At 43.3% G+C, this 144,179-nt stretch overlaps 3 protein-coding genes and 1 pseudogene across 3 annotated transcripts; 1 reads left to right on the top strand and 3 right to left on the bottom strand.

Annotated features, from left to right (window-relative positions):
• Positions 1 to 3,449: 3,449 nt before the first annotated feature.
• Positions 3,450 to 50,983, bottom strand: LOC132823091 (15-hydroxyprostaglandin dehydrogenase [NAD(+)]-like; annotated as a pseudogene).
• An 8,591-nt stretch (positions 50,984 to 59,574) lies between these two features.
• Positions 59,575 to 81,761, bottom strand: LOC132823267 (15-hydroxyprostaglandin dehydrogenase [NAD(+)]-like). The gene is made up of 7 exons (XM_060836917.1): positions 81,520 to 81,761; positions 74,971 to 75,094; positions 72,798 to 72,904; positions 69,155 to 69,251; positions 66,877 to 66,953; positions 60,722 to 60,870; positions 59,575 to 60,307 (listed from the first exon to the last, which is right to left on the bottom strand). Exons 1-7 carry the CDS (start codon positions 81,610 to 81,612, stop codon positions 60,166 to 60,168), a joined length of 789 nt encoding a protein of 262 aa, XP_060692900.1. The 5' UTR covers positions 81,613 to 81,761; the 3' UTR covers positions 59,575 to 60,165.
• Positions 81,762 to 100,365: 18,604 nt separating this feature from the next.
• Positions 100,366 to 130,125, bottom strand: LOC132823090 (15-hydroxyprostaglandin dehydrogenase [NAD(+)]-like). The gene is made up of 7 exons (XM_060836630.1): positions 130,033 to 130,125; positions 122,105 to 122,228; positions 120,559 to 120,665; positions 105,883 to 105,979; positions 103,532 to 103,608; positions 100,916 to 101,064; positions 100,366 to 100,507 (listed from the first exon to the last, which is right to left on the bottom strand). The coding sequence occupies exons 1-7, from the start codon at positions 130,123 to 130,125 to the stop codon at positions 100,366 to 100,368; spliced, it is 789 nt and encodes a 262-aa protein (XP_060692613.1).
• LOC132823471 (uncharacterized) lies at positions 108,361 to 118,763 on the top strand. Its single transcript, XM_060837374.1, has 3 exons — positions 108,361 to 108,832; positions 108,966 to 109,169; positions 112,957 to 118,763. The coding sequence occupies exon 3, from the start codon at positions 113,052 to 113,054 to the stop codon at positions 115,854 to 115,856; it is 2,805 nt and encodes a 934-aa protein (XP_060693357.1). The 5' UTR covers positions 108,361 to 108,832; positions 108,966 to 109,169; positions 112,957 to 113,051; the 3' UTR covers positions 115,857 to 118,763.
• Positions 130,126 to 144,179: the final 14,054 nt, after the last annotated feature.

Below are 144,179 nucleotides of genomic sequence, written 5' to 3'. Positions count from 1 at the left end.
AAAAAGTCCTTGAGGAGTCGGATAGGTGAGTAAACTATCTGTCTCAGGAGCAAAGAACGCAGTTGAAAGATTTGTTACAGTAGTATGAGGACATATGTAGAAATCAGATGTACATGAAGTAAATGTAGGGGATGCTGTTCTGATAAGACAACACCCTTATCGGCTTAATACTTTCAAAGCCAGACAAGTCCAGGAAGAATTGAAGACAATGCGCAATGTGGATATCATTGAACTCAGCCAGATTGAGTGGTGTTTGCCAAACTTGATGGGACTCAACGATTTTGTGTGGACTATTGGAAGGTCAACGCCATTACAAAATCAGTCTTATACAAAATCAGACATGCAGTCTTTAGCAAAAAGAATAAAGGAGAACCCTAAAGCTTTCTATAGGTATGTGAGGAATAAAAGGATGACTAGGGTAGGAATAGAGCCAGTCAAAGACAGAAGTGGGAAGTTGAGTGTGGAGATCAGAGAGATCGAACATTTCTCATTGGTTTTTACTCAGGAAAAGGAGAACATTGTAGAGGAGAATAATGAGATATGAGATATTAGACTAGTAAGGATCAAGGTTAGTTATGAAGAGGTGTTATCAGTTCCAGAAGGAGTGAGAGTAGACAGGTCCCCTGGGCTAGATGAGACTTATCCAAGGATTCTCTGGGAAGATAAGGAGGAGATAGCAAAGCATTTGGCTTTGTTATTTGAGTCATCATTGTCTACAGGATTTGTACCAGAGGACTGGAGGATTGCAAATGTTGCGCCCTTGTTCAAGAAGGGCAGTACAGATGATCCAGGTAATTATAGGCCAGTGAGCCTTACTACTGTTGTAGGAAAGGTTTTGGAAAGGATTATAAAGATAAGATTTATAATCTCTAGCAAGCAACGATTTGATTTCAGATAGTCAACATGGTTTCGTCAAAGGCAGATCGTGTCTCACAAACCTCATTGAGTTTTGTGAGAAGGTGACCAAGCACGTAGATGAGGCTAGGGCAGTTGATGTGGTATACAAGGGCTTCAGTAAAGCCTTTGATAATGTTCCACATTGTAGACTGTTGGAGAAAATGCAGAGGCATGGGATTGAGAGTGATTTAGCAGTTTGGATTAGAAACTGGCTTTCTGAAAGAAGGCAGTGAGTGGTGGTTGAAGGAAAATATTCAGCCAGGAGTTCAGTTACTGGTGGTGTGCCATAAGGATCTGTTTTGGGATCACTGCTTGTTTATCATTTATATAAATAACTTAGAGGCAGGCATAGGTGGATGGATTAGTAAATTTGCAGATGACACTAAAGTTGGTGGAGTAGTGTGCAGTTTGGAGGAATGTTACAGGTTGTAGGGGGACTTGGATAGAATTGGGCTGAGAGATAGCAAATGGAGTTCAATGCAGCTAAATGTGAGCTGATGCACTTTGGAAAGAATAACAGGGATGCAATGCACTGGGTCAATGGAAAGATTGTTGGTAGTGCGGATGTGCAAAGGGATCTTGAAGTCCATGTACGTAGATCCCTGAAAGTTGCTACCCAGGTTGATAGTGCTATTAAGAAGGCATACAATGTGTTAGGTTTCATTGGTAGAGGGATTGAGTTCCAGAGCCGCAATATCATGCCGCAACTATATGAAACACTAGTGCGGCTGCACTTGTGATATTGTGTACAGTTCTGGTCGCCATATTTTGGGAAGAATATGGAAGCATTGGAAAAGGTGCAGAGGAGATTTACCAGGATGCTGCCTAGTCTGGAGGGAAGGTCTTATGAGGAAAGGCTGAGAGACTTGGGTCTGTTCTCATTGGAAATAAGAAGACTAAGAGGGGATTTGATAGAGACATACAATATGATCAGAGGATATAATAAATTAGACAGTGAAAGTCTTTTTCCTAGGATGATGATGTCAGCTTGTACGAGGGGACATAATTGAGGGTTGATAGATTTAAGACAGATGTCAGAGGTAGGTTCTTTACTCAGAGAATGGTGAGGGTGTAGAATGCCCTGCCTGCCAATGTAGTTAACTCAGCCACATTAGGGAGATTTAAACAATTCTTGATAAGCACATGGATGATGATGGGATAGTATATGAGCTGACAATAGTTCACAGGTTGGTACAACATTGAGGGCCAAAGGGCCTGTTTTGCACTGTATTGTTCTATATCAAATTCCGAGATTGGAGGACTGCAAAAAAAGTCAGACAAGCCAGCTACATCACCTAGTTGAACTAACTGCGTGGTATCTTTATCAGAGACATCAAAAGAAATTCTACATTTGTAACCCCAAATGGACTATATCAATTCAAAGTGATGCCCCTTGCAATGAAGAACGCACCCTTCACATTCTAAAGACTTAAGAATAGAGTTGTGACTGGGTTGACAAAGTGTGCAGTCTATTTGGACAATGCAGTGATCTTTATTAAGTTCTGGAAAGATCACATAGTACAGTTGTAGGTTGCATAAACTTGCATAACATCGGTCATGCAAGTTTACTGCATGCAACGCAAAGACAGAAGCTATCGAGGAATTTCCATGGCCAACTTTGAACAAAGAGGTGCTTCAATATTTGGGACCAAATTGATTCTGTTGGAAGTTTGTTTCAAAGTGCAACAGTGTAGTGACAGCATTAACCGATTTGTTGAAGAAGAATACAAAGTTTTGGTGGACAGAACAATGCCAGGAGGCAATTGACCATTTAAAAGCAATATTAACCACCACACCAGTTTTAGCTACACCAAACTTTTTGAAACCCTTCAAAATTGCCATCGATGCTAGTGACATAGGAGTTGGATCTGTACTGCTACAGAAAGACGATGATGGGATTGCATTACCAGTTGGTTATTTTTTGCAGAAACTTAGCATCCACCAGAGGAAATACTCCATGATTGAAAAAGAACTATTGAGAGTGGTGTTGGCCTTGCAACATTTCAAGGTGTACATCACAAACTATGTGTCGGACATGGATCACAATCCTCTTTCATTCTTGGAATATTTTAAAGTCAAGAATATGAGACTATTCCATTGGTGTTTTAGGTTACAGACTTTTAATTTACAAATTGTACATTTTCAAGTGAACAGACTGTGACATTTGGAGGGCCACAATGACCAGTGTTGGGGTCTTGGCTATTTGCAATCTATGTTAATTAATTTGGCAAAGAGTCAGAGTAGAATATTTACATTTCCTACCCATTCAAAGCTGGACAAAAATGGCAGCTGTGAGGAGGTCGCAAAGCGGTTGTAATAATGCCGAAACCGATTAAATAATATTGAGTAACAAAGTGATGGTGAAATATCAATTTATAAGTATGCACTTGTTCACTTTATTCATTTTTGTAGACCAGAAGAATATTTTAAAAGGCATGAAATTTGTAAAGGTTAATGTTCAGAGAGATTGGTGTGTACTCATGAAAGGAAACCAATCTTATGCTTGCATGGCATTTGTTCATTATATATACAGAAAGCCTTTACTCTTTGCATTATAGTATAGCACTCACAGACAGTGACGCAGTGAATCCTACTACTCCATACTTTGAGGCTGCATAAACTGGTCCACGGAAGAAAGGAATCAAACCTGTTCACCACGAAACAGCAGAGAATTAGCATCAAAAACGCCATCAAACAGGAACATGTGGGTACATGGAAATGCATTGGCATGGAAACTGGTCATTCAGTCCATCTAATTCGTGTCAACATTTACCCCTTACATGAAGAAATAGTAGTGATTACATTTGCCTGCATTTACTAAATATAAAATGTAAAGGAAAGCTAAACAGGAAACTGTCAGTCAGTCATAGTGTCATAGAGATGTACAGCATGGAAACAAACCCTTCGGTCCAACCCGTCCATGCCGACCAGATAGCCCAACCTAATCTAGTCCCACGTGCCAGCACCCAGCCCATATCCCTCCAAACCCTTCCTATTCATATACCCATCCAAATGCCTCTTAAATGTTACAATTGTACCAGCCTCCGCTACAAAAGGACTGTTTGGATAAATGCTAGTAATGATACTGGAGATACCCCATGATCTTCTTTAAAACTGTAGCAGTGGCTATGTTTATGTCCTCTGAGGGTGCAGGCATTGTTTCATTTTAACAGCTCAGCAATTGATAGCAGAGCAACATTCCCTTATTACTAAGCTGAAATGTTGGGATGAGGAATTAGGCTTGACTCATATTTTTAGTAAAGAAAAGGCTGAGGAACATATGAATGGGCTAATATATTCAGGATTTGTCATGTACACAGATAATTTGAAATAAGGCATATACTTGGGACAGATCTCTGTATGAAGCAGTTGAGGAAATCCTTGATTTTCAGCAAGACTTGAAAGAATATCACTGCAAGAGTTACCCGAGGTCAGGAAGTGTAGTGAAGACATTGGGAGGACTTCCAACCCAGCCAGTGTGCGTGATTTGTTTAAGTCCTTAATAAATTATTTGCATTTTATAGAGCTCTAAGTGTCTCTGTTATATCTTTGTCTATGTCTATACTGTTGTCTCCCAGAGATGGGTGACAACTGCTGTGGGCCTGTGATGGGTTTTGTGCTGGAAAGTAAGGCTGGTGTAGATTCAGTACATTTTCGGCAGTACAGACCCAATGGGCCAACGAGCCTCTCCTATTCTGTGTGATCCTATGGACTATTAAACAGTGACCAACAAATCCAATGAGGAACAAAGGAAAAACCAGAAGTGATTCGAATGTAATCACCTTGTGACTGCGAGAGAATGGCTTGAGGTGAATGACACTTGAAGGTAAGTTACAGAAGTTGAACGATGTTGTGAGTTGAATTAGATGACCAACAGCTTGTGTGGAAGTTAAATATCATTATCTTTGCTGTAAAATGAGCTTCCCCTGAAACTGTAATTTGCCCACTTTGGATGTTTTCCAGAATCCTCGGGCAACACTTGGAATACTCATTGATAAACTATTGTTTCTTTGCTGACTTACCTGCTATGGAGGCGATATTAACAATCACTCCTCCTCCTTTCCCTCCAGTCTCTTACTCATGTGCTGTATTCCCAGATAGGTTCCTTTAATTACACCGACCTGCATTACAAAAACCACAGGAATCACCAGTGAGGAAGCCCATTCAGTTAATATAAAAATACAAACATGTACAGACAGTTGCAAAATGCAGAGAGATATATGTGGTTAGTAAGCTACATTGAAATTCACCCAACGAGAATACATTCAAGCATTAGTGGAACACAGAAAAATTCAGGTGCTGGTAGATTGATAAACAGTAAAACGCTGTGGAAAGATGCAGAATAGTTTGTGGAATGGGAAGTCTGACAAACAGGATGGACAAACCAAGGGTTTGACAACCTGGTTACTGGAATAAACCGATTGATCCATGAATGAAGAGGATATTCAGTGGAATGAGTAAACTGGTTACTGTGGTGTGAAGCTTGGTCAGTGGGTGGATCAGCAGGTTGGTAAAATGGAACAGATCAATCAGTCACTTGGTTAGTGGGATGGATTTAGGGTGTAGATTCACATCAATGTGGTGAGCTTTGAGCAAATCTGTTAATAAATAAATATAATGACTCGTAGTTTACTGGGTTTCCCAGCACCACACGTTTTGACTCTGATTTCCCGCATCTGCAGTCCTCACTTTCTCTGATGTGCAATATGTGACTGGTGATGGTGGTTTTGATCGACAGGTCTCAATATTCAACTTTTCATCGCACTTCGCAATGCGTTGGTTTTTTTTATTCATTCTGGGTGGAGTGGTCATCATCCAGGTCAGTTTTGATTGCCCATCCTTATTTCCTTTGAGAAAATGTTAGAAGTAAGATTTTCTTTAATATTCATTGTGGAACATTTGTGGAACATGGGCATCAATGGCTTAAGGTGATGTCAGAAGGACCTTCACCTTTCCTTCTTATTCATCATTCCTGTGGTATTTGTGTGCAGCTATATGCTGTGGTAGACCATTTTAGAGTCAACCACAATGCTGTGGGTGTAGAATCATACACAGGCAGACCGAGTAAGATCATCAGATTTCCCATCAGATTTCCTTCCCTGCAAGAGAAGTAGACAGGTTTTTATGACTGTCTGGTAGCTTCATGATCTCCATTCATTGAACTTGCATTTGCCCAGTTATCATGGTTGGATTTGAATGACTGGCATTAGGGTATTAAGCCTGGGCCATTAGATTACCAGAATCAAGAGTGTGGTGCTGGACAGGCACAGCAGGTCAGGCAGCAACCGAGGAGCAGGAGAATTGATGTTTTGGGCATATGCCCTTCATCAGGATTCCTGCAGATGCTTCATCTGTCTGGAGGGCAATTTAAAATGAGAAGAAAATCTTTTTGGAATAGAATTAAAAGCATTTCTTATTGCAAATATTAATTGAAATTTTATTCTTTCTCGAAGCAACTGTAGCTGATCAGGAAAAATAGGATCTTTAAAGAGAAAGATAATTTGTTGTTCGGTAATGTTGTCTGATGACAAGAAGCAAAAACATTTCAATGGAATAAATGTAGAGATTATCTATGATCTAACAGAGTAGTGCAACAGCTGCGACATGCTGACTTGTCTCTTTGCAAACACAGAAACATTCCATTTTTAATTTGTTTGTGGGATGTGGGCATCACTGAACAGGCCATTACTTATTGCCCATTCCTCACTGTCCTTCAGAAAGTGATCGTCAGATGTCTTTTTGACCCACTGTGGTATATGTGCTGTGGGTACACTACAAAGTAGTGAGATAGGGAGTTCCAGGATTTTGGCTAAGCCACAGTGAAAGAACGCTGACATTGTTCTGAGTCTGCATGGTGATTGTCTTGAAGGGAAACTTGTTGGTAATGGTGCTCCCATGCATCTGCTGTTCGTGTAGGAGAGTTCATGGGTTTGGAAGGTGTTTTCAAAGGAGCTTTTTAATATTCTGCAGTGTATCTTATAGATGGTACACACTGCTGCAACTTAACATTGATGTTGGAGGGAGTGAATATTTGTGGATGTGGTGCCAATTATGCTGGCCATTGAATCCTGGAGGGTATCATGCTTTGTGAGTGATGTTTGAGCTGCACTCATTCAGACAAGATGACAGTATTCCATACCACACTTGATGTGTGCTTTGGGGCTGGTTGTCACAATTTGGAGTATTAAGACGGAAGTGATCTGTGGCCAAATTCCCAGTGTTTGACTTAATCTTGAAGACAAAGGAGTCTCTTGTACTTCTCATTAATGCTACAACCCAGGCTACTGATTGCCATCACTGAATTCTGCACAATGCCATTACATGTGAAGAGGTGAGGGTAAGATTCTCTCAGGTTGAAGATGATCACTACCTTACACTTGCATGGCGTGAATGTTACTTGCTACTTATCAGCCAAAGTGTGAATATTATTCAAGCCTTGCTGTATATGGATATGTAATGTTCCTGTAAAAGAGACTGAAAGGGACTGAATTGTCTTCTAATGTTTCTTAGGTGTTGTTTTAATGTCCCAGCATGAACGAGATCTTTATTATGAAAAATAGATTTTTCAGGAAGGTGCCAGGAATTTGTAATGACTGAACCGTAACTGTCAGTTAACAGACCATCATCCTCTCCCAACTTCATGGGCATTTCCTGTTCTGTTGACACAACAGATGCCTTCACAGAACCTGAGCTTCCACTTCAATATTTGTTCATGTTGTGTGAAATGTTATAAGAACGTAAAAACATGAAGAAGACATATGTCATCAGCCTAACAAATACGTTCTGCAGTTTAATGAGAACAGTTAACATAGAAAATAGAAAAATACAGCACAGGCCCTTTGACCCATGATGGTGTGCCGAGGATTAATCCTAATGTAAAATAAAATAACCTAACGTACGCACGCCTCAATTCACTGCTGTCCATGTGCATGTCCAGCACTTGCTTAAATGTCCCTAATGACTCTGTTTCTACCACCAACGCTGGCAACGCATTCCATGCATTCATAACTCTCTGTATAAAGAACCTATCTCTGATGTCCCCTCTATTTCATTCTCCTAATATCTTAAAACTATGACTTCTTGTGCTAGTCAATCCTGCATTGGGGAAAAGTCTCTGGTTATTGACTCTATCCATGCCTCTCATTACCTCGTATACCTCGATCAGGTCACCTCTCTTCATCCTTCTCTCCAGAGAGAAAAGTCTGAGATTAGTCAACCTCCCTTCATAAGACAACCCCTCCAGTCCAGGCAGCAACCTGGTAAATCTTCTTTGCATCCTCTCCAAAGCCTCTGTATCTTTCCTTTAGTAGGACGACCAGAATTGGACACAATATTCCGTGTGCTCTCACCAGGGACTTGTAGAGATGTAGTAAAACCTTGCGGCTCTTAAACTCGATCCCCCTGTTAATGAAAGCCAAATCACCATATGCTTTCTTAACACCCCTATCCACTTGGGTGGCAACTTTGAGGGATCTATGTACTCAAACACCAAGATCGCTCTGTTACTCCACACTGCCAAGAAAAATGGCAGTGAAAATACCACTACCTGCAAATTCCACTTCAAGCCGCTCACTATCTTGACTTGGAAATATTTCACTGTTCCTTCAGTGCTGCTGGGTCCACATCCTTGAATTCCTGCTATAATGGCTTTTTGGGTGGACCTAATCAACATTGACTGCAGTAGTTTAGGAAGGAGCTCACCACCACCTTACCAAATGTCCCCAGGCAACTACACCCACATCCCTTAAGCAAGTTAAAAAAATTGTCACAGTGTGAGGTCAATAAAATCAAGGGAAATTATTGCTGGTCACCAGCTCCCATCCTTCTGTCTTACATATCTATCTCCTCCAATCCATTCTCCCAACAATCTCAGATCACAGCACATCCATGATAAGAATCACTTGATCTGAGGAAAAGAAAGCATCTGACCATTCTGCTGGGACTTCCATGTTCATCATTAGTTAGTGGTGCTTAGAAACATGGCCTTTGACAAGAGTGTCACCATCATCGGCAGAAGCCTGTGCAGTGCCACCATCGTTGTTTGAGCTGACCAGATTCCAAAGGACATAGATGCCAGATGGAGGTACCTCTGGTAGTGAGGGACCGAGGATATAACCTAATTATCTTCAGGTGGATTTTCAGGTGCCAGTGTCGGACTGGGTTGGACAAAGTTAAAAATCACATAACACCAGGTTATAGTCCAAAAGCATTTACTTGAAAGCTACTAATTGCAAATAAACTTGTTGGACAATGACCTGGTGTTGTGTGATTTTTAACTTTATCTTCAGCCTCAGCAACCTACCAGGGGAGTACATACTTTTGCAATCTATTGGGTCAAGGAGTTTATCACAACCGTTCTTTGCTGAGTCCTACATTGATTTACAGAATGAAACCTTAAAAACATTCATCTCCAAACTCAACCACATCTCAATTTCAGTAAGTATCAATTAGTGTGCTCACATAAAACCCAATTAAAATAAACAATATACAATTGACACATACCAGGTTTATACTGAGGCAGTTCTCCCAGTTTTCCTCATCAAAGATCCCTGCATTGTTACATACTATATCCAATCTCTGAAACTTTTCAAGAGTTTTGCTGAAAACATCTGGAAAAGACAATGAATAGAGTTAGTTATCAAAGTTTGCAATGTCTACAACCAAGCATGCCAACACTAAACACATTCCTCAGAATGACCAATTCAGTTACTGAGTCATAGAGGGATGCAGTAGAGAAACAGGCTCTCAGTCCATCATATCTATGCTGACCAACAAATACCAAACTATACTAATACCATTACTTTCACTTGGTCCATAACCTACTTTGCTCTGGCATGTTAAGTGCTCAATCAGATCCTTCTTAAATATTCCAAGAGCACCTGACTCCATCGCCCTGTCAGCCAGTGCATTCCATATTCCCACCACCCTCTGAATGGAAATTTTATTCCTCAGGTCTTCGAGAAAACACTTACTTTAAACTTTCATCCTTTGGTGTTAGATATATCTGCCACGTGGAAGAGGATTTCACAATCTGCCTGTCTTTGCTTCCATAGTTTTGTGTACCTGAATCAGATCACCCCTCATCCTTCTCTGCTGCAGGTAAAATAACCCCATTCTATCCAATCTCTCCTGAAAATGAGACTTACTGCCTGAGTTGTCAGATGTTTTATTATCGAGAATGATCTTGATATACAAACAATTGATTAATTTTCCTAATCTTTTTCCCAGGAAATGTGGTTGATCAAGGCCTAGACAGAACTTTTCACCAAATGCTCTTGATGTGCAACCAGTGCAACTTTTGGAGATTCTCAGAGAAGCCCTTCTCTTGGAGGTGTGTGAAATGTTTCCCACAATCAACACCAACCCAAGATCCTGAAAAAAAGATTTGCAAAAATCATTTCCCCGCCTCCATATATATATCTGGAAGATGGTAATGGTGTGCGACATCAAACCATTGAGGAACATCCCTGCTTCCCTGCAAGAAGCAACAGGCCTTATTCTTTTGGACAGAACTGAACAGACTCTGAAAGCCATTATCAGAAGAACTGAGATACTAAACTAGAATATGGTCTCACTCCTGGGGCATCAAAACTATGACCAAGAAGGGACCTTAAGGCCCGAAACAAGAGACACTTGGACTGAGATTCTCCACCAGGAACACTGAAACTCTGAAACCAAGGAACACGAAAAAGTTGAGCAGTATCATTTGGTGTCTGAGCACAGACTGAGCATTGAATTCTGGAATTTGTGCTCCCAATGAAGCATCACATTGCTGTACTGAGTATACTTAATCAACTTGCAGTGTATAAACTTATTACACTAATGCCAACAATGTAACTCCCATTCACACTCACCCCAGCTGATTGTTACTTCCACAAGTTGCAGCAAAGTGTCTGTTTAGAAACCAATTAGTCAGATTGGACAAGTCAGTGGCATGTCATTAAAATTAGTGTTTGAATTGGTACCTTTCAGCTGATTCTCAGATGTTACATCACATGGAAGGAACAAAATATTCTCAGCTCCATAGGTCTGTCCAAAGGCAGCTTTGGTAGCTTCCCCTGTGGGTATATTGATATCCAACAGACTCACCTAAAGGAGGTAAAACATGGTTCAGTCCCAAAGGATCCTAAAATAAATGTACAGGTTGGTCAATGTGTTTGAATGGAGCTTGGGTCAGTCAATGGCCCATTTCAAACCCTAATTCCAATTCTGACCAGACAAATGAAATTGACACCTAACTTCTTCTAATGGAGAATCCTTCAGCAATGATTTGTTGCAGCGTTCTTGGAGGACATTATGCAGAGATCCTCTTTCTCGGCATTAAAATGAGTAAAGAGTTCAGTTGACCCAAAGCTTTTTCCAAAAGCAACAGTGGATGAAGAAGGTGTATAGTTGTAACATCATTGTCTTATTAAATGAGGGGCACAGCTTAGTGTTTAGTAGAGGTGGGCTCAAATTGCATCAAGGTTGTTGTTGGTGATTTAAGATTGAGCGGTGATCTGTTGGAGGTATAAAAGATTTAGGCACATGTACCAGGTGGATATCAAGCAGCTATTCCCCCAAGGTAGAAGGGTCAATAATAAAGAGGAATACTTTTAAAGTGAATGGCAGAAGGTTTAGAGGGGATCCAGGCTGCACTGTCTGAGAAAGTAGTTGAGGTGAGAAACCTGAAAATGTATTGCTGGAAAAGCGCAGCAGGTCAGGCAGCATCCAAGGAACAGGAAATTCGATGTTTTGGGCATAAGCCTTTCATCAGGAGATGAAGAAACCTCACAACCTTTAACAAGTACTTGAATGAACTCTTGAAGTGATATAACATTGAATATTATGGGTCAAGTGCTGAAAAGTGTGATGACTGCAGATTCAGAGTAACTTTTATCAGGGGAGACCTGATGGGTCTAATGGCCTCTTCTGTACTGTGTGAATCTATGATTCTGTCATAGGAACAGCAAGTGGGTAATGTACAAGTGGTTGTGGGGAAGAATGGGTGAAATGTAGGTTAAGAGGTAGGATGTCAGCAAGGTAGATAGGCCAGGAGTTGTCAGGTGTGAGCATCAGAAGCCAAGTAAGGTGATAGTGCTGAATCAGGTTTGGGTGCGAGGTGGAGGAGTTGGGTCAGGAGTGAAGAATCTCAATGAGAGGGAATGAGTTGGGAAGTGGGATGGGAACAGGTCATTGCAACATGTTCGGTTAGGTAGAGGATTTGTCAATGTGCCAGAGGGTTAATTGACTATTGTGGGCCACTCAAGTCATGTTGGGAGTGGTGCTGCCATCCTAGTAGTTGGATGTAAAGGAGATGGTTGGTTGGGTGGTTAATGTGAATGATTGCAGTTCAGTTGTATTGTTCTCCTGGAGTTTTAAGACTTTGCTGTTTAATATTTCCTGGGTAACTATCCCAACATGTCATGTGACACAACTGAACTCTGCAGCATGAAATCAGAGCCTTTTGTGGAGATGTGGGTATTGCTAGCTGTGCCAGCAATTAATGCCTGGTCCTATTTGCCCTTGAGAAGGTGATGGAGAGCAGCTTTCTTGAACCGCTACTGTGCACCTTCTGTGGTTTAACCCACAATGCCGTTAAGGAGAGAATTGCAGGACTTTGATCCAAACATAGTGAAGAAAGGCCATATAACTTCCCAGTCAGCATGTGAGTGACTTGGAGGGCTTCTTTCAAGTGTGGTGCTGCTGTGTATCTGCTACCTTTATCCTTTGAGATGGAAGTGGTCACAGGTTTGGAAGGTGCTGTCCAAGGATCTTTGATGAACTTCTGCAGTGCATCCTATTTGTAGCACATGCAGCTGCTTTGGTGGTGGTAGGTGTCGATGCTTGGGGATGTGGTGCCAATCAAGTGGGCTGCTTTGTCCTAGATGGTGTCAAATTTCTTGTGTTGTTGGAGCTGCACCCATCCAGTCAAGGTGGAAGTAGCCCATCACACTCCTGATTTGTGCCTTGTGGACAGGCTTTGGGATTCAGGCGGTGAGTTACTCACCTCAGTATTGATAACTTCTGATCTGCTCTTGTTGGCATTGTGTTTACATAGCAGGTCCAGTTGACTTTCTGGTCAATTCAGTGATGGTGACACCACAGAAAGTCAAGGGACTGTAGTTAGATTGTTTCTTATCAGTGATGGGGGTCATAACAGCATTTGTGTGGCACATATGTTACTTGTCACTTGTCAATCCAAGCCTGGATATTATCCAGCTCTTATTGCGTTTACAGATGGACTGCTTTAGTATCTGAGGAGTCATGAATAGCACTGAACATTGTGCAATCATGAATGAATGGTTTTAATGTCACATGTATTTTCTGGTAAGAAAGACAGTACAATACAGTGAAAAGCTTTTCCACAATCACCATGATCCTGCATCATTTTATAAAGTTTTAGGAATAAGAAAAATAGAAAGCTGTATGTCAAGGAGAGTCCATCAGTCCTGAGCCAGCTTATCTTCAGAGAACATCCCCATTTCTGACCTCATGACAGAGGGAAGGACATTATGAAACAGCTGAAGGTGTTTGGTCTGGAACATCTCCACGTTCAATAAGGTTCTTCTTGTGGGGCACTGATTGTATTTCTCCTCCTGAACCGAGAAACCCGGGTTAAAGTCCCAGCTGCTGTAGAGGTGTGTCATGACGTGTGTGAACAGTTCAAATGGGAAAACTGTGTGCAAAATATTCGATCATGTATTCTGTATGATTGTTTGCTGATATTAAATCTACGATGTTTCGGGGCTGGTGTTGAATTGGTGTGGACAAAGTCAGTAGTCACATAAGACCAGGTTAGTTCACCTGATGAAGGAGCACTGCTCTGAAAGTTTGTGATACGAAATAAACCTTTTGGACTATAACCTGGTGTTGTGTGATGTCTGATTAAATGTATGAGCTGGTATTATTTCTTCTGCAGTTGCTTTTCATGCAGTTATTTATTCTTAATACAACAAAGTAATGTTATGTAGAGAGGAAGAAAACTATGCCGTTTGTGTGATGACGCTGAGCGACTGCAACTTGCAGCAAACCAACCAAGTTTTCAATAAAAAAGAACCGGGAAAAAACACACCTCTCGATGTGATCATATAATCACCAGCTTGGGACAAATTATCAAAGTTCCAGAATGTTATATCATAGTTGAATTATTAATTTTGTGAAAACTTATTTTAAATGTGTATATATTTACTGAATTGACAACATGTGCCTCTGCACAATTATCTGTTCGGGATTGGTTTTCTTTGGAAAATGGGAAATGCATCATCTCTTGCAGCAGATATGGAATCTTATGGAATGGCACAGTGGCTCAGTGGTTAGCCCTGCTGCCTCACCGTGCCAGGAACCCAGGTTTGATTTCAACCTTGGGTGACTCTCTGTGTGGAGTTTGCACATTCTTTGGGTGTTTGCATGGGTTACCGCTGAATGGTTTCCTTCCACAATCCAAAGATGTATTGGCTGTGCTAAATTTCCCTTGGTGCTCTGGGAGGTGTGGATTAGGTGCATGGGTTATTGTGGGTTACTCTTTGGAGGGTCAGTGTGGACTTGCTGCCTGAAGGGTCTGTTTCAGCATAGTCGGGATTCTATGATACTATTCTATATACCTTTAAAGGACATGCTCATGATGTCAGCGCTGTATATGAATGTGGCCTGTTGATATAAAGATCTCAGGGTCCATCTTGCAGAGCTCTGTCGTCTTACAGCATAACAAGCTGAGAGAAGCATGAGATCATAATACATCTGATGGACTTTGCTTAGGCCCAGTCATACAAGTCATTCACTGAAGTTTCCAACCTTTCTGGGATCCCAAACAGCTTCTGACCACTACAGCTAAAAATAGCGAGACAGCCTCATGTAAGAGAACTGGCCATTCCCATTCAAGCTGCTTCCATTGTTCTAACTTTACAAAAAAGAACGAAAAGGCCTCCTAAGTTGTTTACTTAAGCTCTCGACAGTAGCCAATTTTGCACTTCAGCCTTTACAACCTCTTTTCAAAACTTCGTAGGACAAAATAAGCTTCTTAAAGAGACAGCACCATCACCTGGGGTGGCACATTGCAGCTGCACAGGACATTGACTCGGCCACATTTGGAATTCTGTGTTCAATTCTGGTCTCTCTGCTCAAGGGAAGATGCTGTTAAACTTGAAAATATGCAGAAAAGATTTACAAGGAGGTTGCCAGGACTGGAAGGTTTGAGCTTGAGGGAGAGGCTGGGTAGGCTGGGGCTGTTTCTCCCTGCAGCATGGGAAGCTGAGGGTCGACCTAAAAAGGTTTATAAAATCATGGGGGATATGGATAGGGTGAATAGACAAGGTCTTTTTGCTAGGGTGCAGGAGTCCAAAACTAAAGGATAGGGCATGAAGTGATCGGGCCAAGATTTAAAAAGGACCTATGGGGCAACTTTTTTATACAGAGGGTGGGTGCATGTATGGGACGAGCTGCTGAAGGTGGTGATCGAAGCAAGTACAATTACATCATTTAAAAAACATTTGGACAGTTTATGCAAGTAGGAAAGGTTTAGAAGGATATGGGCTAAATACTGGCAAAAGGGACAAGGTCAACTCAGAGGTCTGGTTGACAAGGAGGGATTGGACTAAAGGGTCAGTTTCTGTGCTGTATAAGTCTATGACTTTGCAACGTTCATTTTTGCTGACAGAATGTAGGTATTCTGCAAAGTAGTTACCCAGTCTGCGCTTTGCTTTCCCAGTGTAGAGGAGACCACATTGTGAGCAGTGAATACAGTAGACTAGATGGAGTGAGGTGAGGTATTGAATAGCGAGTAGGCTAAAGAGACTGAATGGACCTCTCCTGGTCCTAGTTCTGTGAAGAGTCTTGCACGGTCTCGAGGGTGCGGAAATTTGCCTTAAGGATGAACTTCTTGCCACCTTTCAGCAGAATCTGATCCTGCTGGTGTGGATTAAGAACAATTTACCAGTGACAACTAATAAATATAATATGTTAAAATTTGGTCAACAGTTCTTTTTAAATCTGTCAAATAAATGTTTCAATACTTTAACAGTCATTTTCAGGAAAATAAACTTTATTAAACCGATTTTTTATAACTGTGGAGCCTTTCAGAGTCATCTTGACTTCAGCCACCAGAATCTGTTGCATTCTATAGTGATGTAGCCCAGGACAGTTGTGGTTGTCGTGGTTAACACATTTTGGTTTCATATTCCTGCGTTAATCTATATATAGACTGTCTGCTTTCTGACGTACAAAGTTAAAAATCACACAACACCAGGTTATTGTCCAACAGGTTTAATTGGAAGCACACTAGCTTTCCAAGCGATGCTCCTTCATCAGGTGATAGTGGAGGGCTCAATCCTAACACAGAATTTATAGCACACAGACACCCACACACACCCTTATAGACACATACACTCCCACACTCACACATGCACCCCCTCACAGACTTAAGACACTCTGCACTCACTACACACACACACACTTTCTCACACTCACAACTCCCAACCCAGACAGACACACACACACACAGACAAAGAACCACATGCACACATATATCTTGTGGGGTGAATTTGTACTTGCAGGGTTACATTGTACTTTGCTCAAAAATTGCATACATTCATGTAGAACTCTGAGCTCAAAAACTGTATGAATTTATGTAAAACTCCATTATCTCACTTTTTAGATTAGAATCAATCTAAACATCATGGCATAGACAGAGAACACAGGGGGCCAACACCTTCAGCATATTGTCTAGTTATCACCATTGTTAACAGCTAACCCGAGAATGCAGCTTTTTAAAAAAAGGTTTTGTGATTTACACATGAAAGAAGTGAAACTATCACAGTATTCTAACAGGTGAAAGGCTTAACAGACAATCAATTTTTCAATATATAATTTCAGTTACATCTCACTATAAATTTTTGCTATAAATTCTATGTTAGAATTGAGCCCTCCACTATCACCTGACGAAGGAGCGTCGCTCCGAAAGCTAGTATGCTTCCAATTAAACTTGTTGGACTATAATCTGGTGTTGTGTGATTTTAACTTTGTACACTCCAGTCCAACACCGGCATCTCCAAATCATGCTTTCTGACGTGGCTGTTTGATCGAGTTAATGTTGGTAATTTTATTAACATTTTCTTATCAAATGCCAGGATCTGAAAGCTATTGTGGTCTTGAGGCTCTGGCTGCTGTTTCCAGGCTAGTTTGACTCTTTAAAGCTTGATTGTAGATGGAGGCTGTTCAGCCCGTCAAGTCCATGATGGTAAATCAGGCAGCAAATGATGGCCACTTGAAACCCTTGCAGTCTCCTCATCTCAGGGGGTAAGGATTACTTCTGATTCCTCACCAATTGCATGAGTTGATGGTGCCTATAGGGTGGTAACACACCTCCAACCCAAGGACTGCACCAGTTCCAGTAGGCAGGCCAGTACCACCACCTGTAAGTTCCCCTCTAAGCCACTCACCATCATGTCCTTCATAAACAATTGTTTAAAATAAAGGTCAGGATGGTGAGTAGCTTGGAAGGGAACTTGCAGATGGTGGTATTCCTATGGATGTACTGCCTGTGTGCTTCTAGATGGTAGTGGTCATGGATTTGGAAGGTGCTGTATCCCTTGAGGTGGGAGTTCCAGGGTTTTGACCAGCGACACTGAGGGAAACTAGATACTGTGTACCAAAATGGCGCCGTAAGTAGCGACTTGCAAACTTTTTTACTGTACTTATTTGAATACGTGACTATAAATTAATTCAGTTGGTGTGACTTCAGGGGGTATATGAATCGGAAGGCTTTAGAGGGATATAGGCGACTGGCAAATGGAGCTGGATTGGGTTGGGATATCTTGTCAGCATGGACATGTTGGACCGAAGGGTCTGTTTCCATGCTGTACATCTCCTATGACTCTAAGCTTCCACGGGATGTGGGTGTCACTGGCTGGTCCAGCATTCCTTGCCCATCCCTAATCGCCCAGAGAGTGGTTGGGGGTCAACTGCATTGCTGTGGGTCTGGGAGTCACCTGTGGGCCACACTGGGTAAAGTTGGCAGCTTTCTTCCCTAAACGGTATCAGTGAGCCAGATGGGTTTTTTTTCTGATAATCGTCGATGGATTCATGGTTCATCATTGGACACTTAATTCCAGGTTTTTGTTGGATTCAAATTCCACCATCTGTCATGTCGGGATTCAGACCCGTGTGCCAGAAAGTTACTTAGGTCTCATGGTTTACAGTCTAGTGATAATACCATTAGGCCATCACCTCCCGTAGCTATAGGGTGCCCTGTGATGTTTTTGCACCCACCTGACAGGGTAGCAGGTTTAATATGCCGGCACCCTCAAACAAAAAGAAAAATGGAGCTGGGCGGTATGGTGGCTCAGTGGTTAGCACTGCTGCATCACAGCACCAGGGACCAGGGTTCAAATCCTGGCTCGGGCAACTGTCTGTGTGGAGTTTGCACATTCTCCCTGTGTCTGCGGGGGTTTCCTCCAGGTGCTGTGGTTTCCTCCCACAATCCAAAAATGTGCAGGTTAGGTGAATTGTTCATGCGGAATTGCCCGTAATGTTGGGTGCATGGGAACGGTTCAGGGTAGGCTGCTGTTCGGTGAGTCGGTGCGGACTTGTTGGGCTGTAGGTAATCAAAATGGGTGGCACGGTGGTTAGCACTGCTGCCTCACGGCGCCAGAGACCCGGGTTCAATTCCCACCTCAGGTGACTCTCTGTATGGAGTTTGCACATTGTCCCCGTGTCTGCGTGGGTTTCTTCCGGATGCTCCGGATTCCTCCCACAGTCCAAAAATGTGCAGGTTAAGTGAATTGGTCATGCTAAGTTGTCCGTAGTGTTAGGTGAAGGGGTAAGTATAGGGGAATGGGTCTGGGTGGGTTGCGCTTCAGTGGGTCAGTATGGACTTGTTGGGCCGAAGGGCCTGTTTCCACACTGTAACCTGAGCTAATCTAATCATTTCAGGTAAAGCACTGCTTCATCTGGAACTTATTTCTGAAATGTTAGATAGTGAGAAGAGGGGAGGTGGATGGGCAGGTGTTACACCTTCTGCATTGCATACTTACCGTAGGTAACTCCTGTAAATTGCTGGAATATAGTTTACCCTGCAGATCGGTTTCAATTTAAAACTCTTATTATTCAACCTTGCTTTTATGCACCACTTGCTCCAGATCAGTCATCAGGTTAACACAAACAGCTGTATTTCTGAACACATTGCCTGGGCAATGGTCACCTTTCTTTACACGGGGAAATTGACAGGAACTGATTCCAGCAGAATTGTTACCTTAGCGCTGTTTTTCAGGAGGATTTCGGCAATTGCTTTCCCAATGGTTGGGCAGTGCCTGTCACCAGCGCAACTTTCCCCTGGAGCTCCATCGTAGCACTGACGGCGGACTTTAGACTTTTGCCCCCAGATCTGATGAAGTGTTTGCTGCTATCTTGTCATGAGTAAATGTTTACATGAGCTGCTGGCATCCATATATAATCAGAGAGAGACAGGAAGATTGCCGCCCATCCTCTTAATGTGATCAGTTTCCTCCCCATTTCTTCTTGTTTTTGCACCAAACTGATATTTGTCACCCTCCCACTTCCCCCCACCCTCATATTTCTAATTCATGGCCAGTTTCCACACGATAGGTTGGAATAGTTCTTCACCATTTAAACCAAGGAGCGTTTGATTCGGTAAGGAGCCGTAATATCTGAGTTCACTCCGTCTGTACCCCTGCCCAGTACCCAAGCAGGGAACTGTCACAACAATATCCATCCCCTTCACTTTGAAAAAGTAAGGAAAATGGATTTGGGAGAAGGATTGTGGGGTTTTGGGAGGGCATGGTCCAGGTGAACATCTGTATCAAAGTTTGGGAGAAGATTTGTAGCTCGGGTACTCGTTGTTGTGGTTCTGTTCTCCTAGCTGGGAATTTGTGTTGCAGACGTTTCATCCCCTGTCTAGGTGACATCCTTAGTGCTTGGGAGCCTCCTGTGAAGCGCTTCTGTGATGTTTTCTCCGGCATTTATAGTGATTTGTATCTGCCGCTTCCAGTTGTCAGTTCCAGCTGTCCGCTGCAGTGGTTGGTATATTGGGTCCAGGTCGATGTGCTTATTGATTGAATCTGTAGATGAGTGCCATGCCTCGAGGAATTCCCTGGCTGTTCTCGGTTTGGCTTGTCCTACAACAGTAATGTTGTCCCAGTCGAACTCATGTTGCTTGTCATCTGAGTGTGTGGCTACTAAGGATAGCTGGTCATGTCATTTTGTAGCTGGTTAGTGTTCAAAATTGCTATTTCTACCTGTATTTCATTAGATCTAACCTTTCTAACCAGCCTCCCATGAGAAACCTTGTCAAGGTTTTGTTGAGGGGTGTTTTTTTGACAGAGGGCTGTGACAAAAGGTTTTCCACAAGGATTGGTGCTGGGACCTCTGATATGTGTAATTTATATCAGTGATTTGATTGAAAATGTGGATAGTGTGATTAGTACTTTTGCTGATGACAAGATTGTCAAATGACACAGCAGGATACAGATCAATTGGAAAGTTGGACAGAGAAATGGAAGATGGAACTTAATCTGGACAAGTGTGAGATGATGTATTATGGGAGGTCAGCACCCTGAAGGGGGCAACACCGATGGATAAGGTGGTAAAGCAGGCATACAGCATGCTTTCCTTCATTGATCGGGACTTCGTGTATAAAAATTGACAAGTCATGTTGCAGCTGTGTGAAACTTACTTTCGGCCATGTTTGAAGTATTGTGTGCAGTTCTGGTGGTCACATGATAGAAAAGATCTGGACTGTTTGGAGTGGATGCAATAGAAGCTGAACAGGATATTGCCTGGATTGTAGTTTATTAGTTCAAAGGAAGGGTTAGACAAACTTAGATTGTTCTTGCAAGAGGGTGGGAGGCTGAGGGTGACTTGATAGATGTATGTAAAATTTAGAGAGGCATGGATAGGATGGATAGTCAGCATTTCTTTATCAGGATGGAAATGTCAAATATGAGGGGGCACAGATTTAAGAGGAGAAGGGGACTTTTCAAAAGATGTACGTGAGGCAAATGTTTTGTGCTGTAGGTGAACAATGCCTGGAATGCGCTGCTAGGGAAAGTGGTAGAAAAAGACAACAACGGCTCAGAGTGATTTAAATAGACACCATGGACAGGTAGGGAATGGAGGGATATACTACATATGTTGGCAGATGGGATTAATTTAGAATGGTAACATGATGAGCACAGACATGGTGGCCCAATGGACCTGCTCCTGTTGTACTGTTCAATGTACTTTTTGATTGTGGACCAAGAAATTGTTTTAAAACCAAGAAATGCTGAAAGATTATTGCATGGTTTGAAATCAAGTAACCTGGCATTCATTGTCAGTTCCCTTTGCATAATTGCTAGTTCAGCTGAAGTGCAGTTTGCAGACGAGCTGCAGTTGTTGTGGCTGCAACTGGAGATTCAGCCTTTGTGACAATGCAATGGCTTGAAAAGGTGAATTCTGTCCTTTTTTAGGAACAGACATTGAAAGTGAGGCACCAAGCGACCTGCTCCAAGATATTTCCGTAAACAGCTTGTGATGCCTTGGGCTTTTTCAAAGTTGGACCAATAGAAGAAGCATGAACGGGTGGAGTCAGGCTCCCACAAAACCAGGGTTTTTGTTCAGCTTTCAGCAGTTGCTTGGGTTGTGAGGCTGTATGTGGAATCTGTTAGTCCTCTCCCTGTCACAGCTGAAAGCTGGAGTTCAGATTGCTGCCAGAACTGTGTATGAGATAATAAGTTATTCTGGTAAGTTTTCCAATAGAATTAAGTTATTCAATTTCTACTTCCTTATGTTTACATTGTAACTGCAGGGTAAGAATAAAGTGTATTTGGCTTAAAGCTGAGGAGTGCAACCAATTTAATTTTATCTGGAACAGAGCATCTTACACTTGCCCTTATGTAAGAGGGAATTTAGGGCCTAGGCTAGCTCCTTGTTAAATTTGAAGGGGATTTAGTATAGTCCATAATACCTGTCAGATGTAACTGATGGGTCTATGGACTAGTAACCATTTAATGATAACAAAAGTCTTCTGCTGCGAGCAATTGTGATTTGTTCTCAGCTAGATGAACAGCTTGTGGCTGTGAACAACACAGAGAGAAGCCATCAGACATTCACCAGATCAGGAGATCTCTCTGTCCTCTGCCGTAAAAGCCACCTGACACATGAATTAAATTGGTTTATCTTTCCTTCAGCAGTTGAAAGCTGTGACTATTCTGAAACCTATGTCCCTCCTGTAACATAAGAAACTGTGTATGGACATTGGTATTAAAGAATCCAATTGATATTTATGCAGCTAAGTATTGTGAATAATTGTTACTTTCCTCAACCACATAAGTGATTGCGGAAGGGTTAAGCAATCCATGCTTCAAGTGGTCTGAGGTAAGATGGAGTTTGATATCTTTATACACTCTGGTCACATGCTATGATGCAGCAATGGTATCATCAGCATGCTTCTTAGGAAAACATAACACAGCTTGATCAGTTCTGATTTATAACCAGCAATTTAATATGAAAACACCAAAAGCAGCACCACCAATTAAAATATTCATCCTTTTATATTTGACAATATTTAAACTTTCTGTTGTTCTGAGTGCCCTGTTGCTTGAATTCATTACGTCACTAAGTAGTGTTTAGATTTCCTGGAAGAATTGCAGGTTGGGCTTCAGACTCAAGTTTGCCGTTATCCAACACCTTCAGCGATGCTCCATTCCTGGTCAGATCCATGATGAGCTGTAACAATCCCTCTGCAATGTGTGAGGTTCTGTAAAGGTCAGATGGTAATCATGAGCTTTCATCCAGTTAGTTTAAACTATCCCACCATCAGAACTCAAATTCCCCCAGTGTCTTAAGGCTGCAACCACCGGGCCTTCTACCCAATCTGAAAGGATCTAACTAGCAGGGTCAACAAAGGAGAAACAGCCAAGATCATTGATTTCCAGTCGGCATTCCAGGGTAGTTTCCACATCTCCTCTCACATCATCCTGTAAACTCATCAAATCAAACATGTAAATTCTCAGTTAATGCCAAAGACTCAGAAATCAATCTGTGTCATTTTGTGGATACAACAGCAGTCATTTCTGTAAGACATTACTCTGCAAATATTCCAGGTAGGTATTTGAACATGTTTTCATCCTATCAATTTCCACCCCACTTCCTGATTATGTTCAAACTCACTTCAGAACTCCAAGGTTGGCTATCATCATCTCAAGCTTCTCCTTCTGGTCAGGAGCCTTCACTGATTTCAGATCTGTCGGAATCTTAGTGTCAGCAAAAACAGGACACAGCGCTTGTAATCGAACCCCATGCTTCTCAAGGCAGGTCAGCTGAAAGCAGAAACTTTGTAATGTCTCAAACTCTTTTATAGAACTTTACAACTTCCTGACAGGAAGCTCTCAGATGTTGGTTTATGTGGAGTTTTGTGATGAGGACTCATCCTGACTGCAGCAGACTGGGGGAATCAGGAATCCAGCCCAAGTTCCTGGAAAGTGTTTCCACTTTGTGTGAGGTTCACCAGAGAGGCAGCACAATTCAAACACATATAACTATTAGGGTCATCAACACATTCAATCTGATTAGACTTGTCTCTCAATCCCGATAACTTGGACTCATCTTTAGTTGGAGATGTTAAATGTTTGGAGCAAGCCACCCTCACATAGCCCAATAATGATTTAGCTATTGATCAGTTTGAGGTGTATTTCCTGCCCTATGTATGTTGATCTATGAGGGGTGGGGAGGTCATTCAGGAGCTCAGGGAGTTGGGCTGGAAACTAAAAGCTAGGACGGACAGAGTCATCATCTCTGGGTTGTTGCCAGTGCCACGTGACAGTGAGGCAAGGAATAGGTAGAGAGTGCAGTTGAACACGTGGCTGCAAGGATGTGTAGGAGGGAGGGCTTCAGGTATTTGGACAATTAGACTGTATTCTGGGGAAGGTGGGACCTGTACAAGCAGGACGGGTTGCACCTGAACCAGAAGGGCACCAATATCCTGGGAGGTATGTTTGCTAGCACTCTTCGGGGGGGTGGGGGGTGGGGTTTAAACTAATTTGGCAGGGGGATGGGATCTGGACTTGTAGTCCAACAAGTAGGTTAGCTGTTTTTCAGGATGTCCAAGAATGTCGGGAGGCTGTGGAAAATGTAGCACTGACAGGAAATACTTGCGGACACAAAGATGGGCTCAAGTGTGTGTACTTCAACACAAGGAGTATCAGAAATAAGGTGGGTGAACTGAAGGCGTGGATCGGTACTTGGGACTACGATGTTGTGGCCATCACGGAAATGTGGATAGAAGAGGGACAGGAATGCTTGTTGGAGGTTCCTGGTTACAGATGTTTCAGTAAGATTAGGAGAGGTGGTAAAAACGGAGGGGGAGGGGGTGGTGTTGCTAATTAGAAATGGTATAACGGCTGAAGAAAGGCAGTTCAAGGGTGATCTGCCTTTGGAGGTAGTATGGGCTGAAGTCAGAAATAGGAAAGGAGCAGTCACCTTGTTGGGTGTTTACTATAGGCCTCCCAATAGCAGATTAGATGTGGAGAAACAGATTGGGAAACAGATTTTGGAAAGGTGCAGAAGCCACAGGGTAGTACTCATGGGGATTTCAACCTTTCAAATATTGATCGGAAGCTTTTTAGACCAAGTAGATTGGACGGGGTGGTGTTTGTGCAGTGTGTCCAGGAAGCTTTTCTAACTCAGTATGTAGATTGTCCAACCAGAGGGGAGGTCATATTGGATTTGGTACTTGGTAACGAACTGGGACAAGTGATGGGCTTGCTAGTGGGTGAACATTTTGGTGATGGTGACCACAATTCTGTGACTTTCACCTTGGTTATGAAGAGGGATAGGTGCATGCAACAGGGCAGGTTTTACAATTGGGGGAAGGGTAAATACGATGCTGCAAGACAAGATCTGAGGAGCATAAATTGGGAGCACAGGCTGTCAGAGAAGGATGTTGTTGAAATGTGGAACTTTTTCAAGGAACAGATACGATGTGTCCTTGATATGTATGTACCTGTCAGGCAGGAAAGAGATGGTCGTGTGAGGGAACCTTGGTTGACGAGGGAGGTTGAATGTCTTGTAAGGAGGAAGAAGGTGGCTTACATAAGGTTGAGGAAACAAGATTCAGACAGAGCGTTGGAAGGATACAGGATAACCAGGAGGGAGCTGAAGAAAGGGATTAGGAGAGCTAAGAGAGGGCATGAAAAATCTTTGGCGGGTAGGATCAAGGATAACCCCAAGGCCTTCTATGCATATGTGAGAAACATGAGAATGACGAGAACAAGGGTAGGTCCGATCAAGGACAGTAGTGGGAGATTGTGTATCGAGTCGGAAGAGATAGGAGAGGTCTTGAATGAGTACTTTTCTTCAGCATTTACAAATGAGAGGGACTGTATTGTTGAAGAGGAGAATATGAAACGGACTGGTAAGCTAGAGGAGATACTTGTTAGGAAGGAAGATGTGTTGGGCATTTTGAAAAACTTGAGGATAGACAAGTCCCCTGGGCCTGACAGGATATATCCTAGCATTATGAGGGAAGCAAGAGAGGAAATTGCAGAACCGTTGGCAATGATCTTTTCGTCTTCACTGTCAATGGGGATGGTGCCTGGGGACTGGAGAGTGGCGAATGTTGTGCCCCTGTTCAAAAAAAAGGGAATAGGGATAACCCCGGGAATTACAGGCCAGTTAGTCTTACTTCAGTGATAGGCAAAGTAATGGAAAGGGTACTGAGGGATAGGATTTATGAGTATCTGGAAAGACACTGTTTGAGTAGGGACAGCCAGCACGGATTTGTGAGGGGTAGGTCTTGCCTTACAAGTCTTATTGAATTCTTTGAGGAGGTGACCAAGCATGTGGATGAGGGTAGAGCAGTGGATGTGGTGTACATGGATTTTAGTAAGGCATTTGATAAGGTTCCCCATGGGAGGCTTATGCGGAAAGTCAGGAGGCATGGGATATTGGGAAGTTTGGCCAGTTGGATAGAGAACTGGCTAACTGGTCAAAGTCAGAGAGTGGTGGTAGATGGTAAATATTCAGCCTGGAAGCCAGTTACAAGTGGAGTTCCGCAGGGATCAGTTCTGGGTCCTCTGCTGTTTGTAATTTTTATTAATGACTTGGAAGAGGGAGTTGAAGGGTGGGTCAGTAAATTTGCAGATGATACAAAGATTGATGGCGTCATGGATAGTGCGGAGGTCTGTTGTCAGCTGCAAAGGGACTTAGATATGATGCAGAGCTGGGCTGAGGAGTGGCAGATGAGTTCAACCCTGTCAAGTGTGAGATTGTCCATTTTGGAAGGACAAATAAAAATGTGGAATACAGGGTTAACGGTAGGGTTCTTAGTAAGGTGGAGGAGCAGAGGGATCTTGGGGTCTATGTTCATAGCTCTTTGAAAGTTGCCACTCAGGTGGATAGAGCTTGTAAGAAGGCTTATGGTGTATTAGCGTTCATTAGCAGAGGGATTGAATTCAAGAGTCGTGAGGTGATGTTGCAGCCGTACAGGACCTTAGTAAGGCCACATTTGGAGTACTGTTGCAGTTCTGGTCACCTCATTTTAGGAAAGACGTGGAAGCTTTGAAGAGGGTGCAGAGGAGATTTACCAGGATGTTGCCTGGAATGGAGAATAGGTCGTATGAGGAAGGTTGAGAGTGCTAGGCCTTTTCTCATTGGAACGGCGAAGGATGAGGGGTGACTTGATAGAGGTTTATAAGATGAGCAGGGGAATAGATAGAGTAGACAGTCAGAGACTTTTTCCCTGGGTACAACAGAGTGTTACAAGGGGACATAAATTTAAGGTGAAGGGTGGAAGGTATGGGGGGATGTCAGGTTAGGCTCTTTACCCAGAGAGTGGTGGGGCATGGAATGTGCTGCCTGTGGGAGTGGCAGAGTCAGAATCATTGGTGACCTTTAATCGTCAATTGGATAGGTACATGAATAGGTGCTTAAGCTAGGACAAATGTTTGGCACAACATCGTGGGCTGAAGGGCCTGTTCTGCACTGTATTGTTCTATGTTCTATGTTTTAACTACCAGTGTTGATAAAGGAGAAGCAGCCAACGTAACACATTTGGATTTCACTGAAAAGGTAACATAAGAGTTCATGGGATCGTTGATAATATGTTAACAGATGTTATGAAGGTGTAGGTGTGTACTGTACTTTTAAGACTGAAAGCTGGTATAAACTTAGAGAGGCACAGGATTTGTTGAAAGATATAAAAATATAACATTTGGTTGACACAAATAGCTGGAACTGCATTACCATGTTTACAAAACAAATTCAAATTCAGCCAATCAGTTTAAATTATGCCCCAGATACCAAAATCCAATTGAATTTGAATTTCACTGTTTTGGATGACATCAAACCAATGAAATGATCCAATGTTTTGGAATATAAAATCGGTCATTTTGAGTAGGTAGTGGGAGAACAGCAAAGAGCACCAATAAACACAGACTGCCATCAGAATAGCTCTCTGAAAGGTACCTGAACATTAGAATTTTGTGCAACAAAAAATCGATGAAAAGACGAACCAGGAAAATCTACAAAGGAGAATCGACACAGCTGGCTAGTTTTGAAACATGACTTTTAATTTGTAAATCTTGATCAGGGTTTTTTTTAGTGAACCAGAATTGTGGAGTGGGAGGTAAAAGATCGGTTTAAGAGATAGGGGTTAGAAAGAGAAGTTGTTAAGAGAAAGGGGGTGGCATGGTGCTCCGTTGTTAGCACTGCTGCCTCACAGCACCAGGGTCCAAGGTTCAATTCTTGCCTCAGGTGACTGTCTGTGTGGAGTTTGCACATTGTCTTCGTGGGTTTCCTCTGGGTGCTCTGGTTTCCTCCCATAGTCCAAAGATGTGCCAGTCAGGTAAATTGGCCATGCTAAGTCGCCCATAGCGTTAGGTGCATCATTCAGTGGAAAATGGGTCTGGGTGGGTTACTCTTCAGAGGGTTGGTGTGGACTGGTTGGGTTGAAGGGCCTGTTTCCACACTGTAAGGAATCTAATCTAAAAAAAAGTAATCATTCTTTAATGTTCTTTTTTGGTCCTAAAAAATAAAATTATTAATTTTTTTGAAATAGTGGTATTTGTGATAGTTCTTTGCCCCTCAAAATTTGACAGATTATGGCACGAGTTGAGCTTTTCTGTGTGACTGGTTTAAATTAGCAGAGGGGTTTACCCCGTGTTGTAATGGTTTTAGGGTTCATCGCCAGGATTTGAACATTTTGGGGCTTGGATTTGTGATTTGAGCAGGTTTACACAGTCTGAGATTTGGACAGATTTGAATCGATTATGGGTACAAAAAAGCCCAATAGGTTTAAGCATTTGCTGTTTAGTGTCCTAGATCTTCAAATAAAAGGAGGTGAGACAATTTGTTTAATTTTGGTCACTTGTGGTTGGTTAAATTAAAAGTGAAAAAAAAAATGGCCCTTAAAATTGCTACAGAGATTCATGGACTTGAAGATGATTCCGAAATTTGCCAAGAAAGTTCAGAAAGAAAAGACCATACTCTTTGAATTAGGAAAGGGGTTAGAATTGGGTTTAGCCAAGGACCAAAGTAAAGCTGAAATTGTGAAGGAATTACTCAAACACTTAGGTGTGTCAGAGAAACAGACAAGTGCAGTCGAGTTAGAAAAAGTTCAATTACAATTGAGGAAAATGGAGTTAGAAGATAAACAAAGAGAGAGAGGAAAAAGAGAGAGAATTGGTTCTTAGTTGAGCAGGAAGAGAGAGAGGAAAAAGAAAGAAAGAGCAAAAAGACAGAGTATTTGAACTTGAGAAGTTGCAACTTAGTCAGCAAAGTCACGTTAACAGGATAGAGATTAAAAGAGAAGGTAGTGAGAAATAAAAATATGTCAAACCTCTGCCATATTTTGCTGAGAAAATGTTGAAGCCTTCTTTATTTCAATAGAAAAATTGGCGAGGCAAATGGGGTGGTCCAAGGATTTTTGAGTAATGCTAGTACAGACTAATCTGGTCGGACGAGCTAGTGAGGTATTTGCTGCGCTGTCAGATGAGCGGTCAAGTGATTATGAAGAGGTCAAGCAGGATATTTTGCAAGCTTATGAGTAGGTACCCAAACGTACAGACAGTGGTTCAGAAACATAAAGAAGGAACCAGGTCAGACGTACGTTGAGTTCGACAGAATTAGGCATAGTCATTTTGATAAATGGGTGTGTGCTTTCAAAATTGATAAGATCTATGAAGTGCTAAGAGAGATTATTCTGCTGGAGGAGTTTAAAAACCCACTTCCAGAGATGGTAAGAATTCAGGTGGAGGAACAGAAAGTTCAGGAAGTGAGAAGTGCAGCAGAGTTAGCAGACGAATACATATCGGTGCATAAGACACGCTTCTGGCCAGAATGTCATCCTATGAGAGTTAAAAGTTGGGAGAAAGGGAGATCTTACAAGATGAAACAAAGATTAGAGAACACTGGTAAGTGTTTACCACAGTTTAAAAAAGAAACCCAAGAGCTTGGAAAGGAGATGAAGTGCCTCAGGTGTTTACACTGTGGTAAAGTGGAACACATACAATCATAGTGCTGGTCATTAAACAAAGTCAATGTGGGAAAAGATGTGGGAAAAGAAGCTAATCTAGTAGCATTAGTGAAAGTAGCAAAGGAGACCCCAAGGTAAGCTGAGGAGCTACAGGAAAGTGCACAGCCAAGGCAGGGGCTGGGTATGCAGTTAGTGCCAGATTTCTGTAAATAATTTACCTCTGTGAATAAAGATTACTCAGAAAGAACAGGGGGATAAGGGCAAGAAGTTATACTTTTGAGAGATACGGGATCTAACTAGTCTCTAATCATAAGAGATGAGCAAATTTGCATGCTTTCTGATTTGTTACTCAAGTGTGTGGTAATTTGTGGGATAGATGGACAGAAATTTAGATTTCTCCTCTGTAAGATCAGGTTACAATGCTGAGGAAGTAACAGTGGGAGTGATTGACAGACGGTCTGTTCTAGGAATCCAGTTTGTTCTTGTAAATGATTTAGCAGGTTCCAAGGTGGGCGTGGTAGCCTTTGTTGTGGAGAAGCCCAGGGAAGACCAAGAAACCAAGGAGGTAAAAGAACAATATCCTGGTATTTTCCAAGACTCTGTAGTCACCAGATCCCACTGTCATAAGTTACAGCACAAAGCAAAGCTTAAAGAGAAAGTTGAAGGAGTTGAGGTTCAGTTAGTGGACACTCTATTTGACATAATGATGCAGGAAAAACCTGAACAGGCAGAGAGTCAGACAGCAGTGTTTAGTCCTGAAAGGCTCAGTGACTTGCAACAGAAAGATGAGACGATAAAAGATATATATGTGGACATATACTCAGAAAAGGATCCAGAGAAAATTCGTGAGCATTATTATCTGAAAGATGGAATCCAAAGATGAAAATGGAGACCACGGCAGGTTAGTGCAGAGGAGAAATGTGCTGAAGTGCACCAGACTGTGTTGCCCGTAATATACAGACAGGAAGTGTTAGGTGTAGCACATAAACTGCATCTAGGAGGTCAATTTGGAATAGGAAAGCCTCAGGCTAAGACACAAAAACATTTTTATTGACCTGGAATGCACAAGGATGTGGTTAACTTTTGCTATGTGTCATACACGCCAAATGGTAGGTAAGTCACAGGTGGTAATAAAACCAGCACCTTTGTTGCCAATTCCTACATTCGAAGAACCTTTCGCAGAAGTTGTAATTGATTGTGTCGGTCCCTTCCCAAGAACTAAAGGTGGGAACCAGTACTTGTTAACCATGATGGATGTGTCTACCAGATTTCTAAAGGCAATTCCATTATGGAGTATTAAGGTAAAAAGGGTGGTAGAGCAATTTGTAGCTTTCTTCATGTAATATGGGCTACCCAGAGACATTCAGTCAAACCAAGGGTCTAATTTTACTGATAGGTTATTTAAGGAGGTCATGGATAACTTCAGTGCTTATCAACCTGAATCCCAGGGAGTTTTAGAAATGTAGATTCAGATCTTGAGTATCATGCTGAGAAAATGCTGCCAGGATTACCTGAATGATTGGGATAAAGGTATCTCATTCCTATTGTTTACCATTAGACCTGCTCCAACTGAATCTGCTCAGTTCACTCCCTTCAAGTTAATATTCGGACATGAAGTGAGAAGGCCTTTGAAATTAATTAAAAAGAAATTGCCAGGACAAAAGTTGGAGATCTCACACTCAGTTTAAGTATTGGAGGTAGGCGATTTAGCTAAACAGCACCGAAAGAGGGCACAGCATGGAATGAAGTAGGTGGCAGATAAAAACTCAGAGACTTGGATGTTTTCCCGAAGGGATGATGTGTTAGTACTGTTATCAGTGATAGGAGATTCCTTCAAAGGCAGGTTTAGTGGTCCCTATCAAATTGAGAAAAAAGTTGTGTCAGGTGAACTATCTGGGAAAGATGCCAGATAGAAAAAACTGAGTTGGGCATGTCATGGGAACATATTGAAACTGTGTTATACCACAGACAAAGAACTGGAGAAACAGGTGTTAGTTACTGCCCTGCAGAGTAAGGAATCAAATTTAGATGTTGTGGATTTTGATGTGCCTCAAAATATGTTAAAAAATGAAGAAGTCCTTGAGGAGTGGGATAGGTTAGTAAACTATTTGTCTTAGTAGCATAGATGCTGTTTATTTGTTACTTCAGTATATAAGGACATAAGTAGGAATCAGATGGGGAGGACTAATGCTTTTGTACATCAAGTAGATGTTGAGAATGCTGTTCCGATGAAACAACACCCTTATCATCTTAATCCTTTCAAAGCCAGACAGGTCCAGAGGGAGATGGAGGCCGTGCTCAATGAGCATATCATCAAACCAAGCCAGAGTGAGTGACGTTTGCTGGTTGTCTTAGTTCCCAAACCTGATGGAACTCAACGATTTTGTGTGTACTATCGGAAGGTCAATGCCATTATAAAATACTGAGATTGGAGGACTGTATAGAACGAGTTAGACAAGCCAGTTACATTACCAAGTTGGACTTACTGCATAGTTACTGGCAGGTAACTTTATCAGAGACGCTAAAACAAATTTCTGCATTTGTAATCCCAAATAGGCCATATCAATTCAAAGTGATGCCCCTTGGAATGAAGAACCCACCCGCCACTTTCCAAAGACTCATGAACAGAGTTTTGGCTGGGTTAGCAAACTGTACTGTCTATTTGGATGACGTAGTGATCTTCAGTCAGTCCTGGAAAGATTACATGGTAAAGTTGACAGAGCTTTTTCAACAACTACAAGAAACAAAACTGGTAATAAACAAAACTGAATTCACGAAGGCAGAGTTGATGTTCTTAGGACATAATGTTGGTCATGGAAGGTTGACTGCATGGAACATAAGGACGGAGGCCATCGAGGAATTTCCGCGATCAACCTCGAAGAAAGAGGTGCTTTGTTATTTGGAACTCAGCAGATTCTATCGGATGTTTGTTCCAAACTTTAGCAGTGTAGTGGCACCGTTAACCAATTTGCTGAAGAAGAACAATAAGTTTTGGTGCCAGGAGGCATTCAACCATTTAAAAGCAATATTAACCACCATACCAGTTTTAGCTAAACCAAACTTTTTGAAGCCCATTAAAGTTGCCATTGAATGACTTAAGAGTTAGAGCTGTACTGCTACAGGAAGTTGATGATGGAATTGCACTGTCAGTTCATTACTTTTTGAAGAAACTCCACATCCACCAGAGGAAATGCTCAACAATCAATAAAGAACTATTGCATTTGGTACTGGCCTTACAACATTTTAATGTGTACGGCACAACTGCGTCAGAGACAGTTGTGGACACGATCATTATCCTCTGACATTCTTAGAAGACTTTAAAGACAAGAATTTGGGACTATTTCATTGGAGTCTTAGATTACAGACATTTAATTTACAAATTGTAAATGTTGCGGGTTGTAAGAATATAATAGCAGACGCTTTATCATGGATTTAACTGATAAAGTATAGATGGGATTTGTATCTATCCAATGTAGTACACATATGTGAAGAAGTTAGGATGAACTTAGATTAAAGTTATATGTATGTCATTTGGCATGGTGGCTCAGCGGTAGGCATTGCAGCCTCGCAGCACTAAGAACCTGGGTTTGATTCTGGCCTGTGACTGTCTGTGTGGAGTTTGCACATTCTCCCCGTACCTGCATGGGTTTCCTCTGGGTGCTCTGGTTTCCTCCCACAATCCAAAGATGTGTAGGTCAGGTGAATTGGTCATGCTAAATTGCTCATTGTGTTAGGTGAATTAGTTAGGGGTAAATGTAGGAAAATGGGTCTTGTTGGGTTACTGTTTGGAGGGTCGGTGTGGGCTTGTTGTGCCGAAGGGCCTGTTTCCATACAGTAGGAAATTTAATGTAATTTTTTCGCTACCGTTAAGGGCAATCAAATTGGCATTGGACGTATGTATGAGTAATAATGGAACGGTATAGGTTAGATGGGCGTCAGATTATTTTCACAGTTTGGCGCAACATTAAAGGTCGAAGGGCCTGCACTGCACTGTAACGTTCTATGTTCTATGTTCATGGCGATGTGGTTAAGGAATAGAGAAAAACTATGAGCCATCTCTTTATTACGATGAGTATTTTTTTTTCTAAAGGGAGGGGGTGTCATGAAGGTGTAAGCATGTACTACACCTTTAAGAGACTGTGGAAGCTGGAATGGACTTCGAGAGGCACAGAGTGTGCTGAAAGATTTTAAAATGTAACATTTGGTTGACACAAATTGTTGGAGATGTGATACCATGATATAAAACAAATTCAAATTTGGCCAATCAGTTAAAATTATGCCCCAGATACCAAAATCCAATTGAATTTGAATTTCACGGTTTTGGATGACATCAAACCAATGAAATGATCTGGTATTTTGGGATATAAAATCAGACATTTTGAACAGTTGGGGGAGAAGAGTAAAGAGCACCAACAAAGACAAGTTGCTCCTATAGTATCTCTCTGAAAAGTACCTGTACATAAGAGTTTTGTGCAGCAGAAGACTGAAGAAAAGATGACCCAGGAAAATCTACAAAGGAGAATCAACACAGCTGGCTGGTTTTGAAAAATGATTTTTTTTCTGTAAATCTTAATCCTGTTTTTTTAAAATTGGATAGTATTGTGGAGTGGGAGGTAAAAGATAGGTTTAAGAGAAAGGAGTTGTAAATAGTTGTTGTCTAATATTCTGGTTTGGACTTAAAACTGTTGTGGGCAGCACGGTGGCACAGTGGCACAGTGGTTAGCACTGCTGCCTCACATTGCCAGAGATCCGGGTTCAATTCCTGCCTCAGGCGACAGACTGTGTGGAGTTTGCACGTTCTCCCCGTGTCTGCGTGGGTTTCCTCCCATAGTCACAAAGATGTGCACCTGAGGTGAATTGGACATGCTAAGTTGCCCGTAGAGTTAGGTAAGGGGTAAATGTAGGGGTATGGGTGGGTTGCGGGTCAGTGTGGACTTGTTGGGCCAAAGGGCCTGTTTCCACACTGTAAGTAATCTAATCGAAAAACCTAAAGTTGTTAAATCTTTTTCTTTCAATAATGATATTTGGGATAATTCTTTGCCCCTTAAAATTTAACAGATTATGGCACGAGGTAAGTTCTTCAGTGTGGCTGATTTAAGTTAGGAAGGAAAAAGTTCATTTTCAAGTTGACAGACTGTGTCATTTGTAGGGCTACAATGATCAGTTCTGGGCTCTCAGTGATTTGCAATCTATGTTAATAAATTTGGCAAAGAGACAGAGTAAGATATTTACATTTACCAGCCATTCAAAGCTAGACAAAACATAAAAGTACTCATGAAAGGACACTTATCTTAGATTCTTGCACGGTATGGGTGCAATATTTATCGAGAAAACTTTTACTCTTTGTAATATAATATAGCACTCACAGACAGTGACGCAGTGAATCCTACTACTCCATACTTTGAGGCTGCATAAACTGGTCCAAGGAAGAAAGGAATTAGACCTGTTCACCATGAAATAGCAGAAAATTAGCATCAAACACTCCATCAAACAGAAACATGTGAACATATGGAAACACATTGGCATGAAAACAGGTCATCTAAGTCACGTCAACATTTACCCCTTACATGAAGAAATAGTCCTGATTACATTTGCCAGCATTTACTAAATTTAAAATGTAAAGGAAAGCTAAGCAGGAAACTGTCAGTCACAAATAACTTCTTTGAAAACAAAAAAATGCTGGAGGACACAGCGACAGGCAGTAGGCATGGTGAGAGAGCAAGCTAACATTTTGAGTCTCGATGACTCTTCACCAGAGTGGATGTGAAGTGTGAACTGTGAAGGGGAAAGCATTATGCTATAGTGTGGGAGAGAGAGAGTATGGAGTGCATGGAGAAAGGATTTTAATAGTTCAGATAAAATGATCTGAATGTGAGAATGGCAGAATGGTGGTGTGACTAAGTGCTAAACTGGAAAGAACAGACAGTCCCGTTGGAGTGGGATGAGGGGAGAAAGGACTTGGTGACAGAGGATGTAATAAGCAAAGATAAAGAATGGGAGTGGGTTCTCCATAATTAACCTCTCCATGGCAACACATTTGCAAAGAGGGTGGTATGGTGGCTCAATGATTAGCACTGCTACTTCATAGCGCCAGCGTCCTAGGTTCAATTCCAGCCTTGGGTGACTGGCTGTGCAGCATTTTTGAATTCTCCTCTTGTCTGCATGTGTTTCCTCCAGGTGCTCTGGTTTCTTTCCACAGGTTAAAGATGTGCAGGTTGGGTGGCTTGGTCATGCTAAATTTTCCAAAGTGTTGCAGACTGAGTGGATTAGACATGAGCAATGCAGGGTTGCAAGGATCGGGAGAGTTTGGGTAAGATGCTCTTCAGAGAGTTGGTGTGGACCTGATGGGCTGTATGGCCTGCTTTCACACTGTAGGGATTCTATGAAGAGGGACCATTTGTCAAACAATCTGCACATTCCTCACATTTGGTATCAATGTAGTTTTTCATTGAGACTTGTCCTGATGAGTGTGAGACAAAATGTGTTTTTTCATCAATACACTGTATTTATGTGCTAGAAAAGGATTGTTTGGATAAAACAATACTGGAAATATCCGTGATCTTCTTTAAAACAGCAGCAATGGTAACTTTTCTGTCCTTTGAGGGGGCGGGCATCGTCTCATTTTAACATCTCAGCTCCTGATAGCAGAGCAACATGCCCTTATTACTAAAGTGAAGTGTCAGCATTAGTTGTTGGTTTAAAGAGTTAGGTTTGGCTCATATTTTTCAAAAAGTAAAGACTGTGAAATAGATGAAGGTATCGTAATAGAGGAGACTTCAAACAAATTGTTTCGGCTTGTGTTACAATTTAAAGCTAGAGGTCATCTTTGTTGGACAAGGCTGAAGATAACAGGAACTGATAGCAGATTTTGCAATTTAGATTATACGTAAGTGGCAAACAGTAAAACACTGTTTAATGATGCACAATGATTTGTGGAATGTGAAGTCTGATAAACAAGATGGGCAAACTAAGGGGTCAGCAAATTGATTATTAGTCGGATAAACCAACTAATCCGTTGAATGAAGAAGATATTGAGTGGAATGAGCAACCTGGCTACGGTGGTGTAAAGATTGGTCAGTGGGTGGATCAACAGATTGGTCAAATGGATTAGATCAATCTGTGACTTGGTTAATGGGATGGATTTAGGGTCCAGATTTGGTGAGTTTTGAGCAAATTTGTTTTATGAATAAATATGATGAGTTGTTTACTGGGCTTTCTAGCGCCACACTTTTTGACTCTTATCTGCTGCATCTGCAGTCTTCACTTTCTCTAAGTTGATTATATTAATTAGGGTGCGTTAGTAGCCCACTGATATCGACAGGAAATTGTTTAGTAGGCAGTTGACAGGGAGCAGAGATAAGGAGCACATTCTCTGGCACGCAATATGTGACTGGTGAAGGTGTTTTTCAGCAACTGGTTTCGAGCTTCAACTTTTCACCGTTCTAAGCAATGAGTTGGGTTTTTATTCTTCCAGGATGGAGTGGTCATTGCCCAGGTCAATTTTGATTGCCCATCCTGATTTCCTTTGAGAAAATGATGGAGGTAAGATTCCCTTCAATATTTATTCATTCATGGAAGTGGGCATCGCTGGCTGTGCCAGTATCTATTGCTCATTCCTAATTGCTCAGAATGCAGTTAATCACCGAACAACATGGCTCTGGAATCACACATCAGCCAGAACATGGAAGGACATTGGTTTTTCTTCCCTAAAGGATCCAGCTATTTTTTTTCCAACAATCAACAAAGTTCATGCGAACAATTATACCAGCTTCTATTTCCAGATTTTGTTTTGGTGGATTCATATGTCACCATCTGCCATGGTAGGATTTGTACCCATGACATTAGGGTCTAGTGGCGAGTATTATAGTGACATGATAACCAACTCACAAAAGTAGTGAGCATATCTATGTGAGTTGAAAATGTGTTGCTGGTTAAAGCACAGCAGGTCAGGCAGCATCCAAGGAATAGGAAATTCGACGTTTCGGGCATAAGCCCTTCATCAGGAATGAGGAGAGGGTGCCAGGCAGGCTAAGATAAAAGGTAGGGAGGAGGGACTTGGAGGAGGGGCGATGGAGATGTGATAGGTGGAAGGAGGTCAAGGTGAGGGTGATAGGCCGGAGTGGGGTGGGGGCGGAGAGGTCAGGAAGAAGATTGCAGGTTAGGAGGGCGGTGCTGAGTTGAGGGAACCGACTGAGACAAGGTGGGGGGAGGGGAAATGAGGAAACTGGAGAAATCTGCCAGTTTCCTCATTTCCCCTCCCCCCACCTTGTCTCAGTCGGTTCCCTCAACTCAGCACCGCCCTCCTAACCTGCAATCTTCTTCCTAACCTCTCCGGCCCCACCCCACTCCGGCCTATCACCCTCACCTTGACCTCCTTCCACCTATCACATCTCCATCGCCCCTCCCTCAAGTCCCTCCTCCCTACCTTTTATCTTAGCCTGCCTGGCACCCTCTCCTCATTCCTGATGAAGGGCTTATGCCCGAAACGTCGAATTTCCTATTCCTTGGATGCTGCCTGACCTGCTGTGCTTTAACCAGCAACACATTTTCAACTGTGATCTCCAGCATCTGCAGACCTCATTTTTTACCCGTGCATATCTATGTGAGGCTGGTGCTTGAATAGCCTGTGGGATACCTCTCTCAATTTTGGCACACATCCCGAGTTGATAGTCCTGAGGAGGACTTTGCTGTATTAACTTTGTTGTTTTTGTCATTTCTGATGCTTAAGTTGACGTTGAAGTTGATGTTTCTTATTCATCTTTCCAGTGGTATTTTTGTGCAACTTTATGCTGTGGTAGGTCATTTTAGAGTTAATCACAATGCTTTGGGTGTAGAATCATATACAGGCAGACCAGGTAAGATAATCAGATTTCCTTTCCTGCAGAATGCAAGAGAAGTTGACAGGTTTTTACGACTATCTGGGAGCTTCATGATCTCCATTCATTGACCTACATTTTGCTGAGTTATCGTGGTCAGATTTGAATGACTGGCGTTAGGGCATTAAACCTGGGCCATTGGATTACTAGAGTTGAGAGTGTGGATTCCTGATTGAAGGGCTTATGTTGATTCTCCTGCTCTTCGGATGCTGCCTGACCTGCTGTGCTTTTACACCACCACACTCTCGACTCCTTCGATCTCCAGCACCTGCACTCTTTCCCATTGAATTACTGCAACGTCACCTTTCCCTTGAACGTTTTGAACTTTGAAAAGGATTTGGGTAAATTGGGTAGATATGAAGAAATTCTTCCAGATGGGAATATTTTAAACTTAGAGCAAAACCTTTTTGGAATAGAATTAAAAGCATTTCTTCATGCAAATATTAATTGAAATTTTCTTCTTTCTAGAAACAACTGCAGCTGATCAGGAACAATTGGATCTTGGAAGAGAAAGATAATTTGTACATAGAACATAGAACATAGAACATAGAAAAATACAGTGCAGTACAGGCCCTTCGGCCCTCGATGTTGCGCCGACCAAATCCTACCTAACCTACACTAGCCCAATAACTTCCATATGCCTATCCAATGCCTGCTTAAATGACCATAAAGAGGGAGAGTTCACCACTGCTACTGGCAGGGCATTCCATGAACTCTCAACCCGCTGCGTAAAGAATCTACCCCTAACATCTGTCCTATACCTACCACCCCTTAATTTAAAGCTGTGTCCCCTAGTAACAGCTGATTCCATTAGCGATAAAAGGTTCTCAGTGTCTACCCTATCTAAACCCATAATCATCTTATACACCTCTATCATATCTCCCCTAAACCTTCTTTTCTCCAATGAGAACAGGCCCAAGTGCCTCAGCCTTTCCTCATACGATCTTCCTACCATGCCAGGCAACATCCTGGTAAACCTCCTCTGCACTCGTTCCAATGCCTCCACATCCTTCCTATAGTATGGCGACCAAAACTGCACACAATACTCCAGATGAGGCCGCACCAGAGTCTTATACAACTGCAACATGACCTCAGGACTCCGGAACTCAATTCCTCTACCAATAAAGCTCAGTACACCATATGCCTTCCTCACAGCACTATTTACCTGGGTGGCAACTTTCAGAGATCTGTGTACATGGACACCAAGATCCCTCTGCTCATCCACACTACCAAGTAGCCTATCATTAGCCCAGTAATCCATCTTCTTGTTACTCCTACCAAAGTGAATGACTTCACACTTAGCTACATTGAATTCCGTCTGCCACCTTTCTGCCCAGCTCTGCAACCTATCTATATCCCGCTGTAACCTGCCACATCCTTCTTCACTGTCCACAACTCCACCGACCTTTGTGTCATCCGCAAACTTGCTCACCCAGCTTTCAAGCCCCTCTTCTAGATCATTTATAAAGATGACAAACAGCAACGGTCCCAAAACAGATCCCTGTGGTACACCGCTAGTAACTGCTCTCCAAGATGAACCTAGTCCATCAACTACTACCCTCTGTCTCCTTCCAGCCAGCCAATTCCTAATCCAAACCTCTAATGCACCCTCAATGCCATACCTCCGTAGTTTTTGCATTAGCCTACCATGGGGTACCTTATCGAACGCCTTGCTAAAATCCATATACACCACATCTACTGCTTTACCCTCATCCACCTCCTTAGTCACCTTCTCAAAGAACTCAATAAGGTTTGTGAGGCACGACCTGTCCTTCACAAAACCATGCTGACTATCCTTGATCACATTATTCCTATCCAGATGTTCATAAATCTTATCCCTTACAATTCTCTCTAAGACTTTACCCACAACAGAAGTGAGACTCACTGGCCTATAGTTACTCGGGCTGTCCCTACTCCCCTTCTTGAACAAGGGGACCACATTCGCTATCCTCCAGTCTTCTGGTACTATTCCCGTTGACAATGACGACATAAAAATCAAGGCCAATGGCTCTGCTATCTCCTCCCTAGATTCCCAGAGGATCCTAGGGTAAATGCCATCAGGCCCAGGAGACTTATCTATTTTCATCCTTTCCAGTATTCCCAAAACCTCCTCCCTACATGCTTCAAGGCCATCCATTCTAATCACTTGTGACTCAATATTCACACCAGCAACAGAGTCCCGTTCCTGAGTGAATACTGACGAAAAGTATTGATTTAGTGTCTCACCAATCTCCTCCGCCTCCACGCACAACTTCCCACTACTATCCTTGACTGGACCGATACCTACCCTAGTCATCCTTTTATTCCTGACATACCTATAGAAAGCCTTTGGGTTTTCCCTAATCCTACCAACTAAGGACTTTTCATGTCCCCTTCTCGCTGCTCTTAGCTCTCTCTTCAGATCCTTCCTGGCTACCTTATAACTCTCAATCGCCCCAACTGAACCTTCACGCCTCATCCTTACATAGGCCGCCCTCTTCCCTTTCACAAGGGATTCCAATTCCCTATTAAACCACGGCTCCCTCACAAGACCCTTTACTCCCTGCCTGACTGGTACATACTTATCAAGGACACTCAATAGTTGTTCCTTGAACAATCTCCACATATCATTAGTGTTCTTCTCCTGAAGCCTGTTTTTCCAATCCACGCATCCTAAGTCATGCCTCACCGCATCATAATTTCCCTGCCCCCAGCTATAGCTCTTGCCCTGCAGTGCACACTTATCCCTCTCCATCACTAAAGTAAAAGTCACCGAGTTGTGGTCACTGTCCCCGAAGTGCTCACCTACCTCCAAGTCTAACACCTGGCCTGGTTCATTACCTGGAACCAAATCCAGTATAGCCTCACCTCTTGTTGGCCTGTCTACATATTGTGTCAGGAAACCCTCCTGCACACATTGGACAAACACCAACCCATCTAATGAACTCGAGCTATAGCTTTCCCAGTCAATATCTGGGAAGTTAAAGTCCCCCATAACAACTACCCTGCTACTTTCACTCTTCTCCTGAATCATCCTCGCAATACTATCCTCTACTTCTCTCGGACTATTGGGAGGCCTGTAGAAAACCCCTAACAGGGTGACCTCACCTTTCCACCGTTATAATGCTATCCTTGACAAGCAATGCCACACCTCCCCCTCTTTTACCCCCATGTCTGACCCTACTAAAACATTTAAACCCTGGAACCTGCAACAGCCATTCCTGCCCCTGTTCTCCCCGCGTCTCTGTAATGGCCACAACATCGAAGTCCCAGGTACAAACCCATGCTGCAAGTTCACCTACCTTATTTCTTATACTTCTGGCATTGAAGTATACACACTTCAAGCCACCTTTCTGTTTACAGGCACCCTCCTTCGAAATTGATACCTTGTTCCTAACCTCCCTACACTCAAGGTCCTGTACCCTGAAGCTACAGTCCAGGTTCCCATGCCCCTGCAGAGTTAGTTTAAACCCTCCCAAAGAGCACTAGCAAACCTCCCCCCAAGGATACTGGTGCCCCTCAGGTTCAGGTGTAGACCATCCTGTTTATAGTTGGGTAAGTTTGGATGATGATAAGAAGCAAAAGCTTTTCAATGCAATTAATGTAGAGATTATCTATGATCTAATGGAATAGTGAAACACGTTCGACATGCTGACCCGTTTCTTTAGAAACACAGAAACATTCCGTTTTTTAATTTGTTTGTGGGATGTGGGCATAGCTGAACAGGCCATTACTTATTGCCCATTCCTAACTGTCCTTCAGAAAGTGGTCATCAGGTGTCTTTTTGACCCACTGCTGTGGGTACACTACAAAGTAGTGAGATAGGGAGTTCCAGGATTTTGACTAAGCCACAGTGAAAGAACGCTGACATTGTTCTGAGTCTGCATGGTGATTGTCTTGAAGGGAAACTTGTTGGTAATGGTGCTGTCATGCATCTGCTGTTCAGGGTAGGAGAGTTCATGGGTTTGGAAGGTGCTTTCAAAGAAGTTTTGTCGAAATTCTGAAGTATATGTTATAGATGGTACACACTGCTGCGACCTAGCATTGATGTTAGAAGGAGTGAATGTTTGTGGCGGTGGTGCCAATTTTGCCAGCTGTGAATCCTGCAGGGTGTCATGCTTCGTGATTGATGTTTGAGCTGCACTGATTCAGACAAGTTGACAGTATTCCATGACACTTTTGACATGTGCTTTGGGGCTGGTTGTCACAATTTGGGAAGTTAAGAGGTAAATGATCTGTGGCTGAATTCCCAGTCTTTGACTTAACTTGAAGCCAAAGGAGCCTCTTCAATTTCTCATCAATGTTACAACCCAGGGTATGGCAATGCCATTGCATGTGAAGAGGTGAGGGTAAGATTCTCTCATGTTGGAGATTTTACTTGCCATATATCAGTCCAAGCCTGAATGTTGTTCAAGCCTTGCTGTGTATGCATATGGAGTGTTCCTGTTCAAGAGACTGAAAGGGACTGAATTGCCCATTAATGTTTCTTGGGTGCTGTTTCACATGTGGGTGTTCCAGCACATGAAGGAGATCATTACTTTGAAAAGTAGATTGTTCAGGAAGGTGCCAGGAATTTGTGATGACTGAAGTGTAACTGTCAGTTAACAGACCATCGTCCTCTCCCATCTTCATGGACATTTCCTGTTCCCTTGGCACAACAATTGCCTTCACAGAACCTGAGCCTCTATTTCAATATTTGTTCATGTTGTGTGAAATGTCATAAGAACATAAAAACATCAAGCAGACACATGTCATCAGTGTAACAAATATGTTCTGCTGTTCAAGAAGAACAGTTAAAATCTTCTAAATCAATGGAAATGCCCTACCTCAAATTCCACTCCAAGTCACTCAATATCTTGACTTGGAAATATATCACTGTTCCTTCAGTGTCACTGAGTTTGCATCCTCGAATTCCCTCTCTAATGACTTTTTGGGTGGACCTAAAAAACATTGATTGTGGCAGTTCAAGTAGGAGCTCACCACCATTTCCTCAAATGTCCCGAGACAACTCCACCTACATGCCATGAGCAAGTTAAAAAATTGTCACGATATGAGGTCAATAAAACCAAGGGAAATTATTGCTGATCAGCATCTTCCATCCTTCTTTCTTACATATCTCTTTACCCCATCCCATTCTCCTGACAATCTCAGATCGCAGCACATCCATGATAAGAATCATTTGAGCTGAGGGAAAGAAAGCTTCCAAACATTCGGGGTGGGGTCTTCCACACCCATCATTGCTTAGTGGTGTTTAGAAACATGGCCTTTGACAAAAGTGTCACCATCATCAGCAAGAGCCTGTGCAGTGCCACCGTTGATGTCTGAGCTGGCCAGATCTTGAATGAAACCTCTGGTAGTGAGGGAACAAGGATATAACCTAATTATCCTCAGCCTCGATTTGGAGATGTTGGACTGGCTGGACAAAGTTAAAAATCCCACAAAACCAGGTTATAGTCCAACTTTCCAAATAAACCTGTTGGACTATAACCTGGTGTTGTATGATTTTTAACTTTAACCTTAGCCTCAGCAACCTACCAAAGGAGTACGTACTGTTGCAATCTATTGGGTCAAGAAGTTTATCACATCCGTTCTTTGCTGAGTCCTACATTGATTTACAGAATGAAACCTTCAAAACATTCACCGCCAAATTTAACACATCCCAATTTCAATATGTGTTCATTATTGAGCTCATATGAAACCCACTTAAAATAAACAATATACATTTGATACTTACCAGGTTTACACTGAGGCAGTTCTCCCAGTTTTGCTGAAGCAATCTGGAAAAGAGTGAATACAGTTGATTAGCAACAATTACAACATTTTTGAACAAGCATGTCAACGTTAAATACATTCCTCAGAATGACTCGTTCAGTTACTGAGTCATAAAGTGATGCAGCAGAGAAACAGGCCTTTCAGTCCAACATATCTATGTTGACCAACAAATACCAACTATGCTAATCCAATTTATCTGCACTTGGTCCATAACCTACCTTGCTCTGGTATGTTAAGTGCTCAATCAGATGCTTCTTAAATATTGCAAGAACACCTGACTCCATCACCCCCTCAGCCAATGCATTCCATATTTTCTCCACCCTCTGAGGGGAAATTTAATTCCTCAGGTCTTCTGTAAAACACTTAGTCCTCGCTTTAACCTTCAGGCCTTTGGCCTTAGATACATCTGCCATGGGGAAGAGAATATCACAATTTGCCTGTCTGTGCCTCCATAGTTTTGTGTACCTGAATCAGATCACTCCTCAGCCTTCTCTGCTACAGGGAAAATAAGCCCATTCTATCCAATCTCTCCTTATAATGAGACTTTCTATCCCAGTTGTCAGATGTTTCATTATCTGGATGATCTCTACATGCAAACAATTGGTGAATTTTCCTGATATTTTCCCCATGAAATGTGGTTGGGCAAGGCCTAGACAGAACTTTTAACTAAACTCTCTCCTGCTGTACAGTCAGAATTTTTGGAGATTCTCATTGGGAACACTTCTCTTGGTGGTGTGTGAAATGGGAGGAAAACTCCCAGCATGCTTTCTGTTTCCCACAATCAATAACAACCAAGATCTTGAAAAAAAAGCCACCAGTAGATTTGCAAAAAGCACTTCCCCTCCTCCATATACTCCTGGAAATGTTAATGGTGTGCGACATCAAACCATTGAGGAACATCTCTGCTTCTCTGCAAGAGGCAACAGGCCTTAGTCTTTTGGACAAAACTGTACAGACTGTGGGAACCATCATCAGAAGAAATGAGACACTAAACTGGAATATGGTCTTACTCCGGGGCACTAAACCAGGATCATCTAAACCCATGATCTACACAAGAAGCATGTACTAAGACCACAAGGGTCAAATCAAGGAACACCTGAACTGAGATTCTCCACCAGGAGCACTGAGACCCTGAAACTGAGGAACACGAAAAAGCTGAGCAGTATAAATTGGTGCCTGAGCACAGACTGAGTATTGAATTCTGGAATCTGTTCTCCCAATGAAGCATCCCATTTTTTGGTGGATGTTTATCCTCGGTTTTGAGGGCCCAGTTTCAAAGTGTAAACACGTCTTTCTGCTCCTTTCTCAGTACATGGAAGGTGATCCTCAATGCTGTACTGATTATACACTGCAATATGATTTAATATAAACTTACTAATACCACAATGTAATTCCCATTCAAGACTCACTCCAGCTGATCGTTACACCCTCTGGTTGCAACAAAGTGTTCGTTTAGAAACTGGTCAATCAGATTCAAAAAATTAGTGTTTGACTTGGTACCTTTCAGCTGATTCTCAGATGTTCCATGTATTCCATGAACAAAATATTCTCAGCTCCGTAGATATGTCCAAAGGCAGCTTTGGCGGCTTCACCTGTGGGTACATTGACATCAAACAGACTCAACTAAAGGAGGTAAAACCTGGTTCATTCCCAAAGGATCCTAAAGCAAATGTACAGGTTGGTCAATGTGTCTGAATGGAGCTTAGGTCAGTCAATGGCCCATTTCAAACCCTAGTTCCAACTCTGACCAGACAAATAAAATCTACACACTGAAGTTCTTCTGATTTTTTTTTCTGTTAGCACTTCCGATGGAGGATCCTTCAGCAATGATTCAGTACAGTGTTCCTTGAAGGAGATAGTGCAGAGATCCCCTTTTCTAGGGCATGGGCTGCTGGATTAAAATGAGTAAAGAGTTCAGTTGACCCAAAGCTTTTTCCAGAAGCAACAGTGGATGAAGAATTGTGTAGTTGTAGCATCATTGTCTTATTAAGCCAGGAGCACAACTTAATGCTTTGTGGATGTGGGTTCAAATTGCATCAAGGTTGTTGGTGGTGTTTTAAGATTGAGCAGTGATCTCTTAGGGGCATGTACCAGGTAGATATCAAGCAGCCCATTCCCTCAAGGTAGAAGGGTCAATAATAAGTAAACATTCTTTTAAAGTGAATGGCAGAAGGTTTAAAGGGGATTTGAGGGTATTGGGGATCCAAGCTGCACTGCCTGGGGTGGTAGTTGAGATGAGAAACCTCACAACCTTTAACAAGTACTTGAATGAGCTCTTGAAGTGATGTGACTTTGAAGGTTATGGGTCAAGTGCTGGAAAGTGCGATGACTGTAGATTTGCAGTTATTTTTATCAAGGGACACCTGATGGGTCTAAGGGCCTCTTCTGTCGTGTGTGAATCTATGATTCTGTCATGGGAAACAAGTGGGTAATGTACAAGTGGTCATGGGAAGGGTGGCTGAAATATACAGGTCAAGAGGTAGAATGGTAGCAACGTAGATAGGTCAGGCGTTGTTCGGGGTGGGCGTCAGAAGTCAAGTCAGGTGATAGTGCTGAATCAGGTTTGGGAGGGTGGAGGAGAAGTTGGGTCAGGAGTGAAGAATGTCAATGGGAGGGATTAAGTTGGAAAGTGGAATTGGGACAGGTCATTGGAGCGAGTCAGGTGGGGTAGAGAGTTTGTCAGTCAATGTGCCAGAGGGCTAGTTGACGACTGGGGACTACTCAGGTCATTTTGGGAGTGATGCTGCCAGGCTAGTAGTTGGATGCCAAGGGGGATGTTGGTTGGGTGGTCAATGTGAGTGATTTGTGTTCAGTTGTATTGTTCTCCTCGAGCTTTAAGGGTTTGTTGTTTAACATTTCCTGGGTGACTATCCTGACATGTAATGTGACACAACCAAACTCTGCAGCATGAAATTGGAGCCTTTTGTGGAGATATGGTTGTTGCTAGCTAGGCCAGCAATTAATGCCTGGTCTTATTTGCCCTTGAGAAGGTGGTGGAGAGCAGCTTTCTTGAACCATTAGTGTGCACCTTCTGTGGTTTAACCCACAATGCCATTTAGGAGAGAATCGCAGGATTTTGATCTCAACATAAATGAAGAAAAGCGATATATTTCCCAGTCTGCATGTGAATGTCTTTTAGGGCAACTTTCAAGTGTGGTGTTCCAGTGTATCTGCAGCCTATAATCCTTTGATATAGAAGTGGACACAGGTTTGGAAGGTGCTGTCCAAGGATCTTTGATGAACTTCTGCAGTGCATCTTATTTATGGCACACAAGCTGCTTCTGAGCATCGGTGGTGGAAGGAATCAATGCTTGTAGCTGTGCTGCCAATCAAGCCGGCTGCTTTGTCCTGGATGGTTTCAAACTTCTTGAGTGTTGTTGGAGCTGCACCCATGCAGTCAATTTGGAAGTATTCCATCACACTCATGACTTGTGCCTTGTGGACAGGCTTTGGGGATTCAGGAGGTGAGTTACTCACCACAGTATTCATAACTTCTGATCTGTTCTTGTTGGCATTGTGTTTATGCAGCATGTCCAGTTGACTTTCTGGTCAATGTCAATCTCAAAGATAGTGGGGGATTCAGTGATGGTGATACCACAGAAAGGCAAGGAGCTGTAGTTAGATTGTTTCTTATCAGTGATGGTCATAACTTAGCATTTGTGTCACACAAATGTTACTTGCTACTTGTCAATTCAAACCTGGATATTATCCAGCTCTTATTGCATTTGCCGATGGACTGCTTTAGTATCTGAGGAGTCATGAATGGCACTGAACATTGTGCAATCATGAATGAATGGTTTTAATGTCACATGTATTTTCTGGTAAGAAAGACAGTAAAATACAGTGAAAAGCTTTTCCACTATCACCATGATTCTGCACCATTTTTTTTACATTTTTAAGAATAAGAAAAGTAGAAAGCTTTATGTCAAAGGGAGTCGAGCAGTCCTGAGCCAGCTCATCTTCAGAGAACATCCCATTTCTGACCTTGTGACAGAGGGAAGGTAATTATGAAACAGCTAAAGGTGGTTGGTTTAGAAAATCTCCATGTTCAATAACGGTCCTCATGTGTTGCAGTAATTGTATTTCTACTCCTGAACTGAGAAACCCCGGTTAAAGTCCCAGCTGCTTGAGAGGTGTGTAATAACATGTGTGAACAGTTCAATTGGGAAAAATGTGAGCAGGATATTCAGTCATGTATTCTGTATGATTATTTGCTGACATTAAATCTATGATGTGTTGGTGCTGGTGTTGAATTGGTGTTGAATTGGTATTGTGTCAGAAGTCACACATAACCAGATTAGTGTCCCTGACGAAGGAGCACCGTTCTGAAAGTGTTAATTTGAAATAGACCTTTTGGATTATAACCTGGTGTTGTGTGATATCTTATTAAATCCATGAGATTGTATTATTTCTTCTGCCATTGCTTTTCAGGCAGTTATTTATTCTTAATACAACAAAGCAATGTTATATGGAGAGGAAGAAAACTATGCCGATTGAATGATGATGCTGAGTGATTGCAACTAGCAGCAAACCAAACAAGTTTTCAATAAAAAAGGAACCGAATAAAGAACATACCTCTTGATGTGATTACATGATCACCAGTTTGGGGCAAGTTGTCAAAGCTCCAGAACGATATACCAAAGTTGAATTATTAATTTTGTTAAAGCTTATTTTAAACGTGTGTATAATTACTGAATTGACCACATGTGCCTCTGTACAATTATCTGTTTGGGATTGGTTTTCTTTTGAAAATGGGAGATGTTGTGCCATGTCTTGCAGCAGATATGGAATCTGTGGAGTGACACGGTGGCTCGGGGATTAGCATTGCTGCCTCACAGTGCCAGGGACCCAGGTTTGATTCCAGTCTCAGGCGAGTCTCTGTGTGGTGTTTGCACGTTTTCTTTGTGTCTGCCTGAGTTACTTCCAAGTAGTTTCCTTCAACAATCCAAAGATGTGCAGCCTAGATGAATTTGTCATGCTAAATTGCCCTTGGTGTTCAGGGAGATGTATGTTAGTTGCATTAGTCGGGGGTAAATGGAGGGCAGTAGGGTAGGTGGAATGGGTTTGAGTGGGTTACTCTTCGGAAAGTTGGTATGGACTAGTTGCCCGAAAGGTCTGTTTCCACACTCTAGGGATTCTATGATACTGTTCTATATATTGTTTAAAGAGCATTCTCATGATGTCAGCACTATATATGCATATGGTCTGTTGATATAAAGATCTTAGGCTTCATCTTGCAGAGCTCTGTCCTCTTACAGCATAACAAACTGAGAGAAGCATGAGCACATAAAACATCTGATGGACTTTGTTTACGCCCAGTCACACAAACCCTTCACTGAAGCTTCCAACTTTTCTGGGATCCCAAACAGCTTCTGACCGCTACAGCTAAAAATAACGAGATGGCCTGGTGAAAGAGAATTGGCCACTCCCATTCAAGCTGCTTCCATTATTCCAACTTTTCAAAAATAGAGCCTAAAGCTGCCCCATGTTTTTACTTAGGCTCTTGTAAGTAGCCAGCTTTTATAACCTCTTTTCGAAAAAACCCAGGATAAAAAAAACCTTCTTAAAGCGACAGCATCATCACATGGGATGGCACATTGTGGCTGTACAGGACATTGGTTTGGCCACGTTTGAAATGCTGTGTTTAATTCTGGTCTCCCGGCTCAAGGAAAGAAACTGATAAACTTGAAAATGTGCAGAAAAGATTAACAAGAATGTTGCCAGGACGGAAAGTTTGAGTTAGGGGGAGAGGATGAATAGGTTGTGGCCTTATCCCTAGAGCATGGGAGGCCAAGGGACGACCTTATCGAGGTTTATTAAATAATGAGGGGTATGGATTGGGTGAATAGTCAAGATCTTTTTCCTAGGGTGGGGGAGTCCAAAACTAGAGGTTAGAGGTTAAAGTGACCGGGCCATGATTTAAAAAGGATCTAAGGGTCAACATTGGGCGGCACGGTGGCACAGTGGTTAGCACTGCTGCCTCACAGCGCCTGTAGACCCGGGTTCAATTCCCGACTCAGGCGACTGACTGTGTGGAGTTTGCACGTTCTCCCTGTGTCTGCGTGGGTTTCCTCCGGGTGCTCCGGTTTCCTCCCACAGTCCAAAGATGTGCGGGTCAGGTGAATTGGCCAAGCTAAATTGCCCTTAGTGTTAGGTTAGGGGTATGGGTGGGTTGCGCTTCGGCGGGTCGGTGTGGACTTGTTGGGCCGAAGGGCCTGTTTCCACACTGTAAGTCTAATCTAATTTTATTCAGAGGATGGTGCACATAGGGGACGAGCTGCCAGAGCAGGTGATAGAAGCAAGTACACTTATATCATTTAAAAGACATTTGGACAGGTACATGAATAGGAAAGATTTAGAAGGATATAGGCCAAATGCTGGCAAATGGGACTTGGTCAGATTTGAAGTCTGGTTGGCAGGGAGGGATTGGACTAAAGGGTCAGTTTCTGTGCTGTGTGAGTCTATGACTTTACAATGTTCACTTTTGCTGACAGAACGTAGGTATTCTGCAAAGTAGTTACCCAGTCTGTGCTTTGTTTCCCCAGTGTAGAGGTTACCACATTGTGAGCAGTGAATACAGTTGATTAGATGGAGTGAGGTGCAGGTGAAGCACTGCTTCACCTGGTACTTATTTCTACAGCATTAGATAGTGAGGAGAGGGGAGGTAGATGGGCAGGTGTTACACCTTCTGCCATTGCATACTGCCCCACAGGTAACTCCTGTAAATTGCTGGAATAATTTTACCCTGCAGATCAGTTTCAATTTAAAACTCTTTTTATTCAACCTAGCTTTTATGAACCACTTACTCCATATCAATCTTCAGATAACACAAATGGCTGCATTGTGAACACACTGCATGGATAATCGTTGCCTTTCTTCATGCGGGGAAATTGACAGAACCCGATTCCAGCAGAATTGTTACATTAGCACCGTTGTTCAGGAGGATTTCAGCAATTGCTTTTCCAATGCCTTGTGCAGCACCAGTCACCAGCGCAACTTTCCCCTGGAGCTCCATTGCAGCACTGATGGTGGACTTTTCTGTTTTGCTCAAAGACTTTATGAAGTGTGTGCAGTTAACTTATCATAAGTAAACATTTACATGAGCAACTGTTACCCATCTATAATCAGAGAGAGGTAGAAAGTCCACTGTCCATCCTCCTGATCTGATCAGTTTCCTCCCCATTCCTTTTTGTTTTTGCACCAATCTGAAATTCTGTCACCCTCCCACTTTTCCCCACCCAAATATTTCTAGTTCATGACGAGCATCCACACTATGAATTGGAGCAGTTCCTCACCCTTAAAATCAAGTAACGTTTGATCGGGTAAAGGGCTGCCAGATCTGAGTTCACTCTGCCTGTACCCCCTGTACCCAGGCAGGGAGCTATCACAACAAGATCCATCCCTTTTACTTTGTAAAATTAACAAACATGGATTTGGGAGAAGGATTGTGGGGTTTTGGGAGGAGTTGGTTGAGGTTAGCATATTGTCAATTACCATGGCCCAGCACCATTCTTTGTGGCACACCACTGGTCACAGACCTCCAAAATCAACCTTCCACCACCAGCCTCATCTTCTACATCCAAGCCAGTTGTGTATCAAAATCACTAGTTCTACCTGTATTCCATTAGATCCAACCTTGCTAACCAGCTTTCCATGAGAAATCTTGGGTGGCATGGTGGCACACTGGTTAGCACTGCTGCCTCACAGTGCTTGAGACCCGGGTTCAAATCCCGCTCAGGCGACTGACTGTGTGGAGTTTGCACGTTGTCTGCGTGGGTTACCTCCAGGTGCTCCGGTTTCCTCCCACCAGTCCAAAGATGTGAGGGTCAGGTGAATTGGCCATGCTAAATTGCCCGTAGTGTTAGTTGAAGGGATAAATGTGGGGGAATGGGTCTGGGTGGGTTGCGTTTCGGCAGGTCAGTGTGGACTTGTTGGGCCGAAGGGCCTGTTTCCACACTGTAGGTAATCTAATCTAATCTTGTTAAAGTGTTGTTGAGCAGTGTTTTACTGACGGAGGTCTGCGACAAGGGGTTTTCCACAAGGATTAGTGGTGGGACTGCTGTTATTTGTAATTTATATAAATGATTTGATTGAAAGTGTGAATAGTGTGATTATAATTTTGCAGATGACTCAAAAATTAATGGCATTGTGAAAGGTTGTCAAAGGACACAGCAGGATACAGATCAGTTGGAAAATTGGGCTGAGAAATGGCAGATGGAATTTGATCTGGAAAAGTCTGAGATGATGTCTTATGGGAGGTCAGCTCCCTGAAGGGGACAACACCAGTGGATAAAGTGGTAAAGAAGGCATACAGCGTGCTTGCCTTCATTGATTGGGGTTTTGTTTTATAAAAATTGGCAAGTCATGTTGCAGTTTTGTGAAACATTTGAAGAATTGTTTGCATTTCTGGTTGCCACACGATAGAAAAGATCTGGACACTTTGGAGTGGGTGAAAAGAATTTGACCAAGTTATTGCCTGGATTGTAGTTTATTAGTTCAAAGGAAGGGTTGGACAAACTTAATTGATTTTGTAAGAGTGTGGGAGGCTGAGGGCAACTTGATGGATATATGTGAAATTTAGAGAGGCATGGACAGCTTGGATAGTCATCACCTCTTTACCAGGTTAGAACTGTCAAATATGAGGTGACATAGATTTAAGTGGAGAAGGAGATTGTTTAAAGGAGGTGTGCAAGGCAAATATTTTATGCACAAGGTGATCAATGCCAGGAATGCGCTGCGAGGGGAAGTGTTAGAAAGAGACAGCAGTGTTTCAGAGTGATTTAGACAGACACATGGACAGGTAGGGAATGGAGGGATATACGACATATGTTGGCAGATGGAATTAGTTTAGAATGGTAACATGATGAGCACAGACATGGTGGCCCAATAGACCTGCTCCTGTGTTGTACTGTTCAATGTACTTTTGATTGTGGACCAAGAAATTGTTTTAAAACTAAGAATTGTTGAAGGATTGTTGCATGTTTTGAAATTAGGTAACCTCACATTCATTGTCAGTTCCCTTTGCACAATTATTGGTTCAGTTGAAGTGCAGTTTGCAGATGAGCTGCAGTTGTTGTGGCTGCAACTGGAGATTCAGCCTTTGTGACAAAGCAATGGCTTGAAAAGGTGAATTCTGTCCTTTTTTGATGGCCAGATATTGAAACAAAGGCACCACGCGATCTGCTCCAAGCCAATTAAGTAAACAGCTTGTGATGCCTTGGGTTTTTTTCAAAGCTGGACCAATAGAAGCAGCATGAATAGGTGGAGTCAGGCTCCCACAGAACAAGGGTTTTTGTTCAGTTTTCAGCAGTTGTTTGGGTCGTGAAGTTGTACGTGGAAGCTGTTATTTCTCTCTCTGTCACAGCTGAAACCTGGAGTTCAGATTGCTGCCAGAATTATATGTGAGATAATCTATTTTACTGAATTCGTCTTTGCCAAAGGTATGTTTATTGGATGTTACTATATTTGGATTAAAGTCAAAGAGTCATAGAGATGTACAGCACGGAAACAGACCCTTCGGTCCAACTCGTTCATGCCGACCAGATATTCCACCCAATCTAGTCCCACCTGCCAGCAACTGACTTATATCCTTCCAAACCCTTCCTATTCATATACCCATCCAGATGTATTTTAAATTTTGCAATTGTACTAGCCTCCCCCACTTCCTCTGGCAGCACATTCCATACACGCACCACCCTCTATGTGAAAATGTTGCCCCTTAGGTCTCTTTTATTTCAAACATAGAACATAGAAAAGTACAACACAGGACAAGCCCTTTGGCCCACGATGTTGTGTCAAGATTGAATTCTAATGTAAAATATAGTAACTTAATCTACACACCCTTCAACTCACTGATATCCATGTGCATGTCCAGCTTAAATATCCCCAATGACACTGCTTCCATCACCACAGCTGGCAACATATTCCATGCATTTACAACCCTCAGCATAAAGAACCTACCTCTGACGTCTCCTTTAAACTTTCCTCCTAATATCTTCAAACTTTCACTTCTCATACCAGTCATTCCTGCCCTGGGGAAAAGTCTCTAGCTATTGACTCTATCTATTCCTCTCATTATATTGTACAGTTGGATAAGGTCTCCTCTCCTCCTCCTTCTCTCCAGAGAGAAAAGTCCAAACTTATTCAATCTTTCTTCACAAGGCAAGCCCTCCAGTCCAGGCAGCATCCTGGTAAACCTTCTTTACACCCTCTCCAAAGCCTCTGTATCTTTCATATAGCAGGGTGACCAGAAGTGGACACAATATTCCAAGTGTGGTCTCACCAGGGACGTGTACAGCTGCAGCAAAACCTCGCGGCTCTTAAACTTGAACCCCCTATTAATGAAAGCCAAAACACCATATGCTTTCTTAAAAACCCTATCCACTTGGATGGCAACTTTGAGGGATCTATGTACTTGCACACCCAGATCTCTCTGTTCCTCCACACTGCCAAGAATCCTGTCTTTAATCCTATATTCAGCATTCAAGTTTGACCTTCCAAAATACATCACTTTGCATTTATCCAGGTTGAACTCCATCTGCCATTTCTCAGCCCAGCTCTGCATCCTGTCTATGTCATGCTGCAACCTGCAGTAGCCCTCTATCCTATCGATGATACCTCCAACCTTTGTGTCATCTGCAAATTTACTAACCCACCCCATCTCATCCAAGTCATTTAGAAAAACTAGAAAGAGCAGAGGCCCAAGAACAGAGCCCTGCAGGACTCCACTCAACACTGTCCTCCAGGCAGAATACTTTCCATCTACAACCACTCTCTGCCTTCTGTCAGCCAGCCAATTCTGAATTCCGGTAGCCAAATCTCCCTGTATCCCATATTTTCAAACTTTATGAATGAGCCTACCATGGGGAACCTATCAAATGCCTTGCTCATGTCCATATATACCACATCCTCTGCTCGACTGTCGTCGACCTGTCTTGACACCTCCTCAAAGAACTCAATAAGATTTGTGAGGTATGACCTGCCACTCACAAAGCCATGCTGACTGCCTTTAATCACATTATGCTTTGCCAAATAGTCATAAATCCTATCCCTCAGAATTCTTTCCAAAACTTTGCTGACCACAGATGTTAGATTGACTGGTTTTTAATTTCCAGGGATTTCCCTGTTACCCTTTTTGAAAAGAGGAACAACATTTGCCTGCTTCCAATCCTCCGGTACAACTCCTGTGGAGAGTGAGGAGTCAAATATCCTCGCCAGCGGCTTAGCAATCTCCTTTCTCGCTTTCTAGAGCAGCCTAGGATAAATCTGGTCTGGCCTGGGGACTTATCAATCTTAATATTTTTCAAAATTTCTATCACATCAACGACATCAGTCTTGATCTGGTCAAGACTGTATCCCAGCTCCTCTAAGTTTTCATTTACAACAAGTTCCATTTCCTTGGTGAAAACCAAAGCAAAAACCTATTTAGGGCTTCCCCTATCTGCTCAGACTCCACGCACAAGTTCTCTACGCTATCCCTGATTGGCCCTACTTCTCCCTGATCATTCTCTTATTCCTCACGTATGAGTAAAATGCCTTTGGGTTCTCCCTAATCCTTCTTGCCAAACCTTTTTGTGCCCTCCTGGCTCTCCTTAGTCCAGTTCTGAGCTCCTTTCTAGCAAGCCTCTAAAGCTGTGCTAGATCCTTGCTTCCTCCACCTTATGTAAGCTGCCTTCTTCCTTTTGAAGAGAAGTTCCTCTGTTCTTGCCATCCAAGGTTCCTTAATCTTACCCCTTCTTACCTGTCTCAGAGGAACAAATTTGTGCATCACCAGCAACAACTACTCCTTAAATAGTCTCCACATGTCTGCTCTGCCCTTTCTGTGGAACAATTGCTCCCAGTCCGTACTTCCCAACTCCAGTCTGATAGCGTCATAATTTCCTTTTCCCCAATTAAATATCTTCTCTCCATAGCTGCTCCTTTCACCCTCCAAGGCTATGCTAAATGTGAGGCAGTTGTGATCACTTTCACCAAAGTGCTCTCCCACCACGAGATCTGACTCTTGTCCTGGCTCTTTGCCAAGCACCAAATCCAAAATGGCCTCTCCCCACGTCAGTCTGTCTACATACTAAGTAAGGAAACCCTCCTGAACACACCTGACAAAAATGGCTCCATCCAAACCATCTGCACTTCGGAGGTTCCAGTCGATATTGGGAAAGTTGAAATCACCCAAAACAACAACTCTGCTACATTTGCATTTTTTCCAAAATCTGCCCGCCTATGAGGTCGTCAATCTCTCTACTCCTATTAGGTGGTGTGTACAAAACCCCCAATGCGGTGGCTGTTGCCTTGTTGTTCCTAACTTCCACCCATACTGAGTCAGTAGACAAAACTTCCCCAACAACCTTCATTTCTATAACTGTGATGCACTCTGATTAGCAATGCTACACCCCCTCCTCTTTTTCCACCCTCCCTGTTCTTTTTAAACTTTCTAAACTCTGGAACATCAAGCAACCATTCCTGCCCCTGTGAAACCCACATCTCTGTTATGACCACAACATCGCATCCCCAAGTACTGATCCATGCTCTAAGTTCGTCACTCTTATTTCAGACACTCCTTGCATTAAAGCAGACACACTTTAACCGCTCCCTTTGTTTCATCACATGAGAAACCTTCCTGATAGATTCAATATATCCTGTCACTGTCCCGTCTGCAACTGTCATCCTCTCAGACATGCAGCCCTGATTCCCATCCCCCTGCCAAACTAGTTTAAACCCTCCCGAATCACATGAGCTTATCTCCCACCGAGGATATCTGTGCCCCTCCAGTTCATGGGCAACCCATCCTTCATGTACAGGTCTCACCTTCCCCAGAAGGTATTCCAATGGTTGAGGTACCTGAAGCCCTCCCTCCTGCACCAGCCTTGCAGTCACATGTTAAGTTGCATTTGCTGACTGTTCCTCATCTCACTATCTCGTGGCACCGGTAGCAAACCTGAGATCACTACTCTACTCGTCCTGCTCTTCAGCTTCCAACCTAGCTCGCTGTAGTCACTTTTCAGATCCTCAATTCCTCTCCTGGCTATGTCATTGGTGCCAATATGTATCACAATTTCTGGCTGCCCACTCTCTCCCTTCAGAATCTTGTAAACCTGATCAGCAACATCCCAGACCCTGGCACCAGGGAGGCAACATACCTTCCGGGAGTCCCGTTCCTCACCATCAAATCTCTTGTCAATCCGTCTATTGAGTCCCCTACCACTAGCGCTTTTCTATTCCACCCCTCCTCCTTCTGAGCCACAGTGCCAGGCTCAGTGCCAGAGACCTGACAACTATGACTTTCCCCTGGTAGGCTGTCCCCACCAACAGTATCCAAAAAGGTACACTTATTGCTGAGGGGAATGGCCACAGGGATCCCTGCTCTGACTGTCGGTTCCCTTTCCTCCCCCTGACAGTAACCCAGCTGTCTTTATCCTGTGTCTGGGGAGTGACCGCCTCCCTGTACATCCTCTCAATTTCCCCCTCAGCATCCTGGATGATCCGTAGTTCATCCAGTTCCAGCTCCAGTTCTCCAACTCAAGTTTTCAAGGAGCTGGAGTTGTGTGTACTTCCCGCAGATGTAATTGGCAGAGACATGTGAAGTGTCTCTCACCTGCCACATTCTGCAGGAGGAACATGCAACTGCCCTAACATCCATATCCCACTACTCTGAAAGCAATACAAAACTAAACAAAGGAAGAGAAGAAGAAAAAAACAGAAATCTGAAAATTTATCTAGTTTATAGACACTTAGTAAGGTTAGAGGAGGTGGGTGGGAGAGAAGCCTTATGGTGTATGGTCTCGGGTTTAGATCTCACCTACTTAAAACCTTCCCAGAAGTCCATCACTCCTCCCTCGCACCTCTTGGTAAATTGAGGCCCCGATGCCTGAAGTAAGTCTTTTAAACCATTAGACTCACCTTCTCAGAAGTCCTTCGCTCCTCCCTCGCACCTCTCAGCACCTTTTTCCTCTCATCCTAAACCTATGCCCTCTAGTTCTGGACTCTCCCACCCCAGGGAAAAGACTTTGTCTATTTATCCTATCCATGCCCCTCATGATTTTATAAACCTCTATAAGGTCACCCCTCAGCCTCTGACGCTCCAGGGAAAACAACCATGCCTGCTCAACCTCTCCCTATAGCTCAAATCCTCCAACCCTTGCAACATTCTTGTAAGTCTTTTCTGAACCTTTTCAAATTTCTCCACATTTTTCCAATAGGAAGGAGACCAGAATTGCACGGAATATTCCAACGGTGGCCTAACCAATGTCCTATAGAGCTGCAATATGACCTCCCAACTCCTGTACTCAATACTGTGACAATAAAGGAAAGCAAACCAAATGCCTTCTTCACTATCCTATCTACCTGCAACTCCACTTTCAAGGAGCTATGGACCTGCACTCCAAGGGCTCTTTGTTCAGCAACACTCCCTAGGTGTATAAGGCCTGCTAAGATTTGCTTTCCCAAAGTGCAGTACCTCACATTTATCCAAATTAAACACCATCTGTCATTCCTCAGCCCATTGGCCCATCTGATCAAGATCCTGTTGTAATTTGAGGTAACCTCCACTACCCGTCCAATTTTGGTGTCATCAGCAAACATACTAACTATACCTCTTATTCTACTTTTTCTTCCTTTTGTTTGTAGTTTAACTGCAGGGTAAAAATAAAGCCAAGGAGTGCAACCAAACTAATTTCATCTGGAACACAGCATCTTCTGCTTACCCTTGCGTGAGAGAGATATTGGGGCCTAGGCTACGTCCTTGTTAAATTTGATGGGGATTTGGTCGAGTCCATAACACCTCCAACATGTTACTGATTGGTCTGTGGACTAGTAACCATCTAATGATAAAAAAGTCTTCTGCTGCTGACAATTATGTGTTTTGTTCTCAGTTCTCTGAACAGCTTGTAGCTGTGAACAACAGAGGGAGAAGCCATCAGACATTCACCAGATCAGGAGATCTCTCTAATCTCTGCCATAAAAGCCACCCGGCCCATGAATAAAATTGATTTATCTTCCATTCAGCAGTTGAAAGCTGTGAAAATTCTGAAACCTATGTCTCTCCTGCATCATCAATATTGGTATGAAAGAATCCAACTGAAATTTATGCAGCTAACTATTGTGAACAAATGTTACCTCCCAGCCACATAAGTGGTTAGTGCAGGGTTAAGCAATCCATGCCTCAAGTGATCTGATGTAAGATGCAGTTTGACAGCTTTATACCCTCTAGTCACATGCTATGATGTAGCAATGGTATCATCAGCATGCTTTGGGTGGCACGGTGGCACAGTGGTTAACACTGCTGCCTCACAGTGCCAGAGATCTGGGTTCAATTCCCGCCTCAGGCGACTGACTGTGTGGAGTTTGCACATTCTCCCCTGTGGGTTTCCTCCGGGTGCTCCGGTTTCCTCCCAATGTCCAAAGATGTGCAGGTTAGGTGAATTGGCCATGCTAAATTGCCTGTAGTGTTAGGTGAAGGGGTATGGGTGGGTTGCGGGTCAGTGTAGACTTGTTGGGCCTGTTTCCACACTGTAAGTAATCTAATCTTCTTCCAAGAACATAACGCAGCCTCAATCAGTTCTGACTTATATCTAACAATTTCATATGAAACACCAAAAGCATCACCACCAATTAAAATGTTCATCCTTTTATATTTGACATGTTTAAACTTTCCATTGTTCTCAATGACCTGTTGCTTGAATTCATTTGGTACCTAAATATATTTTGGATTTTCTGGAAGAATCGCCGATATGGCTTCATACTCAAGCTTGCCATTATCCAACACCTTCAGCGATGCTCCATTCCTGGTCAGATCCATAACAAGCTGCAAGAATCCCTCAGCAACGTGTGAGGTCCTATAAAAGTCATATGGTAAAGAATCTAGCTCTACTGTGAACAATTGGTATTTTCCTTAGCCACATAAGTGGCTGTGGCAGGGTTAAGTCATCATCTGTTGTAGAGTGCCATGCTTCAAGTGATCTGACGTAAGATGATGTTTGAGATCTTAATACCCTCTGGTCACATGCTAAGATGCTGCAATGGCATCATCAGCATGCTTCTTATGAGAACATAACACAGCTTGATCAGTTCTGATTTATAACCAACAACTTAATATGAAAGCACTAATGAAGCACCATTAATTAAAATGGAAATCATTTTATATTTGAACAGGTTTAAACTTTCCATCATTCTCAGTGACCTGTTGCTGGATACATTAGGTTTCTAAACAGATATCATATTTTCAGGAAAAACCACAGGTAGGGGTTCATACTCAAGCTTGCCATTTTCCAACACCTTCAGTGATGCTCCATTTCTGGTCTGATCCATGACGAGCTGCAAGAATCCCTCTGCAACGTGTGAGGTCCTTTAAAAGTCATATGGTAATCATGAGCATTAATCTACTTAGTTTAAAATATCCCACCATCAGAACTTAAATTCCCCCAGTGTGTTAACGCTGCACACCACCGGGCCTTCTACCCAATCTGAGAGGATATAACTAGCAGGGTCAACAAAGGAGAAACAGCCAAGATCATTGATTTCCAGTCGACATTCCAGGGTAGTTTCCACATCTCCTCTCACATCATTCTGTAAACTCATCAAATCAAACATGTAAATTCTCAGTTAATGCCAAAGACTCAGAAATCAATCTGTGTCATTTTGTGGATACAACAGCAGTCATTTCTGTAAGACATTACTCTACAAATACTCCATGTAGGTATTTGAACATGTTTTCATCCTATCAATTTCCACCCCACTTCCTGATTATGTTCAAACTCACTTCAGAACTCCAAGGTTGGCTATCATCATCTCAAGCTTCTCCTTCTGGTCAGGAGCCTTCACTGATTTCAGATCTGTCAGAAGCTTAGTGTCGACGAAAATAGGACACAGCGCTTGTAATCGAACCCCATGCTTCTCAAGGCAGGACAGCTGAAAGCAGAAACTTTGTAATGTCTCATACTCTTTGAGCTTTATAGAACTTTACAACTTCCTGACAGGAAGCTCTCAGATGTTGGTTTATGTGGAGTTTTGTGATGAGGGCCCATCCTGACTGCAACAGACTGGGGGAATCAGGAATCCAGCCCAAGTTCCCTGGAAAGTGTTTGTGCTTTGCGTGAGGTTCACCTGAGTGGCAGCACAATTCAAATACACATAACTATGAGGGTTATTGACACATTCAATCTGATTAGACTTGTCTCTAAATCCCCATACCCTGGGCTCATCTTTAGTTGGGAGTGTTAAATGTTTGGAACAAGTCCATCCCCACATAGCCCAACAGCATTTTAGCCATTAATCATTGATCAGTTTGAGGTGTGTTTCCTGCCCCATGTATGGTAATCTAACTACCAGTGTTGATAAAGGAGAAACAGCCAATGTAGTAATTTTGGATTTCTCTAAAAAGGTAACATAAGAATTTATGGGATTGTGGATAACATGTCAACAGATGTTATGAATGTTTAGGTGTCTACTGTATTTTTAAGAGAGAGTGGAAGCTGTCACAGACTTAGAGAGGCACAGAATGTGTTGAAAGATTTTAAAACGTGACATTTGGTTGACACAAAGAGCTGGTGCTGTGTTACCATGGTTACAAAACAAATCCAAATTCAGCTAATCAGTTTAAGTTATGCACAGACACTAAAATCCATTTGAATTTGAATTTTACTGTTTTGGATGACTTCAAACCAATGAAATGATCCAATATTTTGGGGTATAAAATTGGATATTTTGAACAGTTAGGCAGGGAACAGCAAAGAGCACCAACAAACACAGATTGCTAGCAGAATAGCTCTCTGAGAGGTACCTGAACGTAATAGTTTTGTGTAGCAGAAGACTGCAGAAGATGACCCAAGAAAACGTACAGAGGAAAATCTACAAAGGCGAATTGACATAGCTGGCTAGTTTTAAAACGTGATTTTTTTATTTATAAATCTTAATCCGAATTTTTTTTATTGGGCCAGTATTGTGGAGTGGGAGATAAAAGATAGATTAAAGACTTGAAAATAGTTGTTTTTTGGACTTAAAAATAGAATTGTTGAATTCTTCTTTAAATAGTAGTATTTGTTCTTACCCCTCAACATTTAACAGATTCTGGCATAAGGTGTGTTAGAGAAGCAGACAAGTGTAGTCGAGTTAGAAAATGTTAAATCACAATTGAGGAAAATGAAGTTAGAAGAGAAACAAAGAGAGAAGAGAGAGAGGAGAAGGAGAGAGAGTTCATTCCTAGCTGAGCAGATAGAAGAAAAGGAGAGAGACAGAAAAAAGAGAGAGAAAATAAAGAAAGAGAGAAAACAAAAGAAGAGATTTGAACTTGAGAAGTTGCGACAGAGTCAGCAAAGTCCAGTTAACAGGATGGAGATTAAAAGAGAAGATAATGATATATATAAATACATCAAACCTCTGCCACATTTTGATGAGAAAGATGTTGAAGCCTTCTTTATTTCAAATGAAAAATTAGCTTGGCAGATGGGGTGGTCCGAGGATTTATGGGTAATGCTAGTTCAGACTAAACTGGTCGGCAGAGCTAGTGAGGTATTTTCCGCACTGTCAGATGAGCAGTCAAGAGATTATGAAGAGGTCAAACAGACTATTTTAAGTGCTTATGAATTGGTACTAGAAGTGTATAGATAGCAGTTTAAAACATAAAGAAGAAACCAAGTCAGATTTACGTTGAGTTCGAAAGAAGTAAACAGTCACTTCGATAAATGAGTGTCGGCTTTAAAAATAGATAAGACCTATGAGGCTCTGAGAGAGAGGAGCTTAAAAACTCAGTTCCAGAGTTGATAAGATTTCACGTGGAGGAACAGAAAGTTCAGGAAGTGAGAAGCGCAGCAGAGTTAGCAAATGAATACATGTCAGTGCTTAAGACAAGCTTCTGGCCAGAATTTCATCCTCTGAGGGATAAAAGTAGGGAGAAGGGGAGATTCTACAAAATAAAGAGTAGAGAACACTGGTAAGTGTTGATCACAGGTTAAAAAAGAAGCCAAAGGGGGTGGAATGGAGGTGAAATGCCTCAGATGTTTCCACGGTACCTGATCTCTGTAAAGAATTCACTTATGTGGATAAAGGTTACTCAGAAAGAACAGGGGGTGAAGAGCAAGAAGTTATAATTTTGCGAGATACAGGATCTGGCCAGTCTCTAATCATAAGATATGAGCAAACTTGCACTCTTTCTAATCTGTTACCCAAGAATGTGGTAATTTGTGGGATAGATGGACAGAAATTTAGCATTCCCCTGTGTAAGATCAGGTTGCAGTGCCGATTCAAGACTTGGGAAGTAACAGTGGGAGTGTTTGACAGACTGTCAGTTTCAGGAATCCAGTTGGTTCTTGGGAATGGAGTTATGCCCTTTATTGTGGTTAAGCCCAGGGAAGACCAAGAAACTAAGGAGGTAAAAGAAAAATATTCTGGTATTTTCCCAGACTCTGTAGTAACCAAATTCCACTGTCATAAGTCACATGATGAAGCAAAACCTAAAAAGGAGGATGAAGGAGTTAAGGTTCAGTTAGCGGACATCCTGTTTGAGGTCATGGTGTAGGAAAATCTTGAACAGGCAGAAGGTCAGACAGCAGAGTTTAGTCCTGAAAGGCTAAGGGACTTGCAAAAGGAAGACGAGATGATAAAAGGTATACATATATATGTGCTTGCATATTCCAAAAAGGAGGCAGAGAATATTTTTGAGGGTTATTATCTGAAAGATAGAATCCTAAGGTGGAAATGGAGACCACGGCAGGTTAGTACAGAGTAGAAATGTGCCAAAATGCACCACATTGTGTTGCTGATAGTATACAGACAGGAAGTGTTATGGTAAGCACATGAACTGCATCTAGGAGGTCACCTTGGTGTATGAAAGACTCAGGCTAAGGTACAAAAACATTTTTATTGGTCTAGATTGCACAAGGTTGTGATTAACTTTTACCGTATGTGCCATACATGCCAAATGGTTGGTTAGCCAGCACCTTTATTGCTGATTCCTACATTCGAAGAACCTTTCACAGAGGTTATAATTGATTGCTTGGGTTCTCTTCTGAGAACTGAAAGTGGGAACCAGTACTTGTTAACCATAATGGATGTGTCTACCAGATTTCTGGAAGCAATTCCAATATGGAGTATTAAGACAAAAAGGGTGGTTGAAGAGTTTGTCACTTTCTTCATGCGGTATGGGCTTCCCAGAGACATCCAGTCAGACCAAGAGTCTAATTTTACTGCTAGGCCATTGATAGCTTAGATATACAACATTTTACATTCAATGCTTACCATCCTGAATCCCAGGGAGTTTTAGAAATGTAGATTCAGGCCTTGAAGATCATGCTGAGAAAATGCTGCCAGGATTACCTGAATGATTGGGATAAAGGTATCTCATTCCTATTGTTTATCATTAGACCTGCTCCAACTGAATCTGCTCAGTTCACTCCCTTCAAGTTAATATTTGGACATGAAGTGAGAAGCTCTTTTAAATTAATTAAAGAGAAATTGCCAGGACCAAAGTCAGGGATCTCACACTTAGATTATGTATCGGAGGTGAGGGAGCGATTAAATCAAATAGGTGAGTTAGCTAAACATGCTCCTAAAGATGGCATAGCATAGAATGAAGCAGGTGACAGATTAAAAACTCTGAGACTTGGATGTTTTCCTGAGGGGATGACGTGTTAGTACTGTTACCAGTGATAGGAGATCCCTTCAAAGGCAAGTTTAGTGGTCCCTGTCAAATTGAGAAAGAGTTGAGTCGGGTTAACTATCTGGTAAAGATGCCAGATAGAAAAAAACTGTGTCGACTACATCATGTGAAGATGTTGAAACTGTGTTACACTGGAGAGAAAGAATTGGAGAAAGAGGTGTTTGTTACTACCCTGCAGAGTAAGGAACCAAATCCAGATGTTGTGGATCTTGATGTGCCTCAAAATATAGTAAAAATGAAGAATTCTTTGAGGAGTGGGATAGGTTAGTAAACTATCTGTCTCAGTAGCACAGACGCAGTTGAAAGATTTGTTACTTGAGGACATATGTAGTAATCAGATGGGGAGGACTAATGCTATTGTACATCAAGTAGATGAAGAGCATGTACTGCGTTGTAACATTCTATGTTCTAAGTTCATGGTAATGTGTTAAGGAATAGAGAAAAAAAACATAAGCCACCTTTTCATTATGATGGTTCTTTTTTTTCTGAAGGGGGGAGGTGTTATGACAATGCCGGTGTGTACAGTACCTTTAAGAGAGTGGAAGCTGGCACAGACTTAGAGAGGTATAGTGTGTGCTAAAAGATTTTAAAATGGACCATTTACTTGACACAAATAGCTGGAGCCATGTTGCCATGATACAAAACAAATTCAAATTTGGCCAATCAGTTTAAACTATGGCCCAGATACCAAGATGCAATAGAATTTGAATTTCGCTGTTTTGGATGACATTAAACCAATGAAATGATCTGATATTTTGGGGTATAAAATCAGATATTTTGTACATTTAGCGGGAGAATAGCAAAGAACATCAATAAATACAGGCTGCTAGCATAATAGCTCTTTGAAAAGTATCTGTCCAGAAGAATTTTGTGCAGCAGAAAACTTAAGAAGCGACAACCCAGGAGAATCTACAGAGGGAAATCTATAAAGGAGAATCAACATAGCTGGTTGCTTTTGAAACATGTTTTTTTTTCTGTAAATCTTAATCAGGGTTTTTTTTAATTGGAGAAAGTGAGGACTGCAGATGCTGGAGATCAGAGCTGAAAATGTGTTGCTGGAAAAGCGCAGCAGGTCAGGCAGCATCCAAGGAGCAGCAGAGTCGACATTTTGGGCATGAGTCCTTCTTCAGCCCTTCCTGAAGAAGGGCTCATGCCCGAAACGTCGACTCTGCTGCTCCTTGGATGCTGCCTGACATGCTGCGCTTTTCCAGCAACACATTTTCAGCCTTTTTTTAAATTGGACCAGTATTGTGGAGTGGGAGGTAAAAGATAGGTTTAAGACAAAGGAGTTGTAAATAATTGTTGTCTAATGTTCTCTTTTGGATTTAAAACATAAAGTTGCTAATTTTTTTCTTTAAATATGGTTATTTGGGATAGTTCTTTCCCTGCCAAAATTTAACAGATTACAGTGCAAGGTAAACTTTTCTGTGTGGCTGGTTTAAATTAGCTGAGGGGTTGACTTTGTGTTGTAACACATCCATAAGCAGTTGGCTGATGATTAGGAAAGAAAAGGTTAATTTTCAAGTTGACAGTGTGTGCCATTTGGAGGGCCACAATGATCAGTGCTGGGGCCTCAGCTATTTGCAATCTATGCTAATGAATTTGGCAAAGTGACAGAGTAAGATATCGACATTGACCAGCCGTTCAAAGCTAAACAAAAATGGTAGCTGCGGGGAGGTCACAAAGAGGTTGTAATAATGCTTAAGCAGGTTAAATAATATTGTGTAACAAAATGACGGATGAATTATCAATTTATAAGTGTGCACTTGTTCACTTTGTTTGTTATTGTAGACAAGCAGAATATTTTAAAAAGCATGAAATTTGTAAAGGTTAATGTTAGATTAGATTACTTACAGTGTGGAAACAGGCCCTTCGGCCCAACAAGTCCACACCGACCCGCTGAAGCGAAACCCACCCATTCCCCTACATTTACCCCTTTATCTAACACTACGGGCAATTTAGCATAGCCAATTCACCTGACCTGCACATCTTTGGATTGTGGGAGGAAACTGGAGCACTCGGAGGAAACCCACGCAGACACGGGAGAATGTGCAAACTCCACACAGACAGTCGCCTGAATCAGGAACTGAACCCAGGTCTCTGGCGCTGTGAGGCAGCAGTGCTAACCACCGTGCCACCGTGCCGCCTCAGAGAGCTTGGTGTGTACTCATGAAAGGAAACTGATCTTAGATTCTTGCATGGCATTGGTGCATTATTTATTCAGAAAACCTTTACTCTTTGCATTATAATATAACACTCACAGACAATGACGCAGTGAATCCTACTACTCCATACTTTGAGGCTGAATAAACTGGTCCAAGGAAGAAAGGCAACAGACCTGTTCACCACAAAACAGCAGAGAGTTAGCATCAAACACTCCATCAAACAGAAACATGTGAAAATATGGAAATGCATTGGCATGGTAACAGGTCATCTAGGTCACGTCAACATTTACCACTTACATGAAGAAATAATTCTGATTACATTTGCCTGCATTTATTAAATTTAAAATATAAAGGAAAGACAAGCAGGAAACTGTCAGTCATAAATAACTTCTCTGAAAACATAAAATACTGGCAGCAGGTATGGAGAGGAAACTAACATTTCAAGTCTAGGTGACACTTCAGCAGGGTGGATGTGAAATGTGAACTGTGAAGGGGGCAGCGTTTATGCTGCAGTGTGGGGGTGGGGGTGTGGAGCGCTTGAGGGAGAAAAGTTTAGATAAAGTGATTGGAATGTGAGAATGCCAGAAAATAGTGTGTCCAAGTGCCAGACTGGAAAGAACAGACAGTCCCACTGGAGTGTGATGAGGGGAGAAAGGAGTTGGTAACAGAGAATATAACAAGCAAAGCTAAAGAATGGGAGTGGGTTCTCCATAGTTAACCTCTCCGTGGCAATGCTTCTACCAAGAGGGTGGTATAGTGCCTCAGTGATTAGGACTGCTACCTCACAGTGCCAAGGACCTGGGTTCGATTCCAGCCTCAGGCGACTGGCTGTGTGGTGTTTTCGCATGCTCCCCTTGTCTGCATGTGTTTGCTCCAGTTTCCTTCCACAGTTCAAAGATGTTGAGGTTAGGTGATTTTCCTGAACTGTGCAGGCTGGGTAGATTAGACATGAGCAATGCAGGGTTGCAAGGATCGGGTGAGTTTGGGTAAGATGCTCTTCAGAGAGTTGGTGCAGACCTGATGGGCCAAAGGCCTGCTTTCACACTGTAGGGATTCTATGAAGAGGGTCCATTTGTCAAACAATCTGCACATTCCTCACATTTGGTATCAATGTAGTTTTTCTTTTACTTTGTTTTTCCTTGAGACCTGTCCTGATGAGTAGAAGACAAAATGTGTTTTTTCAGCTATATTCTGTATTTATGTGCTACAAAAGGACTGTTTGGATAAAATGACACTGGAAATATTCTGTGATCTTCTTTAAAACAGTAGCAATGGTAACTTTTCTGTCCCTTGAGGGGGCAGGCATCGTCTCAGTTTAACATCTCAGCTATTGATAGCAGAACCACCTTCTCTTATTGCTAAGCTGAAGTGTCAGCGTAAATTGTTGGGTTGAAGAGGTAGGCGTGGCTTATATTTTTTGGAAAGAGATGGCTGAGGAATAGATGAAGGGGTTATAATAGAGGAGACTTAAAAAGAATGTTTCGACTAGAGGTCAACTGTGTTGGACAAAGCTGAAGATACCAGGAATTGATAGGAGGCTTTACAATGGGCTGTTATGTCAATGTTGTGTGAGCGTAATTATGCTGAGACATTCTGCTCAGAGCTAACATTGCAGGAAATCAATAACTGGTCTCTTTCCCAAATGATTGCAAAATAGTCAGATTTGGTCATGTACACAGATAATTCGAAATAAGGCATACACTTGGCACAGATCTGTTTATGAAGCAGCCCAGGAAATCCTTGATTTTCAGCAAGACTTCAAAGAATACCTCTGCAAAAGGTACTCTAGGTCAGGAGGTGTAGTGAAGACATTCAAAGGATGTCCATCCCAGGCAGCGCATGTTATTTGTTTAAGTCCTTTACAAGTTAATTGCACTTTATAGAGCTCTAAGTGTCTCCGTTAAATCTTTGTCTACGTCTATCCTATTGTCTCCCAGAGATGGCCAATGACTGTAGTGGGCCTCTGATGGGTCTTGTCCTGGAAAGCAAGGCTGGTGCAGATTCAATACCTTTTTGGCAGTCCAGACCTGATGGGCCAAAGAGCCTCTCCTGTTCTGTGTAATTCTGTGGACAATTAAACAGTCACTAACAAATCCAGTGAGGAACAAAGCAAAAACCAGAAGTGATTCAAATGTAATCACCTCGTGACTGCGAGAGAATGGCTTGAGGTGAATGACACTTGAAGGGAAGTTACAGAAGTTGAATGATGTTGTGAGTTGTTCAGATGACCAGCAGCTTGTGTGGAGATAAATATCTTTTCCTTTGCTGTATATTATGTGCAAGGTGTAATTTGTCCACTGTGGATGTTTTCAGAATTCTCAGGCAAAATTTAGAATATTCATTGATAAACTAATGATAAACTTTGCTGACTTACCTGCTATGGAGGCGATATTAACAATCACTCCTCCTTTCCCTCCAGTCTGTTTACTCATGTGCTGTATTCCCAGATAGGTTCCTTTAATTACACTGACCTGAAATACAAGCATCATAGGAATCACCAGGCAGCAAGCCTATTTAGTCAATGTTAAAATACTGACATGTAGACAGTTGCAAAATACAGAGATGTATGTGGATAGCAAGTCTCATTGATATTCACCCAGCAAGAGTACATTCAAGCATTAGCAGAGTACAGAGAAATTCAGATGCTAGTAGAATGATAAAACAGTAAAACACTGTGGAAAAATGCAGAATAGTTTGTGGAATGGGAAGTCTGATATACAGGATGGACAAACTAAGGGATCGGCAAACTGGTCACTAGAATAAACCGACTGATCCGTTGAATGAAGAGGATATTCAGTGGAATGAGCAAACTAGTTACGATGGTGTGAAGATTGGTCAGTGGATGGATCAACAGATTGATCAAATCCATTTCACCAATCTGTGACTTGGTTAATGGGACGGATTTCGGATCCAGATTCATATCAACGTAGTGAGTTTTGAACAAATCTGTTTCTGAATAAATGTAAAGACTCGTAGCTTACTGGGTTTTCCTGTGCCACACTTCTTGCCTCTGAATTTCCTCATCTGCAGTCCTCACTTTCTCTGAGTTGATTGTATTAAATGGGGTGTGGTAGTGCTCCACTGATATCCACAGGAAATTGATTAGCAGGCAGCTGACAGTGAGCAGGGAAAAGCAGCACATTCTCTGGTGAGTGATATATATCTGGTGATGGTGTTTTCCAGTGACTGGTCTCAAGCTTAAACCTTTCATCGCACTTAGCAATGAGTTGGGTTTTTATTCGTTCCTGGGTGGAGTAGTCATCGCCCAGGTCAAATTTGATTGCCCATCCTCATTTCCTTTGAGAAAATGATAGGAAAGATTTTCTTTAATATTTGTTCATTCATGGAATGTGGGCATCGCTGGCTGGGCCAGTATCTATTGCCCATTCCTAATTGCTCAGAGTGCAGTTAATCGCCGAACAATGTGGATTGAGAGTCAAACGTAGGCAGAACTTGGAAGGGCAGTAGTTTTTCTTCCCTAAAGGACATTAGAGATGCAGCTGTTTTTTTCCAACAATCAACAACAGTTCATGGTAACAATTACTTCAGCTTCTAATTCCAGATTTTGTTTTTTTGAATTTAAATGTCGCCATCTGCCATGGTAGGATTTAGACCCATGACATTAGGGCGACTATTATAGTGACATGATAACTAACTCACAAAGGCAGTTAGCATATCTATGTGAGGCTGGTGCTTGAATAGCTTGTGGTACACATCCCGAGTTAATAGCCCTGAGGAGGACTTTGCTCTAGTAACTTTGCTGTTTTTGTCATTTCTGATACTTAAGATGATGTCCAATGGTCCTCCACCTTTCCTTTTTCTTCATCTTTCCTGTGGTATTTTTGTGCCACTATATGCTGTGGTAGACCTTTTTAGAGTAAAAAATGAGGTCTGCAGATGCTGGAGATCACAGTTGAAAATGTGTTGCTGGTTAAAGCACAGCAGGTTAGGCAGCATCCAAGGAATAGGAAATTCGATGTTTCGGGCATAAGCCCTTCATCAGGAATGAGGAGAGGGTGCCAGGCAGGCTAAGATAAAAGACCATTTTAGAGTCAATCACAATGCTGTGGGTGTAGAATCAGGCAGACCAGGTAAGATAATCAGATTCCCCATTAGATTTCCTTCCGTGCAGAACGCAAGAGAAGTAGGCAGGTTTTTATGATTATCTGATAGCTTTATGCTCTTCATTCATTGATCTTGCATTAGCCCAGTTATCATGATTCTTGGGTTTGGAAGGTGCTTTCAAAGAATCTTTGTAGAAATTCTGCAGTGTATCTTATAGATGGTACACGCTGCCGCGACCTAGGATCGATATTAGAAGGAATGAATGTTTGTGGCTGTGGTGCCAATCATGTAGGCAGTTGAATCCTGGAGGGTGTCATGCTTGGTGAGTGATGTTTGAGCTGCACTGATTCAGACAAGTTGACAGTATTCTATGACACACTTGACGTGTGCTTTGGGGATGGCTGTCATTACTTGAGGAGTCAGGAGGTAAGTCAACTGTGGTTGCATTCCCAGTGTTTGTCTTAATCTTGAAGCCAAAAAAGCCTCTTCAATTTCTCATCAATGCTACAACCCAGGGTATTGATTGTGCAGAATTCAGTGATGGCAATGCCATTGCATGTGAAGAGGTGAGGGTAAGATTCTCTCAGGTTGGAGATGATCACTACCTTACACTTGTGTGGTGTGAATGTTACTTGTTACTTATCTGACAAAGCCCGGATGTTGTTCAAGCCTTGCTGTATATGGATATAAAATGTTCCTGTACAAGACACTGAAAGGGACTGAATTGCCCACTAATATTTCTTGGGTACTGCTTTAATGTTCCAGCACATAAAAAAGATCATTATTATGAAAAGTAGATTTGTAATGACTGAACCGTAACTGTCAGTTTAACAGGCCATTGTCTTCTCCCATCTTCATGGGAATTTCCTGTTCCCTTGGCACAACAGATGCTTTCACAGAACCTGAGCCTCCACTTCAATATTTATTCATGTTGTGTGAAATGTCATAAGAACATAAAAACATCAAGCAGACACATGTCATCAGCCTAACAAATATGTTCTGCTGTTTAATAAGAACAGTTAAAATCTCCTAAATCAATGGAAATACCACTACCTGCAAATTCCACTCCAAGTCACTCACTATCTTGACTTGGAAATATATCACTGTTCCTTCAGTGCCACTGTGTCTACATCCTGGAATTCCCTCTCTAATGGCTTTTTGGGTGGACCTAAAGAACATTGATGGTGACATTTTAAGAAGGAGCTCATCACTACTTCTCAAATGTCCCGAGGCAACTTTACCCACATCCCAAGTTAAAAAATTGTCATGGTGTGAGGTCAAGGGAAATTATTGCTGGTCACCAATTCCCATCCTTCTGTCTTACATATCTCTCTCCTCCATCCATTCTCTCAACAATCTCAGATCACAGCACATCCATGAGAAGAATCACTTGATCTGAGGAAAAGAAAGCTTCCGAATGGGGACTCCCACACCTATCATTAGTTAGTGGTGCTTAGAAACATGGGCTTTGACAAGAGTGCCATCATCATTGGCAAGAGCCTGTGCAGTGTCACCATCGTTGTCTGAGTTGGCCAGATTCCAAAGGACATAGATATCAGATGGAGATATCTTTTGGAAGTGAGGGACCAAGGATATTACCTAATTATCCTCAGATGGATTTTCAGGTGCCAGTGTTGGACTGGGCTGGAGAAAGTTTAAAAAAAAATCACACTACTGTTTCCAAATAAACCTGTTGGACTACAACCTGGTGTTGTGTGATTTTTAACTTTATCCTCAGCCTCAGCAAAGTACCACAGGAGTACATACTGTTGCAATCTATTGGGTCAAGGATTTTATTGTGACCATTCTTTGCTGAGTTTTACATTGATTTATAGAATGAAACCTTAAAAACATTCATCTCCAAACTAAACCACATCCCAGTTTCTTTAAGTGTTAATTAATGAATTCACATGAAACACAATTAAAATAAACAATATACAATTCACACAAACCAGGTTTATATTGAGGCAGTTCTCCCAGTTTTCCTCATCAAAGATCCCTGCATTGTTACATACTATATCCAATCTCTGAAATTTTTCAAGAGTTTTGCTGAAGCAATCTGGAAAAGACAGTGAATGTAATTAATTATCAAAGTTTGCAATGTCTACGGCCAAAATACCAGTAATAAATACATTCCTCAGAATGTCTCATTCAGTTACTGAGTGATCGAATCATAGGGAGATGCAGCAGAGAAACAGTCCACCATATCTATGCTGACCAACAAATGCCAAACTATGTTCGTCCCATTTACCTGCACTTGCTTTGCTCTGGCATGTTAAGTGCTCAATCAGATGCTTCTTAAATATTGCAAGAGCACCTGACTCCATCACCCTTTCAGCCAGTGCATTTCATAATTCCACTACTCTCTGAGTGGAAATTTCATTCCTTACATCTTTTGTAAAACACCTACTCCTCACTTTGTGGTTTACACATAAAAGTAGTGAAACTATCATGGTATTCGAACAGATAAAAGACTCAACAGACAATCAAGGTATTTTTCAATGTATAATTTCAGTTACATCACACTGTAAATTTTTGCTATAAATTCTGTGCCTTACAATTGTGTCCTCCACAACCACCTGATGAAGGAGCAGCGCTCCGAAAGATAGCGATTCCAATAAAACCTGTTGGACTATAACCTGGTGTTGTGTGATTTTTAACTTTGTACACCCCAGTCCAACATCGGCATCTCCAAATCCTCACTTTAAACTTTCATCCGTTGGTCTGAGATACATGTGCCACGGAAGAGAATTTCACGATCTCCCCTGTCTTTGCCTCCATAGGTTTGCATACCTAAATTAGATTACCCCTCAACCTTCTCTGCTGCAGGGAGAATAATCCCATCCTATCCAATCTCTCCTTATAATGAGACTTTCTATTTCAGTTGTTAGATGTTTCATTATTGAGGATGATCTATACGTGCAAACAATTGATGAATTTTCCTGATCTCTGTCCTGGGAAATGTGGTTGGGCAAGGCCTTTTCACCAAACTCTCTTGATGTGTAACCAAAATTTTTGGAAATTCTCATAGAGAACCCTTCTTCTGCCTGTCATGAAATGTGAGGAATGCTCCCAGCATGCATCCTGTTTCCCACAATCGACAACCATCAACCTGAAAAAAGAGCCACCTGTAGATTTGCAAAAAGCACCTCCCCACTTCCGTATACACACCTGGAAATGGTAATGGTGTGCAACATCAAACCATTGAGGAACATCCCTGCTTCCTTGCAAGAGGCAACAGGCCTTAGTTTTTTGAACAGAACTGAACAGACTGTGGGAACCATCATCAGGAGAAATGAGATACATAACTAGAATATGGTCTCACTCCTGAGGCACAAAACCAGGATCATTTAAACCATGACCTACACAAGAAGCATGTACTGAGATCACAAGTGTTGAAACAAGGAACTCTTGGAATGAGATTCTCCACCAGGAACACGAAAAAGCTGAACAGTATAAATTGGTGCCTGAGCACAGACTGAGTATGGAATTTGTGGGCGGCACGGTGGCACAGTGGTTAGCACTGCTGCCTCACAGCGCCTGTAGACCCGGGTTCAATTCCCGACTCAGGCGACTGACTGTGTGGAGTTTGCACGTTCTCCCCGTGTCTGCGTGGGTTTCCTCCGGGTGCTCCGGTTTCCTCCCACAGTCCAAAGACGTGCGGGTCAGGTGAATTTGCCAAGCTAAATTGCCCGTAGTGTTAGGTAAGGGGTAAATGAAGGGGTATGGGTGGGTTGCGCTTCGGCGGGTCGGTGTGGACTTGTTGGGCCGAAGGGCCTGTTTCCACACTGTAAGTCTAATCTAATTCTGGAATTTGTGTTCCCAATGAAGTATCCCATTTCTTGGTAGATATTTGCTCCCTGCTCTGAGGGCATGGTTTCTAAGTGTAAATGCATCCTTGTGCTTCTTTCTCAGTATATGGAAGGTGATCCTCAATGCTGTACTGATTATATTTAATCATATTGCTGTGTATAAACATACTCTGCCAGCAATGTAACTCCCATTCACGTTCACTCCAGCTGATTGTTATATTCACTGGTTGCAGCAAAGTGTCTGTTTAGAAATCAGTCAGTCAGATTGAACAAGTCAGTGGCATGTCGTTAAAATTAGTGTTTGAATTGGTACCTTTCAGCTGATTCTCAGATGTTACATCACATGGAAGGAACAAAATATTCTCAGCTCCATAGGTCTGTCCAAAGGCAGCTTTGGTGGCTTCACCTCTGGATACATTGATATCCAACAGACTCACCTAAAGGAAGAAAACATGGTTCAATCCCAAAGGATCCTAAAGTAAACGTACAGGTTGGTCAATGTGTCTGAATGGAGCTTGGGTCAGTCAATGGCCCATTTCAAACCTTAATTCCAACTCTGACCAGACAAATGAAATCTACACCTAACTTCTTCTGATGGAGGATCCTTCAGCAATGATGTGATGCAGCCTTCCTTGGAGGAGATAGTGCAGAGATCCCCTTTTTATTGGGCATGAGCTGCTGGATTAAAATGAGTAAAGAGTTCAGTTGACCCAAAGGTTCTTCCAAAAGCAACAGTGGATGAAGAAGGTGTATAGTTGTAACATCATTGGAGGTAGAATGGCAGCAAGGTAGATAGGTCAGGAGTTGTTAGGGGTGTGCGTCAGAAGCCACGTCTGGTGATAGTGCTGAATCAGGTTTGAGAGCGTGGGGGAGGAATTGGGCCAGGAGTGAAGAATCTCAATGGCAGGTCACTGGAGCGAGGCACCGGGTCGAGGGTTTGTCAGTCAATGTGCCAGAGGGTTAGTTGATTATTGGGGGTGACTCGGGTTATGTTGGGAGTGATGCTGCCAGGCTAGTAGTTGGATATCAAGGGGAAGGTTGGTTGGGTGGTTAATGTGAGTGATTTATGTTCAGTTGTATTGTTCTCCTGGAGTTTTAAGACTTTGGTGTTTAACTTTTCCTCGGTGACTATCCTGACATGTAATGTGGCACAACCAAACTCTGCAACATGAAATCAGAGCCTTTTGCGTGGTTGTGGGTACTGCTAGCTAGGCCAACATTTATCAGGTGGCTCTATTTGCCTTTGAGAAGGTAGTGGTGAGTGTCCTTCTTGAACAGCTACTGTGCACCTTCTGTGGTTTAACCCACAATGCTGTTAAGGAGGGAATTGCAGGATTTTGATCCAAAGATAGTGAAGGAAGGCAATATATATTTCCCTGTCAGCATGTGAGTGGCTTGGACGGCAAACTTCAAGTGTGGTGTTCCCATGTATCTGTTGCCTTTATCAGATTCCCTACAGTGTGGAAACAGGCCCTTCGGCCCAACAAGTCTGCACTGATCCTTCAAAGAGGAAGCCATCCAGACCCATTCCCCTACACCTAACGCGATGGACAATTTAGCATGGCCAATTCACTTAACCTGCACATCTTTAGACTGTGGGAGGAAATCGGAGCACCTGGAGGAGACCCACACAGACACGGAGAAAATGTGCAAACTCCACACAGACAGTGGCCCAAGGTAGGAATTGAGCAGTGCTAACCACAGAGCCACCATGCCACCCCATGAGATGGAAGTGAGCACAGATTTGGAAGGTGCTGCCCAAGGATCTTTGATGGACTTCTGCATCTTATTTAGACCACACACAGCTACTTCTGAGCATCTGAGGTCACCCTGTTAGGAGTTTTCTACAGGCCTCCTAATAGTCCTAGAGATGTAGAAGAAAGGATTGCGAGGATGATTCAGGAGAAGAGTGAAAGTAATAGGGTGGTTGTTATGGGGGACTTTAACTTTCCAGATATTGACTGGGAAAGCTATAGCTCGAGTACGTTAGATGGATCAGTGTTTGTCCAATGTGTGCAGGAGGGTTTCCTGACACAATATGTAGACAGGCCAACAAGTGGATTTGGTTCTGGGTAACGAACCAGGCAAGATGTTAGAATTGGAGGTAGGTGAGCACTTTGGGAACAGTGACCACAATTCAGTGACTTTTACTCTAGTGATGGAGAGGTATAAGTATGCACTGCAGGGCAAGAGTTATAGCTGAGGGCAGGGAAATTATGATGCGGTGAGGCATGACTTAGGATGCATGGCTTGGAAAAGTAGGCTTCAAGGGAAGGGTGCAATCGATATGTGGAGTTTGTTCAAGGAGCAACTACTGAGTGTCCTTGATAGGTATGTACCTGTCAGGCAGGGAGGAAAGGGTCATGTGAGGGAGCCGTGGTTTAATAAGGAATTGGAATCCCTTGTTAAAGGGAAGAGGGTGGCCTATGTAAAGATGAGGTGTGAAGGTTCAATTGGGGCAATTGAGAGTTATATGATAGCCAGGAAGGATCTAAAGAGAGAGCTAAGAGCAGCAAGGAGGGGACATGAAAAGTCCTTGGTTGGTAGGATTAGGGAAAACCCTAAGGCTTTCTATAGGTATGTCAGGAATAAAAGAATGACTAGGGTAGGAATAGGTCCAGTTAAGGATAGTAGTGGGAAGTTGCGTGTGGATGCTGAAGAGATTGGGGAGACACTGAATTAATACTTTTCGTCAGTATTCACTCAGGAGCAGGACATTGTTGCTGATGTGAATATTGAGTCACAATTAATTAGAATGAATGGCTTTGAGGTATGTAGGGAAGAGGTGTTGGAAATTCTGGAAAGGGTGAAAATAGATAAGTCCCCTGGGCCTAATGGCATTTATCCTAGGATTCTCTGGGAAGCAAGGGAGGAGACTGCAGAGCCATTGGCCTTGATTTTTATGTCCTCGTTGTCTACTGGAATAATGCCAGAAGACTAGAGGATAGCAAATGTGGTTCCCTTGTTCAAGAAGGGAAGTAGGGATAACCCTAGTAACTATAGGCCGGTGAGTCTCACTTCTGTTGTGGGCAAAGTCTTAGAGAAGGGTGGTAAGGAAAAGCCAGAGAACTATTATAAACCTGACATCAGTGGTGGGCAAGTTGTTGGAGGGAATCCTGAGGGACATGTATTTGGAAAGAACGGGTGCAGAGGAGGTTTATCAGGATGTTGCCTGGTATGGTAGGAAGATCGTATGAGGAAAGGCTGAGGCACTAGGGGCTGTTTTCATTGGAGAAAAGAAGGTTTAGGGGTGACTTGATAGAGGTGTACAAGATGATTAGGGGTTTAGATAGGGTTGACTATGAGAACCTTTTTCCACGTATGGAGTCAGCTATTACGAGGGAGCATAGCTTTAAATTAAGGGGTGGTAGGTATAGGACAGATGTTAGGGGTAGATTCTTTACTCAGCGAGTCGTGAGTTTATGGAATGCCCTGCCAGTAGCAGTGGTGGACTCTCCCTCTTTATGGGCATTTAAATGGGCATTGGATAGACATATGGAGGATAGTGGGCTAGTGTAGGTTAGGTGGGCTTGGATCGGCGCAATATCAAGGGCCAAAGGGCCTGTACTGCACTGTATTTTTCTATGTTCTATGTTCTATGTTCTATCTGCGGTGGAAGGAGTCAATACTTGTGGATGTGGTGCCAATCAAACGGACTGCTTTGTCCTAGATGGTGTCGAGCTTCTTGAGTGTTGTTGCAGTTGTACCCATCCAGTCAAGTTGGAAGTATTCCATCACACTCCTGACTTGTGCCTTGTGGACAGGGTTTGGGGATTCAGGCGGTGAATTACTCACCACAGTATTCATAACTTCTGATCTGCTCTTGTTGGCATTGTGTTTACATAGCAGGTCCATTTGAGTTTCTGGTCAATGTTAATCCCAAAGATATTGGGAGATTCAGTGATGGTGACATCACAGAAAATCAAGGGGCGATAGTTAGATTGTTTCTTATCAGTGATTGTCATAACCTAGTATTTGTGTGGTACAAACATGACTTGCCACTTGTCAATCCAAGCCTAGATATCATTCGGCCCTTATTAGCATTTGCAGATGGCGACTGCTTTTTAGTATCTGAGGATTCATGAATGGTAATGAACGTTGTGCAATCATGAATGAATGGTTTTAATGTCACATGTATTTTCTGTAAGAAAGACAGTAAAATACAGTGAAAAGCTTTTCCACTATCACCATGATTTTTTTTACAGTTTTAAGAATAAGAAAAATAGAAAGCTATATGTCAAAGAGAGTCCATCAGGCATGAGCCAGCTCATCTTCAGAGAACATCTCCGTTTCTCACCTCATGACACAGAGAATTCATTATGAAGCAGCTGAAGATGGTTAGTCGAGAAGACCTCCATCATGTTCAATAAGGGTCCTCTTGTGGTGCAGTGGTTGTGTTTCTACTCCAGAAATCTCGAAACCTGGGTTCAAGTCCCAACTGCTTTTGAAGTGTGTAATGACATGTGTGAACAGTTCGATTGGGAAAAATATTCAGTCATGTATTCTGTTTGATTGTTTGCTGAAATTAAATATGATGTGTTGGTGCTGATATTGAACTTGTGTGGACAAAGTCAGAAGTCACACAATACCAGGTTAGTTCACCTGATGATGAATCACTGCTCTGAAAGTTTGTGATTTCAAATAAACCTTTTGAACAACCTGGTGTTGTGTGGCATCTGATTAAATCGATGAGCTAATATTATTTCTTCTGCCAATGCTTTTTGTGCAGTTATTTATTCTTAATACAACAAAGCAATGTTATATGGAGAGGAAGAAAACTATGCCGATTGAATGATGATGCTGAGTGATTGCAACTAGCAGCAAACCAACCAAGTTTTCAATAAAAAAGGAACTGAGTAAAGAACATACCATTTGACGTGTTTACATGATCACCAGCTTGGGACAATTTATCAAAGCTGCAGAACACTATATCAATTATTCATTTTGTTCAAGCTTATTTTAAATGTGTGTATAATTACTGAATTGACAACATGTCCCTCTGTACAATTATCTGTTGGGGATTGGTTTGCTTTTGAAAATGGGAGACATTGTGTCATGTCTTGCAGCAGGTATGGAATCTGTGGAGTGGTACGGTGGCTCAGTGTTTAGCACTGCTGCCTCACATTGCCAGGGAACCAGGTTCGACTGTTTGAGTGGAGATTGCACATTCTCCAGGTGTCTGCAAGGGTCACCTCTGAGTGGTTTCCTTCCAATATCCAAAGATGTGCAGCTTAGGTGCATTGGCCATGCTAAATTGCCCTTGGTGTTGAGGGAGGTGTGGGTTAGGTGCATTAGTCAGGGGTAATATGGGGTAATAGGGTAGGTGGAGTGGGTTACTCTTTGGAGGGTTGGTGTGGACTTGTTGCCCAACAGGCCTGTTTCCCCACCATCGGGATTCTCTGATACTATTCTATATTCCTTTAAAGGGCATGCCCATGATGCTAGCATTGTATATGCATGTGGCCTGTTGATATAAAGATCTTAGGCTCCATCTTGCAGAGCTCTGTTCTCTTACAGCATAACAAACTGAGAGAAGCATGAGATTGTAATGCAGCTGATGGACTTAGCTTAGTCTCAGTCACACAAATCATTCACTGAAGCTTCCAACCTTTCTGGGACCCCAAACAGCCTCAGATTGCTACAGCTAAAAATAATAAGACTGCCTGGTGTATGAGAACTGGCCACTCCCATTCAAGCTGCTTTCATTGTTCCAGCTTTTCAAAAACAGAACTTAAAGGCCTCCCACATTTTTACTTAGGCTCTCGCCAGTAGCCAGCTTTGCACCTCAGCCTTTACAAGCTCTTTTCAAAAATCCCCAAAACAATATAACCTCCTTAAAGTGACAGCATCATCACATGGGATGGCACATTGTGGCTGTACAGGACATTGGTTAGGCCACGTTTGAAATGCTGTGTTCAATTCTGGTCTCCCGGCTCATGGAAAGAAACTGTTAAACTTGAAAATGTGCAGAAAAGATTAACAAGAGCGTTGCCAGGATTGGAAGGTTTGAGTTAGAGGGAAAAGTTCATTAGGCTGTGGCTGTTTTTCCCTGGAGCATAGGAGGCTCAGGGGCAACATTTTGAAGTTTATAAATTCATGAGGGGTATGGATAGGGTGAATAGTCAAGGTCTTTTTCCGAGAGTGTGGGAGTCCAAAAGTAGGGGATAGAGGTTAAGGACCAAAATTTTAAAATGATCTAAGGGGCAACTTTTTCATATAGATGGGTGGTGCATGTATGGAACCATCTGCAAGAAGAGGTGATGGAAGCAAGTGCAATTACATTATTAAAAGTCATTTAGACAGATAAAGAGGAAAGGTTTGAAAGATATGGGCTAAATGCTGGCAAAAGGGACTAGGCCAGATTGGAATGTCTAGTTGGCTGTGAGGGATTGGATGAAAGGGTCAGTTTCTGGGTTGTATGACTCTGACTTTACAATGTTCATTTTTGCTGACAGCATGTAGGTGTTCTGCAAAGCAGTTACCGAGTCTCCTCTTTATTTCCCCAATGTAGAGGAGACCACACTGTCATTAGGGAATATAGTTGACCAGATTGTGTGAAAAGCAAGTAAAGCGCTGCTTCTCTGAGAATTTGTGCCTGGAGCGTTAGATCGTGAGGAGGGGGGAGATAGATGGGCAGGTGTTACACCTTCTGCCATTGCACACTGATCCGCAGGTAAATTGGTGGAATATGGCTTTCACTGTAGTTCAGTTTCAATTTAAAACTCTTATTGTTCAACCTAGCTCTTACACACCACTTGCTCCAGATCAGGTTAACACAAACGGCTGCATTTCTGAATACACTGTGCGTCACCTTTCTTTACACGGGAAAATTGACAGGAACCGATTCCACCAGAATTGTTACCTTAGCGCCATTCCTCAGGAGGATTTCAGCAATTGCTTTCCCGATGCCTTGGGCAGCACCAGTCACCAGTGCAACTTTCCCCTGGACCTCCATTGTAGCACTGACGGCGGACTTTAGTGTTTTGCACCGAGACTTTATGAAGTACTTGCAGTTAACTTATCACTGATAAACAAATGCAGGATATCCGCCTATCCAACAGAGAAAGACAGGAAGACCGCCGTCCATCTTCTTGATTTAGTCAGTTTCCTTCCCATTTCTTGTTTTGGCACCAATGTGAAATTCCGCACCCTCCCACTTTTCCCCGCCCTCACATTTCTGGTTCATGGCCAGCATCCACACCATGGATTGGAATAATTCCTCACCTTTGAAACCAAGCAGCGTTTGATCGAGTAAAGGGCCGCAAAATATGTGAGTTCACTCTGCCTGTACCCTCTACCCAGTACCCAGGCAGCGAGCTGTCACAACAAGATCCATCCCCTTCACTTTCAAAAACTAAGGAACATGGATTTGGGAGAAGGATTGTGGAGGTTTGAGAAGACTTGGTTGGGGTGAACATATTGTCAATTATCATGCTCCATTTCTTCGAGGGGAGCTGTTCTCAGGCAGCGGGTGACCCTGGCTGTTGCGATTGCCTTATGCTCAAATGTGCTCCCAAACAAAGCCCAGTATGTACTGGGTACTCACACTTGTGTTCACATTCAAATCATTAATTTAAATAACGAAAAATAGTGGACCCAGCTCTGACCTTGTGGCAAACCACTGGTCACATGCCTCCAGTCTGAAAATCAGCCTTCCACCACCATCCTCATCTTCTACATCTGAGCCAGTTGTGTATCAAAATCGTGAGTTCTACCTACATTTCATTAGATCTAACCTTGCTAACCAGTTCCCCTTGAAGAACCTTGTCAATGTGTTGTTGAGGGGTGTTTTACTGACGAAAGCCTGTGACAAAGGGTTTTCCACAAGGATTGGTGCTGGGACCTCTGATATTTGTAATTTATACAAATGATTTGATTGAAGGTGTGTATAGTGTGATTAGTAATTTTGCTGATGACACAAACATTAATGGAGTTGTTAAAGGACAAAGCAGGATTCGATCAGTTGGAAAGTTGGGCAGAGAAATGGCTGATGGAATTTGATCTGGACAAGTGTGAGATGAGGTATTATGGGAGGTCAGCTCCCAGGAGGGGCAACACCGGTGGATAAGGTGGTAAAGAAGGCATACAGCATGCTTTCCTTCATTGTTTGGAGCTTTGTGTATAAACAATGGCAAGTTATGTTGCAGCTGTGTGAAACTTTCATTCGACCACATTTGAAGTATCATGTGCAGTTCTCGTTACCACACTATAGAAAAGATCTGGACACTTTGGAGCGGGAGCAAAAAAAGCTGTAATCTAAAACTCAAGGTCGACTGTGCTGGACAATGAGGATAACAGGAGATAACAGGAACTTTACGATGGGCTGTTATGTAATTGTTTTGTGAACGCAATTATGCTGAGACATTCAGGTCTGCTAAGAGCTAACATTGCAGGAAATCTGTCACTACTGTTACTTTCACATATGGGCAAAACATTCAGGATTGGTCATGTACACAAATTATATGAATTAAAGCATACACTTGGAACAGTGTATGAAGCAGTCGAGGAAATCATCGATTTTCAGCAAGACTTCAAAGATTACACAGTTTCTAGCACAAGACCCATCAGAGGCCCTGTACAGTTATTCGGGTAAAAAATGAGGTCTACAGATGCTGGAGATCACAGCTGAAAATGTGTTGATGGACATCCAGTCCCTGTACACCTCCATCCCCCATCACGAAGGACTCAAAGCCCTCCGCTTCTTCCTTTCCCGCCACACCAACCAGTACCCTTCCACTGACACCCTCCTTCAACTGACTGAACTGGTCCTCACCCTGAATAACTTCTCTTTTCAATCCTCCCACTTCCTCCAAACTAAAGGAGTTGCCATGGGCACCCGCATGGGCCCCAGCTATGCCTGTCGCTTCGTAGGATATGTGGAACAGTCCATCTTCCGCAACTACACTGGCACCACCCCCCACCTTTTCCTCCGCTACATCGATGACTGTATCGGCGCTGCCTCGTGCTCCCACGAGGAGGTTGAACAGTTCATCAACTTTACTAACACCTTCCATCCCGACCTCAAATTCACCTGGACTGTCTCAGACTCCTCCCTCTCCTTCCTAGACCTTTCCATTTCTATCTCGGGCGACCGACTCAACACAGACATCCATCATAAACCGACTGACTCCCACAGCTACCTGGACTACACCTCCTCCCACCCTGCCCCCTGTAAAAACTCCATCCCATATTCCCAATTCCTTCGTCTCCGCCGCATCTGCTCCCAGGAGGACCAGTTCCAATACCGCACAGCCCAGATGGCCTCCTTCTTCAAGGACCGCAGATTCCCCCCAGACGTGACTGACGATGCCCTCCACTGTATCTCCTCCACTTCCCGCTCCTCCGCCCTTGAGCCCCGCTCCTCCAACCGCTACCAAGACAGAACCCCACTGGTTCTCACCTACCACCCCACCAACCTCCGTATACAACGTATCATCCGCCGTCATTTCCGCCACCTCCAAACGGACCCCACCACCAGGGATATATTTCCCTCCCCTCCCCTATCAGCGTTCCGCAAAGACCACTCCCTTCGTGACTCCCTCGTCAGGTCCACACCCCCCACCAACCCAACCTCCACTCCCGGCACCTTCCCCTGCAACCGCAGGAAATGTAAAACTTGCGCCAACACCTCCTCCCTCACTTCCCTCCAAGGCCCCAAGGGATCCTTCCATGTCCGCCACAAGTTCACCTGTACCTCCACACACATCATCTATTGCATCCGCTGCACCCGATGTGGCCTCCTCTATATTGGGGGGACGGGCCGCTTACTTGCAGAACGCTTCAGAGAACACCTCTGGGACGCCCGGACCAACCAACCCAACCCCGTGGCTCAACACTTTAACTCTCCTTCCCACTCCACCGAGGACATGCAGGTCCTTGGACTCCTCCATCGGCAGAACATAACAACACGACGGCTGGAGGAGGAGCGCCTCATCTTCCGCCTGGTAACCCTCCAACCACAAGGGATGAACTCAGATTTCTCCAGTTTCCTCATTTCCCCTCCCTCCACCTTGTCTCAGTCGGTTCCCTCAACTCAGCACCGCCCTCCTAACCTGCAATCTTCTTCCTGACCTCTCCGCCCCCACCCCACTCCGGCCTATCACCCTCACCTTGACCTCCTTCCACCTATCACATCTCCATCGCCCCTCCCCTAAGTCCCTCCTCCCTACCTTTTATCTTAGCCTGCCTAGCACACTCTCTTCATTCCTGATGAAGGGCTTATGCCCGAAACATCGAATTTCCTGTTCCTTGGATGCTGCCTAACCTGCTGTGCTTTAACCAGCAACACATTTTCACCTGTACAGTTATTCCCTGTCTCTGAGAAACAGCAGTACATATATAGATATAGCTATAATGGAGACACTTAGAGCTCTGTAAAATGCAATTAACTTGTTAAGGACATAAACACGTAACGCAAGCTGGCTGGGATAGAACAGGTGGCACAGTGGTTAGCACTGCTGCCTCACAGTGCCAGGGACCTGGGTTCAATTCCCGCCTCAGGCAACTGACTGTGTGGAGTTTGCACGTTCTCCTCGTGTCTGCGTGGGTTTCCTCCAGGTGCTCCGGTTTCCTCCCACAGTCCAAAGATGTGCAGGTCAGGTGAATTTGGCCACGCTAAATTGCCCGTAGTGTTAGGTTAGGGGTATGGGTGGGTTGCGCTTCAGCGGGTCGGTGTGGACTTGTTGGGCCGAAGGGCCTGTTTCCACACTGTAAGTAATCTAATCAAAAAAAACCTCTCAATGCCTTCACCACAGCTCCTGACCCATTCTTTGAAGTATTGCTGAAAATCAATTATTTCCTCGGCTGCTTCACACAGAGATCTGTTCCAAGTGTATGCCTTATTTCAAATAATCTGTGTATATAACCAATCCTGAATGTTTTGTCAATATTTGATGACAACAGTAGCAAATGATTTCCTGCAATCTTAGGTCTCAGGAGACTTGAATGTCTCAGCATAATTACGTTCACAAATCAGTGACATAACAGCCCATTGTAAAACCTCATATCAGTTCCTGTTACACTCAGCCTTGACCAGCATAGTTGACCTTGAGTTTTGCATTGCAACACAAGTCAAAACTTTTTTTAAAGTATATTTTTGGCAGTACAGACTTTATTGGCTGAAGAGCCTCTCCTGTTCTGAGTAATTCTATGATTGTTAAACAGTCACTAGCAAATCCAATGAGGAACACAGGGAAAACCAATAGTGATTAGAATGTAGTCATCTTTTGACGGCGAGAGAATGGCTTGAGGTGAATGACATTTGAAGGGAAGTTACAGAAGTTGAATAATGTTGTGAGCTGAATCAGCTGACCAGTAGTTTTTGTGGAGGTTAAATATCTTTTCCTTTACTGTATATTATGTGTAAAATGAGCTTCCCCTGAAAATGTAATTTGCCCACTCTGGATGGTTTCCAGAATCTTCAGGCAACACTTAGAATATTCATTGATAAACTATTGTTTAGGTTTTGAATTTTGAAAAGGATTTGTTAAATTGAGTAGGTATGGAGAAATTTTTCCCTCTGCAGGGGAATAATTTAAAAACAGAGCAAAACCTTTTTGGAATACAGTTAAAAACATTTCTTCGGGCAAATATCATTCAAAATTTTATTTTTAACTCCAAACAACTGTAGCTGATGGTGAACAATTGGATTTTTGAAGAGAAAGATAATATGTTGCTGGGTGAGGTTGTCTGATGAGATGCAAAAGCATTTCAATGAAATTAATGTTGAGATTATCTATGATCTAACTGAGTAGCGAAACAGGTTCAACATGCTGACTGGTCTCTTTACAAACATTGAAGCATTCTGTTATTTAATTTAAGTGTGGGATGTTGGCATCACTGAACAGATTATTACATGTTGCCAATGCCCTTGAGAAAGGATAACCGAGGGTATTGATAGTGCAGAATTCAGCAATGTTGTGAATGTTATTTCCCTCAAAGCAGCCTAACTCTGGATGTTGTTCAAGCCTTGCTGTATATGGATATTGAAGTTTCCTCTATAATAGACCGTAAGGGAATGAATTGTCCACTAATTTTTCTTAGGTGCAATTTTGATGCTCCAAAACATGAAGGAGATCATCATTATCAAAAGTAGATTGTTCAGGAAGGTACCAAGAATTTGTAATAACTTAATCGTAATGATCAGTTAATAGACTGCATTTTCTGTTCCAATGGCCCAACAGATGCCTTTACAGAACCTGAGCCTGTACTTCAATATTTGTTCCTGTTGTGTGAAATATCATAAGAACATAAAAACGTCAAGGAGACATATGCCATCAGCTTAACAGACATGTTCTGCTGTTCAATATAAACAGTGGAAATCTTCTAAATCAATGGAAATACTACCACCTGCAAGTTTCACTACAAACTATTCACCATCCTGATTTGGAAATATATCACTGTTCCTTCAGTGTCGCTGAGTCTAAATCCTCGAATTCCTTCTCAAGTGGCTTTGAGGGTTGACATAAAGATCATTGACTGCGGAGTTTAAGAAGGAGCTCACCACACCTTCTCAAATGACCCTAAGCAACTATGCCAACATCCAATGAGCAAGTTAAAAAGTTGTCATGGTGTGAGATCAATAAAATTAAGGGAAATTATTGCTTATCACCATCTGTCATCCTTCTGTCTTATATATCTTTTTCCCCCATCCCATTCTCCCAACAATCTTAGATCAAAGATGGAGGTACCAAGGATATAACCTAATTATCCTCAGCCTCAGCAATCTACCACAGGAGTACACACTGTTGCAATCTATTGGGTCAAGGATATTATTAGAACCATTCTTTGCAGATTCTTACTTTGATTTACATAATACGGCCTTAAAAAACATTCATCTCCAAACTCAACCACATCCCTGTTTCAATAAGTGTTAATTAATGTGCTAACATGAAACCTAATTTAAAAAAAATACACAATTGACACATACCAGGGTTATACTGAGGCAGTTCTCCAGTTTTGCTCATCAAATATCCTGCATTATTACATACTATGCCCAATCTCTGAAGATTTTCAAGAGTATTGCTGAAACAATATAGAAAAGACAGTGAATGGAGTTGATTAGCAAAGTTTGCAAAGTCTTCGTCCAAGCATACCAACACTAAATATGTTCCACAGAATGACTCATTCAGTTACTGAGTCCAAGAGAAATGCAGCAGAGATACAGGCCCTTCAGTCCATTATATCTATGCTGACCAACAAATACCAAACTATGTTAAATCCCATTTACCTGCACTTGGTCCTTAACTTGCTTTGCTCTAGCATGTTAAGTGCTCATTCAGATGCTTCTTAAATATTGCAAGAGAACTTGACTCCATCATCCTCTCAGCCAATGCATTTCATTTTCCACCACCCTCTGAGTGGAAATTTCATTCCTCAGGTCTTCTGTAAAACAATTTAAACTTTTAGCCATTGGTCCTAGATATCAAACCTACAGCTCAGCGAGCAAATCTATACCCTGGCCCTAGATACATCTGCCATGGAGAAGAGAATTTCATGATCTGCCCTGTTTTTGCCTCCTAAATCAGATCACTATTCCTAGCCTTCCCTGTTGCAGGGAAAGTACCCCCATTATAATCAATCTCTCCTTATAATGAGATTTTCTATCCCAGTTGTCAGATGTTTCATTATTGAGGGTGACCTAGACATGCAAACAATTGATGAATTTTCTCTGATCTTTGCCTTGGGAAATGTGGTTGACCGAGGCCTAAACAGAACCTTTTCACCAAACCCTCACTATACTGAATCAGAATTTTTGGAGATTCTCATAGGAACCCTTCTTTTGGTGGTGCATGGAGTGGGAAGAATGCTTCCAGGATGCTCCCTGTTTCCCACAATCAACAACCATCAAAATTGTGAAATAAAAGCCACCTATAGATTTGTAAAAATCACCTCCTCTCCTCCATGCATACACCTGGAAGATGGAAATGGTGTGCAACGTCAAACCATTGGGAAACCTCCTAGTTTCCCAGCAGGAGGCAAACGCCTTAATCTTTTGACCAAAACTGGGCAGACTGTGACAACCATCATCAGGAGAACTGAGACACTAAACTAGGACATGTACTCACTCCTGGGGCACTAAACTAGTACCATGTGATCCAACACCTATACAAGAAGCAGCTACTGAGACCACAAGGGTCTAAACAAGGAACACTTGGATTGAAATCCTCCACCAGGAAAACTGAAACTCTGAAACTGAGGAAGACGTAAAATCAGTATTATTTGGTGCTGTGCACAGACTGCGTATCTCATTTCAGGGTTGATATTTGCTCTGAAGGCATGGTTTGCTCCTTTCTCAGTACATGGAAGGTGATCCTCAATGCTGTACTGATTTTATGTATTGCAATATGATTAAATACACTTACTAATGCCAACAAAGTAACTCCCATTCACACTTACTCTAGCTGATTGTTACTCCCACTGGTTGCAGTAAAAGTGTCTGTTTAGAAACCAGTCAGTCAGATTGAACCAGTCAGTCAGATTGTGGCGTGTTGTTAAAATTAGTGTGTGAATTGGTACCTTTCAGCTGATTTTTCAGCTGTAACATCACATGGAAGGAACAAAGCATTTTCAGCTCCATAATCTCTCCAAAGGAAGGTTGTGTGGCTTCCCCTCTGGGTACACAGATATTCAACAGACTCACCTAAAGGAGGTAAAGCATAGTTCAGTCCCAAAGGATCCTAAAGTAAACATACAGATTGGTAAATGCGTCTGAGGGGAGCTTGGGTCCGTCAATGGCCCATTTCAAAGTCTATTTCCAACTCTGACCAAACAAATGAAACTATGCACTGAACTTCTTCTGATATTTACTGAATACACTTGATGGATGATCCAGTCCATCCGGACCTCGGAGGACACAGTGCAGAGATTCCCCTTTCTGGGGCATGAGCTTCTGTATTAAAATAAGTAAAGAGTTCAGTTGATCCAAAGCTTCTTTCAAAAGCAACAGTAGATGAAGAAGGTGTGTAGGTGTAACATCATTGTCTTAGTAAACCAGGAGCACAGCTTAATGCTTCATGCATGTGGGTTCAAATTGCACCAAGGTTATTGGTGGTGTTTGAAAGCTGCGAGAAGGTTTAGAGGGGATTTAAAGAAAGTTTTTTTGTTCACCCAGAGGATGGTGGGGATCTAGGCTGCACTGCCTGGGAAGGTAGTTGAGATGAGAAATCTCACAACCTTGAACAAGTACATGAATGAGCTTTTAAAGTGATAGAACAAGTTTTGAGACAAGTGCTGGTGGGATGAGTGTAGACTTAGAGTAATTTTTATCAGGGGAGATCTGATGGGCCTAAGGGCCTCTTCTGTACTGTGTGAATCTGTGATTCTGTCAAAGGAAAGCAAGTGGTCATGGGAAGGATGGGTGAAATATATAGGTTAAAAGGTAGGAGGGCAGCAAGGTAGATAGGTCAGGAGTTGTTTGGGTGGGGATCAGAAGCCAAGTCATGTGATAGCGCTGAGTCTGGTTTGCAAGCATGGGGAATGATTTGGGTGAGGTTTGAAGAAGCTCAATGGGAAGGAATACATTGGAATTTGGGATTGGAACAGGTCATTGGAGCGAGAAAGGTTGGGTAGAGGGTTTATCAGTCAATATTCCAGAGTGTTAGTTGATTGTTGAGGACTACTCAGGTCATGTTGGGAGTAGGAGTGCCAGGCTTGTAGGTGGATGTCAAGGGGGATGTTGTTGGGTAGTCACTGTGAATGATTGGTGTTTAGTTGTAGTTTTCTCCCGGAGTTTTAAGACTTTTTGCTGCCAAACATTTCCTGGGTAACTATCCAGTCATGTAATTTGCCAGAACCAAACTCTCCAGCTTGAAATCAGAGCTTTTAGTGGGTATGTGAATACTGCTAGCTAGGCCAACCTGCTCTATTTGTGCTTGAGAAGGTAGCGGTGAGTGTCTTCCATGAATCGCTGCCATGCACCTTCTATGGTTTAACCCACAATGGCATTAGGGAGTGAATTGCAGGATTTTGAATCAAAGATAGTGAAGGAATGGTGATATATTTTCAAATCAGCATGTGAGTGTCTTAGAGGGCAAATTTCAAGTGCGGTGTTCCCATGTATCTGCTGCCCTTATCCTTCTAGATCGAAGTGGTCATAGGTTTGGAAGGATCTTTAATGAACTTCTGCAGTGTATCTTATTTATAGCACACACAGCTGCTTCTGAGCATTGGTGGTGGGTAGGAGTCGATACTTGCAGATGTGGTGCCAATCAAGTGGGCTGCTTTGTCCTGGATGGTGTCAAGCTTCTTGAGTGTTGTTGGAGCTGCACCCATCCAGGCTAGTTGGGAGTATTCCATCACACTCCTGATTTGTGCCTTGTAGATGGTGGACATGATTCGGGGATTCAAGAGGTGAGTTACTCACCACAGTATTCATAACTTCTGATCTGCTCTTGTCGGCATTGTGTTTAAGTAGCAGGTCCAGTTGACTTTCTGGTCAATGTTAATCCCAGCGATAGTGGGGGAATTCAGTGATGGTAACACTACAGAAAGTCAAGGGGCAGTTTCTTCTCAGTGACGGTCATAATGTAGCATTTGTGTGGCACAAACATTACTTCTGTCTTAGGCGGAAGTGGGTATTGCAGATGCTGGAGATTAGAGTCAAGATTACAGTGGCGCTGGAAAAGCACAGCAGGTCAGAAGCAGGAAAATTGACAAGGTGGCAGGAGGGGAAGATGGTTTGTTGGGGGGCGTGGACCTGACCAGGTAGTTGCAGAGGGAACGGTCTTTGAGGAAAGTGGAGAGGGGTGGTGAGGGTAACATATCCCTGGTGGTAGGATCCATTTGAAGGTGGCGGAAATGTCAGCGGATGATGTGATTTATGCGGAGGTTGATGGGGTGGATGGTGAGGACTCGGGGGGGTTCTATCCCTGTTGCGGTTGGAGGGGTGGGGGTTTGAGGGTGGCGTTGCGGGACGTGGATGAGATGCATTGGAGGAAATCTTCAAATATGTATGAGAGGAAATTGTGGTCTTTAAATAAAGGAGGCCCTCTGGTGTGTTCTGTGGTGGAACTGGTCCTCCTGGGAGCAGATGCTGTGGAGGTGGATGAATTGGCATTATAGGATAATATTTTTACAGGAGGCAGAGTGAGAGGAGGTGTAATCCAGGTAGCTCTGGGAGTCGGTGGGTTTGTAAAAAATGTCAGTGTTGAGTCGGTCATCATTGATGGAGGTGGAAAGGTCCATAAAGGGGAAAAAGAGACAGACATAGCTGGGGCCCATGCGGGTACCCATGGCTACCCTTTCCATCTGAAGGAAGTGAGAGGATTGGAAGGAAAAATGTTTGAGGGCAAGGACCAGTTCAGCCAAACGAATAAGAGTGTTAGTGGAAGGGTACTGGTGGGGACATCGGGAGAGGAAGAAACGGATGAGGAAATGGAGGAAATTAGTGGAGGCCCCCATGGTGGATGGAGGTACAAAAGGACTGGATGTCCATGGTGAAAGTGAGGCATTGGGGGCCAGGGAAATGGAATTGTGGAGAAGGTGGAGGGCGTGGGTGGTGTCCCAAACATAAGTGGGGAGTTCCTGGATGTGAGGGGGGGGGGAATAGGACAGTATCGAGGTAGAGGGAGATGAATTCGGTGGTGCAGGAGCAGGCTGAGATGATGGGTTGGCCGGGGTAGTCAGGCTTGTGGATCTTGGGTAGGAGGTACAATCGGGCGGTGCAGGGTTCCTGAATTCATTACTTGCCACTTGTCAGTCCAAGCCTGAATAACATCCAGCTCTACTTGCATTTACAGATGGACTGGTTTAGTATCTGAGGTGTCTTGAATGGCACTGAACATTGTGCAATCATGAATGAATGGTTTTAATGTCACATGTATTTTCTGGCAAGAAAGACAGTAAAATACAGTGAAAAGCTTTTCCACTCTCACCATGATCCTGCACTATTTTTACAGTTTTTGGAATAAGAAAAATAGAAAACTATATGTCAAAGAGAGTCCATCAGTACTGAGCCAGCTCATCTTCAAAGAACATCCCCATTTCTGACCTTATCACAGAGGGAAGGCCATTATGAAGCAGCTGAAGATGGTTGGGCTAGAACATCTCCAACATGTTCAATAAGGGTCCTCTTGTGGTGCAGTGATTGTATTTCTTCTCCTAAACCGAGAAACCCAGGTTAAAGTCCCGGTTGCTTTAGAGGTGTCTCATAACATCTGTGAACAGTTTGATTGAGGAAATTGGGAGCAAGATATTAAATCATGTATTCTATATGATTGATTGCTGACGTTAAATCTATGAAGTGTTGGTGCTGGTGTTGAACTGGTGTGGACAAAGTCAGAAATCACACAATACCAGATTAGTTCACCTGACGAAGGAGCATCACTCTGAAAGTCTGTGATTTCATATAAACCTTTTGGACATATGACCCAATGTTGAGTGACATCTGATTAAATCTATGAACTAGCATTATTTCTTCTGCCGTTGCTTTTCATGCAGTTATTTATTCTTAATATGACAAAGCAATGTGATATAGAGAGGAAGAAAACTATGATAATTGTGTGATGATACTGAGTGACAGTGACTAGCAGCAAACCAACCAAGCTTTCAATAAAAAAAGAACCAAGATAAGAGCATTCCTCCTGATGTGATCATATGGTCACCACTTTGGGAGCATTATATCAAAGTTGAATTTTTAATTTTGTTAACAATTATTTTAAATGTGTATATAATTGCTGAATTGAATACATGTGACTCTGTGTGATTATCTGTTTGGGATTGGGAGAAAGAGAGGACTGCAATGCTGCAGATCAGAGCTGTGAGTGTGGTGCTGGAAAAGTGCAGCAGATCTGGCAGCATCTAAGGAGCAGGGCAATTGACATTTCACACATATGCCCTTCATCAGAAATCAGGCTTGTGGGCCAGGGAGGCTGACAGATAAATGGGAGGGGGGGGGGGGGGGGGGGGGGGGGGGAGGTGGAGCTGGTGGGAAGGTAGCTGGGAATGCAATAGGGAGATGAAGGTGGGGGGGTGATAGGTCTGAGAGGAGGATGGAATGGATGGGTTGGAATGTTAATGGAAAGTTCAAGAGGGCAGTGCTGAGTTAGAGGCTTGGGACTGGGATATGGTGGGCAGGGGGGAAATGAGGAAACTGGTGAAATCCACATTAATCCCATGTGGTTGCAGGGGATGAGGCGTTCCTCCTCCAGGTATTGGGTGGTTAGGGTTTGACGATGGAGGAGGCCCAGGACCTGCATGTCCTTGATGGATTCATAGGAGGAATTGAAGTGTTCAGTCATGGGGCAGTGGAGTTGGTAAGTGTGCGTGTCCCAGAGATGTTCTCTAAAATGATCCGCAAGTTGGCATCCTGCCTCCCCGTTATAGAGGAGACCACATCGGGTGCAATGGATATAGTAGATGACATTTGTGGAGGCACAGGTAAATTTCTGTTGGATGTGGAAGGACCCTTTGGGACCTTGGACGGAGGTGAGGGGCCGGTGTGTCCGCAGGTTTTGCAATTCTTGCAGTGACAGGGGAAGGTGCCGGGAGTGGAGTGTGAGCTGGTCGGGACATGGATCTGACAAGGCAGTTGTAGAGGGAATGGTCTCTCTGAAATGCAATTGGGGTGGGAGGGAAATATATCCCGAATGGTGGGGTCTGTTTGTAGGTGGCAGATGTGGCATAGGATGATACGATGCATATGGAAATTGGTTGGGTGAAAAGCGAGGACCAGGAGTGTTCTGTCCTTGCTGCGTTGGGAGGGTTGGAGTTCAATGGCAGAGGTGCAGGAAGTGGAGGAGATGAACTGGATGGCATTGTCGACCATGTGGGAGGAGAAATTGCTACCTTTGAAGAAGGAGGCCATGTGTGATTTTCTATGGTGGATTTGGTCATCCTGGGAACATTTGCGGCAGAGGCAGACGAATTGGGAATAAGGAATGGTGTGTTTACAGGAGGTAGGGTGGGAGGAGGTGTAGTCCAGATGGCTGTGGGAGTCAATGGGTTTGTAGAAGTTAGTCGGTCACCGTAGATGGAGGTGGAGAGGTCCAGGAAGGGGAGGGAGATGTCTGAGATGAGCTGAGTTTGAGGTCTGGGTGAAAGGTATTAGTGAAGTTGATGAACTGTTCAACCTCCTTGTGGGAGCACGAGGTAGCACTGATACAGTCATCGATGTAGCAGAGTAAAAGGTCGGGGATGGGACCTCCGTACACATCACATCATCCTCTGCCTCTTCTTCCATCTAAAAACAGACCCCACCACTAGGGATATATTTCCTTCCCACTCCTATTAGCGTTTCTGAGAGACCATTCTCTCCATGACCCCCTTGTCAGATCCATGCCCCCCATCAGCCCACACCCCACTCCTAGCACCTTGCCCTGCCACTAGAAGAATTGCAAAACCTGCACCCACACCTCCCCCTCTCCTCCATCCTATGCCCCAAGGGTCCTTCTACATCTGACAGTGATTTACCTGTACCTCCACAAATGTCATCTACTAAATCCGTTGCACCCAATGTGGCCTCCTCTCCACCGGGGAGACAGGACACCAACTTGCAGACCATTTTTGAGAACATCTCTGGGACACCTGCAACAACCAACCCCACTGCCCCGTGGCTGCACACTTCACATCCCCTCCCGCTCCACCAAGGACATGCAGGTCTGGGTCTCCTCCATCGCCAAACCCCAATCACGCGACGCCTGGAGGAATAACGCCTCATCTTCCGCCTTAAGACCCTGCAACCACACGGGATTAACAGTTTCCTCATTTCCCCTCCCCCCATTTTATCCCAGTCCCAAGCTCTCCAACTTGTTATTGCCTTCTTGACCAGTCCATTGTCTTTCCCATCTATCTACTCCACCCTTCTCTCCAACCTATTACTTTCTCCCTCCCCCCACTTTCATCTACCTATTGCATTCTCAGCTACCTTCATCCCAGCCCCACTCCCCTCCCACTTATCTCTCAGCCTCCCTGGCCCCCAAGCCTCATTCCTGATGAAGGGTTTATGCTCGAAACGTCGAGTCTGCTGCTCCTCGGATGCTGCCTGACCGACTGTGCTTTTCCAGCACCACACTCTCAATTCTATTTGGGGTTGGTTTTCTTTGGAAAACGGGAGATGTTGGGTCATGACTTGCAGCAGATATGGAATATACCTTTAAAGGACATGCTCATGATGTCAGCACTGTTTTTGCATGTGGCCTTTTGATATAAAGATCTTGCATCTTGCTCCATCTTGCAGAGCTCTGTCCTCTTACAGCATAACAAGCTGAGCGAAGCATTAGATCATAATACATCTGACAGACTTTGCTTAGGCCCAGTCACACAAATCATTCACTGAGGCTTCCAACCTTTCTGGGATAACAAACAGCTTCTGACCATTACAGCTAAAAATAACGAGATGGCCTGGTGTAAGAGAACTGGCCACTCCCATTCAAGCTGATTCCATTGATCCAACTTTTTGTAAAAAAGAACCTAAAGGCCTCCTAAGTTGTTTACTTAGGCTCTTGGCAGTAGTTAGCCTTTACAACATCTTTTCAAAAAACCCCGGGAGAGAATAACCTCCTTAAAGTGACAGCATCATCACGTGGATGGCACATTGCGGCTGTTACAGGACATTGGTGAGACCACATTTGGAATGCTGTGTTCGATTCTGGTCTCCCTGCTCAAAGCAAGATGCTATTAAATTTGAAAGAGTGCAGGAAAGATTTACAAGGTGGTTGCCAGGATTGGAAGGCTTGAGTTCGAGGGAGAGGGTGAATAGGTTGGGGCTTTTTTTTCCTGGAGCATGGGAGGCTGAGGGGCGGCACTCCAGAGGTTTATAAAATCATGAGGAGCATGGATAGGGTGAATAGTCAAGGTCTTTTTTGTAGGGTGTGGGAGTCCAAAACTAGAGGATAGAGGTTAAGGTGAGAGAGGCAAGATTTAAGAAAAGGACCTCAGGGGCAATCTTTTCATACACAGGGTGGTGCATGTATGGAATATAGTTTTCCCTGCAGTTCAGCTCCAATTTCAAACTCTTATTATTAAACCTAGCTGTTATGCACTGCTTACTCCAGATCAATTTTCAGGTTAACACAAACAACTGCATTTCTGAACACACGAGGCAGGCAATTGCTGCCTTTCTTTGCACGGGGAATTAACAAAAACCGATTCCAGCAGAACCGTGACCTTAGCGCTATTCTTCAGGAGGATTTCAGCAATTGTTTTCCCAATGTCCTGGGCAGTGCCAGTCACCAACACAACTTTCCCCTGGAGCTCCGTCGTAGCACTGACATTGGACTTTGGCATTTTGGCCCCCGGACTTTATGAAATGTTTGCAGTTAACGTGTCACAAGTAAATATTTGCATGAGTTGCTGATACCCATGTATACACAGAGAGACTGAAAGACCACTGTCCACCCTCCTGATCTGATCAATGTCCTTCCCATTCCTTCTTGTTTTTGCACCAATCTGAAATGCCGTCATCCTCCCACTTTCTCCTGCCCTCATTTCTAATTCATGGCCAGTTTCCAAACTGTAGATTGGAATAATTCCTTACCCTTTAAACCAAGCAGCGTTTTACTGGGGGAAGGGCTGCAATATCTGAGTTCACTCTGCCTATACCCCTTGCCCAGTACCCAGGCAGAGAGCTGACACAACAAGATCTACCCCCTTCACTTTGAAGAACTAAGGAACGCGGATTTGGGAGAAGGATGGTGGGTGGAACTCCTGGAGGGCTTGGTCAGCATGAACAAATTGTCAATTACTGTGGCCCATTTCTTTGAGGGGAGCTGTCCTCAGGCAGTGCTAACCCTTGCTGTGGTGAGTGCGTGATGCTCAAACGTGCTCCCAAACAAAAGCCAATATGTATTGGATGCTCATTCCTATGTTCATATCCAAATCATTTATATAAATGAAGAAACATAGTGGACCCAGCTTCGATCGTTGTGGCACACCACTGGTCACAGACCTCCTGTCTGAAAAGTAACCCTCCACCAGCCCCTTCTGTCTTCTATGTTTGAGCCAGTCCTGTATTTAAATGGCTAGTTCTCCCAGGATTCCAAGAGATGTAACCTTGCTAACCTATCTCCCATGAAGAACGTTGTTGAGGTGTTGTTGAGGGTTGTTTTGCTGACTGAGGTCTGGGACAGGAGGATTTCTGCAGGGATTAATGCTGGGACATCTGATATTTGTAATTTACATAAATGGTTTGAATGAAAGTGTAGATTGTCTGATTAGTAAATTTGCAGATGACATGAAAATTAATGACATTGTGGAAAGTTACCAAAGGACACAGCAGGATATAGATCAGCTGAAAGGTTGTGCAGAGAAATGGCAGACGGAATTTAATTTGAACAAGTGTGAGACGATGTATTATGGGAGGTCAGCTCCCTGAAGGGGGCAACACTGGTGGACAAGGTGATAAAGCAGGCATACAGCATATGATGCATTGATCGGGGCTTTGTGTATAAAAATTGGCAAGTCATATTGCAGCTGTGTGAAACTTTCATTTGGCCACATTTGAAGTGTTGTGTGCAGTTCTCACTGCCACACTATAGAAAAGATCTGGACTCTTTGGAGGGGTGCATGAAGTTGACCAGAATATTGCTTGGAATGTAGTTTAATAGTTGAAAGGAAGGGTTGGACAAACTTAGATTGTTTTTGCAAGAACGTGGGAGGCTGAGGGCGACTTGATAGATGTCTGAAAAATTTAGAAAGGCATGGATAGGGTGGATAGTTACCAGGATGGAAATGTCAAATATGAGGGTGCACAGATTTAAGAGGAGTAGGAGAATGTTTAAAGGAGGTGTGTGAGGCAAATGTTTTATGCAGAAGGTGATCAATGCCTGGAATGCACTGCTAGGGACCACTGGTAGAAAAAGGCAGCAATGTTTCAGAGTGATTTAGACAGACACATGGAGAGGGTGGGGAATAGAGGGAAATAAACCATATACAGGCAGACGGGATTAGTTTACAATGGCAACATGAAGAGCATGGTGGACCAAAGGACCTGCTCCTGTGTTGTACTGTTCAATATATTTTTGATTGCGGACCAAGAAATTGTTTCAAAACCAAGAATTGCTGAAGGATCATTGTATGTTTTGAAAACAACTAACCTGACACTCATTGTCAGTTCTCTTTGCATAATTGCTGGTTCAGTTGAAGTGCAGTTTGCAGATGAGCTACGGCTGTTGTGGCTGCAACTGGAGTTTCAGCTTCTGTGATGGTGCTATGGCTTGAAAAGGTGAATTCTGTCCTTTTTTAAGAACAGATGTTGAAACAGAGGCACCAAGTGATGTGTTCCAAGCCAATTAAGTAAACAGCTTGTGATGCCTTGGTTTTTTTTTTCAAAGTTGGACCAATAGAAGCAGCATGAATGGGTGGAGTCAGGCTCCCACAGAACCAGGGGTTTTTGTTCAGGTTTCAGCAGTTGCTTGAGTCATGAAACTCTATGTGGAAGTTATTATTCCTCTCTCTGTCATAGCTAAAAGCTGGAGTTCAGATTGCTGCCAGAATTGTGTATGAGATAATCTATTTTATTGAATTTGCCTTTGCCAAAGGCCTGTTTATTGGATGGTATTGGATTTGGATTAGTTGTTTTTTGCTAGTTAAATAATCTGTTATTCTATTAAGTTTTCCAATGGAGTTAATTTATTCCATTTCTTCTTTCTTTTGTGATTTGGAGATGCCATTGTTGCACTGGGGTGTACAAAGTTAAAAATCACACAACATCAGGTTGCATCTCATAGGTTTAATTGGGAGCACTAGCTTTCGGAGCTCTGCTCCTTCATCAGTGGTTGCGGAGTATAAGATTGTAGGATACAGGTATCTTACAATCTTATACTTCACAACCACGTGATGAAGGAAAAGTGCTCTGAAAGCTAGTGCTCCCAATTAAACCTGTTGGACTATAAGCTAGTGTTGTGTAATTTTTATCTTTACTCTTACCTTGTAGTTAAAATACACACAAAAGGAAGTGTATTTGGCTTAAAACCAAGTTGTGTAACCAATTTAATTTCATCTGGAACACAGCATCTTACACTTGCCTTTGAAGAAGAGAGATGTTAGGGTCTGGGCTACCTCCATGTTATATTTGAAGGGGGTTTGGTCTAGTCCATAACACCTCCAACATGTAACTGATTGGTCTGTGGACTGGTAACCATTTAATGATAACAAATGTCTTCTGCTGCTAACAATTTTGTGAATTATTCTCAGCTATGTGAGCAGCTTGTGGTTGTGAACAACAGAGGAAGAAGACCTCAGACATTCACCAGATCAGGACATCTTTCTGTTCTCTGATGTAAAAGCCACTTTACACAGGAATAAAACTGGTTTATCTTCCATTCAGCAGTTGAAAGCTGTGGCTATTCTGAAACCTGTGTCGCTCCTGTATCATAAGAAATTGGGAATATTTATCGGTATTAATGAATCTAACTGATATTTATGCAGTGAACTTTTGTGAACAATTGTTACTTTCCTCAGCCACATAAGTAGCTGGGTCAGGGTTATGCAATCCTCTGTTGTAGAGTGCTATGCTTCAAGTTATTTGTGTTAGGTAGAGTTTGAGATCTATATACCCTCAGGTTACATGCTATGATGCCACAATAGTATTATTAGCATGTGTCTTATGAGAGTGTTTCACAGCCTGGATCAGTGCTGATTTATCACCAACAATTTAACATGAAAACACCAAAAGCATCACCAACAATTAAAATGTTAATCATTTTGTATTTGAACAGGTTTAAAGTTTCCATTGTTCTCAGTGACCTGTTGCTTGAATACATTGAGGTCCCTAAATAGATTTTAGATTTTCTGGAAGAATCGTCGGTATGGCTTCATACTCAAGCTTGCCATTTTCCAGCACCTTCAGCGATGCTCCATTCCTGGTCTGATCCATGACGAGCTGCAAGAATCCCTCTGCAATGTGTGAAGCCCTGTCAAAGTTAGATGATAAACACGAGCATTCATCCAGTTAGTTTGAAATATCCCACCATCAGAACACAAATCCTTCCTGTGTGTTAAGGCAACACACCACTTGGACAGATCTACCCAATCAGGGAGGTTCCAACTAGCAGGGTCGAGAAAGGAGAACATCATTGATTTCCAGTCAACATTGCAGGGTAATTTGCATATCTACTCTCTCATCATACAGTAGACTAATCAAATCAAGCAGCAAATTCTCAGGTTAATGCCGAAGATTCAGAATTCAATCTGTGTCATTTTGTGGATACCATACGATTTATTTCTGTAAGACATTACTCTACAAATACTCCATGTCGATATTTGAACATGTTTTCCTCCTATCAATTCCCACCCCACTTCCTGATTATGTTCAAACTCACTTCAGAACTCCAAGGTTGGCTATCATCATCTCAAGCTTCTCCTTCTCATCTGGAGTCTTCACTGATTTCAGATCTGTCAGAATCTTAGTGTCAACAAAAACAGGACACAGTGCTTGCAATCGCACCCCATGCTTCTCAAGGCAGGTCAGCTGAAAGCAAAAACATTGTATTACCTCATATTCTTTGAGCTTTATAGAACTTTACAACTTCTTGACAGGAAGCTCTCAGATCTCAGTTTATGTGGAGTTTTGTGATGAGGGCCCATCCTGACTGCAGAAGACTGAGGGAATCAGGAATCCAGCCCAAGTTCCCTGGAAAGTGTTTGTCCTTTGCGTGAGGTTCACCTGAGTGGCAGCACAATTCAAATACACATAACTATTAGGGTCATCAACGTTTTCAATCTGATTAGACTTGTCTCTCAGTCCCCATACCCAGGTCTCATTTTTACTTAGGGATATTAAATATTTGAGCATATCAACCTCCACATAGCCCCACAGCCTTTTAGCCATTAGTCAGTTTGAGGTGTGTCTCCTGCCCCATGTATGATTATCTAACTAACAATGTTGATAAAGGAGAAGCAGCCAATGTAGTACATTTGGATTTCACTGAAAAAGTAACATAAGAGTTCATGGGGTTGTGGGTAATATATTAACATGCATAAACAATTAGGAAGGTAAAAGTTCATTTTCAAGTTGACAGACTGTGTCATTTGGAGGACCACAATGATCAGTGCTGGGGCCTCAGCTATTTGCAATCTATGTTAATAAATTTAGCAAAGAGACAGAGTATTATACCTAAGTTTGATAGCCATTCCAAGGTGGACAAAAATGGTAGCTATGAGGAGGTCATAAAGCAGTTGACATCATGCTTAAGCAGGTTAAATGAAATTGTTTAACAAAGTAATGGATGAATTGTCATTTTATAAGTCTGCACTTCTTCACTTTGTTCATTTTTATAGTCAAGCAATATACTATAAAAGGCATCAAATTTGTAAAGGTTGATATTCAGAGAGATTTGTGTGTACTTATAAAAGGAAAGAAAGCAATGTTTGCATGTAGCTCCAGCATGCATAAGCCCTGATGAAGGGCTTATGGGCCAAATATCGATTCTACTGCTCTTCGGATGCTGCCTGACTCGCTGTGCTTTTCCAACACCGCACTCTCTTCCCAGCAAATAATTTGGAAGGCAAACGGCATGTTGATCTTGATTGCAAAGAGATTCGAATACAGAATGAGGAAGTCATTGGTGGAGGCATCGCTCACATGCACAATGTGCTTGATTGAAGGACCCTGCGTCCGGAAGTGGGAGTTGGTGTTTTGAAAGCCACTGCACATGCCTGACTTCGAACTTCCCCACAAGCTGGATCTCATCAACACTCACCTCTATCTCGGGATCCATCCTCCTCCACACCCACATGTAGTATTGACAATGCCCACCATTCCATTAATGGAGTGGAAGGCCTGAAGCTGTTCAGAGGAGTGCCTGAATACCAGGACATTGTGTTGGGCCTCCAGGAGAGAAACAATGCCAGGCTCTTCACAGTTCTCCTAGTGATAGGTTAGGTCCCTGTATGACATTCTCCTATCTTTAGAAGAATGAGAGGTGGTCTAATTAATCTTTGCAAAATTCTGACAGGGCTTGTCAGAGTAGACATTGAGTCAGAAGTCGCACATGACACCAGGTTATAGTTCACCAAATTTATTTGAAATCAGACAAGCTTTCGGAGTGCAGCTCATTTGTCAGGTGTAGTGGAACAGTGCTCCAAAAGCTTGTGATTTCAAATAGACCTGTTGGATTATAACCTGGTGTTGTGTGACTTGACTTTTCCTACCCCAGTTCAACACATTCTTCATCAAGCATAGATGCAGAGATTGTTTCACCTGGCTTGGGAATCTAAAATACAGTGAGCACAGCGGTCAATCATTTTGGCCTAAGATGAGGAGAATTTAGGAAATTCTGTCAAAGGTTAGTGAATCTTTGGAGCTCTCCATCCCAGAAGGTGACACTTCCATTGCTGAGATAGATCTTTTGTCCCTCAGGATTACTGGGTATAAGGATAAGGCAGGAAAGAGGTATTGAACCGCAAAACCATTTATGAGTGTACTGGTTTCAGCACAAAAATGGTCAACTAAACTCTTATTTCGTAAGTACCAGCAGTGCCACTTAGGAGCAGCTGCTGGGATTGCAGACGATGTGAAGCCATCTTGTTTGAAACAAGCTCAGTCCATGGACCAGCAGAGGCCAATCGTGCAGATCCCAGCTGGGTGGTGGAAACAGGTTTGCACTGGCAGCGCAATAACTTTGGTACTCTTCATGTCAACGTATGGCAGACTTACTCAATCCCACTATGTGAGACTGTGGATCCTCAGTTACTGACAACATTCAAGGTCAACATTGACAGAGTTTTGGACACTAAGGTAATCAAGAGGCAGGGTGAGAAAATTAAATCAAGATGCTAACTGAGCTTTCATCTCACTGAGGAGCAGGGCAAGCTTGAGGGACCATGTGGCCTGTTACTTGCTCTACAGCTGCTGCTTGTTCTTAGGTTCTGACAACGTATTAGTGTATTATTTATAGAGAAAACCTTTACTCTTTGCATTATAGAATAGCACTCACAGACAATGACGCAGTGAATCCTACTACTCCATACTTTGAGGCTGCATAAACTGGTCCAAGGAAGAATGGAATCAGACCTATTCACCACAAAACAGCAAAGTATTAGCAACAAACACTCCATCAAACAGAAACTTGTGAATCCATGGAAGGGCATTAGCATGGAAACAGGTCATCTAGTTCAAGTCAGCATTTACCCCTTACATGAAGAAATAGTCCTGATCACATTTGCCATCATTTATTAAATGTAAAATGTAAAGGAAAGCTAAGCAGGAAACTGTCAGTCATAAGTAACTTATCTGAAAACAAAAAATGCTGGAGATCACAGTGACAGGCAGTAGGCATGGCGAGAGAGCAAGCCAACATTTCGAGTCTCGATGCCTCTTCAACAGAGCTGATGTGAAGTGTGAACTGAGAAGGGGGCAGCATTTATGTTATAGTGTTGGGGTGGGGTGTGGAGCGCATGGCGGGGGGGGGGTGGGAGCGGAGGTGGGGGAAGGATGTTGACTGTTCAGATAAAGTGAATGGAATGTGAGATTGGCAGAACAACGGTGTGTCTAAGTGCCAGACCAGAAAGAACAGACAGTCCCACTGGAGTGAGATGAGGGGAGAAGGAACATGGTAACAAAGAATGTAACAAACAAAGCTAAAGAAATGGAGGGAATGGGAGCAGGTTCCTCATAATTAACCTCTCCTTGGCAATGCTTCTACCAGCGAGTGGCATGGTGGCTCGGTGGTTAGCACTGCTACCTCACAGCGCCAGAGACCTTGGTTTGATTTCAGCCTCAGGCGATTGTCAGTATGGCGTTTGTGCATTCTGTCCTTGACTGTGCGGGTTTCCTCCGGGCAAGCTGATTTCCTTCCACAGTTCAACTTCATGCACGTTTGGTGGATTGGCTATGCTGAATTGTCCAAAAATGTGCAGGGTGGGTGGATTAGCCATGGGCATTGCAGGGTTACAGGGTTGGGGTGAGTTTAGTTGAGATGCTCTTCAGAGAGTCGGTGTGGACTCCATGGGCCAAATGGCCTGAGTTCATCCTGTATGGAATCTATGAAAAGGGTTCTCTGGTCAACTAATCTGCACATTCCTCACATTTGGTATAGATGTAATTTTTCCCTTACTTTGGTTTTCCTTGAGACTTGTCCTGATGAGTGTTAGACAAAACAGGTTGATTTTCAACGGTACACTGTATCTATGTGCCACAAAAGGATGGTTTGGATAAATGTTGGTGAGGACACTGGACATATTCCATGATCATCTTTTAAACAGTAGCAATGGTAACATTTATATCTCCTGAGGGGCAGACATAGTCTCATTTTAACATCTCAGTGACTTATAGCAAAGCAATATTCCCTTATTGTTAAGCTGAAGTGTCAGTGTAAATTGTTGAGATGAAGAGTTAAGCCTGGCTCATATTTTTAGGAAAGACAGGAATAGATAAAGGGGTTACAATAGAAGAGACTTCAAAACTAATGTTTCGACTTGTGTTGCAATCCAAAACTAGAAGTCAATTGTGTCAGATAAGGCTGAAGATAACAGGAATTGATAGGAGGCTTTACAATGGGCTGTTATGTGAATGTAATTATGCTGAGACATTCAGGTCTGCTAAGATTGCAGATACTAACTACTATAATTTTCAAATCAGGTTTGGTTGTGTACACAGATTATTCGAAATAAGGCACACTTTGGCACAGATCTGTTTCTGAAGCAGCCCAGGAAATCCTTGATTTTCAGCAACCCTTCAAAAAATACCTCTGCAAGAGGCACCCGTGGTCAGGAGGTGTAGTGAAGACAGTGAGAGGAATTCCATCCCAGCTAGCGTGTGTTATTTGATTAAATCTTTTATAAATGAATTGCATTTATTTTGGAGCTCTATGTGTCTCTATTATATCTTTGTCTCTGTATATATTTGTTGTCTTCCAGAGACTGGCAATAACTGTAATGGGTCTTGTGCTGGAAAGTAAGGCGAGTGTTGATACAGTACTTTTTTGGCAGTACCAACCCGATGGGCCAACGAGCCTCTCCTGTTCTGTGTGATTCTATGGACTATTAGACAGTCACTAACAAATCCAGTGAGGAATGTAAGAAAAATCAGAAGTGATTAGAATACAATCACCTTGTGATTGTGAGAGAATGGCTTGAAGTGAATGACTTGAAGGGTAGTTACAGAAGTTGAATGATGTTCAGATGACCAGCAGCTTGTGTGGATGTTAAAATCTTTTCCTTAATTATATATTATGTGTAAAATGAGCTTCCTCTGAAAATGTAATTTGTCCACTGTGGATGTTTTCCAGAATCCTCAGGCAACACTTAGAATATACATTGATAAACTATTGTTTCTTTGCTGAATTACCTGCTATGGAGGCGATATTAACAATCACTCCTCCTTTCCCACCAGTCTCTTTACTCATGTGCTGTATTCCCAGATAGGTTCCTTTAATTACACTGACCTGCAATGCAAGCATCATAGGAATCATCAGGGAGCAGGTCATTCAGATAATATTAAAATACTGACATGTACAGACATTTGCAAAATGCAGATAGAAACATGTGGATAGCAAGCTACATTCAAATTCACCCAGCAAGAGTACATTCAAGCATTAGCATATTACAGAAAAATGCAGGTGCCAGTAGAATGACAAATAGTAAAACACTGGAAAGATGCAGAATGTTTCGACTTGTGTTGCAATCCAAAACTAGAAGTCAATTGTGCCAGATAAGGCTGAAGATAACAGGAATTGATAGGAGGCTTTACAATTTGTGGAATGGGCAGTCTCTTAAACAGGGTGAACAAACTCGGGGTTAAACCGATGGAATAAACCGATTGATCCATGAATGAAGAGAATATTCAGTGGAATGAGCAAAGTGGTTACTGTGATGTGAAGATCGGTCAATAGATGGATCAACAGGTTGGTAAAATGGAACAGATCAATCAGTGACTTGGTTAGTGAGATGGATTTAGGACCAGATACATATCAATGTAATGAGTTTTGAGCTAATCTGTTTATGAATAAATATAATGACCAAAGAGTACTGGGTTTCCAGCGCCATACTTTTTGACTCTGATTTTCCGCTTCTGTAATCCTCACTTTCTTCGAGTTGATTATATTAAATGGGGTGTGGTAGTAGCCAACTAGTATCCACAGGAAATTGATTTGCAGGATGCTGACAGAGAGCATGGATAAGGAACACATGCTCTGGTGAGCAATGTGTGAATGGTGATGGTGTTTATCAGCAATTGGTCTCAAGCTTCAACTATTCATTGCACTTTGCAATGAGTTGGGTTTTTATTCATTCCTGGATGGAATGATCATCGCCCAGATCAATTTTGATTGCCTGTCCTCATTTTCCTTGAGAAAATGATTGAAGTAAGATTTTCATTAATATTTATTCATTCATGGAACATGGACATCGCTGGCTGGACAAGTATTTATTGCCCATTCCTAATTGTTCAGAATGCAGTTAATTACCTAATAATGTGGATCTTGAATCACACATCAGCCAGAACATGAAGGGCAGTAGATTTTCTTCCCTAAAGGACGTTAGTGATCCAGATGGAATTTTCCAACAATCGACAATAGTTCACGGTAACAATAATCCCAGCTTCTAATTCCAGATTTTGTTTTGATTAATTTAAATGTCACCACGTGCCATTTTAGGATTTGAACCCCATTTCTGCAGAACACTCGGGCCTACTGGCTACTATAATAGTGACATCATAATTAACTCACAAAAGCAGTGAGCATATCAATGTGATGCTGGTGCTTGAACAGCCTGTGGGTCATCTCTCTGAATTTTGGAACACATCTTGAGTTGATAGTCCTGAGGAGGACTTTGCTGTATTGAGTTTGCTGATTTTGTCATTTCTGATGCTTAAGATGATGTCAGATGATCCTTCACCACAGAATATACTGTTGCAATCTATTGGGTCAAGAATATTAGTAGAATCATTCATCTTTCCTGTGGTATTTTTGTGCAGCTATATCCTGTGGTAGACCATTTTAGAGTCAACCACAATGCAGTGGGTGTAGCATCACACACAGGCAGACCGGGTAAGATCATCAGATTTTGTATCAGATTTCCTACCCTGAAGAACGCAAGAGAAGTAGACAGGTTTTTATGACTATCTAGGAGCTTCATGATCTCCATTCAGTGACCTGCCTATTGCCGAGTTATCATGGCAGATGAAGGGCTTATGCCCAAAACGTCGAATTCCCTATTCCTGAGATGCTGCCTGGCCTGCTGTGCTTTAACCAGCAACACATTTTCAGCTGTGATCTCCAGCATCTGCAGACCTCATTTTTTACTCGAAGATTTATATGACTGGCATTAAGGCATTAAGCATGGGCCATTGGATTACTGGTCTAGTAACATTCCCACAATGCTACCCTTTGCCTGACTGTTTTGAATTTTGAAAAGTATTTGGTTAGATTGGGTAGTGTTAGGTAGCCTTAGGTAGGATTAACACTCAGGCAAATGTAGGATGAAAGTAACACTAACACTAAAATGTTAGATAAAAGCACTAACACTTGAATGTTAGGTAGGATTAACACCCTGACAAATGTAACACTAAAATGTTAGATAGAGATAGCTCTCAGGCTGAGGTGCCCAGGAGGCCCCAGAGGGGGAAACAGACACGAGGTCTGAGGGAGATAACTGAACCAGTGGAAAAGTACTGAAGGAGCAGTAAAACTTGAGAAAACAGAACAAAGGGGGCCATCTGGCACATAACAAGTTGAGCTAGCTGATAGCCAAATACGGCATGGTCAAACACTGATAAGAGACTGGGGGGCCAATGACAGACTGTAAAAACCGTTCATTACCAAATACGGGAACGATGCAGGTATAAGGGGGGTATAAGAATAAACAACTTAGAACAAAGGGGTCAGAACGCCTTCTCCAGCTGGACAAATGTCTAGCTGTAACCGATTCTCTCTCGAATAAAGCAGTCTGTTTCTTAGAATCTGACCCGGTGTCTCATTCCTCCGAAAACGAACACGGGGACGGGAGAACCGTCTCAACAGATGGTGAGCCCTGACGTGCCGAGGGAACGGAGACACGTTTGTTGGCAGGGGTTGAGAGCCGCCGGGCGGCCGGCCATTCTGAACTGGGTATGGGGACGCCTTTTGTATAAAGGTCTCCAGTAGGCATTGACCACTCTAAATTAGTAGTTGTTCCGACGTTTCGAATACCTTCGCCAACCTAAATTGCAGACGTGAGTAGACGACAGAGAATCGCTTGTTCTAAGTGTGAGTCCTTTAGGTGTGTTGGTCATCCCGGATAAGCCGGAGGTATTGGACACGGTGAGTTCTTTTTATTTGTTGTTTCTGTAGTGAGAAGGGTGAGTTCCCCAGGTGTGCGTGGGAAGATCTCTGCAATTTCAAAAGTCCTGGGGACGGTGAGTTATTTATTTTTGGTCTCTTATGTTTATAAAAGTGAATCCTCTAGGTGTGCGTTAAAACAGCCCTGCAATTTGAAAGTCCTAGAGTGGATGAATTCTCCAGGTGTGCGTTAGAACATCCCTGCAATTTTAAATTCCTGGAGACGGTGAGGCATATGTTTATAGCCTCCTATTGTTAGACAAGTGAACCGTCTAGGTGTGCTTTGGAACATCACTGCAGATTGAAAGTCCTGGAATTGGTGAGTACTATTTTTTTTTCATTCGCTTTCTCTCCTGGTGGTGAGTCGGTGATTTCTCCAGGTGTGCGTGGAAACAGCTCTGCAATTTCAAATTCCTGGAGGTAGGAGGCGAGGCGATTGTGGCTTACGGACCGCACGGCTCCCGGAACGGGAGTTTGATCGGGGGATAGTGTAAGACGCGGGTACTGGGGATACGGGAGTTTAAACCCACGCGCTGACGGACTTGGGGACTGGGAAGCTTCCACTGCGCTGACATAATAACGGACGTAACGGTACGAGGGGACGGCGTACTGCTTAACGGGACGGCTAGGCGAGGGAGTTGACGGGATTTTATAACAGGCGGAGACTCCTGATACTGACAAAGATGTCGCTCGAGAGGTTTAATTACGGGCCTCCTAAACTGGTAGCTATGCGGACGCGGCACCCGGGAGTCCCATGGTGGCGCCTTAGTTTATCTACGAATTCGGCGCTGGCAAAGGAACTACTCCTTGATTGCGTGACGTTAGAGAGGTCAAATGTTCTACATGTCCTGGACTGCGCTCCATCACAAGGGGCGGAGATTTTGGAGAAGCTGGCGGCGACACTCAGCGACCCTTCAGTGATAGTTAGGACCCTGGAGTCCTTGTATGAACACCCGCGGAGTGTAGCTCGACAGCGGGTTGAGCTGGGAGAACCACTTAGGGGAGGAGGTGGCATTCGTGCCCCGTGGAAATCTCACTTTCTCGTTGCTTTCCATCCACTCTGGGAGAGGGAGAAATGGGGGGAGGAGAGTATCGGGCCAGTGGGCGGAACCGAAGGGGGTCCCTCTTTGTCCTCTGTGAGCCTCGTGGGCGTGGCTCACCCGGCACAGAGATGTGCTGCCTTGACGGCGCTGGCTGCAGCCCTCTCATTTCCGCCGGAGGCGGACGTAGGCATGGCCACGCCAGCGCCGGTTGCGCCAGTCCTCAGGACCGAGGACTCTAACACGGGGGAAGTGATAAGGTCCATTCAGGATCTCATTGAACAGAACAACACGGCTAAGGAAGGGAAGAAGAAATTGTCAGTGCTGAGAAAGGCGATTGCGGACTGGAGGGTAAAGGGGTGGTTCCCAGAGGATAGCAGGGGTTTCCTGACGGAGTCTGAGCTAGAAATATTACGGACTAGAGTCAATGACGCGGTTGCTGCTGAAGCGAGAACAGCGCAGAAAAGACTTTTCAGAAAGGACGAGGCATTAAGGAGGAATGCTAATACCGCTGTGTATTTCAAGGAATTTTTAACCAGATTCGGGCACAGGATTCTGAAGTCGGGAGTGGAGAGGGGGAGTCACTCGGGCTGGGAGTTGGTCCATACCCAGCCTTATTATCCGGCCCCATCCACATGGCGCCTCTCCGTGGATAAAGGTGTTTGAATTGGAGACTTGTCATGAGAAATTGGCACTAGCCGACTTTCGGACCATCATGGTGCGCATACGGGCTACAGAAGCCCTAACGAGAGCACAGAAAGCTGCCAAATGCGGGAGCTTGTGTGAGATCACGCCGTTCGACCCTTACAGGAATAGGATTTATGAGTCACTACGAGAAACCTACCCTACAAGGTTTTCCCTGGACGCACTGTCCAGTTTAGACCTCAAGGATAGTGAGGACGCTCATGAGTACATAAAACGAGCCTGGGACTTGTGGGAAGAGGGGACAGGAGAAAGGCCTGACAGCTCTACACTGGCCACTGCTCATTTTCGGAGGGGGGTGCTAAATGGGTTGCCCCAGCCCTTGAGGGGGAAGGTGCAAGACCATATGGCGGACTTTGATTCCCTGCCATCTGACCAGTGGACTAAACAACTGGCACACCATGTCAGACGCTATAGGGCGTCCGAGAAGATGAAGGCGGAGGCTTCGTCCTCTAAAGCGTCGGTGCAGGCTACAGAGCAGTTAGGCAAGGTAGTCGAGCAGGTGACCGCGCAGACTACAGCACAGGTGGAACAGTTTGGTAAGATTCTGGAACAGGTAGCAGCGAAATCTACAGCGCAGGAGGTGGTCAAAACGGAAGTGATGCCACAAATGTATGCAATGGCACCTGGTAGGAAAGGGGATCGGAACGCTGCCCCGAGATACCCCCGGCCATACTACGGGCAAGGCCCCCGGGCATGCTGGGTCTGTGGGGAAGTGGGGCATTTCGCCAGGGATTGCCCAGATGCCGGGTGGGAAGAACAGGGATCCCGGAATGGATATGGAAAGGCTGGCCGTGTGAGACCGTGGGAAGGAAGGGATGACAGAACGGACCTGCAGGACAGGGATGGTGTCGGAAGAAGGGTTCAGCAGAACCCAGGGGGGCGAAAAGGAGGATGGAGGCCGGTGAGCGATCCAGTGCAGGGATTCGTAGGTGGGATGCGCCCGGGGTCGGAGGAGGACCGGGGGGAGGATTCCCCAAACCAGTACTGACGGGGCCCTGAGGAGTCCTGCAGTCTCCAGGGAGCTGAGATTATACCATCGCATGTGCCCCCCATGATTCTAGTGCGACTCTGTGGTGAGGAGCGCTTGTTCATGGCAGACACGGGGGCATTTGCGTCAACTATTTCTAGGCTCCCCAAGGATCTTGCCTTGTCCGGGAAAAGTTTGGAGACTGTAGGCTTCTCAGGGAAAGTTGAGAGACAATTTTACACGAAGCCCGTAACGATTGCGATAGGTGATCAGGCCATAACTATTCCGTTACTATATGCTCCACGCTGTCCAGTGAATCTATTGGCCAGGGATGCCCTCACCCGCTTGGGTGCTCATATACATTGCTCTGAAGAGGGTCTCCGTTTGCTTTGGCCGGGGGACGCTTCCCCCAAAGGGGGTCAGTTTGTTTTTAACCCAACTCATACAGAAACAGGTGTGCAGGAAGTGGAGGTTTACTGGATTAGACTGCTGTACCCCCTTCCGGATCAAGGCATACGGGCTGAATTTGAGGACTGGCTGCCCAAAATTCCCGATTCACAGACTTATCGCCCCCCCACGGGACCCCTGGCATGTGACCCTCAATTACGCCCCAGTACAGGACCAGGTTTACAACGACAGGTACATGGCCCACGTGAACGACATTAACACCACAATAGAGATTGTGGGGCTGGTAGCGGGTTGGGAAGGCATTGCGGGAGTTGTCCGTTTAACTAGTGAGCAGGAGGAGTGGTTCTGTTTGGGTGAGGAGATAGCCCCGCACATCACACTGGCCATTGCCCCTGGGGAGGAGGCTCGAAACCTGGGTCCCATGGTAAGGGAGGCCATGCGGTGTGATTATGTTGTGATTGGAGAGGGGGACGGGACGGAGGTCTCCTTGGATGGACGCTTTCAGAGGAAAACCATTAGAGTAACAGAAGTGGCGAGGTATGAGAGATCGGAGTTAGAAAGAACGGTCTTGCTAGATACGGTTGACCATGGTGACGCAGCTAGACTGGTGGGGGGAGTCGACCCTAAGCTTTGGACAACACACCCCTTTGACACAGGTAAACTGAACGGTGTGGTGGAACTGTCGCTGAGACCCAGTAGTAGTGGAAGCATCTGGGTGCCACAATACCCACTGTCGGATGAGCAAATTGAAGGTATTAGACCTACGGTGGAAGGATTACTGCAGGTGGGGGTGTTAAGGAAGATCCATGGGGGAGGGTGGAATACGCCCATACTCCCAGTTCCCAAAGGGATGGGGAAGGGGTGGCGCATGGTCCACGACTTGCGGCGCATTAATGAGGCAACGGAAACCCTTAACTTGAAAGTGCCGGACCCATATGTGGCTCTACAGGTACTGAGCCCTGACTTACAGTTTTACTCTGTCATAGATTTGGCGAACGCTTTTTTCTGTCTACCAGTACATCCGGACTGTCAACCATGGTTTGCCTTTACGTACGAAGGACAAAGGTACACTTACAATCGTATGCCGCAGGGGTACAAGGACTCGCCTGGACTGTTTAGCGCCGCACTCCTCCCCATCCTGGAAGCTGTTAGGCTACCCCAAGCCACTGTCATTGTGCAGTATGTTGACGACCTACTTGTGGGAAGTGTAACCGATGAACATAACTTGGAGACAGTGCGAGACCTCCTGGGGGTGTTGTTGCAGGCAGGGTTTAAGGTGAAGAAGGAAAAATGCCAAATAGCAAGGAGATCGGTTACCTTTATGGGGAGAATAATAGGTAAAGGTGGGACAACGCTGTCCCATGCCCATCGGGAAGCCATCCTGTCCTACGGGACTCCGATCACGGTACAGGACATGATGGCGTTTCTCGGGTTGTGCGGTTATTCCCGCACCTACATCCCCGACTTCGCTGGGCTTACTGGGCCCCTTAGAGAGATGATAACGGAAGTGGGGGCCAAGAAGCTAAAGAGTCCTCTTAGATGGTCCATGGACCGTGAGAAAGCGTTCAGGGAGGTCAAACAGGCATTGGGTGAGGCGGCGAGTTTGGCCCACCCTGATTACAACAAAGAGTTTCATTTGGACGTCGCCGAGAAAGACGGCGTGAGTAATGCCGTTCTGTATCAGAAGGACAGAGGAGGAAGGAAAGTCCTTTGTTACTATAGCAGCAAACTGGATCCTATCGAGAGGGGGCTTCCAGGGTGCGCGCGTTTTGCTGCAGCGGTAGCCAGAGCAGTCAGGAATACCGCACATCTTGTATTGTGTCACCCTCTGAGCATTCACACAGACCACAGTGTTAGTGCCTTCATTGCCTTGAACTCGTTTAGCTTCTCTACCTGTCGCCAAGTAAAGATTGAGACCTCCCTCCTGGCCCCGCACATATCGTTTCGTCCACTTAAGGGGGAGGGCAGGAATATGGCAGCGGGGGTGAACGGCGGCCTCCTCCCTCCTCACGATTGCGTAGCCCGAGTGGCGGAGGAAAAAAGGCTGCGGAGGGGACTCCACACTGAGCCGATTCCTGAACCTGAATGGTCACTGTTCACTGATGGGAGTAGTAACCGCGGGGTAGACGGAACCGTTCAGGCTTCTTACGCAGTAGTCCGGGTGGAGGGAGGCGGCTATGTGACTATGGAGGCGGAGGAATTGCGCCAGCCGGCATCAGCTCAGCTAGCGGAGATTGCGGGGTTGACCAGAGCATTAGAACTAAGCGCCGGGATGAGAGTAAACATTTACACCGATTCTGGGTATGCTTGGAGTGCGGTGCATGTTGAGGGTACGTCCTGGGTGCGTAGGGGTTTCCAGACCACGGCAGGGAAGCCAGTAAAACATGAGGCAAGCCTGCGGCGGCTCCTCAGGGCCGTGCACATGCCAAAGGAGGTAGCAGTGGTCAAGGTCCAGGGACACTCAGGGCCAGACACTGAGGAAGGGAGGGGCAATTCGGCAGCGGATGAGGCAGCGAAGAGAGTCATTCAGGTGGTGAACCTCAGGTCTGGTAAGGACACACAAAGGGAGACACAGGAGATGTCAGTGGACGGTGGGGTGGTCGAACACACCTCTCTTTCCAGCGATGTGCGCGACGTAGGAGCCCCGGTCAGTCGGGACGATGCCGTTATGCATCTTATAGAACTGCAGAGTCGGGCGAGTGAGGCGGAGAAAAGAGAATGGGAGACGGGCGGGGCTGTGGCACAGGCGGTTAAAGTAGGAGGGAAGCAGTTTCAACTTTGGAGATCAGCTGGGGGGGAGGTGGTAGCGCCCTGCTCCCTCTTGCCAGCGCTGTTCGCTGAACTGCACGGGCCTACACATGTTGGGGTTCAGACGATCCTGAAAGCTGTCCGAGATCATTGGTGGGCCCCGAAACTGCGGGGACGACTGGAAAACATGAGGGCGGAGTGTAAGATCTGTAATGAACATAATGCGAGGAGGACTTTACCTCACCCCATCCTTGTTTTCCCAACCCCTTTCGGTCCTTGGCAGGAAATCTGTATGGATTTCACGGACATGGGGGCTAAGTGGCGCACGACTGAACATTATAGATTCCTACTGGTTATCGTGGATCGATTTTCAAGGTGGGTAGAAGCCACGCCAACCAAAAAGGAGGATGGGGAGGTCGTGGCCAACTGGTTACGTAACGAATTGATTCCCAGGCATGGAGTTCCCCGAGTCATTTGTATGGATAATGGAACTCACTTTAAAAATGAGCACCTGGCCCGGGTAGAGACGGCCCTAGGTATAAACCACAGGTTCGGTAGCGTATATCACCCCGAGAGTCAGGGGCTCGTGGAAAGAGCGAACAGAACTCTGAAAGATAAAATAGCAAAAGTTCTGGCTGGGACCCATATGACCTGGGTGCAGGCGCTGCCACTGGCCCTAATGTCCATGCGCCAAGAGAAGTGCGGGGACACTTTCCTTTCCCCTCATGAGATATTGACTGGCCGACCTATGCCAGGACCCCGCTTATCACCCCGGTGGGAGAACACATGGGACTTCATGAATCAGGACATGGTCCAGTACATGCGGGTCTTGCACGAGATGGTTAAGCTAGTCAGGCAACAGGTGCTCAATGCCCGGGAAGGGGTGATCGGGTCGACGATGCCACTAACGGTAGGAGAGGAAGTTTACCTACGACACCCAGGCAGAACTTCTTGGAGTGAGCAGAGGTGGCAAGGGCCATTCCGAGTCACCGAAGTGGCCAACAATACCCTGAGGGTGGACAGGGAGGGGGACAATAACTGGCACCATTTTTCACACTGTTCCAGATCTCCAAATGGACTATCACAGGCGGAGGGCACTCCCAGAGAGGAGACGGAGAGTAGTGCCGAGGATCTCTGAATCAAGGTGGCCGGGCCAGCTCCTCATAGGGTTGGGTCTGTGCTTCGCGGTACGACCCTCCGTGCAGGTAACAAAGGATCCGTGTGGGGCAAAGGTAATATTGGATGCAGACCCAAGAATAAAACAGACCTTCCAGTTCGACCTCTGTGATGTGATAGAGTGTGGGGGGGGGCCGAGGAGGCATGGGCAGGCTATGACGTGTATATGTGCCCCTGCTCGTGTGCCCCGGCTCTCTCTAATCTATGTGCGGGATATCCACAAAACCTGGGCCACATAGGGGAGGGCTTCCCGTGTTATACTTGGGATGACGTCTGGTGGGGGCAATCACATACCAGCACCCCGAAGCGAACTGAGTATCGGGATTTTCAACGGAAACTGTCCTTGAGGAGGGGACAGATCGCGGCAGCACAAAGGAGAAAGAACCCCTTGGTCTTCCGGACCGAGGCCGGACTCTCTAATCCCCTATATATGACCGGGTGGTCTAGTAAAACCTGCAGGTATTGGGATGGTCAGAGTCGACATGGTAACCCGCTCAGGACCATGTACTGGGACCCAGAAAGGACCAAGGTGCTGTATTTAGCTATAGGGGTCGCCATCTCTGGAAAGGACCCGAGGGGTTACATAAGAATTAACCTGGGAAGCAGCAACGCGGCCCGACCACAGGCCAACCCAGGAACTGTCCAAACCTTTGAAACAGATAAGCTAATAAACCCCCAAAGTAGGCTGGCTCTAGCTACAGGGTACATGGAGGCGAACGCCTGGATTGACAGGATCATCCAGTTTTCTCAGCAGGCAAAGCAAGAAAACTGTTGGGTGTGCGCGAAAGGGAGGCCAGGACTAATCATGAGCAGGACTCCATTCGAGGAAGGGTACATGGATTGTGCTGTTGATTTAATGTCCAGGGCCAACCCCACAGCGAAGTGTAGATCCTGGGAACAGTATTTTCCAATGGCCCCGCCGACTGTTACCCCACCTGACTTTGTTGTCCTCCCATTAGTAAACTACACTTGCTTCACCAACCCCCGGTCACTCGTCCGGGGATACAGGGTTGGTTGGGTGGATGTATCTAGTTGTAATAGGAGTTGGGAGCTTACCAAAGACGGGGCTGCCAGGCTGACCGTGAGTCGAGCAGACCTGTGGTGGTATTGTGGGGGTAAAACAATTGGCTTCCTCTGAATTGGGAAGGGAGGTGCGTTCTCATGACCCTGAATGCCCAGCTGTTCTTGTCACCAAGAGCCCCTGGGGATTACACTCTCCGCAAACCACCCCGGGGACTTGATGCCCACGTTAGGTATAAGCGGGCCATAAGCGGTCCCAGTACCTGGATTAATCTAGCTTCGGGTATAGTGGATTTAAAAAATCCACATGGGGTCTGGATCGACGCTATCGGTCAGGCTAGGAACATTCCTGACGAATATAAACTGGCTGATGAAATAGCTTCTGGGTTTGAGAGCTTCCCCCTATTCGCAGCCATCTTCCCCATCAGGACTAATAAAAATGTAAACAGGATCAATCTCATCCATTACAATGTTCAGAGACTGGCCAACTTGACTGTGGACGCGGTGGATGCAATCCACGAACAGCTCGCCCAGACCTCGCTGATGGCCTTACAGAATAGGCAGGCCTTGGATATGCTCTTAGCAGAGAAAGGAGGGGTCTGCGCTATGTTTGGTGAAATGTGTTGTACTTCAATAGCAAACAATAGGGGCCCAGATGGGAAACTCACTAAAACACTAAGAAAGCTGCGTGCTCTGGCCGCTGAATTAAAGCTGCAGTCTGGGGTCAGTAATCCAGTTATAGATTGGCTGAGTAAAACCTTTGGGAGGTGGGGAAGCATGTTGGGACAATTAGCCCTGGGGCTGACCATTTCTGTTGTTATTTTTATTACTTGTGGTTGCTGTTGTATCCCCTGTCTCAGGACCCTTATGACCCGAACTATCGAACGAGCCCTTACAGACAAGGACGACCACCCCTCTTCGCCCCCACCTTATCAAGCCGTGCAGCAGGGATGCGCGGGCGCTCCCTATGCAACAGTGAGCATGGCTGGACTGGAGATGGACGGGGACCACCCGCCCCCATGCTACGACTTTTGAGTGTTTATGTATTATTTTTATTTCACTGTTTCTTGTGCCTTAACGGTTGTATGCGAGCTGGAGAGGCGTATAGAGTGGGGATTTTGTGGCGCGGAATGCTTTGTGTACTTGTATGCTGCTTAGGGATTCCTTTCCCCTATAACTGTGTCTCCCTAGAGCCAGAGCAGCCGGGTAACGCCAAGTGGTCGGTCCTGCAAATGAGTGATGGAGGGGCACTCACCGACCCGCCCGGCCCTGACTGCTGCGCGCGTTTTGCTGTATTTGTGGCCTCTCAGAGGCCAAGAGGGGGAATGTTAGGTAGCCTTAGGTAGGATTAACACTCAGGCAAATGTAGGATGAAAGTAACATTAACACTAAAATGTTAGATAAAAGCACTAACACTTGAATGTTAGGTAGGATTAACACCCTGACAAATGTAACACTAAAATGTTAGATAGAGATAGCTCTCAGGCTGAGGTGCCCAGGAGGCCCCAGAGGGGGAAACAGACACGAGGTCTGAGGGAGATAACTGAACCAGTGGAAAAGTACTGAAGGAGCAGTAAAACTTGAGAAAACAGAACAAAGGGGGCCATCTGGCACATAACAAGTTGAGCTAGCTGATAGCCAAATACGGCATGGTCAAACACTGATAAGAGACTGGGGGCCAATGACAAACTGTAAAAACCGTTCATTACCAAATAAGGGAACGGTGCAGGGATAAGGGGGGTATAAGAATAAACAACTTAGAACAAAGGGGTTAGAACGCCTTCTCCAGCTGGACAAATGTCTAGCTGTAACCGATTCTCTCTCGAATAAAGCAGTCTGTTTCTTAGAATCTGACCCGGTGTCTCATTCCTCCGAAAACGAACACGGGGACGGGAGAACCGTCTCAACAGTAGATATGGAAAATGTCTTCCCTCTGGAGGGGAATAATTTACAATGAGAGCAAAACCTTTGTGGAATAGATATAGAAGCATTTCCCCATGCAAATATTAATTGAAATTTTATTCTTTCTTGTAACAACTATTGCTGAGGGGAACAATTGGACCTTTGAAGAGAAAGATAACTTGTTGCTGGGTAAGGTTGTCTGATGATAAAATGCAAAAGCATTCAAATGGAAATAATGTAGAGATTATCTATGATCTAACTGAGTAGTGAAACAGGTTCAACATGCTGACTTGTCTCTTTAGAAACATAGAAACATTCCATTTTTTAATTTGTCTGTGGGATGTGGGCATCGCTGAACAGATCATTACTTATTGCCCATTCCTAACTGTCCTTGAGAAACGATAAACCAGGATATTGATAGTGCAGAATTCAGTGATGGCAATGCCATTGAAGATCAGAATGTGAGGGTAAGATTCTTTCATGTTTGAGATGATCACTGCCTTGCACTTGCATGTTGTGAATGTTACTTGCTACATATCAGCCCAAGCCTGGATGTTGTTCAAGCCTTGCTGTATATCGATATTGAATTTGTATCTGTAATGGACTGAAAGGGACTGAATTGACCACTAACTTTCATTTATGTAAAGTTTTGATGCTGCAGCACATGAAGGAGATCATAATTATCAAAAGTAGATTGTTCAGGAATGTACCAGGAATTTGTAGTAACTGAACCATAACTATCCGTTAACAGATCACAGTCCTCTCCCATCTTTATGGTCACTTCCTGATTCACTGGCAGAACAGATGACTTCATAGAACCCACGCCTCCACTTCAGTGTTTACTCATGTTGTGGGAAATGTCACAAGAACATAAAAACAACAAGCAGACATATGCCAGTAGCTGAACAAAAGTCTTCTGCTGTTCCAAGAGGAGAGTTAAAATCTTCCAAATCAATGGAAATACCACTACCTGCAAGGTCCGCTCCAAGCCACTGACTGTCCTGACTTGGAAATGTTCCTTCAGTGTCGCTGGGCCTAAATCCTGGAATTCCTGCTCTAATGGCTTTGTGGATGGACCTATAGATCATCAACTGCGCAGTGTGAGTGGAAGCCCTCCACCACCTTCTCAAATGTCCACAGGCACCTGCACCCACAACTCATGAATAAGTTAAAAAATTGTCATAGTGTGAAATCAATAAAATCAAGGACATTATTGCTGGTTACCAGCTTCTGTATTACATAACTCTCTCCCCCATCCGATTCTTCTGACAATCTCAGATCACAATGCATCCATGATAAAGGTTACTTGATCTGAGGAACAGAAAGCTTCTGAACATTCTGGGTAGGGACTTCCATGTCTATCATTGGTTAGTGGTGCTTAGAAATATGGGATTTCACAAGAGTGTCACCATCATTGGCAAGAGCAAGTGCACTGCCACCTTCATTGTCTGACTCCGCCAGATTCTAAATGTCAGATAGGGATGCCTCTGGTAGTGAGGGACCGAGGATATAATCTAATTATCCTCAGCCTCAGCAACCTACCAGAGAAGTACATACTGTTGCAATCTATTGGGTCAAGAATATTAATAGAATCATTCTTTGCTGACTTTTACATTGATTTACAGAAAGAAGCCTGCAAAGCATTCATCTCCAAACTCAACCACATACCAGTTTCATTAAGTGTTAAAAAATGAGCTCATATGAAACCCAATTAAAATAAGCAACATACAATTGATACAAACCAGATTTATGCTGAGGCAGTTCTCCCAGTTTTGCTCATCAAAAATCCCTGCATTGTTGCATACTATGTCTAATCTCTGAAATTTTGCAACAGTTTTGCTGAAACAATCTGGAAAAGACAGTGAATTAAGTTGATTATCAAAGTTTGCAATGTCCACGACTAAGCATGCCAACACTAAATACATTCCTCAAAATGATGCATTCAGTTACTGAGTCATAGAGAGATGCAGCAGAGAAACAGGCCCTTTAGTCATACGTATGCTGACCAACAAATGCCAAATGATGCTAATCCCATTGACCTGCACTTGGTCCATAACTTGCTTTGCTCTGGCATTTTAAGTGCTCGTTCAGATGCTTCTTAAATATTTCAAGAGCACCTGATTCCATCACCCTCAGCCAGTGCATTCAATATTTCCACCACTCTCTGAGAGGAAATTTCATTCCTCAGGTCTTCTGGAAAACATTTACTCCTCACTTTAAACTTTAGGCCTTTGATCTTAGATGCATCCGTGATGGGGAAGAGAATTTCACTGTCTCTCCTATTTTCGCCTCCATAGATTTGTATACCTAATTCAGATCACCCCCTAACCTTCTCTGCTGCAGGGAAAATAATCCCATCCTATCCAATCTTTCCTTATAATAAGACTTTCCATCTCAGTTGTCAAATATTTTATTATCAAGGATGACCTTTACATGCAAACAATCATGTACTCTACAACCACCTGATGAAGGAGCAGTGGTCCGAAAGCTAGTGCTTCCAATTAAGCCTGTTGAACTATAATCTGGTGTTGCGTGGTTGTTAGCTTTGTACACCCCAGTCCAACACTGGCATCTCCAAATCCTGAAATGAAAGCAAGCTGTAGATTTGCTAAAACCACCTCACCTCTTCAATCCATACACCCAGAAGATGGTAATGGTGTGTAACATCAAACCATCCTTGTTTCCTAGCAAGAGGCAACAGGCCTTAATTCTTTGACCAGAACTGGACAGACTCTGAGAACCATTGTCAGGAGAACTGAGACACTGAAGTAGAACATGTACTCACACCTGGGACACTAAACCAGGGCCATGTGAGCTAAGACCTACACAAGAAGCATGTACTGAGACCACAGGGATCTAAACAAGGAAAACTTGGACTGAGATCCTCAACCAGGAATACTGAGACCCTGAAACTGAGGAAGATGGAAAAGCTGATCAGTATCAATTGTTGCCTGAGCACAGACTTTGAGTACTGAATTCTGGAATCTGTGCTCCCAATGAAGCATCCCATTTCTGGCTGGATATTTACACGCTGCTCTGAGGGCACAATTTTTAAGTTTAAATGCATCCTTGTGCTCCCCTTTTTAGCACATGGAAGGTGATCCTCAATGCTGTACTGATCATATTGCAGTGTATAAACTTACTAATGCCAACAATGTAACTCCCATTCACACTCACTCCAGCTGATTGTTACTCCCATTGGTTGCAGCAAAGTGTCTGTTTAGGAACCAGTCAGTCAGATTGAACAAATCAGTAGCATGTCGTTAAAATTAATGTTTGAATTGGTACCTTTCAGCTGATTCTCAGATGTTACATCACATGGAAGGAACAAAATATTCTCAGCTCCATAGATTTGTCCAAAGGCAGCTTTGGTGGCTTCCCCTCTGGATACATTGATATCCAACAGACTCACCTAAAGGAAGAAAACATGGTTGAGTCCTAAAGCAAATATACGGGTTGGTCAATGTGTCTGAGGAAAGCTTGGGTCAATAGCCCATTTCAAAACCTCTTTCCAACTCTGACTAGGCAACTGAAAACTACACACTCAACGTATTCTGATATTTTCTGAATGTACTTCAGATGGACAATCCTTCAGCACTGATTTGGTGCAGTGTTTCTCAGAGGACATAATGCAGAGATTCCCCCTTTCTGGGGCATGAGCTGCTGGATTAAAATGAGTAAAGAGTTCGGTTGGCCCAAAGCCTCTCTCAAAAACAACAGTGGATGATGAAGGTGTGTAGGTGTAACATAATTGTGTTATTAACCCAGGGGGCCAACTTAATACTCAAGGGATGTGGGTTCAAATGACACCAAGAGAGCTGGTGGTGTTTTAAATCTGAGAGAGGACCTGTTGGAGGTGTCATAGGTTATGCGGGGCATGGACCAGATGGATGACAAGCACCTGTTCTTGACAATTGAATTGTCAATAATAAGGGGGAGTTCTTTTAAAATGAATCACAGAAGGTTTAGAGGGGATTTTTTATGCTGAGGGTAGTGGAGATTCAGGCTGAATTGATTGAGAGAGTAGTTGAAATGAGAAACCTCACAACCTTTAACAAACACGTAAATGAGTCTTGAAGTAGTATAACAGTCAAGGCTATGGGTTAAGTGCTGGAAAGTGGCATGAGCGTTGATTTAGTGTAGTTTTTATCAGGGAGACCCGATGGGTCTAAGGGCCTCTTCTGTGTTGGGTCATAGGAAATGCAAGTGGGTAATGCACAAGTGGTAATGGGGAAAGGTGGGTGAAATATACAGGTTAAGAGGTAGGATGGCAGCAATGTAGATAGGTCAGGAGTTGTTAGGGGTGGGCGTAAGAAGCCAAGTCAGGTGATAGTGCTGAGTCAGGTTTGGAAGCGTGGGGGAGGACTTGGGTTAGGAATAATGATACTGAATGGGAGGGAATGAGTTGGAAATTGGGGTTGGGACAGGTCATTGGAGCAAGTCTGTTGGGTAGAGGGCTTGTCAGCTAATGTGCCAGAGGATTAGTTGACTAATGGGGGCTAATCAGGTCATGTTGGGAGTGGGGGTGATAGGCTGGTAGGTGGACATCAAGAGGAAGCTTGGTTGGGTGGTCAATGTGAATGATTAGGGTTCAGCTGTGTTGTTCTCCTTGAATTTTCAGGCTTTTCTGTTTAACATTTCCAGGGTAATTATCTAAACATGTAATGTGACACAACCAAACTGTGCAGCAGGAAATCAGAGCCTTTTGGGGGGGGGGGAGGGCAGCATTTATTGCCTGGTCCTATTTGCCCTTGAAAAGTTGGTGGTGTGCAGCTTTATTGAACCGCTACCATGCACTTTCTGTGGTTTAACCCACAATGTCATTAGGGAAGCAACTGCAGGGTTTTGGTTCAAAGATAGTGAAGGAAGGATGATATATTTCCAAGATACTACAGAAAGTCAAGTGACAGCAGTTAGATTGTTTCTTGTCATTGATCATCTTTATTCATTCACGAGAAGAGGTTATCAATGGCCAAACCAGCATTTATTGCCCATCCCTAATTGCCCAGAGAGAGAAAGAAACCCACCCTGCTGACTGATAAAGCATTTAACCTGTGTAGTTACTGCCTTTGCTGTTTGAATTCATGTATTGTTAGACATCGGAGTGCATCTGGGAAAATTAACAAACAGTGAAATTCACAACTAATCTTGGAGGAACCTGTTTGGGAGAAGTCACAGCACAGAGACAGATAAGTAAATATTTTTGCACGTGGCCTTATAGTAAGTCTGCAGTAATGAATAGAGTGGGTTCTTTCTTGATTATATGTTTTATTGAGATATGTCTCTTGATTAAACTTAAAAACATTAGCCATAAGTATTAAGTTAGCCTGGATCAGTGTTTTGTAGAGGAGCAAGACTGTGCTATTTTCTGGGTCTGTACATTGAAAGAAGCAAAAATTACCTTTAGTAGAGTGATATGCTCTTCTTTTCGAATGTGGGAGTTTAGGGAGAGCTTCCGTGTTACTGAGGATTATATCTGCAATAAATGCCATTGGTTGCAAATCCTATCAGATCAAATGGATCGGTTGGAGAGACAGTTAGAGGCAATGAGGAATTTACAAGAGCAAGGGGATGATGGATGGCAGTTATCGGAAGGGAGAAAAGTTTCAGGTGCAGTCACATAGATGGGTTAACTCTAGGAAAGGTAAGAGAGATAGGCAGTTAGTGCAGGAGTCTTCTGTGGTTATCCCCATTTCAAACAAGTATGCTGTTTGGGAAAATATAGGAGGTGATGGATTCTCAGGGGAATGTAGCATGAACAGCCACGTTTCTGATATCAAGATTGGTTCTAATGCAATGAGGGGTACGTTGGGTTCCAAGAGGTCATTTGTGTTAGGGGACTCTCTGGTCCGAGGCACAGACAGACATTTCTGTGGCCAGCAGTGAAAAATCAGAATGGTGTGTTGCCCCCCTGGTACCTGGATCAAGGATGTCTCAGAAAGGATGCAGAATGTTCTCAAGGGAGAGAGAGACCAGCAGGAGATCATTGTACACATTGGAACCGATGACATAGGAAGGGAAAAGGATGATATTCTGAAAGGAGAATGTAGAGAGTTAGGCAGGTATTTAAAAAAGGAGGTCCTCGAAAGTGGTAATATGTGGATTACTCTCGGTGCTGTGAGCTAGTGAGGGTAGGAATAGGAGGATGGACCAGATGAATGCATGGCTGAGGAACTGGTGTATGGGAGAAGGATTCACATTTTATGATCACTGGAATCTCTTCTGAGCTAGAAGTGACTTGTACAAGAAAGATGGATTGCACCTGAATTGGAAAGGGACTAATATACTGGCAGGGAGATTTAAACTAGTAAGGTGGATGGGTGGGACCCAGGGAGATAGTGAGGAAATAGATCAATCTGAGACTGGTACAATGAGAAAAGAAGCAAGTCCAGCAGTCAGAGTAGGCAGGGGCAAAGCAGAGAACAAGATAGGACTGATAAATTAAATTGAATTTATTTCAATGCAAGGGGCCTAACGGGGAAGGTAAATGAACTGAGGGCATGGTTCGGAGCATGGGACTGGAATATCATAGCAATTACAGAAATGTGGCTCAGAGATGAACGGGACTGGCGGCTTAATGTTCCAGGATACAAATACTACAAGAAAGACAGAAAGGGAGGCAAGAGAGGAGGGTGAGTGGCATTTTTAATAAGGGATAGCATTACAGCTGTGCTAAGTGAGACATTCCCAGAAACACATCCAAGGAAGTTATTTGGGTTGAACTGAAATATAAGAAAGGGATGATTACCTAACTGGGATTGTATTATAAACCCTCTAATAGTCAGAGACACATTGAAAGACAAATTTGTAAGGAGATCTCAGTTATCTGTAACAATAATAGAGTGGTTATGGAAAAGGATTTTAACCTTCCAAACATAGATTGGGACTGTCAAAGTGTTAAGAGTTTGGATGGAGAGGAATTTGTTAAGTGTGTACAAGAAAAATTTCTGATTCAGTATGTGGATGTACCTATTAGAAGAGGTGCAAAACTTGACCTACACCTGGGAAATAAGGCAGGCAGGTGACTGAGGTGTCAGTGGGGGAGCACTTTGGGGCCTGCGACCATAATTCTATTTGTTTTTAAAAAGTGATGGAAAAGGATAGACTAGATTTAAAGGTTGAAGTTCTAAATTGGAAGAAGGCTAATTTTGATAGTATTAGGCAAGAGCTGTCAAAAGCTGATTGGGTGCAGATGTTCGCAGGTAAAGGGACGGCTGGAAAATGGGAAGCCTTCAGAAATGAGATAACAAGAGTCGAGAGACAGTATATTCCTGTTAGGGTGAAAGGAAAGCTGGTAGATGTAGGGAATGCTGGATGACTGAAGAAATTGAAAGTTTGCTTAAGAAAAAGAAGGAAGCATGTGTCAGGATAGATAAAATGAATCCTTAGAAGTGTATAAATGCAGTAGGAGTATACTTAAGAGGGAAATCAGGTGGGCAAAAGAGGACATGAGACTGCTTTGGCGAATAGAGTTAAGGAGAATCCAAAGGGTTTTTACTAATACATTAAGGGCAAATTAAGGAGACAATAGGGCCCCTCAAAGTTTAGCAAGACGGCCTTTGTGTAGAGCCGCAGGAGTTGGAGGAGATACTAAACGAGTATTTTGAATCAGTATTTATTGTGGAAAAGGATTTGGAATATATAGAATGCAGGGAAATAGATGGTAATATGTTGAAAAATGTCCATATTACAGAGGAGGAAGTGCTGAATGTCTTGAAACACAAAAAATCCCAAGGACCTGATCAGATGTATCCTAGAATTCTGTGGGATGCGAGAGAAGTGATTGCTGGGCCTCTTACTGAGATATTTTATCATCGATAGTCACAGGTGAGGTGCCGGAAGACTGGAGGATGCCTAATGTGATGCCACTATTTAAGAAAGGTAGTAAGGACAAGCCAGGGAACTAGAGACTGGTGAGCTATAGGGAGAGATTGAATAGGCTGGGGCTGTTTTCCCTGGAGTATTGGAGGCTGAGGGTGACCTTATAGAGGCTTATAAAATCATGAGGGGCATGGATAGGATAAATAGTCAAAGTCTCTTCCATGGGGTGGGTGCGTCCAGAACTAGAGGGCATAGTTTAGAGTGGGAGAGAAAGGATATAAAAGAGACCTAAGGGGCAACTTTTTCACATAGAGGGTGGTACGTGTATGGATTGAGCTGCCAAAAGAAGTGTGGAGGCTGGTACAATTGCAACATTTTAAAGGCATTTGGATGGGTATATGAATAGGAAGGGTTTGGTGGAATATTGGGTGGGTGCTGGAAGGTGGGACTTGATTGGGTTGGGATGTCTGGTCAGCATGGACGAGTTGGACTGAAGGGTCTGTTTCTATGCTGTACATCTCTATGACTCTCCTGGGTCTGGAGTCACATGCAGGACAGACAAGGGAAGAATGGCAGTTTCCTTCCCTAAAGGACATTATTGACCCAGATGGGTTTTACTGACTATTGATATTGGATTCATGGTCATCATGAGATTCTTAATTCCAGATATTTGGTGAATTCAAACTCTAACAACTGCTGAGGTGAGATTTGAACCTGGGTCCCCAGAATATTATCGGGATCTCTGCATTAGCAGTCCAGCGATAATACCACTCGGCCATTGCCTCCCCGATAAATGGCCAGAATCTAGCATTTGTGTGGCACCAACGTTACTTGCCACTTGTTAATCCAAGCCTGGATCTCATCCAACTTTTTTGCCTTTGAACATGGACGGCATTACTATCTGAGGAGTCACGAATGATGCTGAACATGTGCAATCATGAATGAATGGTTTTAATGTCACGTGTATTTTACAGTAAGAAAGGCAGTAAAATATATTGAAATGATTTTCTGCTGATACCATGATCCTGCGCTATGTATTACAGTTTTAAGAATAAGAAAAATAGAATGCTATTTTATGATAGACAAAGAGGCACCATCAGTCCTGAGCCAGTTCATCTTCAGAGAAAATCCCCATTTCTGACCTAATGACAGAGGGAAGGTCATCATGAAGCAGCTGAAGATGGTTGGTCAAGGACATCTCCAACATATTCAATCAGGGTCCTCTCTTGGGGCACTCATTGTACTTCCAACCCTGAACCAAGAAACCTGGGCTCAAGTTGCACCTACTTTTGAGGTGTGTAATAACATCTGTGAACAGTTTGATTGGGAAAAATCTATGCAAGATATTCAGTCATGTATCCGGTATGATTGTTTGATGACATTAAATCTATGATGTTTCGGGGCTGGTGTTGAACTGGTGTGGATAAAGTCAGAAGGCACACAATACCAGGTTAGTTCACCTGATGAAGGAGCACTGCTCTGAAAGTTTGTGATTTCAAATAAACATTTTGGACTATAACCTGGAGTTGTGTGACATCTGATTAAATCTATGAGCTGGTATTATTTCTCTTGACATTGCAGTTATTTATTCTTAATACGACAAAGCAATTTTATATGGAGAGGAAGAAAACAATGCTGATTGTGTGATGATGTTGAGTGACAGCAGCGATCAACAAACAACCAAGTTATCAATAAAAAGGAATCAAGACAAGAACATACCTCTTCATGGGAGCATATCATCACCAGTTTGGGACAAGTTATCAAAGCTCTAAGACGTTATATCAAAGTTGAATTATTAATCTTGTTAACAGTTATGTTAAATGTGTGTATAATTACTGAATTGACAACATGTGCCTCTGTACAATTATCTGTTTGGGATTGGTTTTCTTTTGAAAATGGGAGGTGTTGTATCATGTCTTGCAGATGATGTATCATAAAGGAACATACCTTTAAAGGATATGCATATGATGTCAGCACTGTAACTGCATGTGGCCTGTACTTATAAAGTTTTCAGGCTCCGTCTTGCAGAGCTCTGTCCTCTTACAGCATAACAAGCTAAGAGAAGCGTGAGACCAGAGTACATCTGACAGACATGGCTTAGGCCCAGGCACGCAAATCATTCAGTGAAGCTTCCAACTTTTCTGGGACAACAAACAGCTTCTGACTATTGCAGCTAAAATTAACTAGAAAGCCGGGCCTATGAGAACTGGCCACTCCCATTCAAGCTGCTTCCATTGTTGCAATATTTAAAAAAAAACTAAAGTCCTCCTAAGTTGTTCACTTAGACTCTCGCCATTACCTAGTTGTGCACCTTAACTTTTATAACCTCTTTTCAGAAAAATACCCCAGGACAAGATAGCCTTATTAAAGTGATAGCGTTGTTACATGGGATGACACATTGCGGCTGTACATTAGTTAGGCCACGTTAAGAATTCTGTGTTCAGTTCTTGACTCCCTGCTCAAGGAAAGAAGCTGTTAAACTTGAAAGGAAGCAGAAAGGATTGACAAGTATGTTGCCAGGACTGGGAGGTTTGAGTAGGATGGAGAGGCTGAATGGGCTCGTGCTTTTTTCCCTGGAGCTTGGGAGGCTGAGGGGTGACCTTTTAGAGATTTATAAAACCATAAGCGGTGTGGATAGGATGAATATTCAAGATCATTTTCCGAGGGTGGGGTAGTCCAAAACTAGAGGAGAAATGTTTAAGGTGAGGGGGAAAGATTTAACAATGACCTAAGAGGCAACCTTTTCATATGGAGGGTGGTGTTTGTACGGAATGAACTGCCAGAGAAAGTGATGAAAGAAGTACAATTACATCATTTTAAAGATATTTGGACAGGTTCATGAAACAGGAGGGTTTAGAACAATATGGTGTAAATACTGGCAAGTGGTCCGAGGTCAGATTGGAATGTCTGGTTGGCAGGGAGGGATTCGACTGAAGTTTCTATGCTGCATGAGTCTGTGACTTTACAATGGTAATGTTTGCTGACAGAATGTAAGTGTTCTCCAAAGCAGTTACCCAGTCTGCGCTTTGTTTCCCTAGTGTAGAGGAGGCCACATTGTGAGCAGTGAATACAGTAGACTAAATGGAGTGAAGTGCAGGTAAAGTGCTGCATCACCTGGAACTTGCGTTGGATAGTGAGGAGGGGTAGGTAGATGGGCAGGTGTTACATCTTCTGCCATTGCAGGTAATTCCTGTAAATTGCTGGAATATTGTTTTCCCTGCAGTTCAGTTCCAAATTAAAATCTTATTATTGAACCGAAATTTTGCGCACCGCTTGCTCCAGATCAATCGTCAGGTTAACACAAAAGGCTGCATTTCTGAACACACTGCGCGGGCAATTGTCACCTTTCTTTGCACGGGGAAATTAACAGAAACCGATTCAAGCAGAATTGTTACCTTAGCACCATTCTTCAGGAGGATTTCAGCAATTGCTTTCCCAATGCCTTGGGCAGCACCAGTCACCAGCGCAACTTTCCCCTGGAGCTCCATTGTGGCACTGACGGTGGACTTCAGCGATTTGCCCCTGGAATTTATTAAATGTTTGCAATTAACTTGTCATAAATAAATATTTGCCTGAGCTGCTGACATTTACCTACACAAAGAAAGAGGATAAAGTCCAAAGTCTAATCAGTTTCCTCCCCATTCCTTTGTGGTTTTGCACCAATCTGAAAATCCATCACCCTCCCACTTTCTCAGACCTCACATTTTTAGTTCATGGCCAGCATCCACATTATGGATTGGAATAGTTCCTCAGCCTTTAAACCAAGCAGCGTAGGATTAGAGAAAGGGCTGTCATATCTGGGTTCACTCTGCCTTTAGTCCCTGCCCAGTACCCAGGCAGTGAGCTGTCATAACAAGTCCCATCCCCTTCAATTTGAAGAACTAAGAAACATGGATTTGGAAGAAGGATGGTGGGGATCTAGGAGGGCTTGTTCAGGGTGAACAAATTGTCAATTACCATGGCCCATTTCTTCAACGGGAGGTCATCCTTGCTGTGGTGATTGCCTTGTGCACAAATACACTGCCAAAAGATAACCAGTATATACTGGGTATTCACTCCTATGTTCTCTTCCAAGATCTTTCATATAAATGAGAAAAGGAGTGGATCCAGCACTGATCCTTGTGACACACCACTGGTCATAGGCCTCCAGTCTGAAAAGCAACACTCTATGTTTTCTACCTTCGAGCCATTTCTGTATCAAAATAGCTAGTTCTACCCATATTCCATGAGATCGAACCTTGCTAACCAGTTTCCCATGAGGAACCTTGTCAAGGTGTTGTTGAGAGTTGTTTTACTGACTGAGGTCTGTGACAAGGGGTTTCTGCTGGGATTGGTGCTGCGACCACTGTTATTTGTAGTTTATATAAATGATTTGATTGAAATTGTGGTGTGAGTAAACAGTAATTTTGCTGATGACACGAAAATTAATAGAGTTGTGGAAGGTTGTCAAAAGACACAGCAGAATATAGATCAATTAGAAAGTTGGGCAGAGAAATGGAACTGTGAGATGTTGTATTATGGGAGGTCAGCTCTCCAGTGGTGGAGCTGTGGATAAGGTGATGAAGAAGGCATGCAGCATAATTGCCTTCATTGATTGGGACTTTGTTTATAAAAATTGGCAAATCATGTTGCAGCTGTGTGAAACTTTCGCTCAGCTACATGTAAAGTATTTTGTGCAGTTCTGGTGGCCACACTATCGAAAAGATCTGGACACTCTGGAGTGGGTGCAAAAGAAGCTGACCAGGATATTACCTGGATTGTAGTTTATGAGTTCAAAGGAAGGGTTAGACAAATTTAACTTGTTTTTGCAAGAGTACGGAAGGCTAAGGGCGACTTGAAAGATGTATGTAAGTGTGTGTTCTATTGTAAAATATACTTTTGATTGTGGACGAAGAAATTGTTTTAAAACCAAGAGTTGCTGAAGGATCATTGCATGTTTTGAAATCAACTGACCTGACATTCATTGTCAGTTCCCTTTGCCCAATTATAGGTTCAGTTGAAGTACAGTTTGCAGATGAGCTGCAGCTGTTGAGGCTGCAACTGGAGTTTCAGCCTCTGTGACAATGCAATGGCTTGTAAAGGTGAATTCTTCCTTTTTTCTTCAAGAACAGAGGTTGAAACAGAGACACCCAGCAATCTGTTCCAAGTCATTTAAGTAAACAGCTTCTGATGCCTTGGGTCTTTTTCAAAGTTGGACCAATAGAAGCAGCATGAATGGGTGGAGTCAGGCTCCCACAGAACCACGGTTTTTGTTCAGCTTTCAGCAGTTGCTTGGGTTATGTGGCTGGATGTGGAAGCTGTTATTCCTTTCTCTGTCACAGCTAAAAGCTGGAGTTCAGATTGCTGCCAGAAATGCGTATAAGATAATCTATTTTACTGAATTTGCCTTTGCCAAAGGCCTGTTTAGTGAATGGTACTACATTTGGATTAGTTAGTTTTTGCTAATAATTTGTTAGTCTATTAAGTTTTCCAGTAGAGTTAATTTATTACAATTCTTTTATCTTTTGTGTGTATTTTAACTACTGGGTAAGATTAAAGTGTATTTGGCTTAAAGCCAAACTGTGCAACCAATTTAATTTTATCTGGAACACAGCATCTTATACTTGTCTTTGAATAACAGAGATGTTAGGGTCTGCCTCCATGTTATATTTGAAGGTGGTATGTAACTGATAGGTCTGTGAATGAGTAACATTTAATGATAACAAAAATCTCTCTGCTGCTGACAATTATGTGATTTGTTCTCAGCTATGTGAGCAGCTTGTGGCTGAGAACAACATAGGGAGGAGACATCAGACATTCACCAAATCAGGCGGTCTCTCTCTGTTCTCTGTGGCAAAAGCCACTTTACACAGAAATAACACTGGTTTGTGTTCCTATCAGCAGTTGAAAGCTGTAACTATTCTGAAACCTGTGTCTCTCCTGTAACATCAGAAATTGGGCATGGTTAATAATATTAAAGAATCCAACTGCTTTTTATGCAGCTAACTATTGTGTTGTGAACAATTGCTACTTTCCTCAGCCACATAAGTAGTTGGGGCAGGGATATGCAATCCTCTGTTGTCGAGTGCCATGCTTCAAGTCATCTGTGTAAGATAGAATTTGAGGTCTATATACCCTCGGGTCATATGTTATGATGTCACAAGAGAATTATCAGCATGCTTCTTATGAGAATGTAACATCGCCTTGATCAGTTCTCATTTATCATCAGCAATTTAATATGAAAACACCAAAAGCATCACTACCAGTTATAATGTGAATCAGTTTATATTTGAAAAGGTTTTAAGTTTTGAATGTTCTCAGTGACCTGTTGCTTGAATACATTGAGGTCCCTAAATAGATTTTGGATTTTCTGTAAGAATTGTAGGGATGGCTTCATACTCAAGCTTGCCATTTTCCAACACCTTCAGCGATGCTCCATTCCTGGTCGGATCCATGACGAGCTGCAAGAATCCCTCTGCAATGTGTGAGATCCTGTAAATGTCAGATGGTGATCATGAGCATTCTGTTAGTTTAAAATATCCCACCATGAGAACATAAATCCTTCGGGTGGATAAAGGCAGCACACCACTTGGACTTCTACCCAATCTGGGAGAATCTAACGAAACAGCCAACATAATTGATTTCCAGTAGACATTCCCGGGTAGTTTGCATATCGACTCTCTCATCATTCTGGAGACTCATCAAATCAAACATGCAAATTCTCAGGTTAATGCTGATGATTCAGAATTCAATCTGTGTCATTTTGTGATTACCATACCAGTCATTTCTGAAAGATATTACTCTACAAATACTGCATGTAGACATTTGAACATGTTTTCATCCCCCCCACCCCCTTCCTGATTATGTTCAAACTTACTTCAGAACTATAAAGGTTGCCTGTCATTATCTCAAGCTTCTCCTTGTGGTTTGGAGCCTTCACTGATTTCAGATCTGTCAGAAGTTTAGTATAGACAAAAACAAGGCACAGCGCTTGTAATCGAACCCCATGCTTCTCAAGGCAGGTCAGCTGCAAGCATAAATTTTGTAATGTCTCATACTCTTTGAGTTTTTTTGACCTTTACCACTTCCTGACAGGAAGCTCTCAGATGCTATTTTATGTGGAGTTTCCTGATGAGGGCCCATCCTGACTGCAGCAGACTAGGGGAATCCAACCCATGTTCCTGGAAAGTGTTTGTGCTTTGTGTGAGGTTCACCTGAAAGGCAGCACAATTCAAACACATGTAACTATTCGGGTCATCAATATTTTCAATCTGATTAGACTTGTCTCTCAATCCCCATACCCTGGGGTCATTTTTACCTGGAGATATTAAACACTTGGAGCAAGTCGACCTCCATATAGCCCCACACCCTTTTACCAAAAATCAGTTTGAGGTGTGTCTCCTGCCCCATATATGATGATCTAACCACAAGTGAAGAAAGTGAGGACTGCAGATGCTGGAGATCAGAGTTGAGAGTGTAGTGCTGGAAAAGCACAGCCGGTCAGGCAGCATCCGTGAGCAGAAGAATCGATGTTTCGGACATAAGCCCTTCATCATCCCATCCTGATGAAGTGTTTGCGCCCGAAACATCGAGTCTCCTGCTCCTCGAATGCAGCCTGATCTGCTGTGCTTTTCCAGCACTATACTCGATCTAACTGCCAGTGTCGATAAATGAGAACCAGGCAATGCAGTATATTTAGATTTCACTGTAAAAGTAACATAAGAGTTCATGGGATTGTTGGTAATAATATTAACATGCATAAACAATTAAGAAGGATAAAGTTCATTTTTTAATTGACAGACTGTGTCATCTGGAGAGCCACAGTGATCAGTGTTGAGGGCTAAGGCATTAACACTCTATGTTAGTGAATTTGGCAAAGAGACAGAGTATTATATCGGCATTTGCATGACATTCAAAGCTAGACAAAAATGGCAGCTGTGTGGAGGTCACAAAGCGGTGGTAATAATGCTTAACCAGGTTAAATAATATCGAGTAACAAAGTGGTGGACGAATTGTCATTTTATAAGTATGCACTTGTTCACTTTGTTCATTTTTGTCATCAAGTAGAATATTTTAAAGGCTTGAAATTTGTGAAGGTTGATGATTAGAGAGATTGGTGTGTACTCATTAAAGGAAAACAATGTTCACATGTAGATCCAGCAAACATAGGCCCTTCAGCAGGCCTTATGTCCTAAACATTGATTCTCCTGCTCCTCAGATGCTGCCTGACCTGCTGTGATTTTCCAGCACCAAGCTCTCACCCCAGCTAACAATTAAGAAGGCAAACAGCATGTTGACCTTGATTGCAAGAGATTAGAATACAGGCATGAGGAAGTCTTTTGTTGGAGATTAGAACCCAGGAATAAGGAAATATTTGGTGGAGGCATCATTCACATGCTCATTGTGTTTGACTGAAAGACCCTGTATTAGGAAGTTGGAACTGGTGTTTTGAAAGCCACTGCACATGCCTTACTTCCAATTTCCTGCCAACTCCCACCACACAAGCTGCATCTCATCAACACTCGCCACTATCTAGGGATCCATCCTCCTCCACACCCACATGTAGTATTGACAATTCCCACCATTCCATTAATGGAGTGGAAGGCCTAAAGCTGTTCAGAGGAGTGCCTGAATACCAGGACATTGTGTTGGGGCCTCCAGGAGAGAAGCAATGCCAGGCTCTTCACGGTTCTCCTAGTGATAGGTGAGGTCCCTGTATGACATTCTCCTATCTTTAGAAGAATGAGAGGTGGTCTAATTGATCTTTGCAAAATTCTGACAGGGCTTGTCAGAGTAGACATTGAGTCAGAAGTCGCATGACACCAGCTTATAGTTCACCAAGTTTATGTGAAATCAGACAAGCATTCGGAGCACAGCTCATTCGTCAGGCGTAATGGAGCATTGATTTCAAACAAAACTGTTGGAGTATAAGCTGGTGTTGTGTGACTTCTGACTTTGCCTACCCCAGTACAACACCAGCACGTCTTCATCAAGAATAGATGTAGAGATTGTTTCACCTGGCTTGGGAATCTAAAACACAGGGAGCACAAGGGTTTTGTGCACAATCATTCTGGCCTGAGAAGAGGAAAATTGAGGAAATTCTGTCAAAAGTTCGTGAATATTTGGAGCTCTCTATCCCAGAAGATTGCATTTCCATTGCTGAGATAGATCTTTGGTCCCTCAGGATCACTGGGTGTGAGGATAAGGCAGGAAAGTGGTGTTGAAGCCCAAAGCCAGTCTTGATTGTACTGGTTTTGGCACAGACATGGTCAACTAAAACTCCTATTTCATAAGTACCATAATTGCGACTTGGGATCAGCTGCTGGGATTACAGAAGGAATGGAGCTATGGAGTTTGAAATAAGCTCAGTCCATGGACCAGCAGAGGCCAGTCTTGCAGATCCCAGTTTGGTGCATGGTCACAGGTTTGCACAGGCGGCACAATAGCTTTGGTACCCTCCATGTCAATGTATGGCATTACTTACTCAATCTGACTATGTGAGACTGTGGATCCTCACTTACTGACGACATTCACGATCAACATTGACGGAGTTTTGGGGCACTAAGGTAATCAAGAGGTAGGGTGAGAAAATTAAGTCAAGGTACTTACTGAAGAAGCAGAGCAAGCTTGAGGGACCATGTGGCCTGTTACTTGCTCTACAGCTGGTGCTTGTTCTTAGATTCTTACAAGGTATTAGTGCATTATTTATACAGAAAGCCTTTAATCTTTGCATTATAATATAGCACTCACAGACAGTGACGTAGTGAATCCTACTACTCGGTACTTTGAGGCTGAATAAACTGGTCCAAGGAAGAAAGGAATCAGACATCTTCACCATGAAATAGCAGAGAATTAGCTGGAACACTCCATCAAACAGAAACATGTGAATATATGGAAATACATTGGCACGGAAACAGGTCACCTAAGTCATGTCAACATTTACCCCTTACATGAAGAAATAGTCCTGATTACATTTGTCAATTTATTTAATTTAAAATGTGAAGGAAAGCTGAGCAGGAAACTGTCAGTCATAAGTAACTCCTCTGAAAGCAAAAAATGCTGGAGATCACAGCGACAGGCAGTAGGCATGGAGAGTGAGAGCAAGCTACCATTTCGAGTCTAGATGACTTTTCACCAGAGCTGAAGTGAAGTGTGAACTGTGGAGGGGGCAGCATTTATGTTATAGTGTGGAGCAGAGGATGTGGAGTGCTTGTGGGAGAAAGGGTTTTGATAATTCAGATAAAATGAATGGAGTGTGAGAATGGCAGAACAATGGTGTGTCTAATTGCCAGACTAGAAAGAACAGACAATCCCACTGAAGTGGGATGAGGGGAGAAAGGACTTGGTAACAGAGAGTGTAACAAGCAAAGCTAAAGAAAGGGAAGGAATGTATGTGGATTCTCCATAATTAACCTCTCCATGGCAATGCTTCTACCAAGAGGGTGGCATGGTGGCTTAATGGTTAGCAATGCTACCTCACAGCGCCAGGGACCTGGGTTCAATTTCAGCCTCAGGCGACTGTCTGTGTGGTATTTGTGCATTCTCTCCTTCTCTGCGTGCATTTCCTCTGGGCATGTTGGTTTCCTTCTAGAGTCAAAGATGTGCAGGTAGGTGGATTGGCCATGTTAAAGGTCCAGAAATGTGCAAGTTGGGTGAAGAAGCCATGGGCAATGTAGCATTACAGGGTTGCGGTGAATTTGGGTGAGATGCTCTTCAGAGAGTCGTTGTGGACTCAATAGGCCTGCCTTCACACTATGGATTCTATGAAGAGGGTACTTCTGTCAATTAATCTGTACACTCCTCACATTTGGTATAAATGTAGTTTTTCCCTCACTTTGGGTTGTTATTCAGCTATACTCTGTATTTATATGCCACAAAAGGACGGTTTAGATAAATGCTAGTTAGTACACTGGAGATATCCCATGATCCTCCTTGAAACAGGAGTAATGAGAATGTTTATTTCCCCTGAGGGGGCAGGCATAGTCTCATTTTAACATCTCAGCGATTAGTAGCAGAGCAACATTCCCTCATTGCTAAACTGAAGTGTCAGCGTAAATTGTTGGGACAAAGAGTTAGGCTAGGCACATATTTTTAGTACAGAGAGAGGGCCATGAAATAGAGGACATCTGTGTTGGGTAAGGCTAAAGATATCAGGAACATGGTGGCTCAGTGGTTAACACTGATGCCTCACAGCGGCATGGACCCATGTTCAATTCCTACCTTGGGCAACTGTCTTTGTGGAGTTTGCACATTCTCCCTGCGCCTGTGTGGGTTTCTTCCCACAGTCCAAAGATGTGCAGGTTGGGTGAATTGGCCATGCTAAATTGCCCGTAGTATTAGATGCATTAGTCAGAGGTGAATGTATGGGAACAGGTCTGGGTGGATTACTGTTCGGAATGTCGGTGTGAACTGGTGGGGCCAAAGAGTTTGTCTCCACACTGTAGGGTTTCTTATCTAATCTGGGGCTTTTAGGTGAATGTGATTATGCTGAGTCATTCAGGTTGGCTAAGAATTAAGATTGCAAATCATTAACTACTTTTATTTTCAAATAAGGACAAAAGATTCAAGTTTGGTTATGTACTCAGAGAAGAGAACCCCCCTGGTACTCACCTTCCAACCTACCAACCTTCACATAAACCAAATCATCCAACGACATTTCCGCCACCTGCAAGCAGATCCCACCACCAGGGATATATTTCCCTCCCCACACCTTTCCACCTTCTGCAAAGACATATCCCTCCGTGACTACCTGGTCGGGTCCACACCCCCCTACAAACCACCCTCCCAACCTGGCACCTTCCCCTGCCACCGCAGGAATTGCAAAACCTGCACCCACACCTCTTCCCTCACCTCCATCCAAGACCCTAAAGGAGCCTTTCACATCCATCAAAGTTTTACCTGCACATCCACCAATATCATTTATTATATCCGTTGCTCCCTATGCGGTCTCCTCTACATTGGGGAGACTGGACGCCTCCTCACAGAGCGCTTTAGGGAACATCTCCGGGACACCTACACCAATTAACCACACTGCCCTGTGGCCCAACATTTCAACTCCTCCTCCCACTCTGTCGAGGACATGGAGGTCCTGGGCCTCCTTCACCGCCGCTCCCTCACCACCCGACACCTGGAGGAAGAATGCCTCATAGATTACTTACAGTGTGGAAACAGGCCCTTCGGCCCAACAAGTCCACACCGACCCGCCGAAGCGCAACCCACCCATACCCCTACATATACCCCTTACCTAACACTACGGGCAATTTAGCATGGCCAATTCACCTGAATCACACATCTTTGTGACTGTGGGAGGAAACCGGAGCACCCGGAGGAAACCCACGCAGACATGGGGAGAACGTGCAAACTCCACACAGTCAGTCGCCTGAGGCGGGAATTGAACCCAGGTCCCTGGCGCTGTGAGGCAGCAGTGCTAACCACTGTGCCACCGTGCCGCCCTGACGGCATCTTCCTCCTCAGAACACTTCAACCCCAGGGCATCAATGTGGACTTCAACTTTCCTCATTTCCCCTTCCCCCACCTCACCTGAGTTCCAAACTTCCAGCTCAGCACTGTCCCCATGACTTGTCCTACCTGCCTATCTTCCTTTCCACCTATCCACTCCACCCTCCTCTCTGAGCTATCACCTTCTTCCCACCCCCATCCACCCATTGTACTCTTTGCTACCTTCCCCCACCCTCCTCCCTGACCTATCACCTTCATCCCCACCCCCACTCACCTATTGTACTCTATGCTACTTTCTCCCCATCCCCACCCTCCTCTCATTTATCTCTCCACCCTTCAGGCATTCTGCCTACATTCCTGATGAAGGACTTTTGCCTGAAATGTTGATTTTACTGCTCCTCGGATGCTGCCTGAACTGCTGTGCTTTTCCAGCACCACTAATCCAAAATAAAGCACACCATTGTCACAGATCTGTTTCTGAAATAGCCCAGGAAATCCTTGATTTTCAACAAGATTTCAAAGAATACCACTACAAGAGATACCCATGATCAGGAGGTGTGGCGAAGACAGTGAGAGGAATTCCATCCCAGCCAGTGTGCATTATTTGTTTAAGTCCTTTATAAATTAATTGCATTTATAGAGCTCTAAGTGTCTCTGTTATACCTTTGTCTATGTATATTCTGTTGTCTCCCAGAGATGGGCAATAACTGTGGTTGGCCTCTGATGGGTCTTCTCCTCCTGCTCCTCAGATACTGCCTGGCCTGCTGTGTTTTTCCAGCCTCACATTTTTCAACTCTGATGGGTCTTGTCCTGGAAAGCAAGGCTGGTGCAGATTCATTACATTTTCGGCAGTACAGACCCAATGGACCAAAGAGCCTCTCCTGTTCTGTGCGATTCTATGGACTATTAAACAGTGACCAACAAATCCAGTGAGGGACAAAGGAAAAACCCAAAGTGATTCAAATGTAATCATCTTGTGATTGTGAGAGAATGGCTTGAGGTGTATGACACTTGAAGGGAAGTTACAGAAGTTGAATGATGTTGTGAGTTGAATCAGATGTGGAGGTTAAATATCTTTTCCTTTGCTATATATTATGTTAAAAATTAGCTTCGCCCTTAATTGTATTTTGCCCACTGTGGAAGTTTCCCAGAATCCTCAGGCAATGCTTTGAATATATATTGATAAACTATTGTTACTTTGCTGAATTACCTGCTATGGAGGTGATATTAACAATCACTCCTCCTTTCCCTCCAGTCTCTTTACTCATGTGCTGTATTCCCAGATAGGTTCCTTTAATTACACTGACCTGCAATACAAGTATGTTAGGAATCATCAGGCAGCAGGCCCATTCAGTTAATGTTAAAATGCTGATATGTACAGACAGTTGCAAAATGCAGACAACCTGGTTACTGGAACAAACCGATTGATCCACGAATGAAGAGGATATACAGTGGAATGAGCAAACTAGTTACTGTGATGTGAAGATTGTTCAGTGGGTGGATCAACAGTTCGGTCAAATGGATTAGATCAATCAGTGACTTGGTTAACAAGATGGATTTATATTCCAGATTCACATCAATGCGGTATACTTTGAGCAAGTATGTTTATGAATAACTGTAATGACTAAAGTTTCCAGCACCACATGTTTTGACTCTAATTTACTGCATTGGCAGTCCTCATTTTCTCTGAGTTGATTATATTAAATGGGGTGTGGTCATAGCCCACTGACATCTACAGGAAATTGATGAACATGTGGCTGACAGAGAGCAGAGATGAGGAGCACATGCTCTGGTGTGCAATATGTGATGGTGTTTTGCAGCAACTGGTCTCAAGCTTCTACTCTTCATTGCACTTAGCAATGAGTTGGGTTTTTATTCATTTCTGGATGGAATGGTCATTGTCCAGATCAACTTTGATTGCTTGTTCTCATTTTCCTTGAGGAAATGATTGAAGTAAGATTTTCATTAATATTTATTCATTCATGGAACATGGGCATCGCTGGCTGGGCAAGTATCTATTGCCCATTCCTAATTGCTCAGAATGCAGTTAACCGCCGAGAAGTGTGGCTCTGGAATCACACATTGGCCAGAATATGGAAGGGTAGTAGATTTTCTTCCCTAAAAGACGTTAGTGAACCAGATGGATTTTTCCAACAATTGGCAAATAGTTCATGGTAACAATTATACCAGCTTCTAATTCCAGATTTTGTTTTGTTGAATTTAAATGTCACCATGAGCCCTGATAGGAATTGAATCCGGGTCTCCAGAACATTAGGCTATAGTGGCTACTATTATAGTGACATTCTCCCTAACTCACAAAAGCAGTGAGCATATTTATGTGAGGCTGGTGCTTGAATAGCCTGTATGACACCTCTCTCAATTTTGGCACACATCCCGAGTTGATAGTCCTGAGGAGGACTTTGCTGTATTAACTTTGCTCTTTTTGTCATTTCTGATGCTTAAGATGATGTCAGATGGTCCTTTACCTTTCTTTTTATTCATCCTTGCTGTGGTATTTTTGTGCAGTAATATGTTAGTAGGCCATTTTAGAATCAACCATAGTGCTGTGGGTGTAGAATAGGGGCAGACTGGGTAAGATCTTCATATTTCCCATCAGATTCCTTCCCTGAAGAATGCAAGAGAAGTAAACAGGTTTTATGACAATCTGATAGCTTTGTGATCTCCATTCATTGACTTTTTGCCGTGTTATCATGGTCAGATTTGTATAACTGGCTTTAGGGCATTAAGCGTGGGCTTTTGCATTACTAGTCTAGTAACATTCCTGCAATGCTACCCCTCCCCTGAATGTTTTGAATTTTGAAAAGTATTTGGTTACATTAGGTAGATTTGGATAGATGCTTCCCACTGGAGGGGGATGATTTAAAATGAGAGCAAAACCTTTGTGGAATAGCAATAAAAGCATTTCTCCATGCAAATATTAATTGAAATGTTATTCTTTCTTCCAAACAACTATTGCTGAGGGGAACAAATGGACCTTTGAAGAGAAAGATAATTTGTTGCTGAGTAAGGTTGTCTGATGATAAGAAGCAAAAGCATTCAAATGGAATTAATGTTGAGATTCGCTATGATCTAACTGAGTAGTGAAACAGGTTCGACATGCTGACTGCTCTGTTTTGAAACATAGGAACATTCTGGTTTTTAATTTGTCTGTGGGATGTGGGCATCACTGATCAAGCCATTACTTATTGCCCATTCCTAACTGTCCTTGAGAATGGATAACCCAGGATATCAATAGTGCAGAATTCAGTGATGGCAATGCCATTGCATATATATGAAGTTAAGATTGTCTCATGTTGGAGAAGATCACTGCCTTGCACTTGCATGTTGTGAATGTTACTTGCCACTTATCAACCCAAGCGGGAATGTTGTTCAAGCCTTGCTGTATATGGATATTGAATTTTCTGACTCATGCAGATACTGAGTGATAGAGTCACAGCGAGAAGCAGCAGAGAAACAGGCCCTTCAGTTCATCATATCTATGCTGACTAACAAACAACAAACTATGTTAGATGCATTTACCTGCACTTGCTTTGCTCTGGCATTTTAAGTGCTCGTTCAGATGCTTCTTAAATATTGCAAGAGCACCTGACTCCATTACCCTTTCAGCCAGTGCATTCCATATATCCACCACCCTCTGAGTGGAAATTTCATTCCTCAGGTCTTCTGGAAAACACTTACTCCTCAATTTATGTTTTCAGCCATTGGTTTGAGATACATCTGAAATGGGGAAGAAAATGTTATGGTTTCTCGTGTCTTTGCCTCCAGCATCTGCAGTCCTCACTTTCTCCCAGTTTGCCTCCATAGGTTTGAGTAATTAAATCAGATCACTCCTCAAACTTCTTTGCTGCGGGGAAAATAATCCCATCGTATCCTATCTCTCCTTACAATGAAACTTTCCATCCCAGTTGTCAGATGTTCCATTATCGAAGATGATCTATTCATGCAAACAATTGATGAATTTTCCTGATCTTTGCCTTGGGAAATGTGGTTGACCAAGGCCTAGACAGAACCTTTTCACCAAACCCTCTTGCTGCTGAATCAGAATGTTTGGAGATTCTCACAGGGAACCCTTCTATCATGGAATGGGAAGAATGCTCCCAGGATGCTTCCTGTTTCCCCACAATCAACAACCATCAAAATCCCGAAATAAAAGACAGCTGTAGATTTGCAAAAAGCACCTCCCCTCCTCCATATACTCACTTGGAAGATGGTAATGGTGTGCAACATCAAACCATTGAGGAGCATCCTGGTTTCCTAGCAAGAAGCAACAAGCCTTAATCTTTTGATCAGAACAGGATAGACTCTGATAACCATCATCAGGAGAATTGAGACACTAAAGTAGAACATGTACTCACTCCTTCGGCACTAAACCAGGACCATCTGAACCAAGACCTACACAAGAAGCATGTACTGAGACGACAAGGGTTTAAACAAGGAACAACTGGACTGAGATCCTCGACCAGGAACACTGAGACCCTCAAACCGAGGAAGATGAAAAAGCTGAGCAGCATAAATTAGTGCCTGAGGAAAGACTGAGCAGTGAATTCTGGAATCTGTGCTCCCAATGAAGCATCCCATTTCTGGCTGGATATTTACACGGTGCTCTGAGGGCACATTTTTAAAATGTAAATGCATCCTTGTGCTCCTTTTTCAGCAGATGGAAGTTGATCCTCAATGCTGTACTAATGCCTCAATCTTACTAATGCCAACAATGTAACTCCCATTCATACTCACTCCAGCTGATTGTTACTCCCAATGGTTGCAGCAAAGTGTCTGTTAAGTAATCAGTCAGTCAGATTGAATAAGTCAGTGGTATGTCGTTAAAATTAGTGATTGAATTGGTACCTTTCAGTTGATTCTCAGATGTTACATCACATGGAAGGAATAAAATATTCTCAGCTCCATAGATTTGTCCAAAGGCAGCTTTGGTAGCTTTCCCTCTGGATACATTAATATCCAACAAACTCACCTAAAGGAAGAAAACATGCTCGAGTCCTAAAGCAAACATACGGGTTGGTCAATGTGTCTGAGGAGAGCTTGGATCAGTCAATGGCCCATTTCAAACCCTCTTTCCAACTCTGAC

Source organism: Hemiscyllium ocellatum, chromosome 16 (assembly GCF_020745735.1).
Source record: "Hemiscyllium ocellatum isolate sHemOce1 chromosome 16, sHemOce1.pat.X.cur, whole genome shotgun sequence".
Taxonomy (NCBI): Eukaryota; Metazoa; Chordata; class Chondrichthyes; order Orectolobiformes; family Hemiscylliidae; genus Hemiscyllium; species Hemiscyllium ocellatum.
This window is presented reverse-complemented; position numbering and strand designations above follow the sequence as displayed.

Coding starts and splice junctions, on each gene's coding strand:
- LOC132823090 (XM_060836630.1), bottom strand. CDS start 130,125: ATGGAGCTCCAGGGGAAAGTTGCGCTGGTGACTGGTGCTGCCCAAGGC. Junction 103,609..105,882: donor TAATATCGCCTCCATAGCAG/GTAATTCAGCAA, acceptor TGTGGTGAATAG/GTCTGATTCCATTCTTCCTT. Junction 101,065..103,531: donor GATTCACTGCGTCATTGTCT/GTGAGTGCTATT, acceptor TTTTGCTTTCAG/CTGACCTGCCTTGAGAAGCA.
- LOC132823267 (XM_060836917.1), bottom strand. CDS start 81,612: ATGGAGGTCCAGGGGAAAGTTGCACTGGTGACTGGTGCTGCCCAAGGC. Junction 60,871..66,876: donor GATTCACTGCGTCATTGTCT/GTGAGTGTTATA, acceptor TTCTGCTTTCAG/CTGTCCTGCCTTGAGAAGCA. Junction 60,308..60,721: donor GCCAACCTTGGAGTTCTGAA/GTGAGTTTGAAC, acceptor TGACTTTTAAAG/GACCTCACACGTTGCAGAGG.
- LOC132823471 (XM_060837374.1), top strand. CDS start 113,052: ATGCCGCAGGGGTACAAGGACTCGCCTGGACTGTTTAGCGCCGCACTC.